The sequence below is a fragment of the Bufo bufo genome, chromosome 6 (genome assembly GCF_905171765.1).
Source record: "Bufo bufo chromosome 6, aBufBuf1.1, whole genome shotgun sequence".
Lineage (NCBI taxonomy): Eukaryota > Metazoa > Chordata > Amphibia > Anura > Bufonidae > Bufo > Bufo bufo.
The window spans coordinates 82,150,526-82,294,704 of NC_053394.1; the positions used below are offsets into that span (position 1 = coordinate 82,150,526).

Sequence of the window (144,179 nt, forward strand, 5' to 3'; positions counted from 1 at the left end):
TCAGTTCATGACCACATGTGAGGTGTTTCTGTAAACCGCAGATACATTGGGCCTCAGTTCATGACCCCATGTGGGGTGTTTCTGTAAACCACAAGATACATTTCCCAATCTTCTTCATTGTTGTATGAAATACTCCCTTTTCCTCATATTATGATGACATAGCACGTACTGACAAACAACTTTACTGGAAATATCCTCAGCTAGACCAGTCAGAAGACATAGGAATATGATAAGTTTAAGGCTGGGTTCACACGGGCGTTGCGGGAAAATAGGCGGGTGCGTTGCGGGAACACCCGCGATTTTTCTGCGCGAGTGCAAAACATTGTAATGCGTTTTGCACTCGCGTGAGAAAAATCGCGCATGTTTGGTACCCAAACCCGAACTTCTTCACAGAAGTTCGGGCTTGGGATCGGTGTTCTGTAGATTGTATTATTTCCCCCTATAACATAGTTATAAGGGAAAATAATAGCATTCTGAATACAGAATGCATAGTAAACTAGCGCTGGAGGGGTTAAAAAAAAAATAATAATAATTTAACTCACCTTAATCCACTTGATCGCGGCCCGGCATCTCCTTCTGTCTCCTTTGCTGAACAGGACCTGTGGTGAGCATTAATTACAGGTAAAGGACCTTTGGTGACGTCACTCCGGTCATCACATGATCCATCACCATGGTAAAAGATCATGTGATGACTGGAGTGACGTCACCAAAGGTCCTTTACCTGTAATTAATGCTCACCACAGGTCCTGTTCAGCAAAGGAGACAGAAGGAGATGCCGGGCCGCGATCAAGTGGACTAAGGTGAGTTAAATAAAAAAATAAAAAATTACCCCTCCAGCGCTGTTTTACTATGCATTCTGTATTCAGAATGCTATTATTTTCCCTTATAACCATGTTATAAGGGAAAATAATAATGATCGGGTCTCCATGCCGATCGTCTCCTAGCAACCGTGCATGAAAATCGCACCGCATCCGCACTTGCTTGCGGATGCTTGCGATTTTCACGCAGCCCCATTCACTTCTATGGGGCTTGCGTTGCGTGAAAAACGCTGAATATAGAGCATGCTGCGATTTTCACGCAACGCACAAGTGATGCGTGAAAATCACTACTCATGTGAACAGCCCCATAGAAATGAATGGGTCGGTATTCAGTGCGGGTGCAATGCGTTCACCTCAAGCATCGCATCCGCGCGGAATACTCGCCCGTGTGAAAGGGGCCTAAAAGTTCACACTGAATCAAGAATACAACTATATAAATATTCATTTATATGAAATATACGTATAATCAGTAAATGTATGGACCATAACTCTCACAAGGTTAATAAATATTGAGTTTTGTTTGGCTGTTAACCCTCGATGTGTTTAAGAAAAAAAATGGATTAAAATGGAAAATCTGTCAAAAAAGTGAAATTTAGAAATTTCATCTCCATTTTCCTTTAATTCTTGTGGAACACCTAAAGGGTTAACAAAGTTTGTAAAATCAGTTTTGAGTAACATGAGGGGTGTAGTTTCTACAATGGGGTCATTTATGGGGGGTTTCTATTATATGAGCCCCACAAAGTGACTTCAGACCTGAACTTGTCCTTAGAATTGCTTCTCCTTTTAACGTCCTAAAAAAATAAAATGACATTTACAAAATGATGCCAACATAAAGTAGACATATGGGGAATGTTAAGTAATAAACATTTTATGAGGTATCACTTTCTAATTTAAAAGCAGAGAAATAGAAATTTAGAAAATTGTGAATTTTTTGTAAATTTTGGGTAAATTCTGCATTTTTTCATAAATAAAGGTGAAATATATTGACTCAAATTTATGACTATCATGAAGTACAATGTGCCATGAGAAAGCAATCTCAGAATGGCTTGCATAAATAAAAGTGTTCCAAAGTTATTACCACATAAAGTGACATATGTCGGATTTGCAAAGCATGGCCTGGGCAGGAAGGTGAAAACTGGCCTGGGGTAAAAAGGGTTAAACGTTTCAGCAATAAACATAGGATAAGGCAAGGTTCAGCAACTTTCGGCACTCCATCTGTAGTAAAAAATAAAATTCCCAGCACACTCCATTCATTTCTATGGGCGTTCGGAGAAGAGCAGAGCAAGTATGCATGCTGGGAGTTGTAGTTTCACAACAGCTGGAGTGCCAGAGGTTGCCTACCCCTGGAATAAGGTAATAACATAGATAGTGAATATTTTTTGGTTAATGGTAGAAAGATTTTACGAAGTTAGCATTTATCAGGGCACGTACAGTAGATATGCCCTGTTATCTCACAGACATTGGACTTGTGTGCCGGTTTTTATTTTTGCAATTGTATTTTAGCATTTACAGTGTCGCTGCCTATTTCTCCTAGATAGTTTTGTTGCACCATCTAGTGCCTATAGTAGAGTACAGCAGAATCCACAAAGCCATTATTCACACATCTGTGTCCATTTTCTGTCTGTGGAAAAATGGTCGGTGTTTCATCCGTGACCATGAAGGATCCGGATTTTGCCGAGTGTGTTTTTTTGCCCTCTATGTGTCATTGTTTTCCACGTCAGTAGAGAAAATCCAGCAGCAGGCTCAGGGTAAAATCCAATGTCTTTATTATTTCATTACAAAATCCATAGGCTGACCAGATAGGCTAGGTCTACGTGTTTCGACTGTACGTCTTAACCACTTCAGCCCCCAGTGCTTAAACACCCTGAAAGACCAGGCCACTTTTTACACTTCTGACCTACACTACTTTCACCATTTATTGCTCGGTCATGCAACTTACCACCCAAATGAATTTTACCTCCTTTTCTTCTCACTAATAGAGCTTTCATTTGGTGGTATTTCTTTGCTGCTGACATTTTTACTTTTTTTGTTATTAATCGAAATTTAACGATTTTTTTGCAAAAAAATGACATTTTTCACTTTCAGTTGTCAAATTTTGCAAAAAAAACTACATCCATATATAAATTTTGCTCTAAATTTATTGTTCTACATGTCTTTGATTAAAAAAAAATGTTTGGGTAAAAAAAAAATGGTTTGGGTAAAAGTTATAGCGTTTACAAACTATGGTACAAAAATGTGAATTTCCGCTTTTTGAAGCAGCTCTGACTTTCTGAGCACCTGTCATGTTTCCTGAGGTTCTACAATGCCCAGACAGTACAAACACCCCACAAATGACCCTATTTCGGAAAGTACACACCCTAAGGTATTCGCTGATGGGCATAGTGAGTTCATAGAACTTTTTATTTTTTGTCACAAGTTAGCGGAAAATGATGATTTATTTATTTATTTATTTTTCTTACAAAGTCTCATATTCCACTAACTTGTGACAAAGAATAAAAAGTTCTATGAACTCACTATGCCCATCAGCGAATACCTTAGGGTCTCTTCTTTCCAAAATGGGGTCACTTGTGGGGTAGTTATACTGCCCTGGCATTCTAGGGGCCCAAATATGTGGTAAGGAGTTTGAAATCAAATTCTGTAAAAAATGACCTGTGAAATCCGAAAGGTGCTCTTTGGAATATGGGCCCCTTTGCCCACCTAGGCTGCAAAAAAGTGTCACACATCTGGTATCTCCGTACTCAGGAGAAGGTGGGGAATGTGTTTTGGGGTGTCTTTTTACATATACCCATGCTGGGTGAGATAATTATCTTGGTCAAATGCCAACTTTGTATAAAAAAATGGGAAAAGTTGTCTTTTGCCAAGATATTTCTCTCACCCAGCATGGGTATATGTAAAATGACACCCCAAAACACATTCCCCACCTTCTCCTGAGTACGGCAATACCAGATGTGTGACACTTTTTTGCAGCCTAGGTGGGCAAAGGGGCCCATATTCCAAAGAGCACCTTTCGGATTTCACAGGTCATTTTTTACAGAATTTGATTTCAAACTCCTTACCACACATTTGGGCCCCTAGAATGCCAGGGCAGTATAACTACCCCACAAGTGACCCCATTTTGGAAAGAAGACACCCCAAGGTATTCCGTGAGGGGCATGGCAAGTTCCTATAATTTTTTATTTTTTGTCACAAGTTAGTGGAAAATGATGATTTTTTAATTTATTTTTTTTTTCATACAAAGTCTCATATTCCACTAACTTGTGACAAAAAATAAAAACTTCCATGAACTCACTATGCCCATCAGCGAATACCTTGGGGTCTCTTCTTTCCAAAATGGGGTCACTTGTGGGGTAGTTATACTGCCCTGGCATTCTAGGGGCCCAAATGTGTGGTAAGGAGTTTGAAATCAAATTCTGTAAAAAATGACCTGTGAAATCCGAAAGGTGCTCTTTGGAATATGGGCCCCTTTGCCCACCTAGGCTGCAAAAAAGTGTCACACATCTGGTATCTCCGTACTCAGGAGAAGGTGGGGAATGTGTTTTGGGGTGTCATTTTACATATACCCCTGCTGGGTGAGAGAAATATCTTGGCAAAAGACAACTTTTCCCATTTTTTTTATACAAAGTTGGCATTTGACCAAGATATTTATCTCACCCAGCATGGGTATATGTAAAAAGACACCCCAAAACACATTCCCCACCTTCTCCTGAGTACGGAGATACCAGATGTGTGACACTTTTTTGCAGCCTAGGTGGGCAAAGGGGCCCATATTCCAAAGAGCACCTTTCGGATTTCACAGGTCATTTTTTACAGAATTTGATTTCAAACTCCTTACCACACATTTGGGCCCCTAGAATGCCAGGGCAGTATAACTACCCCACAAGTGACCCCATTTTGGAAAGAAGAGACCCCAAGGTATTCGCTGATGGGCATAGTGAGTTCATGGAAGTTTTTATTTTTTGTCACAAGTTAGTGGAATATGAGACTTTGTATGAAAAAAAAAATAAAAAAAAAAAATCAGCATTTTCCACTAACTTGTGACAAAAAATAAAAAATTCTAGGAACTCGCCATGCCCCTCACGGAATACCTTGGGGTGTCTTCTTTCCAAAATGGGGTCACTTGTGGGGTAGTTATACTGCCCTGGCATTTTCCAGGGGCCCTAATGTGTGGTAAGTAGGTAAATGACCTGTGAAATCCTAAAGGTGCTCTTTGGAATATGGGCCCCTTTGCCCACCTAGGCTGCAAAAAAGTGTCACACATGTGGTATCGCCGTATTCAGGAGAAGTTGGGGAATGTGTTTTGGGGTGTCATTTTACATATACCCTTGCTGGGTGAGAGAAATATCTTGGCAAAAGACAACTTTTCCCATTTTTTTATACAAAGTTGGCATTTGACCAAGATATTTATCTCACCCAGCATGGGTATATGTAAAATGACACCCCAAAACACATTCCCCAACTTCTCCTGAGTACGGCGATACCAGATGTGTGACACTTTTTTGCAGCCTAGATGCGCAAAGGTGCCCAAATTCCTTTTAGGAGGGCATTTTTAGATATTTGGATACCAGACTTCTCACGCTTTGGGGCCCCTAGAATGCCAGGGCAGTATAAATACCCCACATGTGACCCCATTTTGGAAAGAAGACACCCCAAGGTATTCAATGAGGGGCATGGCGAGTTCATAGAAATTTTTTTTTTTTGGCACAAGTTAGCGGAAATTGATATTTTTAATTTTTTTCTCACAAAGTCTCCCGTTCCGCTAACTTGGGACAAAAATTTCAATCTTTCATGGACTCAATATGCCCCTCACGGAATACCTGGGGGTGTCTTCTTTCCGAAATGGGTTCACATGTGGGGTATTTATACTGCCCTGGCATTCTAGGGGCCCTAAAGCGTGAGAAGAAGTCTGGAATATAAATGTCTAAAAAATTTTACGCATTTGGTTTCCGTGAGGGGTATGGCGAGTTCATGTGAGATTTTATTTTTTGACACAAGTTAGTGGAATATGAGACTTTGTAAGAAAAAAAAAAAATAATTCCGCTAACTTGGGCCAAAAAAATGTCTGAATGGAGCCTTACAGGGGGGTGATCAATGACAGGGGGGGTGATCAATGACAGGGGGGTGATCAATGACAGGGGGTTGATCAATGACAGGGGGGTGATCAGGGAGTCTATATGGGGTGATCACCACAGTCATTGATCACGCCCCTGTAAGGCTTCATTCAGACGTCCGGATGCGTTTTGCGGATCCGATCCATCTATCAGTGGATCCGTAAAAATCATGCGGACGTCTGAATGGAGCTTTACAGGGGGGTAATCAATGACAGGGGGGTAATCAATGACAGGGGGGTGATCAGGGAGTCTATATGGGGTGATCACCACAGTCATTGATCACGCCCCTGTAAGGCTTCATTCAGACGTCCGGATGCGTTTTGCGGATCCGATCCATCTATCAGTGCATCCGTAAAAATCATGCGGACATCTGAATGGAGCTTTACAGGGGGGTAATCAATGACAGGGGGTGATCACCACAGTCATTGATCACGCCCCTGTAAGGCTTCATTCAGACGTCCGGATGCGTTTTGCGGATCCAATCCATCTATCAGTGGATCCGTAAAAATCATGCGGACGTCTGAATGGAGCTTTACAGGGGGGTAATCAATGACAGGGGGGTAATCAATGACAGGGGGGTGATCAGGGAGTCTATATGGGGTGATCACCACAGTCATTGATCACGCCCCTGTAAGGCTTCATTCAGATGTCCGGATGCGTTTTGCGGATCCGATCCATCTATCAGTGCATCCGTAAAAATCATGCGGACATCTGAATGGAGCTTTACAGGGGGCTAATCAATGACAGGGGGGGTGATCACCACAGTCATTGATCATGCCCCTGTAAGGCTTCATTCAGACGTCCGGAGGTGGTTAATCATGACCACATACAGTCGAAACGCCCCCTCTGAGGTACTACAAGTCATGTGTCCAGACAGGATGGGGAGGCTCTTACCCCTTAGGTAGCTCTATGGAGAGAAATAAGAAGAGAGGACGAGTATGCTGCAACAAGTAACTATATATAACTAATAAGGCAAGTCCCAGAGACAAATGTTCTCTGAGCCTAGGCCTAGATGGCAGGAGCTTTTACACACACACACATCTTCTCCCTTGCTCTGTTCAGACTAGACTCTCCTCTAACTAACCAGGGGATGGACCAAGTCCATCACCCTAGCAACCTAAACATTCAGCCAATGTGTTTAGTTCCCTATACATTTGCTATTAAATCCATCTAGGGTACTCCGTGTCCTATAAGAGAATTGATTAAAAGGGTTGATTTAATTTTATGTTGCTAATGTCTAGTTTCACATTTGAGTTGGCTTACACCTTTCATGACTTAAAACTGGTCAATACCACAGGCCTTAGGTGTCTGTAAAATACACATTACTATTCAATTCTATTGATGAGTTCAGTATTACATGGGCATACGTCTTGCAGGGGCATCTGAATACGTTTCACCGTAGAGAAGCTCAACAGAAGTGTGATTTTCACATCATTGCTAACATTTAGTAGTATGATGTCAGGCAGTTGTGATTAAAGAAGAACTACTGCAAAAATGTTATTCTCTGGCCTGCTAGAAAGGTACATGATGTAATCTGTAGTGAATGTAATGTCTGTATCTGTTATCCCCTCCCTTCTGCTTCTCAGCTATGTCATGTGACCAGCAATCAGACTTCACAAACAACAAACCATCTTAGGTGTGGATAGGACTTCATTTTATCTATGTACAGATGAAGCAGGGTTAGCACTTAAGCTCTTAACTCAAATTTCTTAACTCATCGCGTTATCTTGAGACAAAAGCTATTGAAAAGCAATTGAAGGTGTTTGCTTAACTCATTTAGTTTAGATAAAAAGTCTCATAAATCATGAGTGTTAAAGGGGTATTCTCATCACGCAGTTTTATACTTACCTGCTCACGGCACGCTGTCCACTTCCTGGTTTCGGCAGGGGGCGGGCTCCATCTTGATTGAAGTCTTCTCCCGACTGGGCCGCACGCTGGACTGAACGCGCACGCCGCCGCGCATGCGCCCTGGTGACTTCTTCCTGGCAAGTATACTATACTGACCAGGAAGAAGTCACCATAGCACATGCGCGGCCTCGGCGTGCGCTTTTGGGACTGCGCGCTGCCGGCAGGGAGAAGAGAAGTCGTCTGCACGATTCCTGAGAAGAGCGGTGGCCGTAACCAGGGGAGACGGAAGACAACAGTCAGGTAAGTATACTGTACAGACCAAAAGTTTGGACACACCTTGTCATTCAAAGAGTTTTCTTTATTTTCATGACTATGAAGGCATCAAAACTATGAATTAACACATGTGGAATTACATACATAACAAACAAGTGTGAAACAACTGAAAATATGTCATATTCTAGGTTCTTCAAAGTAGCCACCTTTTGCTTTGATTACTGCTTTGCACACTCTTGGCATTCTCTTGATGAGCTTCAAGAGGTAGTCCCCTGAAATGGTCTTCCAACAGTCTTGAAGGAGTTCCCAGAGATGCTTAGCACTTGTTGGCCCTTTTGCCTTCACTCTGCGGTCCAGCTCACCCCACACCATCTCGATTGGGTTCAGGTCCGGTGACTGTGGAGGTCAGGTCATTGGCGCAGCACCCCATCACTCTCCTTCATGGTCAAATAGCCCTTACTTTCAAAATTTTCCCAATTTTTCGGCTGACTGACCTTCATTTCTTAAAGTATGATGGCCACTCGTTTTTCTTTACTTAGCTGCTTTTTTCTTGCCATAATACAAATTCTAACAGTCTATTCAGTAGGACTATCAGCTGTGTATCCACCTGCCTTCTCCTCAACGCAACTGAAGGTCCCAACCCCATTTATAAGGCAAGAAATACCACTTATTAAACCTGACAGGGCACACCTGTGAAGTGAAAACCATTTCAGGGGACTACCTCTTGAAGCTCATCAAGAGAATGCCAAGAGTGTGCAAAGCAGTAATCAAAGCAAAAGGTGGCTACTTTGAAGAACCTAGAATATAACATATTTTCAGTTGTTTCACACTTGTTTGTTATGTATATTATTCCACATGTGTTAATTCATAGTTTTGATACCTTCAGTGTGAATCTACAATTTTCATAGTCATGAAAATAAAGAAAACTCTTTGAATGAGAAGGTGTGTCCAAACTTTTGGTCTGTACTGTATGTTAATTTTCTTCTAAGGGGTGGGAATTAGTTAATTAAATATATTTAGAAAAATGATCACTGTTAAATCATTAACAGATTTAACAGTGATCATTAAGATGGGAATACCCCTTTAACTCTACTACATCTGTATTCCTATGGGAGCCTCAATGTCAGTCTCACAGGAATGAATAAAGAAGTAACAACTGACTTCCCGTCCTGTGTCAGTTGGAGATCAGAGAGTTGGTCACATGACACAGCTGAGGATCAGAACGGAGGTTATAAATCACAAATACAATCACTGATGAGAAGATTACATTCACTACAGAATACATCATGTACCTTTCTTACAGGTCAGAGAATACATATTTTTGCGGGTGTTTTTTAAAATTAGAATACAGACATAAATGTAGACACTGAAGTCACCTGCAAATCCACATATGTTATTTATGTAATTGAGTGTTTTTGCGGGATGCAATATGTTGGACGTACCACTCAGAAGCTCCATAATAGGGTCAACCAAAACTGCGACAATGGAAAAACAAACTATGACAAACAAAGGGTAGCCAGACATTGTGCCTTGACACATGGTAGTGACCTGAAATGTTTCAGAGTTATCCTTATTGCTCACGTGCCCCCTGAATCCTACCAAAAGTTTGAAGTTATCCAATAAAGAAAAGTGTAATGAATCTATAAGTTGGAGTCCAATCATCCCTGTGGTTTAAATGTGGTGGTTGTGACTGTCTTGTAAATAGTTAAAGAAAATATTAATATTACTATTGAAAATATTTTACTTTTATATATTGGATATTTCTTTTTGGACTTAATAACATATCTATAGTAATTCTGTTAATACTGAAGGGCCAGCACACAATTGTCTCCTTTAAGAACAATATTTTCATTTTTTCCCTACAGTATAAGCCTGACCCCTAGTGGCCAGTATTAGTAATGCAGGAATCTATTATAGCGAGTACAGTATATAATTTTAGATTTTTAACTGCATACTTTAGCATAATAATAGTTTTTTATTGCTAATTTATGTTTTTATTTTTATCTTCAATTTAAAGTTTTATCCTTTCATCTTTCATCCTGGTTTTTATTATTATTTTGGATTATTATTGCTATAGTTGCAAATGATACCTTGCACCAGTTCCTTTGCTAGTGTATATCTACATTTTGGTGCACAGAGATGCATCTGATGCAAACGGTGGGCGAGTGAAGACCAGGTTCTAAAACACAGGTCTTGATAAATCTCCCCCCAAGTGTTTCAACAAACCAGTTGCCTAGGCAGAAGGAAATTAAGCAGGCAATAACCTTTGCTATCACACTTTAAAACTTTATAAATAGTTAATAACCAAGAAAAGAACTCCCTAAGTTTAAAAATCTGATGTCTGTTTCAAGGATTTATTATTTTTCCTATGTGATTGACGCACTTTGGCAGAATAACTTAGAATTTACTTTACTTCGCGGTTGAGCAATGTATAGTTAGTAGAGTTGAGCGGACACCTGGATGTTTGGGTTCGACGGGATCGGCCGAAATTCACAAAAGATTTGAGTTCAGGACCCGAACTTGACCCTGAACCTAAACCCCATTGAAGTCAATGGGGACCCGAACTTTTGAGCACTAAAATGGCTCTAAAAATTTCATGGAAAGGGCTAAAGGGCTGCAAATGGCATCAGAATATGGTTAAGAGCATGGCAAGTGCTCTGCAAACAAATGTGGATAGGGAAATGGCTTTAAATAACATAAAATACGTACAAATAATTTTTTTTTATCTTGATCTAGGAGAACGAGGTCCATATGGAGTAGGAGGTTGAGGAGGCGGTGTAGGTGGAAGCGGTGGTGGAGGAGGTAGCCTACACTGCTTTTTGGTTTTAAATATATTTTTATTTTTTTAAATTAGGGTACACCCCAAAACATTGGGAAATATAACCTGTGATAAGCCCCTCCAGTCGTGCTAAACACACGTTCAGACAATACACTGGCTGCAGGGCAGGCCAGCACCTCCAAGGGCAAGCTCAGGCCATGTGCCCAATTTGGAGACCCAGAAGTTGCAGGGGCTGACCCTTGTCAGTCAGTTCGTGTAGGCGTGTGCACACTTACTGCCCCACCATGTCGCACGTCCCCGTGATGTTCACAATCTAATTGGATATCTGCTCTATCAACTTTCGATGTTCTTTTCTGCGCATACCATGTTGAACACGGTTAGCGGCGAATCAGGGTTCCACACCGGAGAGGGAGCGTGAGAAAGGGACACCACATCCAAGGGAGGTCAATGGCTGCAATGTGATCCAGCAGAAATATGGGAAAAGTTATTAAAGCGGAAGGATTGAATGAAAGGGCCAATTAAAGACAAATTCTTGAAATTTAAGTCCCTGTCACCTACACAGAGCAGGGGTTTTTCATCTGCAAAAATAGGTTAATGTCACCCACCAATGGAACAGACAATTTTTAAAAATTTCAGGCCCTGTCAACTATGTAGAGCAGGGGTTTATTCACGGCAAAACTGGGTTCATGTCACCCACCAATTGAACAGACGATTTTACAAAAATTAGGTCCCTGTCACCTATGCAGAGCAGGGGTTTGTTTACAGGAAAATTGGTAAAATGTCACCTGACAATGTAACCGACAAATTTTTGAAATGTATGTCCCTGTCAACTATGCATAGCAGAGGTTTAATCACGGCAAAAATGGTCAAATGTCACCCAAGAATGTAACAGACAAATTAGTGAAATGTTACCTGTCTACTAGGTAGAGCAGGGGTATATCACAGCCAAAAATTGGTGAATTTCACCCGAAAATGTAACAGACAAATTAGGCTACTTTCACTTTGGCATTTCTGGGTCTGCTTGTGAGATCCGTTTCAGGGCTCTCACAAGCGGCCCAAAATGGATCAGTTTAGCCCCAATGCATTCTGAATGGATAAGGATCCGTTCAGAATGCATCAGTTTGCCTCCGTTAAGCCTCCATTCCGCTCTGGAGGCGGACACCAAAACGCTGCTTGCAGCTTTTGATGTCCGCCTGACGATGCGGAGTCAAACGGATCCGTCCTGACTTACAATGTAAGTCAATGGGGACGGATCCGTTTTCACTGACACAATATGGTGCAATTGAAAAGGGATCCTCCTCCCATTGACTTTCAGTGTAAGTCAAAACGGATCCGTTTGCATTATCAGGAAATATATTTTTTTGTTCATGGTAATGCAAACGGATCCGTTCTGAACGGATACAAGCGTTTGCATTATAGGTGCGGATCCGTCTGTGCAGATACCAGACGGATCCGCACCTAACGCAGGTGTGAAAGTAGCCTAAGTGAAATTATATAAAATAAAATAAAATACGTACAAAAAAACTAACAAAAAAAACTTGATTTATGAGGTGGAGTTCCATATGGAGTAGGAGTTTGAGGAGGCGGTGGACGTAGCGGTGTAGGTGGAAGCCGCGGTGAAAGAGGACGAGGTAGCCAATACTGGTTTTTGGTTTTCATTATTTTTAATTAAATTTTTTTATTAGGGTACACTCCAAAAGAGTGTGAAATATCCAAAATACAACAATGAGCAATTGCGCTGTAGTATAACAATCGCTGGTTAAGGCCAGTATCCATGTCTATTCTGCACAAGGTACGGACAAGTCCTGTGGGATCCATGCCTGGTTCATTTTAATGAATGTGAGCTTGTCCACATTGGCTGTGGACAGGCGGCTGCGCTTGTCTGTGATGACGCCCCCTGCCGTGCTAAACACACGTTCAGACAATACACTGGCTGCAGGGCACCTCCAAGACGTAAGGGGCAAACTCAGGCCATGTGCCCAATTTGGAGTCCGAGAAGTTGAAGGGGGCAGACCCGTCATTCAGTACGTGTAGGCGTGTGCACACATACTGCTCCACCATGTTGCTGAAATGCTGCCTCCTGCTAAGACGTTCCATATCAGCTGGTGGTGCTGGTTGTTGTGGCGTGCTGACAAACGTTTCCACATTTCGGCCATGCTAACCCTGCCTTCTGAGGTGCTGGTGCAGTGCGCCAGTCCGTCAGGAGGAGCGAATGTGAAGTCACGGGTTAATAGGCAGACCGAGGGTTGCTCTTGGTACTCACAGTTTGTAGAAGACCCTGGGTAGGGGTACAGCAGTGATGGAGAGGCTGGCACATGGATCATCTGGGGCACTCTCTGTATATAGGGACCAGGCCGGGTGGTAGGTGAGGTGCCCTGGGTGTTGGAAGTTTAGTGTGCCGGTGGCAAGATCCCTTATAGTTCGTGACGCCAGTGCCGGTAACGGTGGCACACCGATTTGTTGTAGGAATAATTGAGGTACACAAAGTTGTAGTGAACCAAAACTCCTTTTTACTGAACAGTTCAACTATTTACAGGCTTCGGATAAAGTTCCATATGCAGGATAATGGTATCAGGCAGGCTTGAGATAAATGGCAGGTAAAATCCTAGCAAGATAACTCAGAGGGAATTACTTACAGATCAGGCTGTACTTTCTGCAGAATCCTGTCTGACTTTCTCCAAGGCCCGGATGCCTAATAGCTGGCTTTATCCTTGGGAGGGGAACTTTCCTCTGGCATGAATCCACTTGCTGCATATAACCTTCTTCTGCCTTTCAGCTTTCTACTTTGCTGGTTAAAATTAGCACTGCTCTGTCCTTGGTAAGCTGCAGGATAACTTCAGGAGGGAACTTCTCCTGAGGGCAAGCTAGGAGCCTGGGCTATCTAGCTGCATGTTAGAAGCTGCACTTCAGGTAATACCTGGCTAAAGTCAATACTGGCTTCTGACCACACACTCTTTCTCTGGACTGGACCTGACTGGTTCCCTAGCTCCCTCTACAGCTTGGGAGGAGAAACTACACCCCTAACAGGCCTGGTACACAGGAAATAACATGAAAATATACGTTACAATGCAATATAAAATACCATGACCATGTTCCACAGGAGGTGGAGAACAACGTGACCCAATAGACCCTTGTGTAGTGCCCACCCTTACGTAGTGGGACACTCTATACCCTGCTAATTTGAGGTTGCCCGACCTTGGCGCAACATAGGGCGCCCGCCCATCTGGACACTGTGACCTGAAAGACAAAAATGCAAAGCAGGCATATACACAATCACTACATTTGCAAGGAAAATATCAGGCAGCTCCACTGGCAAAGGAGCAAGTGCGGTGAAAAGGGGCATCATTCTCTTCACAGGATAGAAGAGGGAACAGGAGCGCTGACCTGGTACAGCGTATCCGGAATAACCAGGATAGTCCATAATGATGAAATACAATAGTCCCATAAAACAGCATCTCAGAGGCCCACATGCATTGTGGTCATCTCTGGGCACAGTTCTTGAATTAAGATTGCATATAAAAAGTCACAGCACAGAACTCTACATTTCAGGGATACTTTCCCCTGGCAAGTCCTGGTAGATAAAAGTAGTGCTGTAATATCCCTATTCAACCTGAAAAGGGGGTTAAAAATGGTAAGGTGCAAAACAACAGGCACAAACTTAGGAATGGCACTTGAAGCAGACAGGATATCCTGAAAAACAAACATGGCAGAAGAGCTATTGGTATTCTCAGTGGCCTTTCAACTACCACTGGGCCGTGGGTAACTGGCAGCAGCTCATTGGGCCAAAACATAGGACTCCAGTTAAACTCACTATATGGGTCCCTCAGCAATCATGGCCTAGCAGGCCTACTCACAGGTACGTGTCCAGTTCGTCTCGATCATCAGACGTAGTGCAACCTGGTTCTGCTCTGAGTCTTGGCCAGGAACGGGAATTCTCACTTGGCTGGGCCCACAAAATAGCATTAACAGGCAACTGTAGAACAAATGGGCCTGTCAATTGTACAGGCTCCGCAAGCCTGGGGGTTAACGATGCAGGAGGCTCCATGGGTCTGGGTGTCGCCGGCTTTATGCGACGGACCCGACTCCTGGTATAACAAAGTTTCTCGGGCACAGGGATGGTGGTCGCCGAGCTGGTGGCGACGGGATCTTTCACTGCAGGCCCGGGGACAACAGAGTTCTTGGAAAAATCGCTATTGTCCGGTGGTATTGGTGCCACTCTGGATGCAGCAATTTGGCGCAGGCCATCAAGATGGGCTTCTAGCCTGGCAATCTTGTCCTCCAGAGTCTCATGCAATGCTCCGCTGCAGGGATCCGGTACTGTCGCAGCAGGGGCAGGTGCTGAGTCATGACTTTTTCCTCGCCGCAGGACATCAAGGGTCTCATGGAATTTCTGCATGTTTTCCATCTCCACTTGTGCTTCTCCCTGCGGGGCAACTCAGGTGAGGGATAGGGACTCACCTGTTTCTCTAGCACCGTAGGCTGCCAGAAGATGTTGGGGCCGGTGAAGGAACCCCTCTCCTGGTAAGTATTGCGAGCAGGCTCTGCCGGACTCTCTGGCTTGCATACTGGACTGGTGGGCTCCTCAGGCTCTTCCCAATCCTCTGGTCCTGGCTTGGGACGGGTTATGGCCATGGCATAAGGACCCCTCAGGCCCTCGGCGGGGGTAAATTCCACTTCTCCTTCGCGGAGGTTATGCAAATGTTCGGGTAAGTACCTGCATTTTACAGACCTCCGATTCACAAAAAGGACTATTCGCGTGGTGCTCGTATACCGTCTTCGCAAGCTCCTCGAAGTAGATCTTTTTTTTGGTAGTCTTTCGTATTGCTGCGGCGGGTATCTCGACCATCAGCGAGGGCCATTGCGCAGAGGGCTTGACAAATCCTCTCCGCGAGCCAGGGCACGGCTTGGGCTGCGACCACAGTGGGAAGCAAGGTGGCCTCTCCGGACCCAGAGTATAGGCAGGTGGTGCTTCTCCCTCCTCGATCATTGCAGGCTCTGTAGTCTTGACGGTAGGTGAAGCAATTCGGTTAGAGAAATCCTCACTCTCCAACATGGCCGATCCCTCTACTGTGCATAACACGGCGGCTCGCAGTACTTCTCACAAGACCTCCCACTGCTCCGGGAGGCCGCCCCCTAGGTACTCCAACATGGGGGAGGCGGAGTCCATATTGATATACATGTAAATTAGATGAAGAGGCGGTGGCGCGAACATACAGTCCTTCCCGCTCTTTCAGCAGAAGGCGCCCAATTCTTCCCGCCAACAAAACACAGCGATGGCGCAGCAATAATTCCAGTCAGCTTAGGCGGCCATCTTTAAGCATAAGGCTGTCAATTCACTGACAGCAAGCGGTGGCTCAAAAAGCAGCAAACAGTCCACAATATACAGTTTTTCACACCGCAATTTTCCACAGTTCTTTGGCCCAAAATTTTTAAATAAATGGATAGGGCATTTATCACTGAATAGGCAATTATGGCACACAGTTCAGATTCCACTATGGCGTAGGAATATCCGCATCCTGTTCGTGACGCCAAAATATGCAGTACGCCAGTCTGTCAGGGGGAGCGTATGTGAAGTCACAAGTTAATAGGCAGACCGAGGGTTGCTCTTGGTACTCACAGTTTGTAGAAGACCCTGGGCAGGCGTACAGCAGTGATGGAGAGGCTGGCACATGGATCCTCTGGGGCACTCTCTGTATATAGTTCGTGACGCCAGTGCGGGTAAAGGTGACACACCGATTTTTTGTAGGAATAATTGAGGTACACAAAATTGTAGATAACCAAAACTCCTTTTTACTGAACAGTTCAACTATTTACAGGCTTCGGATAAAGTTCCATATGCAGGATAATGGTATCAGGCAGGCTTGAGATAAATGGCAGGTAAAATCCTAGCAAGATAACTCAGAGGGAATAAACTTACAGATCAGGCTGTACTTTCTGCAGAATCCTGTCTAACTTTCTCCAAGGCCCGGATGCCTAATAGCTGGCTTTATCTTTGGGAGAGGAACCTTCCTCTGGCATGAATCCACTTGCTGCAAATAACCTTCTGCCTTTCAGATTTCTACTTTGCTGGTTAAAATTAGCACTGCTCTGTCCTTGGTAAGCTTCAGGATAACTTCAGGTGGGAACTTCTTCTCCTGAGGGCAAGCTATGCCTGGGCTATCTAGCTGCATGTTAGAAGCTGCACTTCAGCTAACACCTGGCTAAAGTCAATACTGGCTTCTGACCACACACTCTTTCTCTGGACTGGACCTGACTATATATACTAGGGGGTTCCCTAGCTCCCTCTACAGCTTGGGAGGAAAAACTACACCCCTAACAGGCCTGGTACACAGGAAATAACATGAAAATATACATTACAATGCAATATAAAATACCATGACCATGTGTAACGGATCACCTGGCACCCCGACTGAGTACCTCCGTTGACGGATGCGCCTAGCGTTTTCCTGAGGTTTCCAAGCACTCTGGCAGACACCACAATCACCGAACCGAAGAAGCATATAAATCCTCTTCAATCATATGAATGCTGTAGACAGTTGAATAGGAAACCATACGAATAGGTTTACACTCCTAGCAGTCAAACTGGGACAGCATGCAATAAATCCTCCCCCAAGAATGAGACGACACTTCACCTTGAGGGTTAAAACAGGAACTCACTTTATTTTAACACAAGCATTGATTTATACATATCTTCCAACAAGGTTACCACCCACAGGGCTCTGCAAAAACAGCCAATCATATGTATCTACAGTATTTAAACCTTCCCAGCAATTGTACACAAAATCCCCTTCCCTCTGTCTGTAACGCAATAAACAAAACACAATGAGCATTGTCTGAGATGTAATTAACCAACACAATAAGCATTGTCTGAGACGCAATCCACATAATACAATTACCAAACGTAATGGACTAACTTGAACCCTGGCATACAAATATACAATTTAACTGAACATATAATAACCTACATAATATTTAAGACAGCCTGAATGCAATCTGCTACACAGTCTTAAAGGGGCATTGTTCCTAAAAGTCATAACATGTCCACGGATGGCCATTAAAGGGGCAGTAGCAGCAATATAAAATACCACATGCCAAATAATGCATTCAAACGTACCAATTTACCAGGGGCCATAGTCAGCAGGTAGGAGGCGGGCAGCCAGGCCTCTCCAATGCCCAGTGGTGAGGCGGGTTCCGCCACATTTGTTCCACAGGAGGTGAAGAACAACGTGACCCAATTGACCCTTGTGTAGTGCCCAACCTTACGTAGTGGGACACTACACTGGCGGTGCCCCAGCTGCATTGGCGACCTCTTCCTTCTCCTTCACCTTGTGCTTCCACTGTTCCCCCGCTGTCAGATGGGAATGTCACCAGCAGCAAGTCTACCAGCGTGCACTTGTACTTGCGCATCTTACGATCACGCTCCAGTGATGGAATTAAGGACGTTACGTTGTCCTTGTAACGGGGATCCAGCAGCGTGGCCACCTAGTAATCAGAAAAAGTTAGAATGTGGGCAACTCGGCAGTCATTGTGGAGACACTGCAGCATGTAATCGCTCATGTCTGCCAGGCTGCCCAGAGGCAACGAAAAGCTGTCCTCTGTGGGAGGTGTATCGTCTGTGTCATCTGTATCCCCCCAGCCATGCACCAGTGATGGCCATGAGCTGGTTTGGGTGCCACCCTGCTGTGAACATGATTCCTCCTCCTCCTCCTCCATCTCCTCCTCCTCCACCTCCTCCACCTCCTCCAGAACTGTGCCCTGGCTTGACATTTGTGTACCTGGCGTTTGTAGGTGCAGGAACCCACCCTCAGAGCCACTTGTGAATGACTGGCCGGAAATCCTATGAAATGATCCCTCTTCCTCCTCCTCCTCCTCCTGAGCCACATCATCTTCCATCATCGCCAGCAGCGTTTTTTCAAGAAGCCATAGAAGTGGGATAGTAACACTAAGAAAGGCGTCATTGGCACTGGCCATGTTGGTGGAGTACTCGAAACAGCGCAACAAGGAACACAGGTCTCGCATGGAGGCCCAGTCATTGGTGGTGAAGTTGTGCTGTTCCGCAGAGCGACTCACCTGTGCGTGCTGCAGCTGAAACTCCACTATTGCCTGCTGCTGCTCGTACAGTCTGGCCAGCATGTGCAAGGTGGAGTTCCACCTTGTGGGCACGTCACATATGAGGCGGTGAGCGGGAAGGCCGAAGTTACGCTGCAGCGCTGACAGGCGAGCAGCAGCAGGGTAAGAACGCCGAAAGCATGCACAGATGGCCCGCACTTTATGCAGCAGCTCTGACATATCGGGGTAATTTTTAAGGAATCTCTGCAACACCAAATTCAGCACATGCGCCAGGCAAGGGATGTGCGTCAAACCAGCTAGTCCCAGAGCTGTTTCGAGATTTCTTCCATTATTGCACACCACCAGGCCGGGCTTGAGGCTCACTGGCACCAACCACTCATCGTTCTGTTGTTCAAGGCCCACAGCTCCTGCGCGGTATGGGGTTTGTCCCCCAAACAGATAAGTTTAAAAAAAACTGCCTGCTGTCATTTACCACTGGCTGTGCTGAAGTCGGTGGTGAAGGTGTTACGCTGACTGGATGAGGAGCCAGTAGAGGATGAGGAAGGGGAGTAGGAGGAGGAAGCAACAGGAGGCAAAGAGAAGCACCCTGCAATCCTCGGTGGTGGAAGGACATGCGCCAAACTGCTATCCGCCTCAGGCCCAGCCGCCAATGCATTTACCCAGTGTGCTGTTATGGAGATATAACGTCCCTGACCGTGCTTACTGGTCCATGTATTCATAGTTAGGTGGACCTTGCCACAAAAGGCGTTGCGCAGTGCACACCTTATTTTGTCCCCCACTTGGTTGTGCAAAGAAGGGATGGCATGCCTGGAAAAGTAGTGGCGGCTGGGCACGACGTACTGTGGGACAGCTACCGCCATAAGGCTTTTAAAACTCTCCGTCTCCACCAGACAGAATGACAGCATTTCAAAGGGCAGTAATTTTAAAATGTTGGCATTCAGGGCCAGGGATCGCGGGTGGGTAGGGGGGTACTTCCTTTTCCGCTCCAGTGTTTGGGAGATGGAGAGCTGAACGCTTCCGTGGGACATTGTGGAGATGCTTGGTGACCCAGGTGGTGGTGTTGTTGGGATTGCCACTGTCACTCCAGAGGTGGATGAAGAGGCCGAGACTGCAGCAGAATAGGAAGGAGGAGGAGCCAGAGACCTTCCTTAGTTTTTGAGGTGTCTACTCCACTACAGCTCGTGCTTTGCACTTAGATGCCAGGTCATGCAGGTTGTGCTCAGGTTGAGAACGTTTATGCCCCGATTCCAGCTCTGATTGCACAGCGTGCAAACCACTCGTGTCTTGTCGTCAGCACATTGTCTGAAGAACTGTCACGCCAGGGAACTCCTTGGAGCTGGCTTTGGTGACCTCAGTCCCTTGCTGCGGTGGGCAGTAGCAGGCGTACTGTCTAGGGGACGGCTTCTCTGCTTTTGCACCCTGTTCCCTCTTCTGCTGTGCTGGTGGCTCTGTGCAACCACCGCCTCTTCCTCCGAACTGCACAGGTCACTCGCATGACCTTGATTCCATCTGGGGTCGAGGACCTCATCGTCCTTCACATCATCTTCCCCCCAGTCTTCACCCCTGCCCTCCTTGTCGGTCTGCACACCTTCGAAAGCCACAGCAGTTGGCACCTGTGTTTCGTCATCATCCGAGACGTGCTGCGTTGGTCCTCCCATGTACTCATCTTGAAACATGAGTGGTTGGGCATCGGTGCACTCAATCTCTTCCACTTCTGGGGCAGGGCTAAGTGGATGGCCCTGGGAAACCCTGCTAGCAGAGTCATCAAAAAGCAGAAGAGACTGCTGCATGACTTGGGGCTCAGACTGCTTGAAGGGGGTGAGGTGAAAGACTGATGGACATCGGCTGCAGGTGCCAACTCTGATCTTTCAGCAGAAGACTGGGTGGGAGACAATGTAAAGGAACTGGAGGCACTGTCAGCAACCCAATCTACTATCGCCTGTACTTGTTCTGCCCTCACCATTTGGAGAGCCGCATTAGGCCCAACCAAATAACGCTGAAGGTTCTTTCGCCTACTAGCACCTGATGAAGGTGTTTCACTTGTGCGTGTAGCTGGCACAGATCGACCACGTCCTCTCCCTGCAACAGGAGCTCCACCAGCAGCACCACGACCAGGGCCACGTGCCTTATTTGACGCTCTCCTCATATTTCTCAAATTTAGGATCTTGCCCAAAAGGGTGTTTTTTTAATAACAGAATAGCACAACGGTATCTAAAGTGTGTATCGCACACTAACAGATGCAGACAAGGCCGCAAATTAAGTATTTTGCACAAAAAGGGTGTTTTTTTTATAACAGAATATGACAGCGGTATCTAAAGCGTGTATCGCACACTAACAGATGCAGACAAGGCTGCAAATTAAGTATTTTGACCAAAAAGGGTGTTTTTTTAATAACAGAATAGCACAGCGGTATCTAAAGCGTGTATCTCACACTAACAGATGCAGACAAGGCCGCAAATTAAGTACTTTGCCCAAAAAGGGTGTTTTTTTTAATAACAGAATAGCACAGCGGTATCTAAAGCGTGTATCTCACACTAACAGATACAGACAAGGCCGCAAATTAAGTACTTTGCCCAAAAAGGGTGTTTTTTAGAGTTCAACGTTTTATATTGAAAATTTTCACATAATAAAAAGCAGAGCATGTCAATGCATAAACAGTTCGAGGTGAACGCAGCCACCAGAGACAGGTATATTTCCATAAGCAAATTTTCCATTATTATGGAGTACATGACTTAGCCGTGACAAAAGTACGTCTACAATTTTCAGTAGTCTTTAGATATGAAGAGTCCTCAATAGGACACACAAAACATAAGCAACAAATATTAAACACAGGTCTGTCTAGTCAGGAGGCTCATCTACAGGAGAGACCTATCCGAAAGGGTCTTGAAAGTATACATCCGACCACTCTCTCTCATAGGGGCCATAGGTTTAAGGGTCAACTACTGGGAGAACTTCGGGTGTACCATCCAGGGGTTCCAGTTATAACTGTATTTCCCAGGGGGGAGTATTGAGGCTGGAATCATCTTCTCATAGCGGCATGTGGCGTTTAGCTCAGCTATCACTTCTGAGATATCTGGAGGGAGCACTTTCTTCCAATGGCGGGTTATGACCAGTTTAGCGCCAAGTAAGATGTGTCCCGCTATGGGCCTATATGCCAGGCATATGCTCCGAATGCCCAGGAATAAGAGAGCAAGTTCCGGGGAGGGGAGGATGTTATGACCAGTTATTTCCCCCAGCAATGCAAACACCTGCTTCCAGAAACCAGTGATAACTGGGCATGCCCATAGAACATGGAGCAAAGAGCCTATGTTTCCACATCCCCTCCAACACAGGGGAGAAGACGTAGGGTAGATGATATGTAATCGTTTGGGTGTAAAGTACCAGTTTAAAAACGTCTTAACCCCAGCCTCATAATGGGTGACACATTTAAAGGTAGAGGCTAAGAAGCCTATTGCAGAGGACCAGTCTTCCTCAGAAAAAGTTCTGCCCAGCTCTCGCTCCCACTTCTGGAAAGGTTTGGATTTGGCAAATTCTGATTTATCTCCCATGTACTCATATATACGTCCTGTTGCTCCTTTTTTCAGCAAGCCCTGGGTGCAATAGAGTTGAAGTATCCCTGCATGTGTGGAGGGGGATTTAGTAATGATAGATGCCAGTAGGTGTTTAACCCTGAGATAGTTGAAGATCTCCCTAGTTGGAAGCTGGAACTTCTGTTGGACAGAGGTGAACGGGAGGACCCCCTCAGGACAAATGAGCTGGGAGACCCCCTCAATTCCTTGGTCCCGCCAACCGCGGAGACTGATATTCCCCAAAATCCATTCTAGAGAGCAAGTATCCAAATGAGAGATCAGGGCGTCCGTAGAGTCAGCTTATGCGTTGTGAAAGTGTAACCAGACCCTCCCTACGTGTCGCACTGTCCGCAGGGAAACATCAGGAACCTTCCCGCTCCATAGTATACCAATCAGCAAGTCTCATAAGGAGCCCTCCTTTATTGAGTGAGATTCCATTTGGTGCCAAGCTTTGCTACAATGTCTGTCCCACCATTCCCTAGCAAGTGACAAGCTAATGGCGCTATGGTATTCTCTAATGCAGGGCAGACCCAACCCCCCGGCTTTTTTCCGTAAGAAAAGCTGTTTTTGGGCAATCCTGGGTATAGACGATTTCCAAACGTACTTGGACAATATCGCCTGCGCTTTTCAAAAGAATGTATCAGGGATTGGAATAGGGAGAGCTCTAAATATATAGATCAATTTAGGCAATGTCATCATCTGAAATGCAGCCACCCTACCAACCCATGATATCTCCTTCATGGAAAAGTGGGAGAAATCAGATGACATAGTATCGAGGAGGGGTTCATAGTTCCGCTTATATAAATGAGAGCAGGGATATGTCAGCTTGATCCCCAAGTATGGAAGTTCCAATTCCTGCCAGTCTAGGGGAAATTGAGACTTTAACACCTCAGCATCATGATGAGGGATATTGAGTAACAGGGCTTGAGATTTGGAATTATTAATTTTATAATAGGAAAGCGTGCCGAAGTGCGCTATTATGTCAAAGGCTGAGCTTAATGACTGAAGGGGACTCGATAGGGTGAGGATAATGTCGTCAGCATATAACGATATTCTATGGTCCCTTCCTCCAACATCTACGCCGTGAATGAGGGGAGCTTTCCTAATGTTTTGAGCTAAAGGTTCCAAGGCCAAGATGAACAGGAGGGGCGATAAAGAACATCCTTGGCGCGACCCATTGGTAATCTGGAAAGGAGCAGACAATACCCCATTAACCCATACCCGAGCCATGGGGGATGTATATAAGCTGTAGAAAGCGTTCAATATACTTCCTTGAAAGCCCATCTTACCAAGAACCGAGAATGCGAACGACCAGTGTAGCCGGTCGAACACCTTCTCGGCATCTAGGGTCACCGCCAACATTGGAAGATTTATTTTGCTCAGCGTAATCAAACAAGCTAATCAACCTTCTAGTATTGTCTGAAGATACACGTCCCTTAACAAACGCTGTTTGGTCCTCCTTAATCAAGGAGGGGAGTATGGCTGACAATCTGTTGGCTATTAATTTGGCGAAAATTTTAATGTCCGAATTCAGTAGCGAGATTGGCCTAAAATTTTGAGGGGCATCTGGGGGTTTCCCAGGTTTTGGCAATGTAACTATAAGGGCTGTGAGCATCTCGGGCGGGAATGGGGTTCCTTCAAGGGCGCGGTTAAAAATGTCTAGGAAGTGGGGGGACAATACGGGGAGAAAATGTTTGTAATATTCATTAGACAAGCCGTCCGGGCCAGGGGATTTGCCCAATGGGAGAGTTGCTATTATTCTTTGGAGTTCTATTGATGTGAGAGGGGCGTTTAATGAATGAAGCTGGTCGGAAGATAGGGTGGGCAGTTCAGACTGAGTTAGGAAGCTCTCCACCAATTCAGGGTAGCTATCGGGCAGGAAGACCGTATCTTTAAGATTATAAAGGCTGTGATAATAAGAACGGAACTGTTCCGCAATATCTCTAGGGTCTAGTAGTTTTGCTTTGGAAAAAGGGGTGTTTTTTTAATAACAGAATATGACAGCGGTATCTAAAGTGTGTATCGCACACTGACAGATGCAGACAAGGCCGCAAATTAAGTACTTTGCCCAAAAAGGGTGTTTTTTTTTTATAACAGAATAGCACAGCGGTATCTAAAGCGTGTATCTCACACTAACAGATGCAGACAAGCCGCAAATTAAGTACTTTGCCCAAAAAGGGTGTTTTTTTAAATAACAGAATATGACAGCGCTATCTAAAGCGTATATCTCACACTGACAGATGCAGCAAGGGCTGTAAAATTGAGTATTTTGCCCAAAATGGGTATTTTTTTTAAAACCCAGAAAATTAGAGCTGTATTTCTATCTTAAATTGCACACTGACTAATGCGGCAGAGGCCCCAGATGGAGGGTATTGCCAAAAATCGGTGTTTTTTAAAAGCCAGAAAATTATTGAAGTATTTCAAGCTTGTTTTTAACAATCACAGATGCAGCAAAGGCTGCAATATTAAGTTCTGTGCCCAAAAGGGTGTTTTTTTAATAACAGAATAGCACAGAGGTATCTAAAGGGTGTATCTCACACTAACAAATGCAGACAAGGCCGCAAATGAAGTACTTTGCCCAAAAAAAAAAAAAAGGTGATTTTTTTTAAATAACAGAATATGACAGCGCTATCTAAAGTGTGTATCTCACACTGACAGATGCAGCAAGGGCTGTAAAATTGAGTATTTTGCCCAAAAATTGTGTTTTTTAAAACCCAGAAAATTATAGCTGTTTTTTTAGCTTAAATTGCACACTGACTAATGCTGCAAAGGGCCACAGATGTAGGGTTTTGCCAAAAATGGGTAATTTTTTTAAACCCTGAATATAATTGCAGTAATTCAAGCTTCTATTTGACTGCCACAAATGCACATATGCTGTGCTGTTGCACAGAACTTGCATAAAATGGCCGCCGCTGTCGCCCACCTAACTAACAGACGGATAAGAGTTATTTTTCTGTGTCACTGGGCTCAGGGCAGGGTAAAAAGATTGTGCACTGCACCACCAAAACTAAATCTATGTAGATTGCTGAGTTAACAAGCACTTCTGATTAAAGATTCTTTCCTATTCTCTCCCTCACAGCAGCAGCATCCTCTTCCTACACTAGTAACAGCAGAGTGACGTGCAGCGCTACGTGACTCCAGCTTATATAGAGGCTGGGTCACATGCTGCACTGGCAAATAACAGCCATGCCATTAGTAGGCATGGCTGTGATGGCTTCTAAGGGCACAGAGTTAAACGCTTGTTGATTGGCTGGTCTGCAGCCTTTCAAAAAGCGCCATTAACTCGCCGAACCCGAACTTTTACTGAAATGTTCAGGTTTGGGTCTGGGTTTTAAAACTTTACAATTCGGGTTCGCTCAACCCTAATAGTTAGTTGTACACCAGTGACACTTAGGGGGTCATTTATTAGGACATGCGTTTTAGACGCCCCTACTCTTGTGGTGGATCGCCGAAGTTATGAAGAAGCGCCGGCCTCTACATAATTTCGGTGCATCTAGCACTGCTTCTAAATGTAAGACCGCTTCCTGGTACATGAACCCTCTGATTGTAAGGGCGCAAAAAATACAGATGACATCCGTGTGCATTCCGTATTTTGTGGAACGAAACAGCTGGCCCTTCATAGAACAGTACTATCCTTGTCCGTAATGTGGACAATAATAGGACAAGTTCTATTTTTTTGCAGAATGGAAATATGGAGATAGAGAAACTGAATGTACAAGGAGTAACTTCCGTTTTTTTTCCAGACCCATTGAAGTGAATGGTTCCTCATACGGTCCGCAAAAAAAACTGAACGGACACGGAAAAAAAATACGTTCATGTGCATGAGCCCTAAACGGCTGCGAAAGATGCTGGTGCTATATAAATAAAGATTATTATGGCTGCCAGGTATATTTACGTGTAGGTATGCAGCATCCCTATGAATGTAGAACTGATACCTACCACTATATTGTAGATGTACAGCAGTAATATTTGTCTGTGTATACATTGCAGTCAGTGTTTCCACATTATTACTTCTATATTCAAAGGCAATTCAAATAAATATTATGAATCAAGATGTTTCGGTCCATATAATTCACACCTTCCTCAGATTCAGATTGCAGCTTCATCTGATTATGTACAGCAATAGCATGTAAGCTCATATGGATAGTGTCACAGTTCATTGCGCAGGGAGGGGGAGGAACCTACTGTGAACGATGAACCCCTGTGTTATCTATACAGGTTATAGGTGATATCTTTCATTGAAATCCTTGCCTGAGAGCTTCAGTCATGCAAAACTGCAACCAACATCTTACCTCCATGAGGTCATTGACCTCGTACTGATTATGATTACTGAAGCATGAGTCACTAGTATTTAATGCTGGGGATTTCTTTGTACACATAATTAGGGGTGAGCGAATCACTGTTCGGATCCAAGATCAAAAATCGATTTGTTTCCCAACTACGTTTTTTTTTTTTTTTTGTCAAATCTTTATTTAGTTTTTTAAAGCTCATACATATCAAATGTTATGACATTTGTAGATAAATACAAACAACAGTAAAATAAACATAAAATATCAATACTCCATATCTTAAGTTGTCACGCTTGGTCAAGTATTATTTCTGACATGTGCAGTTATGTTCTTTCCCTTATAAAAAGGATGACACATTCTGTGGTTTTTATAACGAGATCTTCTTTAGCATCCCTCAATGTCACTTCTTTAAGAGCTGTCGCTAACCTCTCATCCTTTTCTCAGCCTGTAATTTTATGCAACTAGATTTTGAGCTAAGAACCATCCCATCTAAGTGTGATATAAACATTAATGGTTTCCTATTAGCCATCCTTTTATGTTACTAGCTGAACATATTAAACACTTGTTCTTGTTGTGTACTCCTTATACCACTCAGACCATTTGTCCCAAGTTAATAAAAATTTATCATGAGATAATGTCTCCCAACTCGTGAGCTCTTCCATCTGATAGATCTCTTGTACTTTAAACACCCACTCTTTCAGACTTGGAACCTGCTTGGATAGCCAATATTTCGGTACAAGAAGCTTCGCTGCAGCTATTAATAGCGCTGGTAGTGAATTATTGGTCAGCTTGTAATGGCTATCTGGTAAGTTGAGTAGTACTACTTGTGGTGTAAGAGATGCTGTTATCCTACAGATCTTTTGGATTTCCTTTGAAATCATGTCCCAATATCTAGTGATTTGTGGGCATGTCCACCATATATGATGCATGTTGCCTACAGCCCCCCCACATCTCCAGCAATCCGCAGGTATTTCGGGTGAAATAGAGTGCAACTTATCTGGCGTTTTGTACCATCTCGTTACTATCTTAAAGGCGTTTTCTTGTATCTTAATACACCTGGAGTAACCATGTGAGTGTGCAAGTACTCTTCCAACCGTGCTATCATCTAGTGATTGCCCCATCTCTTCTTCCCATTTTGTAACAAATGGTGGTCTGAGATCTGCTTCTATCTCTAGTATTTTATTATATATACGTGAGACAGTACCCTTTGTTCCTGTCGGTTGATTACTTAACGTGTCATACCAGGAAGGGACATAATTGCTCGTAGTACCCATCAAATACTGAGAGCATATTTTGTTAAATTGTGAGTATTGGGTTGAAGTCCATGGAATGCGCTTGAACCTGTCTTTTAGACTGTGGATAGATGGGACCTTTCTGTTTTCTAGTATGTCTCCAACCGCTACTTCTCCCATAGCTGCCCATATACCCATATCGTCCTGAAAATCCGCTTGTAACAGATAGGGGAGATAGCTGATAGGCGTAAAAGGTGATAATTTCTTAATGGGATGTATATGTTTCGATAGCTTAAACCAATTATCATAAACTCCTCTCAGAGAACTGGGTACATTATCTCTACTGGAAGGCTTTCTACTCGTGTCCCATAGTAGAGCTACATTCCTCTGCCCTAATATCTTCCTAGCGATTTGGCATCCTAGTTTAGTAACTCGGGTATTTGCTAATTCTGAGTGTAATCTCATTTGAATTGCTCCATAATATCCCCTAATATCAGGTAACCCAAACCCTCCTTTGTATTTAGGTAGGGTTAGCCTCTTATATGCTAATCTGGGTTTAGTCTGATTCCATACAAAGTTGGAAAAGGTCTTTCTTACCTGATTCAGATAACACAGTGGCAAAGGCACAGGCACCGTCTGCATCAGGTATAAGAATTTGGGAAGTATGTACGTTTTCAACACGTTTTTCCTACCTAACCATGTCAAGAAGGGGATTTTCAGCTCATTTAGCTGATTTTTAATATCTGTTAATAGTTTGGGATAGTTTTGTAAAAATAGCTGGTCAGGATCTCTAGTTATGCTGACTCCTAAGTAATTTATATTGTCCTCTTGCCATTGAAAGGGGTAATTGTTCTTAAGGTGGGCTATAGTTGTTCGGGAAGTGTTTATCCCTAATGCTACACACTTTGATAAGTTGATTTTAAAATTGGATAGATCTCCAAATTCATCCAATTGCCTCAGTAATGCTGGGAACGCTTCTAAAGGTTTGGGGAGCAGAAGGAGAATATCATCCGCGAATGCTGCTACCTTGTGAATCTGTGGGCCTATCTTGAGTCCTTGAATTCTGTCATCCTGTCTGATGGCTTGCATGAGGGTCTCTAAACACAAAATGAATAGGGTTGGTGATAACGGGCAGCCTTGACGGGTTCCGTTTTTAATTTCAAAGTGGGAAGTAAGATTACCATTTACCCTTATCCTTGCCGTGGGTGAGGAGTACAGAGACAGCACAGCGGTCACAAACTGAGCAGGAAAGCCAAACCTCAGTAAGGTAGCCTCCATAAACTGCCAGTCTACCCTATCAAAAGCCTTTTCGGCATCAGTACTCAGGAATGTGAGCCCCTCTCCTCTTGACATAGCATACTGTTGAGCCTGTATTACCCGAAATGTGCTGTCCCTGCACTCCCTCCCTCCCACAAACCCTGACTGCTCGGGCGAGATTAGATTTTTGAGCCATGGTGCGACCCTGTGGGCTAGTATTTTGGCCCATATTTTGATATCTGCATTAAGCAGTGATATTGGCCTATAGCTAGCCGGTACTGCCGGGTCTTTACCCGGTTTGGGCAGCACTGTAATATGGGCTTCAAGTGACTGTTTGGGCAAAGGTACTCCTTGTAATAGGGCATTAAAAAGAGAAACCAAATGAGGGCCTAGTGTAGGGAAAAATTTCCTATAAAAGCAACCGTTAAGCCATCCGGTCCCGGACTTTTGCCTTTGGGAATACTTTTTAGAACTTTCTCTATCTCATCAATAGTTACAGGGGCTGTCAGTGATTCAGTATCCCCCCTTGACAGTTCCGGTAGGTTGAGATTTTTTAAGTAAACCTTTATCCTATCCCTTCTTGCCTGGTATTCCCCTATGGGTTCATTTTTCCTTATATTATATAGTTCATGATAATATGTTACAAACAGCTCCGAAATATCCTCATTTTTTTGTAGTCATTGAACCATCTGTTTTTCTCATTTGTTTAATAAATGCCTGTTCTGTTCTCTTTTTAATCATTGCAGATAGGATTTTACTCCCTCTGTTCCCGTGTATATAATGTTTTTGTTTAACCCTTAGGTACGCTTTTGCGGACTTAACGTTTAGGAGCGTTTTCAATTCTTGCCTAAGAGTGACTAGCGATTCAAAATCTTTTACCGCTAGAGATTTTTTGTGTATCCTCTCCTTTTGAGAAATTCTCTCCAGTAATTCTGTCAACCTTTTTGCGCGTTCCCTCTTGAGATGAGATCCTAAGGCTATAAATTCTCCTCTTATAACTGCCTTGTGCGCTTCCCATATTATGGTTGGCGATGTGTCTGAGGGCTTATTTATTTCAAAATAGTCTTTTAGTTTTTTAGAGATACCTTCAACATGTTTTTGTGTGTCCAGTAACGTGTGATTTAGTCTCCACGACCACTCCTTCCCTGCTATCTCTGGGAACGTAATGGTACTATACATCATTGCATGGTCTGAAGTTGTTATGCTATCTATTTCAGCTGACCTGACTAACGTTAAATATTGTTCTGGGATTAGGAGGTAATCTAGCCTCTGATATGACTTGTGTGGGTTTGAATAGAAGGTATAATCCCTTCTATCCCCATGCAATGATCTCCATACATCAATTACATGGAGGTCTCTCAGTCGTGTTTTCAGGGATTTAAGTGCTTTGAAGGAGATAGCTGATCTCTGGGAGGAGGAATCTAGCAAAGGATTTAACGTTAAATTAAAATCGCCTCCTATTAGTAACCATCCAGTAGAGAATGCGGATATCTTGTCTAAAATTTCCATCAACCAGTTTACTGGTTTAACATTTGGGGCATATAAGTTACACAGAGTAAGTTTTGTGTGACCAATTTCACAGTTTATCAGTAAAAACCTGCCTTCTGGGTCAATTAGCTGGGATTGTAGAGTGAAAGGTATCCCTCTTTTCAACCCGATACTAACCCCTTTAGAAGCTGATCTGTCTGAACAGGCATGAAACCAATTGTGAAATGAGGTACTTCCCAAGTTGGGTACATTTCGAGAAGTAAAGTGAGTTTCCTGCAGCATTATTATATCTATAGCTGTTTTCTTTATTATACTAAATATACGGCTTCTTTTAACAGGGCCTATACAACCATGGACATTAAAGGTTGCTATTTTGAGTGTCAGTGGCGCCATCTATGTGTCATGTTAAGAGTAGCACGTGTACCGTAAGACCAAGGTGACCAGACCAGGAGGTTTAACAACAATAACAAATGGAGTGTAATCCAACGATCAACCAAATAGGAACCATATGAACTAACATACGACTGCATTATCAGTTTGAAATTCCCTTTGGCCGTTAGGAGGGGGGGGGGGGTGATCAGTTTTCAACAGTACACCCTGATCGGCCTAGATCCTTCTCAGCCCACTAGGATGGTTACCAATTGCAACTAAGCACCCGTTTGTGATCTATTAATCCGATAATATATTGGTTAGAGTGTTTAACTACTTAGGAACCTCTTTTTAAGTCCTAGGAGGAACTTTAAACCTATTACTAGGTAAATTATGCCCCGAACAGATGTTATAAACAACATGAGATAACAATGAGATAACAATAACATATCAGCCTACGTTTAGGTACATGGCAAATTGGCAGTGAAATTTATCAGATAAAACTCTTTCACCAGTTTAACGGGTATTCAAGTGTCCATTGCTCTATTCGCTGCTTTCTTATTTCGTCCCGTCTTCTGTTGCTTTGGTTTAGCCCAAGGTGAGACTTTTGGCAGCGGTGGCAGTTCTTCCTCCATAGCTACCGGCATCCACGATGTAATTTCAACAGGGGTTATGTCCGTCATTTCCCAGAACGGTTTCAAATCGTCTGGGGTGCGTATTGTGAAGCGACGATTCCCTGCTGAGACCAGGAGGCCAAAGGGAAACAGCCATCTATAAGGAATCTTTGCAGAGCGCAATATGTCAGTCAGCGGTTTTAATAGCCTTCTCTTTTGAAGTGTGGAGGCTGCTAGATCTTGGTATATTTGCACACTCTTGCCTTGTACTGAAATCTCCTTTTTTTCTCTTGCCTTTTGCAGAATGTCTTCTGTGTCTCTGTAACTCAACAGTCCGCATATTATATCTCTAGGATTTTCAGATGACCCTGGTTTGGGTCTAAGTGCTCTGTGTGCCCTTTCAATTATGATGCCCTTAGCTCTGTCTGGGCCCAGCAGGAATATAAAAAGTGAGTCCATCACTATAAGTAGATCTTCACTGGTCTCAGCTTCAGGAAACCCTCTGACTCTTATATTGCGTCTTCTATTTCTATTTTCCTGATCCTCCATTTGAAGTAATAAGCTATTCATGGCTCTGGTATGTGAGCCTAACGAGCTTTTAACCGCAGTATTGAAGGTTATTATGGCGTCTTGTGTTTGCTCTAGCGCCTCCACTCTATCCCCAATATGGTGGACCTCTGCTTTTATGGTGGATAAGTCGGCTGCTAACGGAGCTAACGCCCTTTGCAGAGCACATTCTAAAAAGTCCCTGGTAAGAGCTGCCGGGTCTCCCCTTGTATGCGTTCTGCTCACCTCCGTTAGAGCTTCACACATCGCTGCATCTCCAGCGTCATCTGCTCCTTCTTCCTCCTCACCTCGTTTCGGCGCCATCTTGCTAGGCTGTGAGTTTGACTGAGGTGCCGGCTTTTGTAAGTATTTGTCCATGTCGGACTGCTGTGGGGGATCCCTCTTTTGTTCCGCTATGATTCTGATCGATTCCTTCGATTGAATCTTCATTCCTCAGGACGGGTGGTGCTTAGACTGGTGCTGAGATAGAATCTAGTGGCAGGAGCTCTGGTCTCAAGCTGCCGCCATCGAGCTCGGTCAGGCCACGCCCCCCTCCCAACTACGTTTTAATGTCTCCGTACAGCATTAAAATGTATGGGCTTCGCGGAGGCAAAATTCATTAAGTCCGAAGTCTCGGGAATCTGGTTTCAAGTCTACAATTTTAAAAACAATTTAAAATAGGAATTTGAAGTCGGCTTCAGTACCGAGGTACCAGCCGGTACCAGAGCAGACTTCGGATTCCTGTTTTAAAATGTTTTTAAAGTTGTAGAATCGAAGGCCGAAGTTCTTAACTAAAGTTTTGCACGACTTCGGACTTAATTAATTTTTGCCTAAGCGAAGCCCATTCATTTTAATGCTGTGTGGAGACAGGTCTCCGTAAAGCATTAAAATGAAGTTGGGGATCGAAACGAATTTGGATCTTGAAAAAGCCAAGAATTCAAGTTGTATGACACATTAGTCCCTACTTGCTGCACTTAAAGGATAACTTTTAGACCCTAATTTCAATTTTCATATATGTAGTTACTAATAACATGATATTCCAGAATCAGTTACTATTAGACTGACTTACCCCATATTTAATAAGATTCAGCCCTTAGCAACCAGTCTGCATAAAAATTCAATTTCACTATTCCGTTAAGATGGCCGCCACTGCCCTCACCCTGAGGCTAATCCCGCCTGCCCTCACTAGCCAGTAACAATAGCCCCCCAAAAGTGTCAGTAACCAAAACTCTCCCCCCTAAAGGGTTAATCTCCTGCTGCACAAAGGGGTCCTCTTACCACATGTTGCTTTCATTTATACACTGAGCAGATGGCAGATCTCCCTTCCCTGTTGTGCGCTGCTTCAACTCTGCATTCTCCAGCTCTGCTGAGTGAGGGAGCGTCTGCCAAGCACAGGGACAGGGAGAAGTGCACACAGCCCAGGCACTGTTATCAGCTGCTGGGGAGGACCTGGCTTTAATCATTTACTTACAGTCCCTGCTGTCAGTAATGTGAGCCTGCACGCAGCTTGCTTCTGCTGCTCCGTCCTTCAACAGATAGACGGACCATGGCTAGCAACCCTATTTTAAGCACAGGTAAAAGTAGGCAGTTATGAAAAGTTGAAATAGGGCCACCAAGGTGATATTAATCACCACAATCCAATACTCCCAAAAAAAAAAAATATGACAGTTATACTTTAACACGTATATTCCACATACTAAGTAGAGATATCCAGTACTTTGACCATTTGAAGATGTCCTGTATTTATTTGCAGTACAGACCAAAAGTTTGGACACACCTTCTCATTCAAAGAGTTTTCTTTATTTTCATGACTATGAAGGCATCAAAACTATGAATTAACACATGTGGAATTATATACATAACAAACAAGTGTGAAACAACTGAAAATATGTCATATTCTAGGTTCTTCAAAGTAGCCACCTTTTGCTTTGATTACTGCTTTGAAAACTCTTGGCATTCTCTTGATGAGCTTCAAGAGGTAGTCCCCTGAAATGGTCTTCCAACAGTCTTGAAGGAGTATCCAGAGATGCTTAGCACTTGTTGGCCCTTTTGCCTTCACTCTGCGGTCCAGCTCACCCCAAACCATCTCGATTGGGTTCAGGTCCGGTGACTGTGGAGGCCAGATCATCTGGCGCAGCACCCCATCACTCTCCTTCATGGTCAAATAGCCCTTACTTAAAGTTTTCCCAATTTTTCGGCTGACTGACTGACCTTCATTTCTTAAAGTAATGATGGCCACTCGTTTTTCTTTACTTAGCTGCTTTTTTCTTGCCATAATACAAATTCTAACAGTCTATTCAGTAGGACTATCAGCTGTGTATCCACCTGACTTCTCCTCAACGCAACTGATGGTCCCAACCCCATTTATAAGGCAACACTTGTTTGTTATGTACATAATTCCACATGTGTTAATTCATAGTTTTGATGCCTTCAGTGTGAATCTACAATTTTCATAGTCATGAAAATAAAGAAAACTCTTTAAATGAGAAGGTGTGTCCAAACTTTTGGTCTGTACTGTACATCATATAATGCTAGCATTGTAAACATGCACTTTCATATGACACACATGACACTTTATGTATATAGGATGCTGTGGGCCCAGTCACATGGTTTAGCTCAGACAATTGCACCAGTGGGACACTATATTTACATACTTACTTTACAAAGCGACCCCCCCCCCCCATGGGCCATCCCAGTCCTGTTAGGGCATATGGGCATCAGTGGGGTATATTTCTCCTGCAGCAGGGGCTTGATATGCACAGTAAGGAATCTATCCGACTCCTAAGGTCGGATAAATACTCCTAGGTGCTTCATTAACACAGAGGGCAAGGGCTATTTGCAGGTTTACTATGGAGGTGTGAAAGTGAGTTTGGAGATAATACAGCAATTACATTGTTGGTTTCTTCAGCTGCTCACACATAATAGTAGGTAAAGGCCGTTTTTTTTATGGCCACAGACTCCCTTAAATGACATATACCATGAGCTGTAATCCAACGTGTACAAATCAGTTTGTTATATTGTAAGATGTGGACTTTTATTTAAGTCTCTGAGTATGATTAATAATATCTGGTATATACTGTATTTTCTTAATTATTGGAGGCTTGCTGTGTTTCTCCCATTGGCTGCAGGAGACTGAGGTAGTCTGAAGTTAACTCCCTGTCTTATCAGCGGCTCGGGCTGTTGCTTTATGCCTCCCCCTACTGTAGCTCTGCTCATCCAGATTAGCTCCTGTGTATTAGCACAAACTCATCCTTTTCTAGAGTGCTGGATTGTCCAAAAGCAGGACACATTGGGGGAATTTATCACTCCCTGTACTCCGAAAATTCCTGCTTCAAAAAGTAGCAAATTATGCATTTACAACTGTTGTTGGGTGACTTGCTAAAAAAAATGTTGTGAAAGCAAGTGTTTTTAGTTATGGTAACGAGTTTCACTCCAGATTTATCACCGCGGAAGTCGGAAAAAAGTTGGAAACACACTCCAGTGGGGGTAACGTGGAAAAACTAGAGTACCATTTTTAGACGAAAGTGTTAGGTTTTGAAAAATTTGGCCCAAAGTAGGCCAACGCAGACTCAAACTAAACTGACTTCATTACCCTCAGGATAAATTCCCCCCATAGCGATCAGCAGATCGCACGGACCGTTATGTTTAGAGAACCATTTCAGTTTTACTATTTTCTAATATCTAAGTGTTTTCTTCTCCTGGCCATACCCTGTTCATAGGAGGCCACCTATGTCCAAGGCAAATACAGTAGGGATAACACAAGCAGAAATCACATCACCCGTGCACCTTTAATAGCTGACAGCTACATATCTCTCCCGACTGCCCCATATCTATACACCTATGGCAGTAACTTATCTCCCAAGTCAACGAAGGATTGGGTGTTCAATTTCAAGTTACACTAACCTTTTCTACCCCGACATCATCTTTTGGGAGAGAGTCAAGAGCCCCGCCATACAAATTAGAATTGTCAGCCAATCCCACTTGGCCAAAAATTCTCTAATGTGGATGGAGGGACCTTTAGACTAACAGAACCATGAGAAATGTAAAGCGGTTCGACACTAACCTTAGTGAGTTTCATTAACAAAATGCTCCCTGAGGACAATAAACAGAGATACACAATTAACCCTGAATTTACTGCTTGTGGCTTGTAGCGATTTGAATTAGCTTTTCGGCAATCAATCTTTTTTGATTATTCTCAAGTGTTCGGATAAGCATCTGAAATGCTCCATTGCTCCCATGTTGTTCATACCATGCCTTCAGCAGCTGATATTTTTGTTCATTAACTTGATTTTGGTATTGCAATTGAATGGCATCAATCTTTGGATCTGTCAATCGCATTTCGCGTACGAGCATAACATTAGTTGAATAATCCATGGTGTTCGAGAAGGCCAGGAGAAGCTCAGTCAAGTCAATATCTTCAACTGAAAACAGAAATTTTAAATGAGCAGGCAAGTTCTAAGAATGATGTACCATCTAAAATGTGCCCTTTTAAAGGGACTGTCTAACAAATATCTCTCTGTAAGATCATATAAATCATATTGGTTTGTCAATAGGAATCATTTCTAAAATGCTCTTCTATACATTGCTGTTAAATACTTGTTATGGTGCTCCCTGATGCATTTGGAAACCTGGTCTAACAACCTTTTGGTTGGCTCAGTTTAAGACAGAACTTTACACCAGAATTGTGGTGCAATTTTCATACAAAATGTTGCCTATTTGGCCGTGCCCCTTTTCCCACATAACCGTGCCCCTTTCTCATTGGATTGCACCCTCTCGTTGGGCTAGGCGCAGATAATTTCTTAAAGCTTGAATGTGCCAAACTGCACCAGAAAATCTAGGCGTACTCACATTAGTAAATTTGGGCCACTGTATGATAAATGCAGGGGCGTAACTACCATAGTGGCAGACCATGGGACTTTTATGGGGCCCAGGGCAAGAGGGGGCCCAGTTTTAGTTTGGATTATCTCCTCTTCTGCTGGGGGTAAAAACTTGGGTCAGGACTCTACCCTCTAAAGGAACAACTTTTAGCAAATGAGGCAGTGGAACAAATGGCCCAAGGGTCATTGAAAAGAGTTTAGGCAGAAACCCTTCTGTCCTGTGTGCGGGGCCTGGTTTGATCCTTCCTATGGGGCCCTTACTTCTCTATGTATGCCACTGGATAAATGGTGCATCTTGCTAGAGGTTATAAACCTATTGGATGCAGAAATTTGCACCACCTTTTGGCACAATTTAAGTCAGAATTCTGGCATATTTAGCTTAAAGAGGACCTTTCACCTTGAAAAACATTGTGAACTAAGTATGCTGACATATAGAGCGGCGCCCGGGATCTCACTGCACTTACTATTATCCCCGGGCGCCGCTCCGTTCTCCCGTTATGCCCTCCGGTATCTTCTCTCACTAAGTTATAGTAGGCGGTGTCTGCCCTTGTCCTGTGGGCGTCTCCTTCTCCTAGGCTGCAGCGCTGGCCAATCGCAGCGCACAGCTCACAGCCTGGGAGTTTTTTTTCTCCCAGGCTGTGAGCTGTGCGCTGCGATTGGCCAGCGTTGCAGCCTAGGAGAAGGAGACGCCCACAGGACAAGGGCAGACACCGCCTACTATAACTTAGTGAGTAAAGATACCGGAGGGCATAACGGGAGAACGGAGCGGCGCCCAGGGATAATAGTAAGTGCAGTGAGATCCCGGGCGCCGCTCTCCATGGCAGCATACTTATTTACGGCACAGCTCTCCAGCAGTCTGTTCCAGCATAGGATTCCTAGAACCGGGCTGACAGCCCCTTTTGCTGAATCCCGGTATACCTGCCTGGTAGCGGCTGGTTCTCCGTCAGACCCCATTATATTCAAAGGGGCCAGAGGGGGTTCCAGTGACATCCACCAATAGTAGATCTGGAGAACAGCAGCAGGCTGTACTCTGTAAGGAGAGTTGTGCTGCCAATGTGAAACTAGCCTAAGTAAGTCTCTCCCACAATGCCCAGCGCTGGCAGTCACCCAAACTCAGTAGCTCAAGTATGTAACTCCTTCAGTGCCATAGATCACAATGGACTTTACCAGCAGACACAATATACTAGTATTATCAGGCACTCTACAGTGGTACTGTATGGACACTAAATGGCTGCACCATTTGCGCATTATATAGAGGTATATGACATTGTATTGCATTATTTGGGTGTAAACATTCAATTAAAACATAACAACATCTATGAATTCTTCCTAATGGAGAATTACCTTCAAGGTACTCTGGAACTGGAAGTATAGGAGGAGTCTGCAGGGGAATAAAATCACATCAATAAAATGTACATTACTAGAGCATAAGACAGTTGTAGGTCATTTCAATACACCAAGCCATAGGTGTAGGTGTGTGTGGGGGGGGTAACTGTTACTGGTAACCCTCTGCTTAAAGGGATCCTCTCACAGTGAACATCATGTCTGATCTGCAGGCAGCATGTGGTGGATCAGAAGGAGCTGAGCAAACTGATAGCTAATTCCTCATTCACACGTCAGTGTTTGATCAGTGATTTCCATCAGTGATTTAGAGGTGCGGCTCTAAAACACAGAACATGCGCAGGTCTTTCCCTTATATCTTATGACTGTTGAGGCTCCAATCCTGGTTTTGGCTCACAGTCACTGATCGAAATCACTGACCAAACACTGACTGCTTAATTCTGTGGGAAAACATTCACTAAAAGAGCAGGAGGGGGCCCCTTCTTACCGGCAGCAGGGGGAGATGAGCGCTTCCATTGTGGAAGCGCTCATCTCTATTCATCTACATCGCTGTCCTTAGGGCGGCGATACGGATGGATGCTGCGGCGGGGCAGGGGAGAGGCGTCTCCCTTCCCCAGTCCTCTCATAGGCTACAGGCACTAGGACTGCAACCTATCAGAGGGCGGCGCAGGCGACGCAATGACGTCATCATGCCGCCTGAGCCGTACAGCGCGGGACACAGGCCGGAAGAGGTCTGCATCGCATCACTGAAAGCGGCAAGGAGGTAAGTATGTGAGTTTATTTTTATTTTTTATTTACACTTTACTAGGGGCCCTATCTGGCACTCATGGGGGCATCTACTGGGGGCATATCTTATGTACTGGCACACATGGGGGGCACTATGGAGGGGGAGGAGCACTATGGGGGGGCCCTATTTTAAATACTAACACACATGGGGGCACTATGAAGGGGGGAGTACTATTGGGGCCCTATTTTATATACTGGCACACATGGGGGCACTATGGAGGGGGAGGAGCACTATGGGGGCCCTATCTTATATGCTAGCACACATGGGCACTATGGAGAAGGGGGAGCACTATGGGGGCATCTACTGGTGACCCTATCTTATATACTGGCACAAATTATGGGGGCATTTTATACTGGCACATTGTCAGGCACCATAGGGACAAGGGGAGGTCCACAATAGTATTTTATACTGGCACAAATTATAGGGCACTATGGGGACCTTGGCTCAACTGGGGGCACTAAGAGGGTTTTTTGGGCAAACAGTAGGGGGCATTGGCACACATTATGAGGGTACTATGGGGACATTGACTCTACAGGGGGCACTAAGAGGAGGTATTTTTATACTGCCACACAACAGGGCACTTTTATCTACTGTTGCACATTATAAAGAGAATTATTACTACTGGGGGCATTATGGTGGGCTTTATTACAGTTGAGGGACTATGAGGAATTTGAATACTAGTATGAGCACTATGGGAGCATTATTACTTCTGGGACACAGTGGGATCATTATTACCTTAGGGGCACTATTACTACTACGTGTTGTCTGGTAGCTAATTATTTCTATTGGTGGGATTTTGGGGAGCACTGTTACTTTGGTGGGCACCCTGGCACGGTATCAGCATAGCACACCTATTTTTGGAGACCATTATGTTTACACTATTATTATCAGGGACACTGTTTCCTGGGCGCAGTTATTTTTTAGGACATTGTGTGCCAATAATTATTTAAGGGGAACTATCTGTGTGTAATTTGTATATGGAGCACAGCAGGCACAATATTAGAGGGGTGTTGATTAGGTGGGAGGATGATGGAAAACTAGGGAGAAGAGATGGCTGGAAGAAATCATCATGGCGGTGTGGTCTGAAACGAGAAGATGAGGACAGAGAACATCTACATCAACGAAGACGTCCCTGGATGTAAGAGGTATGTGGACCTGTATTAGGCTACCTTCACATCTGAGTTAGTGATTCTGGCAGGCTCTTCCAGCAGAGAACAGCCTGCCGGAATGCTCCAGCACTGTTGAATGCAGACAGAATGCCCGCCGCCCTATTAACTATAATGGGTCTGGCAGAGATCGACCACAATCTGGCAAAAATGCAGAGAATGAACCAGCGGGACACAAACCGCTGCATGCCTGAGTTTATGTCTGGCCAATTCCATGCATTCTCTGCCGGATCAGGTGGCCGGAGCGTAGAGTCGCAGGTGTGAAAGTAGCCTTAACCTGTATGTTCTGTATTGCTATAAGTAATGTTAGGACGGAATAGGTTATGTTGAGAATTTGGCTTATGGGGGGGAGGGGGGCAGGCACATTCTCTGCTGTCTGTGCCCGCCCCTGCATCAGTACTATATATGTGAGTACAATAACAAAATTAGAGTAAAAGCTGTAGACAACTACAGGTCATTTTATCCCTGGAAAAATACTTATACGTAATTTTACACATGGTCTTTTTCTAGTCAGGAGCACTGTATCAGAAGCTGCCAGGTCCGGCACATGGAGCCCCACCCCTCTCCCGAGAATCCCCGCCCCTCACGGACATCTCTCTTATAAGGAGCAGCTCCAGAGTCTGGAGTAAACACTACATTGTGGTTACAGGACCTGTGGTGATGTCACAGTCATGTGATCAGCCATGTGTGTGGGAGGAGTTAGAGGAACAGGCTCCGTGTAGGACTGTGCTGGTGGAGAATGCAGAGGTACTTTATGTATGGAAGTAGTGTATGAAGCAGGGCTATGTCAGTATAACCAGTCTATTGTACAGTTTTCTGTGTGTAATGTGCACACAGCAGTTCTATCTGTGTAATGGACATGTATGGCAGCGCCAGGTGGGCCCAGTGTATGGCAGAGTCAGGTGGGCCCTGTGTATGGCAGCATCAGGTGGGCCCTGTGTATGGCAGCATCAGATTGGCCCAGTGTATGGCAGCGTCAGGTGGGCCTAGTGTATGGCAGCACCAGGTGGGCCCAGTGTATGGCAGCGCCAGGTGGGCCCAGTGTATGGCAGCACCAGGTGGGCCCAGTGTATGGCAGCATCAGGTGGGCCCAGTGTATGGCAGCGTCAGGTGGGCCCAGTGTATGGCAGCGTCAGGTGGGCCCAGTGTATGGCAGCTTCAGGTGGGCCCAGTGTATGGCAGCGTCAGGTGGGCTCAGTGTATGGCAGTGTCCGGTGGGCCCAGTGCATGGCAGCGTCCGGTGGGCCCAGTGCATGGCAGCATCCGGTGGGCGCCGTCCATGGCAGCGTGAGGTGGGCGCCTTGTATGGCAGCGTCAGGTGGGCGCCATGTATGGCAGCGTCAGGTGGGTGCCGTGTATGGCAGCGTCAGGTGGGCGCCGTGTATGGCAGCATCAGGTGGGCGCCGTGTATGGCAACGTCAGGTGGGCGCTGTGTATGGCAGCATCAGGTGGGCTCTGCAGCTGCCTGCCAAATCGTTTAGTCTGATTTAGGGTCCATTCACACGTCCGCGGAATGGGTCCGCATCCGTGTGCAGACCCATTCATTCTCAATGGGGCAGGAATGGACACTATGTGCTCTCAGCATTTCCAGAGCGCGGGCCCGATCTTCCGGTCCGCAGCTCCGGATAAAAATAGAACATGTCCTATTCTTGTCCGCAATTGCGCACAAGAATAGGCAGTTCTATGGGAGTGGTGGCTGGGTGTATTGGGGATCCACAATACACTGCAGATGTGTGAATGGACCCTAACTCTGCTGCCTGGCCGGAAAGGTATCTCCAGCATCCCACATCGCACAGACACAGCAGACATTCCGCACGTGTGCTGCAGGGTGGAAGGGAGGGGGGCACAGTGAATTTATACTGGGTCATTAGTGTGTATGTATATATACACACATTAATATGTAAATATACACTCACCTAAATAATTATTAGGAACACCATACTAATACGGTGTTGGACCCCCTTTTGCCTTCAGAACTGCCTTAATTCTACGTGGCATTGATTCAACAAGGTACTGATAGCATTCTTTAAAAAGTTGGCCCATATTGATAGGATAGCATCTTGCAGTTGATGGAGATTTGGGGGATGCACATCCAGGGCACAAAGCTCCCGTTCCACCACATCCCAAAGATGCTCTATTGGGTTGAGATCTGGTGACTGTGGGGGCCATTTTAGTACATTGAACTCATTGTCATGTTCAAGAAACCAATTTGAAATAATTCGAGCTTTGTGACATGGTGCATTATCCTGCTGGAAGTAGCCATCAGAGGATGGATACATGTTCTCATTCTGTTTACGCCAAATTCGGACTCTACCATTTGAATGTCTCAACAGAAATCGAGACTCATCAGACCAGGCAACATTTTTCCAGTCTTCAACAGTCCAATTTTGGTGAACTCGTGCAAATTGTAGCCTCTTTTTCCTATTTGTAGTGGAGATTAGTGGTACCCGGTGGGGTCTTCTGCTGTTGTAGCCCATCCGCCTCAAGGTTGTGCGTGTTGTGGCTTCACAAATGCTTTGCTGCATACCTCGGTTGTAACGAGTGGTTATTTCAGTCAACGTTGCTCTTCTATCAGCTTGAATCAGTCGGCCCATTCTCCTCTGACCTCTAGCATCCACAAGGCATTTTTGCCCACAGGACTGCCGCATACTGGATGTTTTTCCCTTTTCACACCATTCTTTGTAAACCCTAGAAATGGTTGTGCGTGAAAATCCCAGTAACTGAGCAGATTGTGAAATACTCAGACCGGCCCGTCTGGCACCAACAACCATGCCACACTCAAAATTGCTTAAATCACCTTTCTTTCCCATTCTGACATTCAGTTTGGAGTTCAGGAGATTGTCTTGACCAGGACCACACCCCTAAATGCATTGAAGCAACTGCCATGTGATTGGTTAACTAGATAATTGCATTAATGAGAAATAGAACAGGTGTTCCTAATAATTCTTTAGGTAAGTGTGTATATATATATATATATATATATACACACACACATACACATGTATACATACACATACATATACATATACACAGAACACTATTGACTGCTTACCATACAGCGGCCCCCCATAGACATATGCTTCAAATTCTGAAGGGGAGGTTTAGTCCCTGCCCTTCATTGCCTAATTACTAATATGTAAAGATAGACCAGGCACTCTACACTGCGTGCAGAATTATTAGGCAAATGAGTATTTTGACCACATCATCCTCTTTATGCATGTTGTCTTACTCCAAGCTGTATAGGCTCGAAAGCCTACTACCAATTAAGCATATTAGGTGATGTGCATCTCTGTAATGAGAAGGGGTGTGGTCTAATGACATCAACACCCTATATTAGGTGTGCATAATTATTAGGCAACTTCCTTTCCTTTGGCAAAATGAGTCAAAAGAAGGACTTGACAGGCTCAGAAAAGTCAAAAATAGTGAGATATCTTGCAGAGGGATGCAGCACTCTTAAAATTGCAAAGCTTCTGAAGCGTTATCATCGAACAATCAAGAGTTTCATTCAAAATAGTCAACAGGGTCTCAAGAAGCGTGTGGAAAAACCAAGGCGCAAAATAACTGCCCATGAACTGAGAAAAGTCAAGCGTGCAGCTACCAAGATGCCACTTGCCACCAGTTTGGCCATATTTCAGAGCTGCAACATCACTGGAGTGCCCAAAAGCACAAGGTGTGCAATACTCAGAGACATGGCCAAGGTAAGAAAGGCTGAAAGACTACCACCACTGAACAAGACACACAAGCTGAAACGTCAAAACAGATTTTTCTAAGGTTTTATGGACTGATGAAATGAGAGTGAGTCTTGATGGGCCAGATGGATGGGCCCGTGGCTGGATTGGTAAAGGGCAGAGCGTTCCAGTCCGACTCAGACGCCAGCAAGGTGGAGGTGGAGTACTGGTTTGGGCTGGTATCATCAAAGATGAGCTTGTGGGGCCTTTTCGGGTTGAGGATGGAGTCAAGCTCAACTCCCAGTCCTACTGCCAGTTTCTGGAAGACACCTTCTTCAAGCAGTGGTACAGGAAGAAGTCTGCATCCTTCAAGAAAAACATGATTTTCATGCAGGACAATGCTCCATCACACGCGTCCAAGTACTCCACAGCGTGGCTGGCAAGAAAGGGTATAAAAGAAGAAAATCTAATGACATGGCCTCCTTGTTCACCTGATCTGAACCCCATTGAGAACCTGTGGTCCATCATCAAATGTGAGATTTACAAGGAGGGAAAACAGTACACCTCTCTGAACAGTGTCTGGGAGGCTGTGGTTGCTGCTGCACGCAATGTTGATGGTGAACAGATCAAAACACTGACAGAATCCATAGATGGCAGGCTTTTGAGTGTCCTTGCAAAGAAAGGTGGCTATGTTGGTCACTGATTTGTTTTTGTTTTGTTTTTGAATGTCAGAAATGTTTATTTGTGAATGTTGAGATGTTATATTGGTTTCACTGGTAAAAATAAATAATTGAAATGGGTATATATTTGTTTTTTGTTAAGTTGCCTAATAATTATGCACAGTAATAGTCACCTGCACACACAGATATCCCCCTAAAATAGCTAAAACTAAAAACAAATTAAAAACTACTTCCAAAAATATTCAGCTTTGATATTAATGAGTTTTTTGGGTTCATTGAGAACATGGTTGTTGTTCAATAATAAAATTAATCCTCAAAAATACAACTTGCCTAATAATTCTGCACTCCCTGTATATATGTGACCAACAGACGAGATATTTATTATAAAATCAGTTATCTAAAATCATATATATATTTAACTTTCTAGCTGAAATGGTTGTTTTAATGTATATTTTTAACATATATTTCAAAGAAGTTTAGATTATATGTATGGCCGCATTTATGAATAAGTGATTATGCTAGCACATATTAGAGTTAAAATAAATATATGTGTATATAACAATAAATGTGTCTGACATTCTATGTAAGCAGCTACGAAACTTATCAAAAAAACGCAACCCGATAATAAAAACCGCATAGGAAATAGATGGGAGTTATACCATGAAAATCCGGGTTTTATATCCATCTTAAAGTTACCATGATTCCGGCACAGCTTTTGATCCTTACCCTAATCTGGAGTATAAAAGGAAGAGGGGGAACAGAGCAAGGTTACCACTGAGGAAGGGGCCACGTCCCCGAAACGCGTATGGTTTACACCTTGCACCGGCATGCTGGCAGAGAGTCCCCTTTGGATTTGATTCAAGTTCCTGGAACGAAAAACCCTGGCGACATTTAACTTTACCGAGCGCAGAATTTGCTGACGATACTGGACACAGAGTCAGCTGATATCCACCTCAAGACAGATCGCCGAGTCGGCATTCAGAACCGTGAGATGAACAAGAGCAAGGTAACACTGAATGAGTAATTACAACTAGGTGGGATGCCACCTTGCTTACCGCATTGTACCTTTTTCTCTCTCCGTGATATTGCAAAGACTGGCGACTTATATATGCGCAAATAAAATTAGCCAGGAGTGGAGCTGTAAAAAACATAAGATACCTTGACCCGGAACGTGGGAAATTCATTTTGAGGAAAGACTTTGATAGTTTTTATATTTGGCCTCTAACTAGCGCCATATCCCCTGCTGCAGTTAAAGAGGAATACACAATCTGTATCTGCGGTTTATGTGGATGGACTTTAAATCACCATTGCTTTTTGATACATTTATTGCTGCTATTTGCTACTATATATGATATATATGTCTGATTGCTACCATTGATATTTTAGTGCTACACTTTTATGCTGATACTGTATGCTGTTATTTTATATGATTTTAGATAACTGATTTTATAATGAATATATCGTCTGTTGGTCACATATATAGAGTGCCTGGTCTATCTTTACATAGTTTTCCATTGCCTTCAGTGGCTGGGTGGGCCACTCAGACCAAAAGCACCTGTTCCACATTGTCTAGCTGGAGTGATCCACAGATACTCTTTCCCTAATTACTAATAGCCTATTTCTAAGAAGGCAATGGGAGGTAGGAGGTGCCGAACCCCCCTCAGAATTTGAAGCATATGTCTGTGTATGTATATATATATATATATATATATATATAAACGGAGAAAAATGGCGGCACTGGCTCCAAAGGAGATTGCGGGTGCACGTCCCAAAGGGAAAAGACTGGTTTCCCTGATGAATAATACCAGAAAAGAGAGAACGGCACTCCAAAAAGTAAAAGCGGTGAACCCTTTATTCACACCAGTGGTGCAACGTTTCGGCTCTAGTCACGAGCCTTCCTCAAGCAAAGATACAACTCAAATAACAGTGGTTATATAGGGAATACAAATCATGTGGACGCACCCCAATGGGTGTGTTTAACAAATTATGACAATAGTATACAGTGAATGCACAAATCATGACAATAATGTACAGTGAATGCACATAGTACAGAGACATATGCTGATGATCATTAAAAGTGATACGTGCTGAATGCAAAACATATATGCAGATCAAGTACTTAGATCTGATCAGATGGTGTATCAACAATAATTTAACATAAGTGTAAAGAGGGGGAGGAGCAACGAAGTGTTATCGCAACACATACCCATCCGACAAGGAGGCTCATTCCATGCCGTGGAGTCGGCGTTGTATACATCATTCTGCGCAGGCGTGGCAGCACACCAATAGTAGATATTCGACAGGCAGGAGACGCTGAGTATCTTCGCACTAGAGCGACACCCCTACGTCATTACAGACGTCATCACAGCAGGACACAAAATGTTGTCCCATGCGCATGCTCAGTGGAGAATCGAGCTGAAGGCGCCATCTTGGTAACTGGAAAGCTGCCCTTAAATAATCACTATGTATACCGCATCCAACCAAAAACGAAAAACGGGTATAGGGGGTTAGAAAAGGGCACAAGGAACCTCAATAGACAGGGTACCTGTATGTCCCACCCAGGCAGAAAACCCACTGCAGCCACGGAAAACGCAGTACCCGCAGGGATAATGCCAGGGATTCCAACCACCCGTCCAACCCAAGAGGGATCTCCTCAGATTGGTACACAGATGCTACAAAGTGCATGGAGTGCAGTTTCCAATAACAAAGAAGTAATTATGTCAATAAAAGGGGTTATAAAAAATGTCAGCGAAATTACAGTATCTCCATACGGTGTCTGCCAAACCTGTCAGCAATAAAGCTGAACCAAACATACAATATGAAATATAATAGAATGAACTCCTTCCGTGGTATGTTGCGTGCACTCAGATCGTATGTTCCATACCCCAAGGTGCAAAGTGTGGGTGATCTAAAAAAAAGAAAGAAAAAAGCATTAGAGTAGGAATAAAAATGAGTTGTATAACTCTCTAAGTGTATACACAATTTTAGCAAAACAATATCCGGAAAGACACAGAGGGCAAACCAACCCTCACAGAACATCACCAAAGTTGTAGTCAACGTTTAAACCTTTCGGCTTCAAGCTGTCCAACTTATGGATCCAGCTGAGCTCCCTGCGTTTGAGTATCCTGGATCTGTCCCCACCTCGCCGAGGCTGGGGTACATGATCCAGAATCCAGCACCTCAAATCACCTTCCTTGTGTGTGGCCTCAGTAAAATGTTTCGATACTGGTAAATCCAACCGTTTTTTACGTATACTGAGGCGGTGATTATTGAGGCGAGTCTTCAATTCAGTGGTTGTCTCACCCACATAAAGCAAATTACATGGGCAAGACAACACGTAGATGACATGGTTAGAATCACAAGTTAGATGGAATAAAATGCTATGAGATACACCAGTGTTAGGATGTACAAAATACCTGCCCTTGCGAATGTATCTGCAATTGACGCAGTTCAGGCACGGAAAACAACCTAAGCCAGACTGAGTCAATTTGGTTTGTTTCAACGATCCCTTGGACCCAATATCAGCTTTAACCAGCTGATCACGTAGGTTCCGGGATCGACGATACGATGACAGAGGTGGACATGAGAACTCAGGGATATCTTTGAAGCATGTACCCAATAGACCCCAATGCTTGTTCAGTATCTTATTTATTGAGGGACTGAGTTCAGTGTATACTGAAACGAACGGAATCCTGGCTTTGTTCTGAGCAGTTCGCCGTTTCGTTAGTAACTCAGTCCTATCAAGCGTGCGTACTCTATCCATGTGTTCGTTCAGTAAACGTTTGGGATAGCCCCTGTCCCGGAACTTGACAGCCATGGAATTCAGGGTCGCTTCAAGTTTGCTCTTATCTGACACAACACGTTTAACACGGAGAAATTGAGAGAATGGCAACGACCGAATCATTCTCCGGGGGTGCGAGCTGTTGTAACACAAAAACGTGTTGGTATCAGTAGGTTTTGTGTACAGCTCGGTATGCAACACACCCTCATTGAATATTACCCGTGTATCAAGGAACTGGATCTCAGTTCGAGAATAAACAAGAGTGAACTGTAGATCAGGATCATGGCTGTTCAAAAAACCATGAAAGTCGGCCAAATCGGTCTCGGAACCCATCCATATGAGGAAGATGTCGTCGATGTATCTCCACCACCTCAGCACATGGCTGAAGTGGTGGGACAGATAGACGACATCTTCCTCATAGCACCGCATAAAAATATTAGCGTACGTGGGGGCCACGTGAGACCCCATGGCCACACCACGTTCTTGCAAATAGAATACGTCCCTGAAGAGAAAGTAATTGTAATGTAGCACAATCCTCAGTAAATCAATGATAAAATCTGAAGCTTGAGGGGTATAGGCTGACGTCCTCAGCATTTTCTCCACAGCCCTGAGGCCCCTTTCATGTACAATCGATGTGTACAATGAAATCACATCAAAGGATGCGAGTATCACTGAAGACACCGGTGCTAAATCAACACTTTGTAACTTTGTCAAAAAATCAGACAAAGTTACACTGAAGATACATCTGATTTTTTGACAAAGTTACAAAGTGTTGATTTAGCACCGGTGTCTTCAGTGATACTCGCATCCTTTGATGTGATTTCATTGTACACATCGATTGTACATGAAAGGGGCCTCAGGGCTGTGGAGAAAATGCTGAGGACGTCAGCCTATACCCCTCAAGCTTCAGATTTTATCATTGATTTACTGAGGATTGTGCTACATTACAATTACTTTCTCTTCAGGGACGTATTCTATTTGCAAGAACGTGGTGTGGCCATGGGGTCTCACGTGGCCCCCACGTACGCTAATATTTTTATGCGGTGCTATGAGGAAGATGTCGTCTATCTGTCCCACCACTTCAGCCATGTGCTGAGGTGGTGGAGATACATCGACGACATCTTCCTCATATGGATGGGTTCCGAGACCGATTTGGCCGACTTTCATGGTTTTTTGAACAGCCATGATCCTGATCTACAGTTCACTCTTGTTTATTCTCGAACTGAGATCCAGTTCCTGGATACACGGGTAATATTCAATGAGGGTGTGTTGCATACCGAGCTGTACACAAAACCTACTGATACCAACACGTTTTTGTGTTACAACAGCTCGCACCCCCGGAGAATGATTCGGTCGTTGCCATTCTCTCAATTTCTCCGTGTTAAGCGTGTTGTGTCAGATAAGAGCAAACTTGAAGCGACCCTGAATTCCATGGCTGTCAAGTTCCGGGACAGGGGCTATCCCAAACGTTTACTGAACGAACACATGGATAGAGTACGCACGCTTGATAGGACTGAGTTACTAACGAAACGGCGAACTGCTCAGAACAAAGCCAGGATTCCGTTCGTTTCAGTATACACTGAACTCAGTCCCTCAATAAATAAGATACTGAACAAGCATTGGGGTCTATTGGGTACATGCTTCAAAGATATCCCTGAGTTCTCATGTCCACCTCTGTCATCGTATCGTCGATCCAGGAACCTACGTGATCAGCTGGTTAAAGCTGATATTGGGTCCAAGGGATCGTTGAAACAAACCAAATTGACTCAGTCTGGCTTAGGTTGTTTTCCGTGCCTGAACTGCGTCAATTGCAGATACATTCGCAAGGGCAGGTATTTTGTACATCCTAACACTGGTGTATCTCATAGCATTTTATTCCATCTAACTTGTGATTCTAACCATGTAATCTACGTGTTGTCTTGCCCATGTAATTTGCTTTATGTGGGTGAGACAACCACTGAATTGAAGACTCGCCTCAATAATCACCGCCTCAGTATACGTAAAAAACGGTTGGATTTACCAGTATCGAAACATTTTACTGAGGCCACACACAAGGAAGGTGATTTGAGGTGCTGGATTCTGGATCATGTACCCCAGCCTCGGCGAGGTGGGGACAGATCCAGGATACTCAAACGCAGGGAGCTCAGCTGGATCCATAAGTTGGACAGCTTGAAGCCGAAAGGTTTAAACGTTGACTACAACTTTGGTGATGTTCTGTGAGGGTTGGTTTGCCCTCTGTGTCTTTCCGGATATTGTTTTGCTAAAATTGTGTATACACTTAGAGAGTTATACAACTCATTTTTATTCCTACTCTAATGCTTTTTTCTTTCTTTTTTTAGATCACCCACACTTTGCACCTTGGGGTATGGAACATACGATCTGAGTGCACGCAACATACCACGGAAGGAGTTCATTCTATTATATTTCATATTGTATGTTTGGTTCAGCTTTATTGCTGACAGGTTTGGCAGACACCGTATGGAGATACTGTAATTTCGCTGACATTTTTTATAACCCCTTTTATTGACATAATTACTTCTTTGTAATTGGAAACTGCACTCCATGCACTTTGTAGCATCTGTGTACCAATCTGAGGAGATCCCTCTTGGGTTGGACGGGTGGTTGGAATCCCTGGCATTATCCCTGCGGGTACTGCGTTTTCCGTGGCTGCAGTGGGTTTTCTGCCTGGGTGGGACATACAGGTACCCTGTCTATTGAGGTTCCTTGTGCCCTTTTCTAACCCCCTATACCCGTTTTTCGTTTTTGGTTGGATGCGGTATACATAGTGATTATTTAAGGGCAGCTTTCCAGTTACCAAGATGGCGCCTTCAGCTCGATTCTCCACTGAGCATGCGCATGGGACAACATTTTGTGTCCTGCTGTGATGACGTCTGTAATGACGTAGGGGTGTCGCTCTAGTGCGAAGATACTCAGCGTCTCCTGCCTGTCGAATATCTACTATTGGTGTGCTGCCACGCCTGCGCAGAATGATGTATACCACGCCGACTCCACGGCATGGAATGAGCCTCCTTGTCGGATGGGTATGTGTTGCGATAACACTTCGTTGCTCCTCCCCCTCTTTACACTTATGTTAAATTATTGTTGATACACCATCTGATCAGATCTAAGTACTTGATCTGCATATATGTTTTGCATTCAGCACGTATCACTTTTAATGATCATCAGCATATGTCTCTGTACTATGTGCATTCACTGTACATTATTGTCATGATTTGTGCATTCACTGTATACTATTGTCATGATTTGTTAAACACACCCATTGGGGTGCGTCCACATGATTTGTATTCCCTATATAACCACTGTTATTTGAGTTGTATCTTTGCTTGAGGAAGGCTCGTGACTAGAGCCGAAACGTTGCACCACTGGTGTGAATAAAGGGTTCACCGCTTTTACTTTTTGGAGTGCCGTTCTCTCTTTTCTGGTATATACAGTGGGGGAAATAATTATTTGACCCCTCACTGATTTTGTAAGTTTGTCCAATGACAAAGAAATGAAAAGTCTCAGAACAGTATCATTTCAATGGTAGGTTTATTGTAACAGTGGCAGATTGCACATCAAAAGGAAAATCGAAAAAAAAACTTTAAATAAAAGATAGCAACTGATTTGCATTTCATTGAGTGAAATAAGTATTTGAACCCCTACCAACCATTAAGAGTTCTGGCTCCCACAGAGTGGTTAGACACTTCTACTCAATTAGTCACCCTCATTAAGGACACCTGTCTTAACTAGTCACCTGTATAAAAGACACCTGTCCACAGAATCAATCAATCAAGCAGACTCCAAACTCTCCAACATGGGAAAGACCAAAGAGCTGTCCAAGGATGTCAGAGACAAAATTGTAGACCTGCACAAGGCTGGAATGGGCTACAAAACCATTAGCAAGAAGCTGGGAGAGAAGGTGACAACTGTTGGTGCGATTGTTCGAAAATGGAAGGAGCACAAAATGACCATCAATCGACCTCGCTCTGGGGCTCCACGCAAGATCTCACCTCGTGGGGTGTCAATGGTTCTGAGAAAGGTGAAAAAGCATCCTAGAACTACACGGGAGGAGTTAGTTAATGACCTCAAATTAGCAGGGACCACAGTCACCAAGAAAACCATTGGAAACACATTACACCGCAATGGATTAAAATCCTGCAGGGCTCGCAAGGTCCCCCTGCTCAGGAAGGCACATGTGCAGGCCCGTCTGAAGTTTGCCAATGAACACCTGAATGATTCAGAGAGTGACTGGGAGAAGGTGCTGTGGTCTGATGAGACCAAAATAGAGCTCTTTGGCATTAACTCAACTCGCTGTGTTTGGAGGAAGAAAAATGCTGCCTATGACCCCCAAAACACCGTCCCCACCGTCAAGCATGGGGGTGGAAACATTTTGCTTTGGGGGTGTTTTTCTGCTAAGGGCACAGGACAACTTATTCGCATAAACGGGAAAATGGACGGAGCCATGTATCGTGAAATCCTGAGCGACAACCTCCTTCCCTCTGCCAGGAAACTGAAAATGGGTCGTGGATGGGTGTTCCAGCACGACAATGACCCAAAACATACAGCAAAGGCAACAAAGGAGTGGCTCAAGAAGAAGCACATTAAGGTCATGGAGTGGCCTAGTCAGTCTCCGGACCTTAATCCAATCGAAAACCTATGGAGGGAGCTCAAGCTCAGAGTTGCACAGAGACAGCCTCGAAACCTTAGGGATTTAGAGATGATCTGCAAAGAGGAGTGGACCAACATTCCTCCTAAAATGTGCGCAAACTTGGTCATCAATTACAAGAAACGTTTGACCTCTGTGCTTGCAAACAAGGGTTTTTCCACCAAGTATTAAGTCTTTTTTTGTTAGAGGGTTCAAATACTTATTTCACTCAATGAAATGCAAATCAGTTGCTATCTTTTATTTAAAGTTATTTTTTCGATTTTCCTTTTGATGTGCTATCTGCCACTGTTACAATAAACCTACCATTGAAATGATACTGTTCTGAGACTTTTCATTTCTTTGTCATTGGACAAACTTACAAAATCAGTGAGGGGTCAAATAATTATTTCCCCCACTGTATATATATATATATATATATATACACACATGTACATTATGTATTGTAAGACCTCTTCTTGCTCTGCTACGTAGATGTGTAGTGCAACTTTTGGGCCTGTGCCATCAGCTGTTGGGGTCAGCTATACATTGCTGAATCTAGCAGGACTGGAGTTAGCACCAGTTCTGCCATCTTAACCCGTTAGATGCTTCATGTGAACATAAACACAACGCACATAAAATGTACCCATATTGCTCTTATAAGGGTTCATGCACATGGCCATAGCCTTTTTTGCGGTCCGCAAAACACGGACACTGTCTGTCTGCATTCTGCATCCGACCCGCAAAGATGAAAAAAGATCTGTTTTTATGACTGAGATTTTAAGACCTTTTGTAAGTAGAATAAATTCTGCTGATTGCGATATTACCTGGTGGAACTTCACTATTTGTACTAATACTTCCCTCTAGGGGGCTGGTGTATGTGAGTGCACCTTGCCTCTGGTAACCGATTGTTTGGCTACAAGGTGGAATAACCTGAGCATTAGAAAGAAGGGTCTGGGATCGGAACGTTGCACTCAGAAGGCAGCGCGATCAACATTTGCTGGACATTTTAACTGTGAAGCGATTTATACTCACGTCGCTTGGTGGATCTGCAGCACCGATAAGTACATCAAAAATTGGAGACTGTCTTTTCTTCTTCATGTGAACATAAACACAACGCACATAAAATGTACCCATATTGTTTTTATAAGGGTTCATGCACATGGCCATAGCCTTTTTTAGGCCGCAAAACACGGACACTGTCTGTCTGCATTCTGCATCCGACCCGCAAAAAATGTGGATTAGATGTGGACAAAAAGACGTTTGTGTGCATTAGCCCATAGGTTAGTGCAATAATTGTACTTTTTTTTAGGGGGGGCCCAATTCTGAGTTTTGCTATGGGACCCCGTGATTTCTATATACGCCCCTGCTACAAACTACTGGGGAACATGTCTAGTAGAAAGGAGATACAAAATAAATTAGTTATTTTGGGGATAGTCATGGCAGAGAATATAACCAATTTGCCAAAATGTTTTATAACATTATAAAATTTAATAACGGGAGCCATGGTTTTGCTTTTGGGAATACTACTTTATATAAAGTGATTCTGCCATCAAAAGTACAGAGATAATTCCACTGGGGCCATCATGTCGTATGTGATGAATGGATAGATAGAGAGAGCTAGATGGATCGATAGATAGATAGATAGATAGATAGATAGATAGATAGATAGATAGATAGATAGATAGATAGATAGATAGATAGATAATAGATAGATAGATAGATATATAATAGATAGATAGATAGATAGATAGATAGATATATGATAAATAGGAGATAGATAGATAATAGATAGATAGATAATAGATAGATAGATAGATAGATAGATAGGAGATAGATAGATAGATAGATAGATAGGAGATAGATAGATAGATAGATAGATAGAAGATAGATAGATAGATAGATAGATAATAGATAGATATATGATAAATAGGAGATAGATAGATAGATAGATAATAGATAGATAGATAATAGATAGATAGATAGATAGATAGATAGATAGGAGATAGATAGATAGATAGATAGATAGAAGATAGATAGATAGATAGATAGATAGATAGATAGAAGATAGATAGATAGATAGATAGATAGATAGATAATAGATAGATAGATAGATAGATAGATAGATAGATAGATAGATAGATAGATAGGAGATAGATAGATAGATAGATAGATTGATAAATAGGAGATAGATAGATAATAGATAGATAGATAGATAGATAGATAGATAGATAGATAGATAGATAGATATATGATAAATAGGAGATAGATAGATAGATAGATAGATAGATAGATAGATAGATAGATAGATAGGAGATAGATAGATAGGAGATAGATAGATAGATAGATAGATAGATAGATAGATATGAGATAGATAGATAGATAGATAATAGATAGATAGATAGATAATAGATAGATAGATAGATAGATAGATAGATAGATAGATAGATAGGAGATAGATAGATAGATAGGAGATAGATAGATAGATAGATAGATAGATGATAGATAGATAGGAGATAGATAGATAGATAGGAGATAGATAGATAGATAGATAGATAGATAGATAGATAGATAGATAGATAGATAGATAATAGATAGATAATAGATAGATAGATAGATAGATAGATAGATATATGATAGATATGAGATAGATAGACAGATAGATAGATAGATAGATAGGAGATAGATAATAGATAGATAATAGATAGATAGATAATAGATAGATATATGATAGATAGGAGATAGATAGATAGATAGATAATAGATAGATAGATAATAGATAGATAGATAGATAGATAGATAATAGATAGATAGATAGATAGATAGATAGATAGATAGATAGATAGATAGGAGATAGATAGATAGATAATAGATAGATAGATAGATAGATAGATAGATAGATAATAGATAGATAGATAATAGATAGATAGATAATAGATAGATAGATAGATAGATAGATAGATAGAAGGACAGAGAGATAGATAGACAGATGGATAATAAATAGAAAGATAGATAGATAGATAGATAGATAATATAGATAGATAGATAATAGATAGATAGATAAATAATAATAAAGTGTATGGGCCACAATACGGCCGTGTGCATGAGGCCTAAGAAGTATTGAGAGCAGGGTGTGGGTGTAGTGTAAGGCCCCTTTCACACGGGTGAGTTTTCCACGCTGGTGCGATGCGTGAGGTGAGCGCATTGCACCCGCACTGAATCCGGACCCATTCACTTCAATGGGGCTGTGCAGATGAGCGGTGATTTTTATGCATCACTTGTGCGTTGCGTGAAAATCGCAGCACGTTCTATATTCTATTTTTCACGCAACACAGGCCCCATAGAAATGAATGGGGCTGCGTGAAAATCGCAGGCATCCGCAAGCAAGTGCAGATGCGGTGCAATTTTCACGCACGGTTTCTAGGAGATGATAGGGATGAGCAATCCTGGACCCCATTAAAGCAAATTCACTGTATTATTTTCCCTTATAACATGGTTAAAGGGGTTAAAAAATAAAAAATAAATATTAACTCACCTCATCCTCTTGTTTGCGCAGCCGGCATTGTCTTCTTTCTTCTTTTTTCAGGACCTGCAAAAGGACCTTTGATGACGTTATCGCGCTTATTTTTATCGACATTTTAGTAAGCATTCTGTATTAAGAATGCTATTATTTTCCCTTATAACCATGTTATAAGGGAAAATAATAAAATCTACAGAACACCAAACCCAAACCTGAACTTCAGGGAAGAAGTCCACATTCAGTTTTTTATCACACGCGGGCAAAACGCATTGCATCCGCGCGATAAAAACTGAACAACGCAACGCAATCGCAGTTAAAAATTGTGTGCGCACTCGCGCAGGTTTTCCGCAATGCACACGCGACGCATCCGGAGCAAATCCGGGAGACTCGTGTGAAAGAGGCCTGAGTGAGGACTTTCACTATCGTTTATGCCCATTTTCTGGCATAAATGACAACTGAAATCTACTCCAGCCAGAAGCTGAAATGTAGTTAGATATATCTCAATCCATGTTATATACAAGACAATTGTACTGTATGTAAATACATACTCACCCAGCACACATAGCACGCACAACCTAAAAACACAAATGACATATGCTTAGATCCCACAGAATGTAACAAGACCAAACGTTAAATGTTTCTCAGCTATATCCAGAGACACAAGGATAATTATGAACTTTTTACACCAAATGTTTTCCCGAATGCATTCCAGCCCAGGCCAAGCAATACCATCTGATAATACAGTCTAAATAATACCCCAGACAACTTCTAAACATTGTCTCCATACAGTATCTATATATTACCATATCGTGGCCACTTAACAACATTACTGCTTTATATTTCCCACACAATATCATATGTTGGCTATAGCAATTAGTGCTCATTGATTGTTTGTTCTCACTATTGGAACTGATAATGAACCGAGATGTTTTTCTACTACACTCTCATGTTGCTTTTTAGGATTTAGTCTAGAAATGGAGACCCTGGGCAACTAGCTAATTTGGCTAAAGTGGTCCTGCACCGGGGGAATGATGGATGTTTCGCCGGTGTACCAGCTAAACACGTAGGGAGGCAGCGGGTGTGTGTTTTTTAGCTCAGTATAGGGGCGCAGAACTGATATATAGATTAAATGGGTTGTCTCTTCACAGACAATGGGGGCACATCGCTAGGATATGCCCCCATTGTCTTATAGCGGTGGGACCTGCACCTATATCACGAACGGAGCACCGCAAAGTGGTGGCTGGAGGACTCTGGTCCGGCCACCACCAAGCGCTCTTCGCACAGAGGTGAATAGGAGCGCAGCGCGCATCACCGGCCACCGCTACCATTCACTTCTATGGGCCCGATGAAAATAGTCGAGCCAGTGCGCCCTCCACCACTTTCGGGGCTCCGTTCTTGATTCCCAGAGGTAGAACTCACACCTATAAGACAATGGGAGTATATCCTAGCGATATTCCCCCATTGTATGTGATGAGACAACCCCTTTAATGAAGAGGAGTGAGATTACCAAGTGACACTGTAGGCAAAACAAGGCCAGTGGTAGTGCGCACCCAGCTGGCATGGCACTCGGTGTTATCACTAATGTATACCACTTTAGTGGCATAGCAGTGCAAAGCATACTGTAAATGCATAAAAATTGGACTGTTCCAACTGACGTTTTTATAATGTCTCTTGGGAATATTTTTAATGATTTGAATAAAAGTTACGTTTCAAATGAACTATCAGCACATGCAAAAGTTAGGCGTTTAGTAGTCAGATGACTAGTTGTAAATACACATTTTGTGAATATTACGCCAATACATGTACCAAGGGGCTTTTTGTGTACAAAGATGATGAACACTTAGTTCCGGATTAGGTTCGGATGTGTTGCGGATGCGTTCATTCAATTTTGTTTGCGATCGCATTCAGTTTTTATCACGCGGGTGCAATGCGATTTAATGCGTTTTGCACGCGCGTGATAAAGTGAATGTTTACAAACAACATCTAGCAGCCATCCATGAAAAACGCATCGCATCCTTACTTGCTTGCGGATGCGATGCGATTTTCACGCAGCCTAAGCTGTTACACAGTTAATATTTACATTAATGTAGATGGTAATTTATATAGTTTATTCTTTGAATCATTTCCTATAGATATTTCTATGGTTAGTTATGTTCCCTTCCCTGAGATCTATGACAGATTTTACTTTGCATGTAATGCTCCACCCTTCTTCTTGAGTACAGCACTTCCTGTGTCATGGATGTAGCTAACAGGTCACATGTAACAGGGACACATGTATTCTCCATTATACGCTAGAGAAAGTATCATCTTTTGACCACATAATATTGAGATCCATTTATTCTGCTATATACTGTTATCTGATGTACAGAATAAAGCAACTTGTGGATGAACACGGTATTGGTGAGTTCAGCTATCTGATGAGGATTGTCCACAGTGATTATATCTGCTTACACAGGCTAGGCAAAGAGGTCTTACAAGGGATAGATCGCTATCACAACAATCAGAGTCAGAATACAGCCCCATTCACTTCTATGGGGCCAGCATTGCGTGAAAATTGCAGAATATAGAAATGAATGGGTCCGGATTCTGTGCGGACGCAATGCGTTCGCATCACGCATTGCACCTACGCGGAATACTTGCTCGTGTGAAAGTGGCCTTATTCATAGAGTGCTAGAAGTGTGATATTAGTCTGAGACCCATTAATATATATCTGTAAAGAATAAATCAAGGCAACTGGACTTACTGTAGATTTCTTGAAAACGTTTCACTCGTTCTTCCAACGAGCTTTCTCAATTCTGAGTGACTGTACAAGAATTCTCTGGGAATAAATATGTAACTGAATCAACATCTGGTAATTATACCCAGCATGGGGTCAGAGGTCTGGGTATAATGACCTCTGGGTATACCTGGGTATAATGCTGGGCATAATGACCTCTGACCCCATGCTGGGTATAATTACCAGATGTTGATTCAGTTACATATTTATTCCCAGAGAATTCTTGTACAGTCACTCAGAATTGAGAAAGCTCGTTGGAAGAACGAGTGAAACGTTTTCAAGAAATCTACAGTAAGTCCAGTTGCCTTGATTTATTCTTTACAGATATACCATGACCTGGATAAATGAGAACCTTCACAGACCCATTCATATATGTTAAATAATAATGTCAGGCCACATCATCACCCTTCTAAAAGGCAATTTGTTTTTATCTCTAATGACATTGTACTTACAAAAGAATAGTATGAAAACCACAACCGATGCAGCTTTTGACGCATGGTGGTTTCTTTCAGACTCTGAAAAAAAACAATGTAAATACCTTTTTTAACAGATGTGCATTATATAATTAAGCATTGATTGTAGCAATTATGTCCAGCAGGAGGAGGCTTGTCAAACTCAGTTTTTGTAGACAACTTTTTTTTTTTTTACAAGATGAACATACATATACTTCAAGATATATATTTATATTTCCATAAATCAATAGGGTATTATAATACATCTCATAAAGAAAAAAAAGCCTCTTTCTCCTATCAGATGCCTCTTTCTCTCTATAATTATCCACTGCTTTGTCTGCAACTGTACTGAATGTATGGAAATCATTGGAGCTTCTCATTTAGGGATCAGATTACACAAAGAAGGACTGTGGAGAGATCTTGTGAGGAGGAGAGGAACTGAGCCAGGCCGTCTGTACACCAGCATGCCACTTCTAGTTAATATTAGTTCCAGTCTTATATAGTTGAATAGTTCCACTTACTGTCATTTTATATTTCATGTTTAGGTCTTATATAGTTGAATAGTTCCACTTACTGTCATTTTATATTTCATGTTTAGGTCTACATATTTATGCTCTATAACAGAGGTTGCAATAACGCCTGTACAAGTGCCATAGATATGTGAGCGCTCTACGCGCTGTGTAGTTTTTTGGAGCAACGTTCCTGTATGTGGCCAGCAGAGGGAGCAGTGCAGCAGGAGATGGGATGTTTAGAGCGTTTTTCCAGACAGCACATGTGCGGTGACTTCCTGTAAGCTGTGCCACGGCCTATGTACAAGTAACCACGTCTTTTGAATGTTCTCTGCATGTAATCTCACCTGTGTGTTCTCAGCTGATCCATTATGGAAGTGAAAATATGGCTGCCAGATACAAGTGAGTGAGCGGTCACACATCCTTATTATGACCACATGCAATGTTACATGAGTTTGCTGGCCAATATGAGTGCACATAGGGCATAGTTGCCTGCTCTAGTGAGGCAACTTAAAGGAGGACTATAAACATTGAATGTGTATTACTAGAGCTTGGTTATAGTATTTTGTTAACAGTCTGGGTTTTACTGGTCGAACAGTTATAGAGTAGACAAGTAATGGTTTCCCTGCATTAATAGCATACTGTTAACGTTATGTATCTATACGTGTGTGTATATATATACAGTATATATACAGTATATATATATATAATTACTGCAACTAAAAGTACTCAAAAATGCTAAGAGGAGTATTTTTACTCTTCTGGAAAAAATGTAGTGCGACGTCTGCTCTATAATATATATTCTTTAGTTGGATTAACAACTAAAAGCTTAAACTCACTGCACATTGCATCTTTGGTGTCTGTACATATTTCAGCATAACCATAGTCACACCTAAAATAAAAGACATAAATTAGCATAAACGTAGCTTAAACATACATTTAATAATGTATAAATTACATTATTTGCCCGGCTTTGTTAAGAGGGCACTGTGCCTCACTCCTTTCTAGGGGTTCTATAGGTGTCTCTGTTCCTCATGACTCGCCTGTAGATCAGGTAATTGACTGTGATAATTCATAAATTATAGGGTACAATATAAAGGATGGACCTATTGGTTGTGTAAGAGTTCCGGAGATACCTGGAGGGTATGGATTCCATGAAACTTTCTTGCTCTTCCTAGTTACAGGAGAAAAATGTGCGTGCTTCTGGCTTTCTCTGATTGCAGGAGCAGTGGCTTTAAACCCATGGCATACATTTACATATTCCCTTTAAATCAGAAATAGACTATTGTGTTTGTTTGACATCTTTATTTGATTTGAGGGTGTGATATATGTATTACTTTAGGGTTCTGTATTCATTTTGAAGTTTCATACAGTGGGACATACAGTTGTGTTCAAAATAATAGCAGTCAGAGATCACTAACCTGATCAATCACTGTTTCTGGTTAGAAATGATATTTCTACATGGCAAATTATTTACTAGCAGGTGTAGTAGAGTAATAGAAACCCAACAGACCCAACAGTCATGACATGCTGCTGATTCTCTGTAATTCAATCGCTTATTGAAAGGGGCATGTTCAAAATAATAGCAGTGTGGAGTTCAATGAGTGAGGTCATTCATTCTTTGAAAAACAGGTGGCAATTATTGCCCTTATTTAAGACCTTGTTCACACCATAGGTAGCGTAGTGGTAGGACCCCTTGCCATGCTGAGTGACTGTGACGTGGTGCATGATGGGCTCCGATATTTTCCTGACAGGAATATATTGGCAAAAGTCTCAGCTTTTAATATCTGCATTTATGACTAGCCAGTATAGTCAGTGGCATATCCGTTTGGTGCATTTTTTCTGTGACTTATTTAAGGAAGGAAGGCAGCAAATATTGTACATGCTGGTTACAGAGCATTTTTCTCTGAAATTCTGAGGAAAATGGGTAATTCCAGACATTATTCGGAAGAACAGCGTACCTTGATTAAAAAGTTGATTGGAGAGGGGGAAACATATAAGGAAGTGCAGAAAATGATAGGCTGCTCAGCTAAAATGATCGCAAATGCTTTAAAATGGCAACCAAAACCTGAAGGACGTGGAAGAAAGCGAAAAACTACCATTCGAATGGATAGAAGAATAGCCAAAATGGCAAGAACTCAGCCGACAATCAGCTCCAGGAAGATCAAAGAAGGTGTAAAGTTCCCTGTTAGTCCTGTTACAATTAGAATAGGCCTAAGTGAAGCCAAGCTATCTGCAAGAAGCCCCCGCAAAGTCCCACTGTTGAAAAAAGACATGCGCTGAAGAGGTTACAATTCGCCAAAGAGCACATTGATGGGCCTAAAGAGATATTTTGTGGACTGATGAAAGTAAGATTGTTCTTTTCGGGTCTAGTGGCCGGAGACAGTTTGTCAGACGACCCCAAACACTGAATTCAAGCCACAGTGCACTGTGAAGACAGTGAAGCATGGTGGACAAGCATCATGATATGGGGATGTTTCTCATACTACGGTGTTGGGCCTATTTATCGCAGACCAAGGATCATGGATCAGTTTGAATACATCAGAATACTTGAAGAGGTCATGCTGCCTTATGCTGAAGAGGAAATGCCCTTGAAATGGGTGTTCCAACAAGACAACGACCCCAAACACACCAGTAAACGTGCAACATCTTGGTTCCAGACCAACAAGATTGACGTTATGGAGTGGCCAGCCCAATCCCCGGATCTTAATCGAATAGAAAACTTGTGGGGTGACATAAAAAATGCAGTTTCTGAGGCAAAACCAAGAAATAGAGAAGAACTGTGGAATGTAGTCCAATCATCCTGGGCTGGAATACCTGTTCACAGGGGCCAGAAGTTGGTTGACTCCGTGCAACACAGATGTCCAGCAGTTCTCAGAAACAGCGGTTATACAACTAAATATTAGTTAGGTGATTCAAAGGAAAGCAAAATCTTCACACATTTTTCAGTTTATATAGTGAATGTTTGAGTTTGTAAAGAAGAATACAAACACTGCTATTTTTTTTTAACAGTCTAATTTTCACTTTTCTTCAATTTTTTAGAGGAGCAACACATTTGATATATTTTTCTTCATGTTTTGATTTGGAATAGAATGTGTAGTGTTCCCAATGCATTTGTGTGTATGGAAATAAAAGCTATTAGAAGGATTTTGAGCTTTATTCACTTTTTCAAACACACTGCTATTATTTTGAACACAACTTTATAAGGGGTCATTTATCAAACTGGTCTAAAGTAGAACTGGCTTAGTTGCCCATAGCAACCAATCAGATTCCTCCTTTCATTTTTGACAGCTCCGTTGGAAAAATTAAAGGTTTAATCTGATTGGTTGCTATGGGTAACTAAGCCAGTTCTACTTTACACCAGTTTGATAAATGACCCCTTATATGTCCCACTGTATGAAACTTCAAAATTAATAGAGAACCCTAAAGTAATACATATATCACACCCTCAAATCAAATAAAGATGTCAGAACAAACACAAATACACATACCAGAATTAATACAGGCCCCAGACTCTCTAAACAAATACAGACTCCAATCTAATCACACCACTACCATCCTAAGGTTACTGCAGTAGGTTTGGAACCACTGTGTCAACCAACAGATTTGGATTTTGGCTACTCCTAAGGGCGGTATTCTGGCAGTCCCCTTGTAATCACCCTTTAACCCATGTAGAAGAATCTGGACTTCGCTGCTGGGGAACCACCAGGCTGCTACCTCCTGGCGTAGTCTCTGTATGATCGACAGCAGACACACGGGGGTCAGAGACAACTGTGCAGAGCACCAAGGGGTCAGGCAAGATGTTAGGGACAGGCCATGGTCACAGCAGGCAGAGTACATGCAGCACAATAAACAGTCAGCGCTGGCAAAGAAGGATCAATATGGAGGCGCAGGTCAGGTCAGGCATTGGCGGGTCACAATCCAGGAATATGGACATAGAGTCGGTACATGGGCAGAAAACAGAACAGACACCTAGCAATTTACTATAGGAAAAGGTTTCTAAAGTATCCCAGTCTGGTCAGCCATTAGCTGGTGTGAATAAAAGAGTGAACACACGTTGGGCCTTTAAGAGCCAGAAGGAGCATGCTTGTTTCCTACAGGCAGAGGAGGAGAGACCTTGGTAGCAAGCAAGCAGCAGCCTGAATGGAGGGGCAGAGCAGACACGAAGAGGGGAGCAGGACACGGGTCTGTGCCATCAGGAGATGCCGCTGTAACACCTGGCCCTGGCATAAGGCAATAAGGAAACAGGAATGAGGAAAGGTGAGCATATTTGAAAGAGGGCACAGGGCATCAAAGAGATATGACTGTTCTTCATAAAGTCTGGAGGTCTCCCCTTTTTTAGAAGACTCAACAAGTTTGGCATGCATCTACGATGGTGCAGAAATGCATGGCATGCATTTATAAGAGTCCCATTTTCTGCAACATTGGCCCATCTCATACTATATGAATAAGGGTCCATTCACACGTCCGTTGTTTCTTTCCTGATCTGTTCTGTTTTTTGCGGAACAAATCTGGACCAGATCTGGACCCATTCATTTTCAATGGGTCCTGAAAAAAAATCAGACATTGAGCTGTCCGATTTTTTTCAGGACCCATTGAAAATGAATGGGTCCAGATCTGGTCCAGATCTGTTCCGCAAAAAACGGAACAGATCAGGAAAGAAACTACGGACGTGTGAATGGACCCTTAAAACTGTTTAAAACATTTTTAAGACATTTAAGAATGAAGTACTGTAGTCAATAGTATTCTGACACTCACAGGGTGCAGTGCTGGCACTTTGTGCAGCTGGCAGATTTAGCCGTTTCATTTTCAGCACAGAAGAAGTGTTCACCGCATTTACACACAGTATTGTGGAGCACAGTACAAGGTTGTTCCTCTCTCTGACCTAAAAATTAGAAAGTGGGAATATTTAGATCCAACATGCGATTCACATATTAGGAACATAGAGCACGAAGAAGGCACTGACAACATCAGTCTGACATTACTCTGCTGACAACTGAAAAAAAGACTCCTGGCACTTCCTAAAATGTGGCCTTAACTTTAGATAAAGGGGTTGTCTCTTAAGGCCCCTTTCACACGGGCGAGAATTCCGTGCGGGTGCAATGTGTGAGGTGAATGCATTGCTCCCGCACTGAATCCGGACCCATTCACTTCAATGGGGCTGTGCAGATGAGCGGTGATTTTCACGCATCACTTGTGCGTTGCGTGAAAACCGCAGCACGTTCTATATTCTGTGTTTTTCACACAACGCAGGCCCCATAGAAATGAATGGGTCTGCATGAAAATCGCAAGCATCCGCAAACAAGTGCGGATGTGTTGCGATTTTCATGCATGGTTGCTAGGAGATGATAGGGATGAAAGCAACCCCGGACCCCATTAAAATGTATTCCCTGTATTATTTTCCCTTATAACATGGTTATAAGGTAAAATAGTAGCGTTCTTAATACAGAATATTTAGTAAAATAGGGCTGGAGGGGTTAAAAAAATAATAATAATAACTCACCTCATCCAATTGATCGCGCAGCTGACATCATCTTCTTGCTTCTTCTTTCAGGACCTGCAAAAGGACCTTTGATGACGTTATCGGGCTCAGGTGACGTCAGCGCAGGTCCTGCTGAATGAAGATAGAAGATTTCTAACTTCATTCAGCAGGACCTGCGCTGACGTCACCACACTCACCACGTGGGGAGCGCGATTACATCATCAATCCACATTTTAGTAAGCATTCTGTATTAAGAATGCTTTTATTTTCCCTTTATAACCATGTTATAAGGGAAAATAATAAAATGAATAGAACACCTAACCCAAACCCGAACTTCAGTGAAGAAGTCCGGGTTCGGGTCTGGGTACCACATCCAGTTTTTTCTCACACTCGTGCAAAATGCATTGCACTCGCGTGGAAAAAACTGAACATCGGAACGCAATCGCAGTCAAAACTGACTGCAATAGCGTGCCTGCTCGCGCGGTTTTCCCGCAATGCACACGCGACGCATCCGGCCAAATCCGGGACGCCCGTGTAAAAAAGGCCTAAGACCTCCCTTGGTTTAGCTGATCATTGAATTCCAGCTTCTGATCATGGATGACCATGTAAAACCTAGTCTACCCGAGTCTCCAGGGCAAGAGCTGCTCTTTGTCAACTGCCCTCTATTCAGGCTAATGGAAGGGATTCCAGAGAGGGGACCCCCACTATGACTTCCAACTGCCTTAAGCCTCGTTCACACGTCCGTGTCCATGCTCAAATCCGTGAGAAGGTGGTCAGTGTTGCATCAGTGAACCTGTCTGTAAAGGATCCATGTGTGGCCCGTGTGGACGTTTTTTGCTGTCCGTCAGGCCCAGCGCTATAATAAGGCAGACCAAGCGGCTGCCTTAAGGCGCAGAGACAGGGGGGCGGAAAAATGAAACTTTTTTTAAAAAATAAATTACTTGCGCCGCTGGCTGCATGGCCTCTGTGAGCAGTTACGCTGCCCCACCACCCCTGGTCCCGCCCCATCCGAGCCCGGCGCTGCTTTCTTGCTGTGATCTCGTGCCGGGTCTCGCGGGATCCAGCGACGCACGCTGGAAGACGGGATTGTGGGAAGCTGCGAGCGAGAGCAAGATGGCGGGAGCGGAGCAGTCTCACTCTCAGAACGAGATAAGTATTAATTTTTTTTTTTTTAAATGTGCACACCGCTTCATAACTCACACAGGGGGGCTCCGCACCTGGCATGGCACTGTATGGCAGGCACAAGCAAATCCTTCACAGGGGCCCGGCCCCGGGGATTAAAAATATATGACACTGGCAATAAGTAAACTAAGCAAAAAATACAATATATAAAAGGGGGGCAAAAAATTGAATATATACACAGGGGACAAATGATTATGGAATATATACAGAGGGGACAAATGTATATGTTCCATTTTGCCCCCTCTGTATATGTTCCATTTTGCCCCCTCTGTATATATCCATTTTGCCCCCTGTATATATATCCATTTTGCCCCCTGTATATGTGCTGTTCCTTTCATATTGAATTTCTGCACTGTATTATTTCTTGTTTTACCTATGTTGTTTAAGTCTATTGTTCTCTGCTGCCATCTGCTGGCCGGAATTTGTATGCTGCACGCCTCGTTCGTTGTCTATAAAGTTTTATCTCTGGGCGTGGTTTTAGCAGCCTTGGGCCTGGTCACTTCCTGTAGCCTTTTTTCAGTGCTGCATCCTTTGTGACTGGAGACACACACCTTGGCTTGTGAAGGCATCAGTTTTTGACCAGCAGTTGCCTCAGCAGTTAGCCTCAGGAAAGACATCCACATCACAGCATCTACTGTATTGCATCACCGTATGTCACTGCTCTGGATCAAATAAACCCACATTTGATTGCATCCTCATGTCTACGTCTGGATCCATCTAACCTGAGCATCTGCCGGTCCGGTCTGCTCCACTGCTTGGATACGAAGGTAGGACAGTCACAAAGTCATTATCAGTTACACCTTCATTCGCCTTCATGTGGGGACAGAACAGTCAAAAACTGCCTTAAAGCCTTATACCCCAATCAATATCCGTCTGAATGTCCAATGCCGGCTACAGGTTCCCTCAGAGCCCAGTGCCACACTCAGGAACCTCCCCTGCAACAGGCCCACTCCCAGCAAATCTGCCCAGCAACAGTGCACGTCCCACAAGCCTAAGGGGAAGCACGGCGTGTCTGCAGTAGATATACTCTCGTCTGGAAGTCCTCCACTACTCGCCAAGCCACTTTCTACATCCTATATTAACCCTTGCTCGCATGATATAAGAACTGTTCACGCACGCGGGGCCTCCCTCAAACCAAAACCCCGCAATTCACTTAAAACACCTTGGGAAACTCATCGAGGTGCCTCATCTGAGCCGCACTGCAATTTTCAGCCCCCAATTCAAAAGTTTGATTTCTTAAAGAGACAGCGCACCTTAAATCAAAATGTCCGAAAAGGACCTTGTACAGTTCCCCAGTGATGAAACAAAGCAAATGCAACCTGATACTGATCATTATGAAGAGCTGGAGGTAGAACCCACACTTCCAGTCACGCGACCAAGGCGCTCTCTCAAACCAACTATAAAGATCACGGAAAATTATCACACCAGGAAAGATGAGCTATGTGACAACCTGGAAGAGCTATGGGAACGAGTTTCCTCTCTCATATCAGGACTTAAGTCCTCCTCAGGCGATGCCTCCAGCTTACAAGTTGCCGTCGGGCGGCTGAACGCAGCCCATGAAAGATACAAGAGACTGTCCACAAGGTATATAACCTTTCTAAAAGACTCTAATATTGAAGAAGCCCCGTCAGAATTGTGCAAGGCAGAATCAATAGACAGACAAAGAGACGCCATGGTGCTGGATGCTAAAGATAAAGTGGAACTCCGCATCTCTCATTTGCAAGAAACTAGATCACACAGATCGCATTCATCCAAACATTCCTCGCGGTCCTACAGATCATCATGCTCTAGAAGCTCCACCCTGAGCGAAAGATTACTAGAGGCCCGCATAAATGCAGAGCTATCCAAAGTGAGGCGTTCCTTCACCGAAAAAGAAGTCCTTGCGAGAACAGAAGCACAGACGGCGGCGGCCAAGAGGGCAGAAGCCAAGAGGGCAGAAGCGGAGGCAGAAGCCAAGAGGGCAGAAGCGGAGGCAGAAGCCAAGAGGGCAGAAGCGGAGGCAGAAGCCAAGAGGGCAGAAGCGGAGGCAGAAGCCAAGAGGGCAGAAGCGGAGGCAGAAGCCAAGAGGGCAGAAGCGGAGGCAGAAGCAGAGGCTCGAATAAAGATCCTCAAATCAGAGAGGGAAGAGGAAATTGCATTAGCAAAAGTAAGACTACTTGAGCAAGCATTGAGCCAAGGCCTTGATTCAGTCTGCTTACCACCAGAGGAGATAGACGATCCAGCTGATCGCACCAGCGACTATGTACTGAAACAGTTATCTGCACCACCCCCAGTGTGCAGTACGGTCCAAGCCAACAACACTGAAACCTCCAAGTCAGCTCTACCTGCAGTGCCAGCGATACCCACAGCACCCGAGCAATCCAATAACAGTCGCCCAGATGCGCTCTCTCAAGGGCAGTTATTACCGAAAGATGGCTACCAGGTCTTTCCTGGCCTACCTCCACAGCTCAAGCAGCAGTCATCAGAATCTACAGAGGCTAGACCACAGCTCAACCCTGCAGCAACATCATTCTACCCGGAAGCATCTCACCCTTTCACGCCACGCAGCCTATACGCCCCAGGGGCATCACAAGTTGTCATGGCAACAAGCAGTGAGAAATCAGATATGTCTGAGTTTGCCAGGTTTATGGTGAGCAGAGAGCTAATTAACACCAGTCTCTCAAAATTTGATGACCGTGCGGAGAGCTACAGAGCCTGGAAGGCAACCTTCAAAGCCGCCATCGCCAACCTCAACCTAACCGCAGAGCAGGAGCTCGACCTCTTGATCAAATGGCTGGGCCCAGGCTCCACAAATCGCATCAAGAGCCTTAGAACTGTCTATGTGGGACAAGCAGAAGCAGGTCTCGCTGCAGCCTGGCAGAGACTCGAACGCACCTTTGGCAGTGCAGAAGCAATAGAGAAGGCACTATTCAGGAGATTGCAGAACGTCCCCAAGATCAGTCTCAAGGATGTCCATAAGCTTCAGGATTTAAGTGATTTGCTCATGGAACTGGAGCTTGCCAAAAGAGACCCTCGTCTGTCCGGGCTGTGCTACCTGGATACAGCCCATGGGGTGAACCCAATTGTCGTGAAGCTACCATACAGCCTGCAAGAGAAGTGGGCGGCATCAGTCTCAAGGTACAAAAGAGTGCATGACGTCACTTTTCCCCCATTTATTCATTTCTGTAGATTCATCGATGAACAGTCCCAGATGAGGAATGACCCCAGCCTCGACTTCCTGGAGTTTAATACTACAGCTTCAGCGACACCATCATCAAGGTATGAAAGTATTGTGCATAAACACAGAGACTTTAAGAGCAGCGTGAACGTTAGAAAGACTAACCTACCATCATCTGCAGTACCCACTGGTAGACAGTACACTACCTCATCAGGAGACAAGGCCTTCAATCGTGAATGTCCCATTCATAAAAAACCACACTCACTGAACAAATGCAGAGGATTTAGATCCAAAACCATACAGGAGCGCAAGAAAGTTCTCACCGAGCTTGGGGTATGTTTCAGGTGCTGCGCTTCATTGGAGCACATGGCTAAGGACTGTAAATCCATTATCAAATGTGAGGAGTGTCATAGTGATAGACATGCCTCAGCTATGCACCCAACTCCACTCACAAGGGATTCACCGGCTGCTGTCACCACCAGTCCTGCTCAAAGTCATGGCGGGGAGCCCCAGAACCACGCTAACACAGCCACTGCCGTTTCCTGCTCATGCTCGGACGTATGTGGGGAGGGCCAGAGTGAGAAATGTTGTGCCCGCATATGCCTAATCAAGGTCTACCCGGAGGGGCTACCAGAAAAGGCAGTAAAAATGTATGCCATCATTGACGACCAAAGCAACCGTTCCCTAGCAGGACCTAAATTCTTTGAAGCCTTTGGAATAAAGGGACCGTCAGAACCCTACATCTTGAACACCTGCTCGGGTCGCATAGAGACTAGTGGCAGGAGGGCACAAGGATTCATCGCTTGTTCCGTCAGTGGGAATACCGAAATACCTCTACCGACGCTGATCGAATGCGATCAAATACCCAACCATAGGGATGAAATTCCTACCCCGGAAGCTGCATTTCACCATCCACACCTAAGGCACCTAGCCAACGTTATCCCACCTATGGACAACAACGCAGAGATTCTACTCCTGCTTGGCAGAGACAATCTAAGGGTACACAAGGTGCGTCAACAGTGTAATGGACCCGACTATGCACCATACGCCCAGAGACTGGACTTGGGATGGGTAGTCATAGGAAATGTATGCTTGGATCAACCAAAAATCCGCTCATTCAAAACGTACGTGCGTGGAGATGGACGCACAACTTGCATTAAGCCTTGCCCTCATCACTATGAGGTGAAAGAGAAGCCTCCAGACCTCATACAACCACCTGACGACATTCCTCCCTTTGCCGACAACTTGGGAAGATTAGTCTTTCATACCAGCAAGGACGATGATAAAGTAGCTTTGTCAGTAGAGGACAGAGAATTTATCAAGATAATGGACAATGAGTTCCTTAAAGACGAAACCAATCACTGGGTTTCTCCATTACCCTTCCGAGCTACCAGGGTGAGACTCCCGAACAATAGGGAACAAGCTCTGTCTAGATTAAACTCTCTTCAGCGTACCATGAACAGTAAGCCTGAGATGAGAGAACACATCGTTGCCTTTATCGACAAAATATTCCGCAACAACCATGCAGAACCAGCTCCATCCTTAGGGAAGAACGACGAGTGCTGGTACTTGCCTTCATTTGGAGTGTATCACCCAAGGAAACCTAATCAAATTAGGGTCGTTTTCGACTCAAGTGCCAAACATCAAGGTGTATCTCTTAATGATGCCCTAAAATGTAGCTTCACTTGTGTTGGCAAAAATCCTTGCACCAGGCCTGCTGTCCGTGTGCCATCGCTGACCCTGCACAGCTGAAAAAAAAAATTCAAAGCATCTCTTCCTAATGATCCGTGAAACTGAACTGAACCTGAAACTGAAGACAACCCCTTTAAGGTTAATTTACATTAGTCAGCTATTGTGATCATTTTGCTTCCTTTTGATTGTAACGATAATTGTGCAGTGTAAAACCACAAGTCAATCAGTAAATGATGCCATAAACATAAATTGTCCAAGACCAGGCTGAAAGCTGTGAAGATAGGCCAACCTGACAGGTGTGGTCAGGTATTGAGGAAGAGGAGGAGAGGAGAGGTTTCACTCGTTCCAGTGAGTGTGAAGATATTAGCACAAGGACACAAAGTGACTTTTGTAAGGTGGGGATCCTTGGAGTTGATGGGACATTCATCATGGATACAAATTATGAAAACATCTAATTTTGGGGCTCTTTCAGGGTCATCTCCATTAGAGTAAATAGAGGGAAAATGGCAATTTGCACATTTACATGAAATTGGGGGCATACAGAGGTACAGTAGAGACTTCCTGAACCTCTACGGCAGTTTTATTACAAAAATTGGCCTGTGTGCAAAAGACCTTTCAGTTTAAAGTGACCATGGATAGGAAGCAGAGGGTAGAACACAAGTGAAATATCATTTGCTGAGGTGGCAATTATATGACTATTATATGCTTTTCTGCCGAAGATAGTGAGTGAATGTTTGGAGGGCAGAGTGTCTGAGATAGAGAATACCAAAGGATGGCAGAGGGGCAAGAAGAGAGAGAGTATGGAAGACTGATAGAAGAGAAGAAACAAAACAGATGCATCAGTTGGGGGGGGGGGGGGGGGTTAGACTACGGCAGCTAATAGAAGGGCTATAAAGTGCCTGGTTATGAAAATATAAAATAGTTAGATATTGTCTTTCTACAATAAAACATAATAATATAACCTACCTAGTTGAGGATCACATTGCAAGCACTTATGGCACATAGTTAAGCTATTCTTTTCATCCATGTAATCCTTCCCTTCGGTGCAATCCTGGCATGTTGGATAACCATGTTCCTCAGTGCAGTCCGACTCTGCATATTTTCCTTTAAAAAGCAGACATTGTCAGGAAGCCAACTTTACGTAACCCAATAAATGTTGCCATAAATATTTTACAGGAAGTGTTTCTAAGTTTCAATATTTCAGATTGAATTTCGTTTGTCTTTTTAAAGGGAATCTGTCACCAGAATCACCTCCTTTCCAGATGTGCTTTTCTTTCCTTGCTGCTTGGTTTCTATCTCGAAAAATGCACTTTATTCCTTATGCAAATGAGGCAGTAAGGTGCCAAGAGGGGCGTTATTGTTGTTTAAAGGCGCCCAGGAACACCCCCATTGAGTGCCCCCGCCCGCCCTCCAGCAGAGCCCAGGCACGCCTCTCCTCGGCTCATACTCTACGCCCCCAGCAGCGCCGTTGTCCCCCTTCCCATATCACTAACAGCAGATAACGCTGCCCACCCTTGCTTTCAGCGCCGCTGACAAATCTCGCTGCACTTCTTCTCTTTCAGCAGAGGATGAAACCGTCACTGGGCTCGGCGCATGCCCAGTGAAACATTTGAGGCTGATTCCCTCAGTTGAACCAGAAGAGAGGAGGCGCAGGCAGTGTTCGGAACTGAGGGCATCAGCCTCAAATGTTTCAGTGACGGTTTCATCCTCTGCTGGAAGAGAAGAAGCGCAGCGAGACTTGACAGCGGCACTGAAAGCAAGGGTGGGCAGCGTTATCTGCTGTTAGTGATATAGGGGGGGGGCAACGGCGCTGCTGGGGTCGTAGAGTATGAACCGAGGAGAGGCGTGCTTGGGTTCTGCTGGAGGGCGGGCGTGGGCACTCAATGGGGGTGTTCCTGGGCGCCTTTGAACAAAAATAACGCCCCTCTGGGCACCTTACTGCCTCATTTGCATAAGGAATAAAGTGGATTTTTTTCGAGAACGGGGCCGGGCTGGACTTCCGGCAGCACACGTGTGCAAGCATTAGTACGGAGTCGGCAGGCATTGTAGAGCAGATGTTCAGTCCTGGACTGATTAATATATATTTACATGTTGATCCCTGCCCACTAATACTAATTAACATATATTTGAATATTGGCCACCTTGAAAATGAAAAGTAAATCAGCAGTAGTTGACCTTGTTATTTTTCATTTTAATTTTGGCACGAAAATAGCCTTCATGTCTCTCATTTATCCATTATGTATTCCACATTTTCACATTTTTTTATTTGACCGTTAAATACCAGTATGGATAGTAAAAATTAAATGACAAAAATGAAAATTAAATGGCAAAAGGCCTTTTTAATTTTAATATTATTTTTGTCAAATATTACCCAAGCTTGAGTAAAAAATGTAATTGCAAATTAAATAATTCAATTCTATTTTTAATCTTGACGTTTTCACACATGAGTAGCAAAAGAAATGGCAATAAAATTATTGCCTTTTCACTTTATTTTTCCATTTTCATTTTATTTTTGGCCATAAATAACTCCCATAATCAGGAGAGTTGACAGGTCCATTTTCCTGAATGGCAACTTACCTGCATTGCAGTATTTACAGCAGTGAGTTTCTGTGAGGTATTCATCTCCCAGACAAGGCTTTTCTCTCTTCCAGACCTTGTGTAAAGTGGAATTGGAAGCTTTTTGATTTTCATGTCTGTCTGTAGTATTGTGGTAATAATTATCAGCTAACACAACAACACTTAATAGAATAGCCTATAAAGACAAGAACACAGAAGAGCAGTGAATATTATTCTGTCAGCACAAAGGCTCACAACTATTTACGGTAGTCGGTATGTAACAACCTTAGCAAAAGAAAAAGCCATACTGATATCGCCTAGATCCGAATTTTCAATACATCAACCGGTTGGGTCGCAGCAGGGGCCTGGATAGGGACACAGATTTCATAGGGCCTTCCACGCCACTAATTTCCCAGCACGTGTGTGTCAAATACAGTACTCCCAGGCAATGAGGAATGCAAAGCACAATGCCCCAGATTTCTGACCAATTAATTTCTACTTTTTTATTAAGCAGAAGAGATTTAAATTTTATTTAAAAAGAAAAATTGTAATAAAAAAGTCGCCGCACCAGAAATACGGCGTTCCTCCTGAACAGCAAATTTATTTACAGTACATCAGACAACCAGCATAAATACAGTGATAAAGTCTCCAGCTTCGCTTCACATATTACAAAGCTCTCTTCCTGCGGCTGCCACTACTAGGGGAAGCTCAGTGTATGGCTGCAGTAAACGATTATTTTAGAAATCGAGTATTCTATTGATTATTTTTTTTTTTTTATTAATTAAGTAATCTAATAAGAAAAAATGAATTAATAGACTGTTTTCCTTTATAAAAACGAATCAGACCTCCTGCCATCAGTCCCCAACACTCTTTGTTCCCCCTGTGCGATCAGCCCAAGTGCATCAGTTACCCCCGGTGCCATCAGTTCCACTATCCCCCAATGCCATCAGCCCCCCCGGTGCCATCAGCTCCGTTTCCCCAGTGCCATCAGCTCTCCCCCACCCCAGTGCCATCAGCTCTCCCCCCTTGTGCCAGCAGCTCTCCCCCCTTGTGCCAGCAGCTCTCCCTCCTTGTGCCAGCAGCGGGAGACCATGGAGCAGGAGTTATAGCAAGCGCTTCACTCCCGCTCCGTGGTCACGTAACCCAACGAATCCCGTTTTCCTTTATAAAAGCTCATCAGACCGCCTGCCATCAGTCCCCAACACTCTTCATTCCCCCTGTGCGATCAGCCCAAGTGCATCATTTCCCCCCGGTGCCATCAGCTCCACTATCCCCCAGTGCCATCAGCCCCCCCCCCCCCCCCCGCCATCAGCTCCTTTCCCCCAGTGCCATCAGCTCTCCCTCCTTGTGCCAGCAGCGGAAGACCACGGAGCAGGAGTAATAGCAAGCGCTTCACTCCCGCTCCGTTGTCACGTGACACAAACGAATCCTGGAAAAAATTTGCATCGAGGATTTCTTTGTGTCTAATTACTCGATTTAGTCTAGTATTCGTTGCAGCCCTAGCTTAGTGCGTGGGAAGATGTAATAATGTCTTTGCATTGAGCTCTCCCTAGTGGTGGCTGAATGAAAAAGCAGTATTTTCACCTAAGAAAGGAAGAAGAGAAGAACAAAACCTGTAGCATGGCCCCCATCTACCATGTGTCTGCATGGTGTTTTCGTATGTGGTGGAGGGGACCAAATGTGACAGCTACCTGTACACCGGATAGTGCTACACCTCTGAAATCAATGTTTTTATTGAAAGGTAGCAGATAGTCCTTCAAAGAACACTACCACTGGAAATTTAAAAATATATATTTTTGTAAATGTAAAATTACTTTTTCCATTACCAAATACAATGAGATTTCCTTGTTCACAAGTTCCTTTTTCTGACTGGATTCATTTTTCCACTACATTATACACTGCTTGTTTCCATAGTTACGACCACCCTGCAATCCATCAGCGGTGGCCGTGCCTGCACACTATAGGAAAAAGTGCTGACCTTTCTGGTGGCCGAGACAGTGGGAGCTGTACAAGTGCTATGGGAACGATAATAAATGGCAATTAGTGTTAAGCAATTTGACATCAATCCAGATTTCAGAAAAAAATCGATTTGCCACGGAGCTGAAGTTCCTCGCGCTTTGTGGTAACGAATCAATTTTTCCTAAAATGGCCATTAAAATTTTTTTTTAAAATATTCACCTCATCCATTTGCTCACGAAGAAGCCGTGGTGGCAATCTCACGCACGGTGAAGAAACCACATGAAATCTCACGCACGGTGACGTCAGCATGCTGGCCAGGCACGGTGATGTCATCATTGACGTCATCACGTCACTATGTGAGATTTTGTGCTGTTTCTTCAATCAAGATTCGTAATTCGAAATTCAGCCAAGTTGTTGCATTGAATTTTTTATTTTTTCACCCATCTCTGATGGTAACACATAGATACAGTGAAGACAGGGATGGGAGAACAGAACTGAGATTGGCTGTAGGAAGTCAGCTGTCAGGATGGAGTTAAAGGGGACCTGTGACCCTGATTTTGGGTCATTTTCTACAGTGATACATGAGTAGTACTGCAGATATAGAGTCCAGATCACTATTTTTTTTTTTTTTTCTTCTGTCCCTGGTCCCCCCTGTCAGCTCTCAGAGCTGCATTAAAATGCACTGTCAGGACTACCATGCATGTACTCCATCATGTTAGAACAGCACAGCAGTCCGGGCTGTGTATTCCAGAGCAGCTTTGAGCACTGACAGCGGGCGAACGGGGGACAGTAGGAAATAAAAAGTAGTGATCTGGACTCCGTATCTGCAGTACTACACATGTATTATCGTAGGTAATAGTCTAAAATCGGGGTGACAGATTCCTTTAAATGGGCAACAAGATGATCGGTTGGTAAGGGGTGACGGCGGTGTGCAGCAGAGAGGAGAGCATTGAAGAAAAAGACGCTGTGGAGTGAGTGTACCACAGGTCCGTGAATACGTCCGTGGCTGAGGAGAGACCGTCAGGCCGGTTGGAGGAAGCGAAGCCGACCTATGAAGTAAGCTGTTTACCCTCAACCCGGAAAGAAGTTAATATCACACAAGTAAAAGTTATTAAAAAAGGAAGAGACTACGGGGCCCATTTATGTACTGATATCAGTCGCAGGTTTTGTCGCAAGCCATTTTGCGACAAAATCTGTAATTTTTTCCCCCCGCTCACACCACTTTCCCGATAGGTCTAAAAAGGGGGCATGGTGTGGACGGGCTGCCAGTTTTTAGCATACAAAATGACTTAATTCTATGCCAGCAAGGCAGCTGGCGCAGATTTTAGATTGTCACGCGTCCTGCTGGAGGAAGCAATAAAGTTATGTAGAGGCCTGCACCTCCACATACGGTAACTTTGGCGGTTCCTCCAGCAGGGCAGGTACAATTAGGACCGGCGTCTAAATAGCCAGTCTTAATAAATGGTCCCCTATGTTCTTCTTTATTAAACAGAAATATATACAGTGAACACCACACTAACAATAAAAGTTGATTTATTGCTCGCCACCCCCCCCCCCAACAAAAAAAAAAAAAAAAGTGGCCCGCTTCCATACTATCCAGCACTTCAGTTATGTTTGTTGGTATGCTCTTCTAATGGAGCAGAACAATTGAAACAACAACGCTGGTGTGAACTCAGCCTGACTGGTTTTACTGGTAGCAGTTCTTTGAGTGTGCAGTATCGGGGACATCAGTGATGTGCATCCCCAAAACTCCTCCCCATGGAAACAACTGACAAAAATCAAACCAGGAAATGTTGTCATGATGGTCAGATAGGCTTATAATATAGGCTTTGGGCCTGTAACTTCAAGCCTATGTGCTATCTATTGTAATATCTATCCAGTAGGACCGCTTCTGCGAGGAGGCGAGACGAGACCGTCTTTCCTGGGATGCGACAACTCAGGCACACTGGATTACTGGGGACATCAAGGGCGGAAGGGGGGTATTATATGTACAAGGACATTATCTAGAGGGGGGGAGAGCATTAAATATTGTATATGGGGGCACTATCATACCTTCCTCTCCGGACTTTGTAGGAGAGTCTCAGATTTCGATGGCTGTCCTGTGGTCCCGGGAGGGCTGAGGTATGTCCCACCCTTAACTGTCTCCGCGTCCTTAGTACACAAAAACAGCTGATTGCAATGGTGAAGCGGGGAGCCGTCTGCTCCCTGCTTCACCATTGATCTCAGCTGCCGTCACTTCCCAGCAGCCATGTTGCGGTCACACATACATCTCGCTGCTGAGTTGAAAGGGCTGCATAAAGTCGGCATAACTACTGAAAAAGGAGCATAATGTGGCAATAACTACTTAAGGTGGGCACAATGTTTGTATAACTACTGAAAGAGGGGCACAATGTGGGCATAACTACTGAAAGGGGGCCAAAATGTGGACATGACTACTGTGAGGGGGCACAGATATAACCTCTGTGGGGACACTAAGAGGACTTGGTGGGATTGGGTATGTATAGATATGCATTGGGTGGAGTTAGAAGCGTACCCCTGCCATGTCATTTCCAAAAGTTGGAAAGTATGGGCACTACAGGGCGCACAGCATTTTATATGTGGAGACATTATACTACAAGGGGAGAGAGTATTATATATACTGGGGCATTATACCACCACTGAAAGAGGGCAATATTCTATGTGCAGAGCACTACTGGGGGCATTATACATATGGGCACTACAAGGGGGTCGAATTATATGTACTGGCTCTACAAAGGTCATTATAACCACAGGGGCACAGCATGCGTGCTTTATAAATACTGGGGCTACAACCAGGGGCATTATAAATACTAGGGCAACTAGAGGGGGCATTATTACTACTGGGAATACGGTGAGGGCTTTATTACTACTGGGGGCTCTAAACGGGTGCCTTACAGAGGGGCCTTGTTACTGCTGGGGGAACTATAGGGGAGCCTTAAAGGGGTTGTCCAGGCTTTTACTATTGATGACCTATCCTCAGGATAGGCCATTAATATCAGATCGTCAGGGGTCCGACACCCAGCACCCATGCTTTTCAGCTGTATGAGGAGATGGTGCGCACAGTGCACCTGTGCCATCTCTCTTCTCTTCCTGTTCACCGCCGATGTCTATGGAAAAGACCATAGACTGCACCAGAGGACAGGAAGAGAGAAGGGAGACGGCACGTGTGCACTGCATGTGCCATCTTGTCATACAGCTGATCGGAGGGACAACCTGCACTATGCAATTATCATGCAAGTTATCTCCTATGGTTAACGCCGTAAAAAAAAAAAAAAGCCAGAATTGCAGAATTCGCCACAAAAATAAACAGCGATCCAAAAAGTGTTATGTTCCTCAAAGTGATACCAATGAAAACTACAAGCTGCCCCACAAAAATCAAGCCCTCACACAGCTCAGTAGAAATAAAAATGTATGGGTCTTGGGATGTGGTGACACAAAAAGATTTTCTACTTTTTTGAAAAAAGGGTTTTCAGTGCGCAAAAGTAGTAAAACACAAAAAAAAAATACTTTATGTATTTGTTATCACTCTAATCATACTGACCCAGAGAATAAAGATATCATGGTATTTATGCTGAAGAAGTAACTCGGCAAAATTTCTAACGTAAAAATTCAGTGTCAGTATTGCTGTGTTTTCCTATCAGTAAGTTACCGGTATGTGTACCCCGATATGACGCCATTAAAAACTAAAACTCATACAAACCATTATACTGCTACATAGACGGAAAAAGAAAAAATTTATAACTAGGCTACAATGAAAAAAATTTAAAAAAATTCTGGTCATTAAGGGGTTAAGGTGCAAATATGGTTGGAAGACAATACCAGTAACTACAAAAAGGAGGCGACAAGCTGCTGATCTACGCTGGACTGCAGCAATGCAGGAACCAGCTGAAGCTTGGATACATGAACAATACCTAAAGACAAGTCAATACATGAATCAATGGGGGGAGGGGAGGTCTGATCATGAAGGGAATTTTTACAATCAGCTTGGCTTAGGCTACTTTCACAGTCGGGGCTCCGCTTGTGAGCTCCGTTTGAAGGCTCTCACAAACGTCCCCGAACGCATCCGTCCAGCTACCAATGCATTCTGAGTGGATGCGGATCCGCTCAGAATGCATCAGTCTGGCAGCGTTCAGCCTCCGCTCCGCTCAGCAGGCGGATACCCGAACGCTGCTTGCAGCCGCGCGGAGGCAAACGGATCCGTCCAGACTTACAATGTAAGTCAATGGGGACGGATCCGTTTGAAGTTGACACAATATGGTGCAATTTTCAAACGGATCCGTCCCCCATTGACTTTCAATGTAAAGTCTGGACGGATCCGTCTGAACTACTTTCAGACTTAGAAATTTTTCTAAGTTATAATGCAGACGGATCCGTTCTGAACGGATCCAAACGTCTGCATTATCGGAGAGGATCCGTCTGTGCAGACATCAGACGGACCCACTCTGAACGGTAGTGTGAAAGTAGCCTTAAAGGGCTTCTGTCACCCCACAAAAGTCATATTTTTTTTTTTTGGATAGTTACATTCCTTATAGCGCGATATAGGAGAATATAATCTTGTCACTTACTTTCATGCGGCCCTTTCTTTAGAAAACGAAGTTTTATAATATGTAAATCAGGGCTCTACCAGCAAGTAGGGCGTCTACTTGCTGGTAGCCGCAGCAGAAAACCGCCCCCTCGCCGTGTTGATTGACAGGGCCAGCCGTGATCTCCTCCTCCGGCCGGCCCTGTCAGTATTTCAAAAATCGCGCGCCTCTGTTCATTCGGCGCAGGCGCTCTGAGATGAGGAGGCTCGTCTCCTCAGCACTCCCTCAGTGCGCCTGTGCCGATGACATCACCGAAAGGGAAGACGTCATCGGCGCAGGCGCACTGAGGGAGTTCTGAGGAGACGAGCCTCCTCATCTCAGAGCGCCTGCGCCGAATGAACAGAGGCGCGCGATTTTTGAAATACTGACAGGGCCGGCCGGAGGAGGAGATCACGGCTGGCCCTGTCAATCAACACGGCGAGGGGGCGGTTTTCTGCTGCGGCTACCAGCAAGTAGACGCCCTACTTGCTGGTAGAGACCGGATTTACATATTATAAAACTTCGTTTTCTAAAGAATCGGCCGCATGAAAGTAAGTGACAAGATTATATTCTCCTATATCGCGCTATAAGGAATGTAACTATCCAAAAAAAAAAAAATGACTTTTGTGGGGTGACAGAAGCCCTTTAACCCCTTAAGGACCGGGCTCATTTTCACCTTAAGGACCAGGCCATTTTTTGGAAATCTGACCAGTGTCACTTTAAGTGCTAATAACTTTAAAACGCTTTGACTTATCCAGGCCATTCTGAGATTGTTTTTTCGTCACATATTGTACTTCATGACACTGGTAAAATGAAGTCAAAAAAATTATTTTTTTTGCACAAAAAAATACCTAATTTACCAAAAATTTGGAAAAATTTGCAAATTTCAAAGTTTCAGTTTCTCTACTTCTGTAATACATAGTAATACCCCAAAAAATTGTGATGACTTTACATTCCCCATATGTCTACTTCATGCTTGAATTGTTTTGGGAATGATATTTTATTTTTTGGGGATGTTATAAGGCTTAGAAGTTTAGAAGCAAATCTTGAAATTTTTCCGAAATTTACAAAAACTCAATTTTTAGGGACCAGTTCAGGTTTGAAGTCACTTTGCGAGGCTTACATAATAGAAACCACCCAAAAATGACCCCATCTAAGAAACTACACCCCTCAAGGTATTCAAAACTGATTTTGCATACATTGTTAACCCTTTAGGTGTTGCACAAGAGTTATTGGCAAATGGGGAGGAAATTTGAGAATTTGATTTTTTTGTCTAATTTTTCATTTTAACCCATTTTTTCCACTAACAAAGCAAGGGTTAACAGCCAAACAAGACAGTATCTTTATTGCCCTGACTCTGCTGTTTACAGAAACACCCAATATGTGGCCGTAAACTACTGTACGGCCTCACAGCGGGGCGTAGAGTGAAAGGTGCGCTGTTTGGTTTTTGGTAGGCTGATTTTTATGGACTGGTTTATTTACACCATGTCCCATTTGAAGCCCCCTGATGCACCCCTAGAGGAGAAACTCCCTAAAAGTGACCCCATCTAAGAAACTACACCCCTCAAGGTATTCAAAACTGATTTTACATACGTCGTTAACACTTTAGGTGTTGCACAAGAGTTATTGGCAAATGGAGATGAAATTTGAGAATTTCATTTTTTTGCCTAATTTTCAATTTTAACCCATTTTTTTCACTAACAAAGCAAGGGTTAACAGCCAAACATGACTGTATCTTTATTGCCCTGACTCTGCCATTTACAGAAACACCCAATATGTGGCCGTAAACTACTGTACGGTCACACAGCGGGGCGTAGAGTGAAAGGTGCGCCGACTGTTTTTTTGACACCATGTCCCATTTGAAGCCCCCCTGATGCACCCCTAGAGTAGAAACTCCATAAAAGTGACCCCATCTAAGAAACTACACCCCTCAAGGTATTCAAAACTGATTTTACAAACTTTGTTAACCCTTTAGGTGTTGCACAAGATTTAATGGAAAATAGAGACACAATTTCAAAATTTCACATTTTTGGCAGATTTTCCATTTTAATATTTTTTTTCCAGTTACAAAGCAAGGGTTAACAGCCAAACAAAACTCATTATTTATGGCCCTGATTCTGTAGTTTACAGAAACACCCCATATGTGGTCGTAAACCGCTGTACGGGCACACGGCAGGGCGCAGAAGGAAAGGAATGCCATACGGTTTTTGGAAGGCAGGTTTTGCTGGACTGTTTTTTTGACACCATGTCCCATTTGAAGCCCCCCCTGATGCACCCCTAGAGTAGAAACTCCAGAAAAGTGACCCCATTTTAGAAACTACGGGATAGGGTGGCAGTATTGTTGGTACTAGTTTAGGGTACATATGATTTTTGGTTGCTCTATATTACACTTTTTGTGCGGCAAGGTAACAAGAATTAGCTTTTTTGGCACCGTTTTTTTTTTTTGTTATTTACAACATTCATCTGACAGGTTAGATCATGTGGTAATTTCATAGAGCAGGTTGTCACGGACGCGGCGATACCTAATATGTATTACATTTTTTTAATTTATGTAAGTTTTACCCAATGATTTCATTTTTAAAACAAAAAAAAGTTTTAGTGTCTCCATAGTCTAAGAGTCATAGTTTTTCAGTTTTTGGGCGATTATCTTAAGTAGGGTCTCATTTTTTGCGGGAGGAGATGACGGTTTGATTGGCACTATTTTGGGGTGCATATGACTTTTTGATCGCTTGCTATTACACTTTTTGTGATGTAAGATGACAAAAAATTGCTTTTTTTACACAGTTTTTTTTTTTTTTTTTTTTACGGTGGTCACCTGAGAGGTTAGGTCATGTGATATTTTTATAGAGTCGGTCGATACGGACGCGGCAATACCTAATATGTATACTTTTTTTTTATTTATGTAAGTTTTACACAATGATTTCATTTTTGAAACAAAAAAAATTATGTTTTAGTGTCTCCATAGTCTAAGAGCCATAGTTTTTTCAGTTTTTGGGTGATTATCTTAAGTAGGGTCTCATTTTTTGCGGGATGAGATGACGGTTTGATTGCTACAATTTTGGCGTACATGCGACTTTTTTGATCACTTTTATTACCTTTTTTTGGGAAGTAAGGTGAGCAAAATTTCAATTTCATCATAGTTTTTTATTTTTTATTTTTATGGCGTTCACCGTTCGGGTAAAGTAACATGACCGTTTTATAGATCAGGTCGTTACGGACGCGGCGATACCAAACATGTGTAGGGAATGTTATTTTTTTAATTTTTAATCAGTGATAAATGTGTTTTTGGATTTTTACTTTTTTTTCACTTTTTTTCACTTTTTTTTGTTACCCAGATCCACTTGGTTCTTGAAGATCCAGTGGGTCTGATGTCTGTATAATACAGTACAGTAAAATATATATTGTTCTGTACTGTATTTTACTTACACTGAACAGATCTATGCTTTCAGCACAGATCTGTTCAGCACCATGGACAGCAGGACGCCTGAGAGGCGTCCTGTTGCCATGGGAACCTTCCCCGTCTGCTCAGAACTTCGCAGACGGGGAAGGGTAAGGATGGGATCTGGCGGGGGGCTGTCTGGGAGCTCTCTCCCTCTCCATCGGGGGGCTGCAAAGGCACAGCAGCCCCCCGATCGGAGAGGGAGGGAGCTCCCTCTTACTGTTAACTTTTTCCATACAGCGGTCCGTACGGACCGCTGTATGGAAAGGGTTAAACGGCTGACATCGCATCACCGATGTCAGCCGTTTATACCAGGGTGCCAGCAATGTGCTGGCACCCTGGTATACCCACTCTACACCAACGATTATTCAATGGGAGGCGGGCGGGGGATCGCGATCCCGCCTGCCGCACCGCCCGCCTCCCGCACCGCCCCCACCGCCCGCAACACCCCCCCTGCACCTCCCACCGGGCTAAAATCATTCAGAGGTGCAGGGGGGGGTGATAAAAATATATTTTCGGCACACTAAAGTTTCTGATCGCCGCGGTCAGGGACCGCAGCGATCAGAAACAGCAGAAAGCGCAACAAACCGCAGGTCTGAATTGACCTGCGGTTTGTTGCGATCGCGGACATGGGGGGGTCACGGGACCCCCCCGCGCATTTAGCCGAGGTGCCTGCTCAATGATTTGAGCAGGCACCTTGTTCCGATCACAGCCGGCCGGGCGGCAGTGATCGGAACAACACATGACGTACCGGTACGTCATGTGTCCTTAAGGACTCGGGAAACATGCCGTACCCATACGTCATGTGTCCTTAAGGGGTTAAAGGGGTTCTGCACTTTGTTTAAACTGATGATCTATCCTCTGGATAGATCATCAGCTTCTGATCGGCAGGGGTCTGACACCCGGGACCCCCGCCGATCAGCTGTTTGAGAAGGCAGCGGCGCTCCAGTAGCACCGCGGCCTTCTCGCTGTTTACTGCCGGCCGAGTGACGTCACGACTAGTATCAACTGGCCTGGGCGGGGCTAAGCTTCATTCAAGTGAACAGAGCTTAGCCCCGCCCAGGCCGGTTGATACTAGTCGTGACGTCACTGGGCCTGCGGTAAACAGCGAGAAGGCCGCGGCGCAGCTGGAGCGCTGCTGCCTTCTCAAACAGCTGATCGGCGGGGGTCAGATGCTGATGATCTATCCAGAGGATAGATCATCAGTTTAAACAAAGTGCAGAACCCCTTTAAGTTTGCGTTTTACCAAACGTTGCATGTCGTTTGCCGAGTCTGACACATCTTTAAGGCTATTAGGGCTCATGCACACGACCGTATGTATTTTGGATGACGTCCGTGTGCAGCCCGTATTTTGCGGAACGGAACAGCTGGCCCCTGATAGAACAGTCTTATCTTTGTCCATTGCGCCGACAATAATAGGACATGTTCTATTTTTTTGCGGAACGGACATGCAGACATAAGGAAATGGAATGCACACGGAGTAACTTCCGTTGAAATTAATAGTTGCCCATAAGGTCTGCAAAAAATAAATTATGAACGGACACAGAAAGAAAATACGTTTGTTTGCATGAGCCCTATTGGAGGGAGATTGCGCCATTTTTGTGACTTTTTTGAAAAAGCTGCACTGAATAAATATAGCTTAGGTCTCATGCACACAACCGTGGTGTGTTTTGCGGTCCGCAAATGGCGGATCCGCAAAACACGGATGGCGTCTGTGCGCGTTCCGCAATTTGCGTAACAGCTCGGACAGCCTTCAATATAAATGCCTATTCTTGTCCGCAAAGCGCAGACAAGAATAGGACATGTTCTATTTTTTTGGCGGGGCCACGAAATGGAGCAACGTATGCGGACAGCACACGGAGTGCTGTCCGCATCTTTTGCAGCTCCATTGAAGTGAACGGGTCCGCATCCGAGCCGCCAAAACGGCTCGGATGCGGACCAAAGCAACGGCCGTGTGCATGAGGCCTTACATCTACTTGCCTAGCTAATCACGTCTACCATAAAAATCGAAAGTCGCAAAAACAATGTAAAAGTAACAAATTTTACATAAAAATGACATAGACCACAATTAGCTCCAGAAAACCAGCGTGCGGGGCTTTATAATAAATTCCCTGTGTGCATTGTCACCCAAGAAGATCCTCTGGGCCCAAGCTCTGACAATAATGGAAAATAGAAAATAGCGTATGTCATTTACAGGCGAGGCGGAGGAGGAAGGAGGCATGACGGTGCAGTTCTAAAGCTTCTACACACCGACTAGAACTTCTAAGATCAGCTGCCCAGCACAGAAAAGCCTCCTCAGATAAGGGACAGCTCCTGTGCACACAGATCTGCCCTCTTACTTTTTGTTTGCTGTTTCTCGAAGTTCAGATACCGGTTCTGTCAGTAGATCAGTAGAAACTCTCCGCAATATTTCATAGAAAACTTACCAGCAGCAGAACTTCACTTCCAAACTTCATGATGGTAAGATGAAACTGAAAGTAAAAGCAGTAACAAGGCGGCCCGAAGGGGGAGTCAGAAGTGGGACTTCTGGTAAGGACTTGAGTTTACTGTAAATGTGTCACTGCTTTATGACTGATAGCAGAGAGTAAACACGTTCCTCTTCCTCGTCACATAAGGACAATTTTGGCAATGATCTTTTTTTCCATTTTTCCTCCTCTTGCACACGAACATTTATTTTTTTCCGTTTAAGTTCCGTTTTTTGCGTTCCATATACGGACCGTATACTGAACCATTCATTTCAATGGATCCGAAAAAAACAAAAAAAAATGGAAGGTACTCTGTATGCCTTCCGTTTCCGTATTTCCATTTTTCCGTTCAAAGATAGAACATGTCCTATTATTGTCCGCATAACAGAAAAGGATTGTACTGTTCTATCAGGGGCCAGCTGCTCTGCAAAAAACGGAATGCACGCGGACGTCATCCGTTTTTTTTGCGGACCGCAAAATACTGAAAAAGCCATATGGTCGTGTGCAAGAGGCCTGAGGCCTCGTTCACATTTCCGAGTCAGTGTCATGTCCATAAAAAAGAGCGCACGTGTTTCATCCGTGAAGATGTCCTTGGAGGATCCATGGTTGGTCCGAGTGTCCGTTTTTACCATCCGTGTGTCATGGAAGTTGCCCAGCTGAAAATTAATTTCTAAAGAATCTCCTATAAGTCTTCAGTGAAAAACGGACGCAACACGGACACAACAGGGATGTCATCCGTGTTGTGTCAGTGATTTTCACGGGCCCATAGACTTCAGTGGGCGTGCTTGGTCCGCATCACGGACAAGTAGTGCATGTCCCCGTGAATTTATTTTTACTGACCCGCAGTCAATAAAAAATACTGATATGTGAAAAGACATATTTAAATCAATGGTTATGTGTGCTGTCCGCAGAAAATGCGGACAGGACACATCAGTGAAGAATGGAAAGGTGAACGAGGCCTAAGGCCTCACGCACACCACAATAGCAAGTCTGTAATATATACGGGCACCGGCCATGTGGGCACCGTATCACGGATGCGGACTCATTCACAATCCAGAAGATACGGTGCGGAACGGAGGCAGGGATCGGAAGCCCACAGAAGCACTGCGAAGTGCTTCTGTGGGTTTTCTGGCTACTTTCACACTTGCGTTAGGTGCGGATCCGTCTGGTATCTGCCCAGACGGATCCGCACCTATAATGCAAACGCTTGCATCCGTTCAGAACGGATCCGTCTGCATAACGCAAAAAAGCAGTGCATGTACTTTTGCAGTGCTGACCGTTGGATGTGGATCGTGGACCCCATTGAAGTGAATAAGTTCGCATCCGCAGACGGCGGGCACATGGTGCATGGATATCCACAGCATGGACGCTGCACGTTTGTGTGCATTAGACCTTAACCCTTTCGCTACCAGCGGCATACATGTACGGCGCTGGAGCAATGTGCAAACATGGCGCCCGTTTGCACGGGCAGCGGGCGTCATGGCCGGCAGATCTCTGCTGTTTCACACAGCACAGACCTGCGGCTAATTACCGTGACCGGCAATAATGCCGATCGCAGTAATTAAATGCTTTAGATGCCGTGATCAAGAGAGATTGCGGCACCTAAATGCACAAAAACCCGCAAGCTCGCACTTCCGGGCTTCCTACCGATGCCCCATGTGGCCAATTTGGGCATCGGTGGTTAGGCTGAACACTCTCAGCGTTGCTGATAAGGCTGCAAGTGTTGCTCCAATTCTTATTTTGGCCACCAGATGGCAGGCCAGGATAAGTAATAAGAAAAGTTGACTGTAAATGGCAAATATAAAATCCCTGATAAACCAAAATTAAAAATTAAGAAATATAATAAATAAACTCATATATGAGGCACAAAATGATAAAAAAAAAATGCTAAAGTTAAAAAATATATAAAAAAATTATAAAAGTTTAAATCACCCCCCTTTCCGTATAATAAAAAAATAAATACCTAAATAACAATATATATAAACATCATGGGTATCACCGCGACCGAAAACGCCCATACTATTAAAATAGAAAAAAAAATTCAATACGGCGAATGGCGTAACGTAAAAAAGGGTAAAAATGGGCGATTTGCAATTTTTTTCATTGCTTTTCTTGCTCCGAAAAATTTAATAATATGTGATAAAAAAGTCACACACACTCCAAAATGGTATAAATAAAAAGGACAGATTATTCCGCAAAAAATTTGCCGCAAACAGCTCAGTAGATATAAGTATATAAAAGTTATGGGGGTCAGAATATGGTGATGTAAAAAAAAACTTTTTTCTCAAAGTTTAAATTTATTTTTTACACTATTTAGACATAAAAAATCTATACATATGGGGTATCGTTGTAATCGTACTGACCCATAGAATTAAGGGCATGGGTCAGTACGAAATGCCGTGGGAACAAAACCCGTAAAACGGTGGAGGTATTGCGTTTTTTTTTTCAATTCCACCCCCATTTGGAATTTGTTTCCCGCTTCCCACTACATTTTATGCCATAATTAATGGTGGCATTGGAAAGTACAACTTGTCCCGCAAAACATAAGCCCTCATACAGCTATATGACTGGAAATATAAAAAAGTTATGGCTCATGGAAAATAGGGAAGAAAAATGAAAACGCTAAAATTGTGATATCTTTATTTTATGATATTTTTGTGACACTTTTAAAAAGATAGATCGGTCTAATTTGGAAGTGCATCACCCAGTTGTATAGATTTGATCCAGTCCAGATATTAGTAAATACCTGAATTTAGGCAAACACCGCCTCTCCTAATCAACAATACTATAAAAACGAAATTAAACAGACAGCTATTCATGACCACTGAAGAAGGAGCACGTCAGCTCCGAAACGCGTTTGGTATTGATAAATATCAGTACAGTTATTTGCAGCTTCCTATAATTACCACTCCTATCTTTGGACATCTACATCTACATTTTATGCTTGGATAATATGCTAAAATCTCTCCTGTGAAAGAACAGACCGCTCGTGTAATAGAGCATAGGGGCCGACAAAAGACACCGCCCTCAACCACGTGGGACGCCACATGGGACGCCAGCAGAGTGGAGTTTGAGAAGCATAGCGGCCATAACACTGCAATAACAGAGCGGGATATAAGAACCTGAGGAGACAATATATTTGAATATATAATCCTGGAGTGGTAACGTCCTATCACAACAATTATTTATGTCAACCGCATATCAATTATAATATAGCTGCAATATTTCAAATAGTGTCGACTACAAACGATATAGACACATATGCTATATCGACGCACTATGGATTTTTATAACCTCCAATAGAGGTGTAAACTACTAAGAGGACGCATGTCCATTCAATAGCAGACCTATATAACTTTGTACAAGTGTATATAAGCCACTATGATTGAACTTGCTACGCTGCTATATCCATTTATATGAAATTTAGTATGCTACCATAATCTTTCGAGATGAGCGAATCGAAGTTAAAGAATTGGAATTCGATCCAAATTTCAGGAAAAATTCAATTTGTGCCGAATCCGAATTTCCTCACGCTTTTCTAAAATGGCTGCTGCACGTGTGAGGACATGGAGCAAAGAACTCTGGAAAGGCGGGATCACCCACAATGCCATGCATGCAGCCAATCAGCAGCCAGCCTCTGTGATGTCACAGCCCTATAAATAGCCTCAGCCATCTTGGATTCAGACATTTTCCAGTGTACTTAGTGCAGGGAGAGACGTCTGCAGGCGCTAGGGACAGTGGTAGAAAAAAACGTCATTGTGCTGAAAAAACTATTTACAAGTTCAGGGAAAGATTATTCAAGGTGTAGGGAAAGGATAGGGAGGAATCATCCCACAGCATTTATGTTGAACAAGGTTTAGTAGGGGAGGTTAGAGCCTGGGTAATAGGAACAATCCTATTACACCTTGCTGCGCTGACTGCGGATCCAAATTGCCATTATACAGCTCTGTAATTCCAGCAAACCGTTCTTGTTATTAGGGTGCAAGTGCTGTTTGATACAAGTATTAACAGGGTTTATTACAAGGAAATATTTCTATGTCTTATTTGCCCTTGTGCGGAGCAGTTATATGTTCTAAAGCATTTTTGGCTTGTATTAGTGGGAAAAAAGGGCTTATTAGCCGTTGTGTGGTGAAGTGTGAAAATTACAGCCCTTTTTGTTGTGTATTAGTGGCAAATAATATATATATATTTGCCGTTCAGTGGTGCAGTTATCTGTTCTAAAGCCCTTTTTTGTTTGTATTAATTGGGAAAAAAGGGCGTGTTAGCCGATGTGTGGTGAAGTGAGAAAATTACTGACTTTTTTTGGGTTTTAATTTCCTTTTTATTTATTGTTTGTGACGCCAATTGCAGCGTGCGCAGGGTACTGTCACAGGGCCCTTTAAGGTGTTATAACTCACGTACCAGATTAGGAATGCCAGAGTGGTGTAATGTCTCTGTGTGGTAATGGCAATAGTGTCAACGGTGTCTCCTACCTGGGTATGGCTGGACTCCTGGATCCTGGCTCACTTGCAATAAAATGAGTGTGCTGCTAGTAAGAGTAATTGAGGAACTTGCAGCAGTAATTGAGATCCAGACTTTGGTAAAGTTCAAACTTGTCTTTACTAGTTGCAGCTTTCATCCAAGCGAGATACAGCATTAGTCTTTGGTCCCAGCAGGTATTGGCAATGTGTGGCAGGAATCTATCTTCTGCTCTATCATGTGCCTGGAGCTTTTGCAGGAAAAGCACGTCTGCTTAGTAGCTCTGTAATGTGGCAGGAATTTATCTTCTGCACTATCTATCTTCTGCTGTCTTGGGACTGACTAGCTAAGGAGGAATTTGGCTTCTCCTGGGGTCTCTGGACAGTACTCACAGTTATTGTCTCAGGGTATGCTTCTTCCTGTAACTGCAGGTGGCTGCTTGCTTTTTACCAGCTGAGGCTGCAAGGCTCAGGCTGGGGATGATGATCAATTGTCTCAGCCGAGACAAGATCCTGGCTTGGATCCCTATATCTGGGAGCTCCTACACGCACAGCCTTCCCCTAGCCGGGGTGGCTGGCACACTAACTTAACTTCCTTCTCCATCCATGAGGCGGGATGTGGGAGAGCCCACTCTGCTCACAGAGTGGGGAGCTAAACTGGAATGTACTATTCCAGTCTAGAAACACTAAACTGAACTAAGTCCTTGCTAACATTGCTGCCACCTGCTGGTGAACATAAAAATTACAGCAATATATATTTACAAGGCTTTACAATGCACATTTGTGAGAACACAAGGCAAAATTACACAAGATGACAAGGTAAATACACTTAACAGTTTGTAGAGGGGGTAAAAGAGTTTCGTAACACAACTCTGGGGTGTCACAACACTATGTCACCTTGCCACTCTGTGGTCTCCTCATGCTGCTGTCCTCCACACTATGTCACCTTGCCACTCTGTGGTCTCCTCATGTTGCTGCCCTCCACACTATGTCACCTTGCCACTCTATGGTCTCCTCATGCTGCTGCCACCTCCACAGTATGTCACCTTGCCACTCTGTGGCCTCCTGATGCTGCCGCCACCTCCACACTGTCATTGTGCCACTCTGTGGCCTCCTCCTGATGCTGCTGCCACCTCCACACTGTCATTGTGCCACTCTGTGGCCTCCTCATGCTGCTTCCACCTCACCACTATGTCATAGGGCCACTCTGTGGACTTCTCATGCTGTTCCCACCCTCCCCACTTCATGACTGGACCACTATTTTGCCTTTCGGCCTGGCTGACATCATCATTTATTTGACCTTCCTTCTGATCTGTCAATTGGAAGGAAAAATGAGACGCACAACGGATCCTGTCTGTGTAGCAGCTGTATGGCCTGCATGGTCCCATCAGAATAGGCTTATGATTTGGTAGCCAAAAGCAGGAGTGGGTACAAAACACACAAGACATGCAAATATTCCATTCATGTGTCATCTCTGTTTTGGATCCATGCCTGTTTTTTTTTGCATTAGCAATACTGATGGCTTTTTGAGAAAATGATGACCAAGTGATGGCGGATGCTCAACAGACAGGATCTGTTTTTTGTGGGTTATTGTTCTGACGGATCAGAGGAAGTAATAATCAGTGACGTCAACACAAACTTACTGCTGACACCCTCTCCACTCTGTCCGGGGAGCTCTACTTGTATACGCGTTTAATAGAACAGGTTGTGTTGACATCGATGTGGAATCAGCTGATGATGATGTAAAAGGAGTGCGCTTCTTCTTGGCGCTAACATCGACCTGTAAGGCTGAGTTCATACTTGAGTTATTTGGTCAGTTTTGGCCCCATGACTTCCCAAATAAGCGAAGTGTGCTGTGATTCTAATAGCGACGCCTGTCATCTGCATGTCATGGACTCACAGTATTATTTCACTACCACAGCAGACTCCTTATGCGTGTTACTGCAAGGCACAGTGTTCTACACCACTGTAAAGGCTCTGTGCAGCCAGGAAATAGCCATTTTTAAATAAAATTTGCCGCAAATAAATTTGGATCGAACCGAATTTTTTTTTTAATTCGGCAAACCGGCCGAATCGAATTTTTGAAAAATTCGCTCATCTCTAATAATTATCTATAAGGAGGACTTTTTTTTTTTCTTAAACAACCCATTACACTATAAAGTCATCTATATGTAATTGAGTACGCTGCTATAATTATATGAAATTTGGTATGCTGCTATAATTACCTATAAGGAGGACGTTTTCTCCCTTAGCAACCTACCATCTTGCAACATCATTTACTGAATTGGATATACTACTATAATCATTCATAAGGGGACGTTATTTTTTTATATTATTTTTTTACATATTTTTAACCTTTTCATTTTTATATTATATGCCTCTACAGCACAATTGTTAAGGCTATTTTTAACATTTATATGGAGTTTGGCTTTATGCTAACAAACAATTTGATTGGTAAAGACACACCATTGATGTATTGAGTAGGATCTGATCATGTTTATGTATTTATGAAGCTATTCATCTACCGTATGTAGAAATAATGTTTGGACAATGCAGAACGATTGGGAGATATAGGTAAAAAGATTTATTATTTTAGTGTAATATTAGTTATTTATTTTTATTGATAATAAATTTAACATTGATTATACCATATTGTCCTTTCCATGCCACACCAGAGGATAGAGTGCCTTCCTTACTTTTAATTTATACTAGTTGAATCAATATTGGGGCGGTGGTTGCGCCCAGGATAGAGCACCTCAATCCAGGAGCCTGGGAAAGGTGAGCCACTGTGACATTATCTTTATACATAGGCTATGATCATTGCCAAAGGTGCTGCAACCAAAGGGTCTGAATACTTATGTCAATGCAAGATTTTAGTTCTTCCTTTTTCAATAAAATAGCAAAGATTTTGAACATTCTGTTTTCACTTTATCATTATGGGAACTGAGTGCAGAATGATGGGGGAAAACATTTTTTTTTAAAATTATTATTATTTTAGCGCAAGGCCACAACATCACAAAATGTAAAAAAAAAGTAAAAAGGCATTAAGACTTTCCGAATGCATTGTATTTTGTTTTATTCCACATGGAGATCCCCTGTCACTAGTCCTATTCTCTGGTATGACCACTAGGTGTCATGCTCACAGCTTTCATTTGGTCAGTTGTACAAATAGCCAGGCTGTGGGACACTGCTTCTTCTGTATATTTACTCTTTAAATAGTGTGCATGGGCTATAATGCCTGCATAGGTAGCTTCACAATTTCAGGTCCTGAGAGGAAAGGAGTACCAGATTTTACATAGCACATTATAAGTGTGGGCACTGTTGCAGATTGGGGCCCAGGCTGTACTTCTGCTATAACACCTACTGCTCAAACTACACTTTTCTCAGAGCAGGGTCAAACCTACCCATGAAAAGACCCTAGATGGGCCACAACTTTTAAGCAGGGTTGGATTTGTTGCGACTCACTCTGCAATCACATTCATTTCTATGGGATCACTGCTACTCTGCAATCCTAGCCGCAACAGATGTTGGGCGACCAGTGTGACAGTGTAGCCCTAGCCTTAGCACTTGGCCTCCAGGAGATGAGCGCCTCTCGCACCAAGAGAAGTGTTCAACACCTAGGCACACCCCATTTCCTAGGCCTACCTGGTTCCAGGAGGACCCACTGTGTTTTTTTATGCATCTTTTTATGACCTGAGGATCTAGGGAAGGAGGAGAGCAAAAACAATCTATAGGACTTTAAAATTAAGGGTGCATCCCAAAAGACAAGGGGCTACTCACCAGATGCAGTTGTGCTTAGCACACAACAAGTCAGTAGGCATGGGATACGGGATACCTGCTGCTGGGCGCTGCATCTCCGGTTATGATACCAGCCAGAGCTTGTCAATGGATACCTCGATGCAAGGGAGAGAAAAGAAGGATCTATGGGGCACTGCAAGGATGAAGATTCCTTAGATGGTTTGAAGATTACTTTATTAGGGTGCAATAACAATGCCTTTTCGGGGTAGTACTAACCCCTTTATCAGGTAAGTAACACCATGTGTTACTTGATGAAGAGGTTAGTACAACCCTGAAATTCATTGTTCTTGCACCCTAATAAAGTAATCTTTTTATGAAATGTCATGCCCCTTCAGAACGCATATGGTCACAGGGACTGCGGCTAATGATGCAGCATCTCAGAGCAATCTAGTAAGAGCTTATGGAGGGCACAAACGACATGACGAGGGTATTGGTTATCCATGTTCGCCTCGACCCTTACTTTCATACCCACCTACTCACCTCTAACCACCATTACACTTTCCCCCCCAGAGCCCTAATCCCAATAAAACTCGGACCACCAATTGGAAATGTAATGGCCACAGCAGCCGTTTATTAAATAACATTTACAACCATAACATAACATAATACAGTATAAAACCCCAATGGGGGGAGGTCCTTGAAGCCCCAAAACATCGAGCTGTCAAACCAGGGTGAGCCATTCTTGCCTCCAGCCGTACCGCCCAGTTCAAAGGCACCATCGAATGACCCCCCCCTCGATTCACCACAACCGCTCGGTCCACCTGGGAGTCCAGCCCCCACCGTGGGGCCCCCCCAATTGTCCTCAGATTCCACCGTGCCCAACTCCTGGGACCCCCCCACCGCCACAAGCCGCCGTGACAAAAAACCCACTCCCCACAATAAATCCCAGCACCACAACCCCGCTCCCCTCCATTCCAAAACTGCCCAACAAAAAGGGGGAGGGTGGGTGGGAGCTTTTCTCTCTACCTAAAATGGCCCCTAGCCTTCTTCTTCCCTGCCTATTTAACCCCTCGACTCCACCCCCTCACACCCCTAACCTATCCTAATCTATTCTCCCTGCCAAAGCCCCCTCCCTCTCCCCTAGCCCGACCACTCCCCCCCCCAGCTCACTGAAACCAAACCCCCGTCAAGGGGGCCTCCCCTAAAGGGGGCTCCGCCCCCCTCAGTCCGGCCACTGCTTGACGAGGGTATTGGTTATCCATGTTCGCCTCGACCCTTACTTTCATACCCACCTTACTCACCTCTAACCACCATTACACTTTCCCCCCCAGAGCCCTAATCCCAATAAAACTCGGACCACCAATTGGAAATGTAATGGCCACAGCAGCCGTTTATTAAATAACATTTACAACCATAACATAACATAATACAGTATAAAACCCCAATGGGGGGAGGTCCTTGAAGCCCCAAAACATCGAGCTGTCAAACCAGGGTGAGCCATTCTTGCCTCCAGCCGTACCGCCCAGCTCAAAGGCACCATCAAATGACCCCCCCTCGATTCACCACAACCGCTCGGTCCACCTGGGAGTCCAGACCCCACCGTGGGGCCCCCCCAATTGTCCTCAGATTCCACCGTGCCCAACTCCAAGGACCCCCCCCCACCGCCACCAACGACCGGACTTGACCACCTCAACTCCAGGCGTTCCTCCACAACCTCAGGGCCACCTCAATGCCTTCCTGCAACGCCAAACTCCACATATCCAACCCCACCGCATTCAAATGCACTCCGTCCGATCTCCAAAAAGCCCCTGTTCCCGCCTCCAAATCCCTATGCCTGACTACCACCGCCCCGTTCCTAGCCATAAAACGCCCAACTGCCCTGTTCAACTTTATCCTCGCCTTATTCACCGCATCCACAGACCTAGCCTCCCTCCACACCTGCCGGGGGACAATATCCGACCATATGGTCACCATATCCGGAAATAACGACCACAACCGTAAGAAATCCCACTTGCCCCCCACATGTACCACCAACACCTCCGGTGCCCTATCCATCCTCACGAACCTATGAATTTCAGGCAGCACCCCTTTCCAAACCATACCCCGCCTCCCAATCCACCTTACCACCGCAGACTCCCTGTCAAATCCTAGCTGTTGACCGTCCGGCCGAACCGCTGCCCGGACGGCCCCCCAGAAGATATAGGAATGCCCCACAATCCACACCAGAGCGGGCGCTGTATCTGTAACGAGAGAACAAAAAGAACAATACCGCAGCTTTGCACAAACACAATAAACCTAACACCAACCAACCCTCCACACTTTACAAGCGATCCAAACGCACATAAGATTTAAACCTCGCCGATTCCCAACGGCCAATCCTTTTAATAACGTCTTCACCCACACCCCATCTAGCCGCTTCTGTCGCTGCCCCGATTCTAAAGGAGTGGCTAGAATACCCCACCTTATCCACCCCCACCCGGCTCAAACACCTCGAAAAAATAGCAGAAAACTGAAAGCGAGACAAAAAGGTGCCATCCATATGAACCAACAATGGGGACCCGTCCCCCCCGTCCCCCTTAACCCATAATCCCGCAAACATTGAACCGGGCACATGTCACAATCCTCCACCCGGAAAAGCACCACCTTCTTCCCTTTACCCAACGTATCCGTCTTTGACCGCCGAATAATAAACTCTACCCTATCATCAAACAGCTCAACATCCCTCCTCAAAAGTCCCCCAACCCGACTCACCAACGGACAAACCAACTCCCCCACCCGCATAGCCCCAAAAAAGGCCAGCGAGAAAGCCAACCAAAACAACCTCGTTTCCCCCTCTGACCGACAAACCGTCCGCAACTGCCCCCCCAACTTAAGCAACAACCCAAACGAGACTGGCCTCCTCCCGTCCACCCCAGCACCCATCCTCCTCCAACCTTTTAATGCCTGCACCACCAAAAATGACTTTGTCACATCCACCATCCGCCGAGCCTTAAAACCAAAAGCCAACCCGGCCATGTAACTGTTTATCTTGCTAACCGACCAAACCTGCTCCCTACCGTGACCCAAAAACATTAGCAAAACCAACTCTGGCTCCTCAATCCCTCCTCCCAAAGCGGCACACCAGTCCTCCCACACCCTCCAAGCCCTCATATACGCATCCCACGTACCCGGAGCTAATGACGCCCGAATAAGCCCCATCAATGCTCCTCCAGCAGCTCCCACAGGCAACCCGGACACTCCAATCCAATCACCTCCGCCTCCGGAGCCAACTGCCGAAAACGATTCCACTGCGAACAAGAAAGGGCGTCAGCAATACAATTGTCAACCCCCGGCACATGCACCGCTACAACCCAAGCATTAAGTGACAAGCACTCTAACACTAACCGCTGCAGCAGCCGCACCACCAATGGCGACGATGCCGACAGCCCATTTATCGCTTGAACCACCCCCATGTTGTCGCAGTGAAAATGAACCTTTTTATCCCGGAACCGCTCTCCCCACAACACAACCGCCAGCACAATAGGGAACAACTCTAACAAAGCCAGATTCTTCACCCAGCCCCGTCCACCCAAACAGCTGGCCACACTCCAGCGCACCATTGACCTCCACAAAAAGCCCCAAAACCTGAACCCCCCGCCGCATCCGTGAATAATTCAAAATCAAACGCCTCAACAACTTCCCCCATGAACAGCTAGCGACCGTTGTACTGGTCCAGAAAAGAACTCCAAACCTGTAAGTCCGCCCGCAGCTCCCTACCCAGCCGAATATAATGATGCGGAGCCACCACCCCCCCAGTTGCCTGCGCCAACCGCCTACAGAACACTCGCCCCATGGGCATTATCCGGCAAGCGAAATTAAGCTTCCCCAACAGCGACTGAAGCTCCCTCAACTGCAACTTTTTTGCCCGAATCGCCCTAGCCACCAAGCCTTTCAGATATACCAGCTTATCGCCCGGCAACCGACACTCCATCCTCACCGAGTCAATCACTATGCCAAGGAAACTCAATTCTGACACCGGCCCCACTGTCTTACCCTCCGCCAGCGGGACCCCAAACCTCTCAAAAACCGAACTCAACGTTGCCAACAATAATGCGCAAACCGGCGACCCCGGGGGGCCTATACACAAAAAATCATCCAGGTAATGAATCAGCGATTCACAACCCGACGAGTCCACCACTGCCCACTCCAAAAACGAGCTGAAAGTTTCAAAGTAAGCGCACGACAATGAACACCCCATGGGTAAACACCGATCCACAAAGAACCCCCCATTACAAAAACATCCCAACAAATGCTGACAATCCGGATGAACCCACAACAACCGAAACGCCGCCTCAATATCCGTCTTTGTCATCAACGCTCCCGCCCCAAAACGCCTCACCCAACCGACTGCCGCGTCAAACGATGTATATACTACAGAACAAACCGCCGGGTCAATACCATCATTGACCGAGGAGCCCCTCGGGAACGACAGGTGATGAATCAAGCGAAACTTATTCGCCTCTTTCTTAGGTACAACCCCCAGCGGTGACACCCGCAAATTGTAAACCGGTGGCTCTAAAAACGGACCCGCCATCCGCCCCAGCATCACCTCCTTCCCCAACTTCTCCCCCACCACCTCTGGATGCTCCCTAGCAGACCGCAAATTCTTCCTGAGCAACACCGCCTCACCCGGAACAAACGGAATTCGAAAACCTTCCGCAAAACCCAAATCCAACAAACCCGCCGCCTCCCTATTGGGGTACCTATCTAAGTACGGTTGCATCCTTTCCAGCCGAACCGGCGTCACCCCCTTTTCCAAAACCATCCCCCCCTCTCTGCTTGCCTCCCTTAAAACACCGCGCTGCCCTGTGATTCCCTCCACAGCCTGAGCATTCGTGCTTAAATTTACATTTAGGCCCGAACCTACAGGTGCCTTCATTGAAGGCAAAACACAGTCCCCTCGCTGAGGCAACCGCTGTATTGCCCGACCCCCCACTACTACCTTCCCCACAAAAGGGCTGCCCCGAACGCACTGGGGCCGTAACCTTCAGCCATAAAGCAATATCCTTATGGTCCCACCGCATCTCAGGGCGAACCGCCTTCCTCTGCCGGAACTGTTCGTCATACCGCAACCACGCCACTCCCCCATACACCCGATACGCCTCCCCGATTGCGTCCAAATAACAAAACAACCCCGAACAAGCCTCCGGAGTCTTCTCCCCAATCACACTCACCAATATCGCGAACGCCTGCAACCAGTTTGCAAACGTCCTCGGTATTAACCTATACCGGCGCTTCTCCTCCTCCTCCCGCTTACCATCTTCCCTTCGCACCCTATCCAGATTGAAGCGTTCCAAAGGAAGCAGGGAAAATATCTCCACATATACCCCCTTCCAAATCCTCTCCCTCACCTCCGACTTCAAATGCGCCCCCAACGGACCCTCAAAGCAAACATAAACCTCCCCTTTTGCTTTATCATCAACCCGCACAGAACCCTCGTCCCCCTCCGTTCCCGCCTGCGTCTGTACCGACACCCCCACACCCGGCAACCCCCGCTGCGGCTCCACCGACGACCCTGCGCTCGCAGCCAAACCTTGCACGCCCCAGGCCTGCAACGATGTCCCCCCACTCAACACCCAACTAGCAACCAACCCCGCCAGACCCCCCAACAATTGCCCCAGGCCCTTACTCAACTCTAACTGGGAAACACCCCCCACTCCCTGCACTACCTGCGCAAGTGGACCCCATGCAATCTCACCTGGCTGCCTGGGCGCTGTGTTCCCATCAGCCGCAAGTCCTGACTCCTGAAGATCCCTCCTCTGCGTCACGCTGTCGCCGTCTCTCTGTCCCCTGGACCCGCTGGGACCAGGGACGTCATCTCCCGGATAGACCATGCCGCTGGAACCTTCATCCTCACCCTGCTTCCTGGCAGGGCAGGAACGCGCGTTGCAACAGGATCCCTCCACGGTCCAGACCTCCTCACATCTCCTGGGCTCGGTCGGCTCCTGTCCCCTGGCTCTATGCAAACCAGGGACGCCGGGGTTAACGATGTCATCATAACTGCTCCTGGGGGCGGAGCCTCTCGAGCTGTCTGCAACCTGGGGCCTGCTGCTACCACCGGATCCACATGCAGCAGCCCCGCGCTGAATGCCTGACCTCCCACGCCGAGGGGCCGCCCCTGTGCCAGGAGTTACAGGGGCGCCCGCAGTACCCGGTCCAGCTCCCACGCCGTCGCCGCTTGCAGGAGTGGACGGCCGGGCCCGGCCGCCCACAAGGCTCTGCCTACAGTGAGAATTCCTCCCACGCCGGGGCCTAGTAGAAGCTGGTGTCGGCGGCACCCGACGTGGAGGGTCCCGAGAGGGGCTCCTAATACGGCGCCGAGCCCTAGGGGGGGAAGTAGATGGGGAAAGGCGCGCCGGCGGCCTGGCCCGCCGCGGCCGTAATACCGGTGAGTGAGGCAAGACAGGCACCTCACTCGGCCCCCCCAGCAGCAGCTGGATCTGCTCCTGGACCCACGCTGGGCCTCTCACCTCAGCCGCTGCCCGCAACTCGCCGATCATGGCCTCCAGACGCTCCATCTCTCAGGTGATGTACCAGCTTTTCTCTCTACCTAAAATGGCCCCTAGCCTTCTTCTTCCCTGCCTATTTAACCCCTCGACTCCACCCCCTCACACCCCTAACCTATCCTAACCTATTCTCCCTGCCAAAGCCCCCTCCCTCTCCCCTAGCCCGACCACTCCCCCCCCAGCTCACTGAAACCAAACCCCCGTCATGGGGGCCTCCCCTAAAGGGGGCTCCGCCCCCCCTCAGTCCGGCCACTGCATCACTGACCTCTAATGCCATCACTGTGCCCAGTGCCCATGTGAAGACAATGCCATACAGCATACACAGGCAGAAAGCAGCTCAATAGGATACTGACAGTCATCGCCAGCAATTGGTCTTAAAGTGACAGTAATCTTTTTAAAATGAAAACAATGAAACAATTAATAGAGTTTCCAGATAATATAGGTGTTTCATACACATCATAATGCACAATGTGTTCACCCAGATAAAGGGTCGCATGGTTTAAAATAAGTGTGCAGTGTGGTATACACTGTCCCACCTATGAGAAAGTTCTGGTGTCCACTGTAAGGGGTTTAACCCAGCAAATACACCTATGTATACTGTATATATCCAGTGCTCACTGCTACGGCAGTGGTCCCCTGTGAAAGGGTTTTCTGTGCATGAAAGAGGGAAAAAGAGAACTTGGAAAGCATGCCAGTGTTGAGAGGAGGTGTGAATGAGCTACACACTGTGGAGGTAAATTGTATAACAAGGACTTTATAGACCCATAGCCAAGTTGTCTAGGAGAATAGAAGCTTCAGGAGCCTGGACACGTATTAGTGGCAGACTGAGGGTGTTTACTGAGAGCCTTCATCTAGTAGAAAGTACTGCAGATTCAATCATTAGTATTGCAACCTACCAAAGGTGCAGGACAGCCTGACATGCAGAGGAAGCCACCCCATCTTTGTATAGTGGAGAGATTATTGCACACCCCTATTTATATTACAGCTAGAAAAGTGCAGTGCAAGGAAAATTGCTTTAAAGAACACTTTGGCCTGTTAACTCTGATCTGCGGACGTGTAACCTGCAAGCATTGTGGAAATTGCAAAGGTGTGCAAGAACTGTACAGTATATACATTTGTCCTGGGCACACTGTACACAGCCATTATATGACACTGTAAAATTTATTATAGGGCTTCTCCTGCAATTGATATATATCACCTATTTACGGGATAGGTGATAAATGTCTAATTGCTGGTGTCCATACTGTTTGGGGCTTCACCGATCACTAGAACGTTGGTCCGGAATGCTCCACAATGAAGAGGAGTTTGAATGGAGCTGCAGCTGAGCACTGAGTACAGTTTTCTTCAGCCCCATAGGCATTGAATGGACTTAATGTTTGTCTTCTTTCATCTCCTCACTGGGATTATGTAGTGATGAGGAATGGGGAGTTCAGGACCCCCATTCTAGTGATTGATAGGGGTTCCAGTGGTGAGGTCCTCCAGTAATCAGACATTCATCATCTATCACAATGCTCAGCAACCTTTGGCACTCCAGATGTGGTGAAACTGCAACTCCAAGCATGCTCCATTCACTTCTATAGGAGTTCTGAAAACAGCTAAGCAAGTGTGCATGCTGGGAGCCGTAGTTTCACCACAGCTGGAGTGCCGGAGGTTGCTGATCCCTGATCTATCACGTGAATAGGTGATAAATGTCAATTGTTGAAAAGGGGTGTGTCACTAAATATATTCTACATTTTACAAACCAGCACCTGGATCTGAATATTTTAGTATTTGCATGTAATTAAAAATTTTGTATAGCCAGTGAGTTATTTAATAAAATGTATTTGTATAGCGCCACCTGCTGTTTGTTCTTTTCTTTATTTCTTGTCCTTCTTACTGAGCTGGTGGAATGAGCTCAGTTTAACTCTTCAACTGCCAGCAGCCATTTGTTCTGTCAGAGGCAGTGTCAGTTAGGCCCCTTTCACACGAGCGAGATTTCGCATTGCACCCGCACTGAATCTGGACCCTTTCATTTCTATGGGGCTATGCACATGAGCAGTGATTGTCACGCATCACTTGTGCGTTGCGTGAAAATCGCAGCATGCTCCTCTTTGTGCGTTTTTCACGTAGAGCAGGCCCCATAAAAATGAAGCAAGTGCGGATGCGGTGCGATTTTCACGCACGGTTGCTAGGAGACGATCGGGATGGAGACCTGATCATTATTATTTTCCCTTATAACATGGTTATAAGGGAAAATAATAGCATTCTGAATACAGAATGCATAGTACAATAGGGCTGGAGGGGTTAAAAAAATTATAATAATAATTTAACTCACCTTAATCCACTTGTTCGCGCAGTCGGCATCGCTTCTGTCTTCATCTGTGAGGAAAAGGACCCGCGCGATAAAAACTGAACAACGGAATGCAATCGCAGTCAAAACTGACTGCAATTGCGTACCTACTCGCGCGGGTTTGCCGCAATGCACCAGGACGCATCCGGACCTAATCCAGACACGCTCGTGTGAAAGAGGCCTTATAGGCCCCTGTCACACGGGCGAGTTTTCCGCGCGGGTGCAATGCGTGAGGTGAACGCATTGCACCCGCACTGAATCCGGACCCATTCATTTCTATGGGGCTGTGCACATGAGCGGTGATTTTCACGCATCACTTGTGCGTTTGCGTGAAAATCACAGCATGTTGTGTGTTTTTCACGCAACGCAGGCCCCATAGAAGTAAATGGGGCTGCATGAAAATCGCAAGCATCCGCAAGCAAGTGCGGATGCGGTGCGATTTTCACGCACGGTTGCTAGGAGACGATCAGGATGGGGACCGGATCATTATTATTTTCCCTTATAACATGGTTATAAGGGAAAATAATAGCATTCTGAATACAGAATGCTAAGTAAAATAGCGCTGGAGGGGTTAAAAAAATAATAATAATATTTTAACTCACCTTAATCCACTTGTTCGCGCAGCCGGCATCTCTTCTGTCTTCACCTGTGAGGAAAAGAACCTTTGATGACCTCACTATGCTCTACACATGGTCCATCACCTGATCCATTACCATGGTGATGGATCATGTGATGGACCATGTGATGAGCACAGTAACGTCATCAAAGGTCCTTTTCCTCACAGATGAAGACAGAAGAGATGCTGGCTGCGCGAACAAGTGGATTAAGGTGAGTTAAAATTTTTAGTATTTTTTTTTAACCCCTCCAGCCCTATTTTACTTTAACCATGTTATAAGGGAAAATAATACAATCTACACAACCTTGAACCCAAACCTGAACTTCTGTGAAGAAGTTCGGGTCTGGGTACCACAGTCAGTTTTTTTATCACGCGCGTGCAAAACACATTGCACCCGCACAATAAAAACTGAACAACGGAACGCAATCGCAGTTAAAACTGACTGCAATTGGGTACCTACTCGCGCGGGTTTGCCGCGACGCATCCGTACCTTATCCGGACACGCTCGTGTGAAAGAGGCCTAACTATATGATGTCTTTCATTTTTAACATCAATCATGGCATAACCACTTTAAGTACTATACATGAGGAAATATCTTGCCCATCCACATTCCTTTTAAATTATCTGTCAATTCATAAAATAAACTGTATAAAAGACTGTATGTGATGGAGAGCTCTTTTTTTTATTAAGTAAAAGGCGGTCTATGAAGTAGGTCTGTGCTTATCATCTACATTATAAAATGCTGGTCCTGTAATCTATAATAATATGAATGATATAATAATGATATAAATCCACTGTCTTTAAAAACATGGTTTTAATGAAGCTTTATATTTTTCTTCTATAATATATTAGCTTTTTTTGTCACGACAAAATTAAATAAAGAAATAAATAAATCTTCTGGGTGAGTGAACTTTGTTACTTTATGTTACTTATAAAGTGATATAAGGAAACACCTAATTATCTGAGGTCGATGTGACTTTAGTACATTCCATAGATGCTGAAGAAACATGATGTTGTAGATTCTCTGCAGGGTTCGGTTACAAATACTTGAAATTAGAACTTTTGTTTTGTAGGAGAGCATTTCTCTGAATTGGAGAAGAAATCTGGCCACAAGCCATGCCTCCTCCCAGCCAATCACCGCAATGTTACCATAAATGTAGATCTCGGACTGTATGTGCTACAGGGCTCGTTATATTATTGAGTGAACCGAAGAGCTGAAGACAGAGCCCGTCTCCACGGCTTGTAGGGAGTGGTATCTATAAGTCATCTGTCCTAACAAGCTATAGAAGCAGGGGATATGGTATAGCTGCTTACACAACCCGTATACATAGCCTGCATCCTCTATTAGGATTTACTAAACCTGCAGATGACATGAAACCCCAGAGCTATCCTCAAAGGGAAAACTGACAGACAGTGATGTATTATCCCAGGTTATATTCTAAAAACACAAATAAAAAGGTGGTTGCTGCTGCCCCATCTCCTTCTCTTATTGTCTTCATGATATTAAAGGGGTTATGCCATGATTGATAAAAAAATGAAAATCAGACAGCATATAGGACATGACAATCTCTTTCTAGCAAATCTAGAACCAGCCCTGTACCTCATGTGGATCCAATTGCCTAGCAAGATTATCTTCAGCCTGGCAGGTCAGGGGACGTGTCCTTTCTGCAGGGACGTGTCCTTTCTGCTCCAGCACTCTTCTACAGCTGTCCCAGCTTCTAACAGAACATGTGGCTGGTGGCAGTTGAAGATTTAAACTGAGCATGTGTGGCCAGCTCTGTGAGACGGACAAAAAATAAGGAAAAGAACAAACAGCAGATGGCGCTATACAGATATATTTTATTGAATAGCTCACTGGCTATGCAAAATTTTTAATGACATGCAATTAGAAAAGTATTCAGATCCAGGTGTAGTTAAAAGCAGATTTAGCACAGCAACTATTGAAACAGGTCCATAGGGTCCCTACAGAATTAGATTGCTGAACTTCTACAAAAAAGGCACTCCACGCAAACAGTTCAAATCAGTAACAACTTTATTAAATGATAATACAATTAAAAACAAGCAAAATATGATAGGGGAAACTACTATGCACCAAGGGGTGATATATCACTAGGATCATTATATAACGAAGTGTAAATGCGAATACAGTACTTGAATATTAACCACCTCAGCCCCCATAGCTTAAACACCCTTAATGACCAAGCCACTTTTTACACTTCTGACCTACAGTACTTTCACCGTTTATTGCTCGGTCATGCAACTTACCACCCAAATGAATTTTACCTTCTTTTCTTCTCACTAATAGAGCTTTCATTTGGTGGTATTTCATTGCTGCTGACATTTTAACTTTTTTTGTTATTAATCGAAATTTAACGTTTTTTTTGAAAAAAAATGACATTTTTCACTTTCAGTTGTAAAATCTTGCAAAAAAAACGACATCCATGTATAAATTTTTCTCAAAATTTATTGTTCTACATGTCTTTGATAAAATCTGGTATCTCCGTACTCAGGAGAAGTTGGGCAATGTGTTTTGGGGTGTCATTTTACATATACCCATGCTGGGTGAGATAAATATCTTGGTCAAATGCCAACTTTGTATAAAAAAAATGGGAAAAGTTGTCTTTTGCCAAGATATTTCTCTCACCCAGCATGGGTATATGTAAAATGACACCCCAAAACACATTGCCCAACTTCTCCTGAGTACGGAGATACCACATGTGTGACACTTTTTTGCAGCCTAGGTGGGCAAAGGGGCCCACATTCCAAAGAGCACCTTTCGGATTTCACCGGCCATTTTTTACACATTTTGATTTCAAACTACTTACCACACATTTGGGCCCCTAGAATGCCAGGGCAGTATAACTACCCCACAAGTGACCCCATTTTGGAAAGAAGACACCCCAAGGTATTCCGTGAGGGGCATGGCGAGTTCCTAGAATTTTTTATTTTTTGTCACAAGTTAGCGGAAAATGATGATTTTTTTAAATTTTTTTTTTAGTACAAAGTCTCATATTCCACTAACTTGTAACAAAAAATAAAAACTTCCATGAACTCACTATGCCCAACAGCGAATACCTTGGGGTGTCTTCTTTCCAAAATGGGGTCACTTGTAGGGTAGTTATACTGCCCTGGCATTCTAGGGGCCCAAATGTGTGGTAAGTAGTTTGAAATCAAAATCTGTAAAAAATGGCCGGTGAAATCCGAAAGGTGCTCTTTGGAATGTGGCCCCCTTTGCCCACCTAGGCTGCAAAAAATTGTCACACATGTGGTATCTCCGTACTCAGGAGAAGTTGGGAAATGTGTTTTGGGGTGTCATTTTACATATACCCATGCTGGGTAAGAGAAATATCTCGGCAAAAGACAACTTTTCCCATTTTTTTATACAAAGTTGGCATTTGACCAAGATATTTATCTCACCCAGCATGGGTATATGTAAAATGACACCCCAAAACACATTCCCCAACTTCTCCTGAGTACGACGATATCACATGTGTGACACTTTTTTGCAGCCTAGATGCGCAAAGGTGCCCAAATTCCTTTTAGGAGGGCATTTTTAGACATTTGCATCCCAGACTTCTTCTCACACATTAGGGCCGCTAAAAAGCCAGGGCAGTATAAATACCCCACATGTGACCCCATTTTGGAAAGAAGACACACCAAGGTATTCAATGAGGGGCATGGCGAGTTCATATAAAAAAAAAAATTTTGGGCACAAGTTAGCGGAAATTGATTTTTTTGTGTTCTCACAAAGTCTCCCTTTCCGCTAACTTGAGACAAAAATTTCAATCTTTCATGGACTCAGTATGGCCCTCAGCGAATACCTTGGGGTGTCTTCTTTGCAAAATGGTGTTATTTGTGGGGTGTTTGTACTGCCCTGGCATTTGAGGGTCTCCGCAATCATTACATGTATGGCCAGCATTAGGAGTTTCTGCTATTCTCCTTATATTGAGCATACGGGTAATGAGATTTTTTTTTCCATTCAGCCTCTGGGCTGAAAGAAAAAAAATGAACGGCACAGATGTCTTCATTCGCATCGGTCAATGTGGATAAAAAAATCTCTGCCCAAAAAAAAAAGGGAGGGGAAAGGCGTCTGCCAGGACATAGGAGCTCCGCCCAACATCCATACCCACTTAGCCTGTATGCCCTGGCAAACCAGATTTATCCATTCACATCAATCGATGTGGATGAATAAATCATTGCCGGGATTATTTTTTTTTTATATATATATACAAAGTGTTTGCCAAAGCATATGAACACCGCCACCTCCTCAGCTCATATGCCTCGGCAAACCTATCTTTTACTGCAGAGGAGAAATCTCGTCTTGCAGCGCCGCATACACCGACTTGTGTGTAATCTGACAGCAGCGCAATGCTTCTGTCAGAATGCACATCAGTGCTGCAGCTAGTCGATCGGTTTTTCCACCTGGAAGGTAAAAAAAAAAAGAAAAAACCAGGCCGCAACGCAATAAATTTTATTAACTTTATATTAACTTTTGAACAGAACATATAAACTTTTTTTTAACTTTTTTTAACTGAAGTTAACTTTTTTGCTTACTGGTGTTTTTTTTTTTTTGTTTTTTTTTACCTTTATAGGACAAACCTCTCCTTCCCCATGGGACAATGTGCAAAGCGCAAATCGCCCAAAGATGTGGCGAAGTACATTATGCACTTTATCCCAGGTGAAAGGAGAGGTTTGCAGCAGCTGTGAGTAAAAGAGCCCTAATAGCCCTGTGTGCCTGTCCTGTGAGATGCAATCCCTATGCTAAGTGTACCTGTGTGTGGTACTTCCGGAAACACTCTCCAAAGCATAGGGCAGGGTGGTCAGGACAGTCAGGACAGAAATAGCGGGTGTCACGCCTTATTCCACTCCTGCTACAGACACGACATCTTTTCGGGGTGACGGTTGGGTTGAGGTACCAGGAACGACACTGAGGAAATGTCGCTCGTGTAGACGGCTAACTACACTGGTGGATGGGGCCACGGAAACTTCTGGATACAGGAGGTTCTCGATGATCTCTTCCTGAAATTTGAGGAAGGATCCCGTTCTCCCAGCCTTACTGTAGAGAACAAAACTATTATATGCAGCCAATTGAATTAAATATACAGACACCTTCTTATACCAGCGTCTGGTGCGTCGGGAAACTAAATACGGAGACAACATCTGGTCATTGAAGTCCACCCCTCCCATGAGCAAATTATAGTCGTGGACACAGAGGGGCTTTTCAATGACACAGGTTGCTCGCTCAATTTGTATTGTCGTGTCTGCGTAAATGGAGGAGAGCATGTAAACGTCACGCTTGTCTCTCCATTTCACCGCGAGCAGTTCTTTGTTACACAAGGCAGCCCTCTCCCCCCTTGCAAGACAGGTGGTAACGAGCCGTTGGGGGAAGCCCACGTGACTAGTTCGCGCGGTGCCACAGCAGCCAATCTGTTCTAGGAACAAATACCTGAAGAGGGCCGCACTTGTGTAGAAATTGTCCACATAAAGATGGTACCCCTTGCCAAATAAGGGTGACACCAAGTCCCAGAGTGTCTTCCCACTGCTCCCCAGGTAGTCAGGGCAACCGACCGGCTCCAGGGTCTGATCTTTTCCCTCATAGATCCGAAATTTGTGGGTATAGCCTGTGGCCCTTTCACAGAGCTTATACAATTTGACCCCATACCGGGATGTATTGTTTGAAGCCAAGGCGCCCGGTAAAATGTATTAGGGACTCGTCTACGCAGATGTTTTGCTCTGGGGTATACAAATCTGCAAATTTCTGGTTGAAGTGGTCTATGAGGGGCCGAATTTTGTGGAGCCGGTCAAAAGCTGGGTGGCCTCTGGGACGGGAGGTGGTGTTGTCGCTAAAGTGCAGGAAACGCAGGATGGCCTCAAATCGTGCCCTGGACATAGCAGCAGAGAACATGGGCATGTGATGAATCGGGTTCGTGGACCAATATGACCGCAATTCATGCTTTTTGGTTAGACCCATGTTGAGGAGAAGGCCCAGAAAAATTTTAATTTCGGAAACTTGGACTGGTTTCCACCGGAAAGGCTGGGTAAAATAGCTTCCCGGGTTGGCGGATATAAATTGTGTGGCATACCGGTTTGTCTCTGCCACGACTAAGTCCAAGAGCTCCGCAGTCAAGAACAGCTCAAAAAATCCCAGTGCCGAACCGATTCGAGCCGTCTCAACCCGAACTCCAGACTGGGCGGTGAAAGGGGGAACTAATGGTGCGGCTGAAGTTGGTGACTGCCAATCAGGATTTGCCAGCACCTCAGGGACTCTAGGGGCTCTACGGGCCTGTCTGTGCGGTGGCTGCGACGGGGTAACTACTGCACGTGCCACCGTACCAGCTTCAACTGCCCTTCTGGTGCTCGCCACTTCACCATGTTGTACGGCAGTGCTGGTACTAGGTCCAGGGAGGGCTGCGCTGCTGGTGTATGCCTCACCACGTGATCCGACAGCGCCAGCCCCACTCTGCTGCTCTTGAAGCGGATCCTGCGCAACCTGTGGTCTAGCGACACTGGGCCGGGTACGCCTGGTTCTATCAGGGACCTCAACCTCCTCGTCCGAACTTTGGGTCAGAGTGCCACTGCTTTCTACAGGTTCATATTCTGACCCGCTAGATTCGTCAGATGAGGGTTCCCATTCCTCATCCGACTGGGTCAGAATCCTGTAGGCCTCTTCAGAAGAATACCCCCTGTTTGACATTTGGACTACTAAATTTAGGGGTATTCCCTGAGACTACCCAAGAAAAAAAGCAAGCCTGTCTTACAAAGGGGAGGCTAGCGAAGTACCGGAGGCCGCTGCGGTTGATAAAAAATATCAAAACTGATTTTTTTATCGCCGCAGCGCTTGGAAAGTGATTGTGCAGTGATCAAAAAAATATATATATTTTTTGTCACTGCGGCGGGGCGGGGCGGGTGTGGGTGAACGCACGTGTGGGCGACCGATCAGGCCTGATCGGGCAAACACTGCGTTTTGGGTGGAGGGCGAGCTAAGGTGACACTAATACAATTATAGATCTGACTGTGATCAGTTTTGATCACTTACAGATACTATAAAAGTACAAATGCTGATTAGCGATACGCTAATCAGCGAATAAGTGACTGCGGTGCGGTGGGCTGGGCGCTAACTGACGCTAAACTACCTAACCAAAACCTATCAGTCAATACCAGTGAAAAAAAAAAGTGACAGTTTACACTGATCACTTTTTTCCTTTCACTAGGTGATTGACAGGGGCGATCAAGGGGTGATCAAGGGGTTAATTCGGGTGATGGGGGGTGATCTGGGGCTAAGTGTGGTGTTTGGTGCTACTCACTGTGATGTCTGCTCCTCTGCTGGAACCAACCGACGAAAAGGACCAGCAGAGGAGCAGACAAGCCATTTAACACATCATATTTAGTAATATGATGTGTTATCTGGCTTTTCATTCGTTTTTTTCAAAATCGCCAGCCTGCCAGCCAATGATCGTGGCTGGCAGGCTGATGACGAACTTGTCCTCTAACTTTTGCCGGGCCGGGTTTGAGCAAAATCTTGCGTCTCGCGAGATGACGCGTATATGCGTGACTCTGCGCAGGGCTGCCGCCTCCGGAACGCGATCCTGCGTTAGGCAGTCCGGAGGCGGTTAAAGGGGTTCTGTCATCATATACGTGGCAATAAAACTGACTCACCAGATAGTCCCATCTTCCTAGGTGACCATGTTCTTTTATAATATGCAAATGAGCCCTTAGGAGCAACAAGGGTGGTGTCGTTGCACCTAGTTGTTCCCAGAGGCTCCACTCACTGCCCTTCATGCTTCGCCCCCACCACTGACTAACAGGGCCAGGCAGTGAAGACACCTGGCCCTGAAGTCTCGCAGGGGCTCGTTCGGCACCTAAACTGTACAGGGACAGTGGGGGTGAAGCATAAAGGGCAGTGAACGGAGCCTCTGGGAGAAAAGAGATGCAATGGCTCCGCCCTTGTTGCTCCTAGGGGCTCGTTTGCATATTTTTAAATGCCCATTTTCTTAAAGCGAGTCTGTCATCTACTTTGGACATATTAAGCTGTTATCACTGTCCTGTAGGTGACATAAACAGTTAACAGATCGTACCTTTCTTTCTCATTTCTGTATATATTGAATATAGAAGATATATACAAATGAGCTGCAAGTGCCCAGGGGCGTTCCTCTCCGAATGCAAGTGCCCATGTTCTCCTGAGAATGTCGATATCGCTCCTCCCATGTTATAATGTAAGCCAGCCCAGTGCCCTGACATCATGGACTCTGCTCTGTGACATTCCGTGGCAGCTCGCGTTAGTGCCTGGACCGGACATGCGCTGTACACTGCTCACTGTGGGCAGCTTCATCAGTAAACTGACTGCGCATGCCCGGGCCCGGCATGAACTATCCTCATAGTATGTGATCGGTGGGGGTCCGACACGCGGGACCCCTTCCGATCAGCTGTGTGAGAAGGCAGTTGCTCTCCTGTGAGTGCCGCAGCCTTCTCGCAGCGCATCAAGCACAGCTCCGTACATTGTATAGCGGCCGTGCTTGGTAACGCTCTCAGCTCCATTCACTTCAATGGGGCCGTGCTTCTCCTAGGCCATGTGACCGATGAAATTGACACCACTTGCCCTACGAAAAGCTGAGAGAAGGCCGCTGAGCTACTTCAAGCGCTGCTGCATTCTCAAACAGGTGATAGGGGCGGTCCTGGGTGTCCTATCCCCACCGATCAGATACTGATGACTTATCAGTATTAAAGTCTTGGAAAACTCCTTTTAACTATGCTTAGATATTAAAAGCAGGTATTACTTAAAGATATAAGAAATAATCAAAAAGATCACTTAAAAAGCTTGGACTCCTCTAATTCCTATTATTATTATTTTGCAAGATAATACACATACAGTATGTGCTGTCATATTGCGCAGTTTTTCTTTATTTAAACATGTTACTTTCAAACAGGAAATAAAATTAGGTTTTGGGGTCTTTTGATGATGTTCAGCATTTCCGTTCTTTTATTAAATAACCCCTATGAAATAATAGAAATAGTAAAATGTCCCTTCTTCACAAGGAGAAGTCACTCCGGGGTCTGGCATGAGCTGACTACATATATACAGTTTAGTAACCCCTGGGCTTCTCTCAGTACACACAGTGGTTGAACTGTTGAGTCATGATTTTTACACAATCCCAAAATGGAAATGGAATTATAGCTACTATTACCATTAACACTGGAGCAGCGGAGGTTTATGAGATTACTCAGAGTGAGGTGGCTCTGCTATTAGCGTGATAATAATACCGCTGTTAATATGGGAAGTATCTTCTCATATCAAACCAAGCCTGCTGTCTGTTGCATTTCAGTATCATGTGCAGAAATAGGATGTTGTCTGGCCTATTGGCTGTCAACTTTGCAGGTCATTTTTGATCCACACTGTGTTGGGATAGATACACTACTCACAAAAAGTTAGGGACATTTGACTTGTGGGTGAAATTTCAGGAAGAACCTATAATGCACTTAGGTCTTCTCCACAGTGCATGCTGAGAAGTTGACCTGAAAGAAGGACATATTGGCCTTGAAGGAGAAGCCTGGACAGGAGACACCTTGTATGAGAGGTGCAGGGGAGGAGTAAAGCATGCTTGTTATTGTGAGGTGTGGAGTGTATGGAGAACCTGTCTGAAAGCTCATAGTTGTCTCCAGAGCCAAGGTTGATATCTCTTCATCTGAGCTGACATTGTTACGTTCAAGTATTGTGCTTTTTGCAAAGTGACTGGTAACCGCAAAGCACTGAGCCTCTCTACACTACCAGTTATAACCATTCTGCTTAGGGTGCCTTCACATGCTGCAGATTTTGTTGCAGAATTTTCCGTAACTGAAAATCAGTTCCATTGTTTGAATGGGGACGGCAAGCACATGGATTTCTGCAATCCCCTTTCAGGTCTATGTAACTCTTTTTCAGAAAATTCTGCAACAAAATCTGCAGCATGTGAAGGCACCCTAAGCAGAATGGTTATAACTGGTAGTGTAGAGAGGCTCAGTGCTTTGCGGTTAACCGTCTCTTTGCAAAAAGCACAATACTTGAACGTAACAATGTCAACTCAGATGAAGAGTTATCAACCTTGGCTCTGGAGACAACTATGAGCTTTCAGACAGGTTCTCCATACCCTCCACAAAAGGGTATATAGCGGATGAGGGCACATTTCCTTGGAGTAAAGCTGACCTGCACTTGTTCAGATAGTGCCTTCAATACCAGATGTAGCCTGCTCGTGGCCCCCTATAGGCCTGTATATGCTCCCTGTAAATAATTTGCCAGGCCAAAGCACATCAGGTTAAGAACTGCAGGTCTGTAACCTGTATAAGGCATGTTCTTCTCTACACAGATCTTGTGAACTGGTAACAGTTCTGAGGTAAGACTTGTGGGCGGCTGAAGCTTCCTTTCAGTTGTTAACGATTAGTTCATTGAAAATTGACATTATAAATAGCATCGGGCTGGACATCCCCTACAACAGCTTTGCCTTTATTACTTGTGTTTCATTCTTCTGTAAATTAGTTTTGAAATGAGAAAAAGCACAAAGATGGTTCTCAGCTTTTCCTTTCTTTGTTGGATACGACAGTCATATCTAGAATGACGATAAGTGTGCTGACCGGATGCTTCAAAGAAAGTAGGCAGATATACTGTTGTTAGGGTTAAACTTTGCAAAATTTGCCATATCTATGCACGAGACACCAAATAATCCACACTTGTGATGGCGAGAGGTCTTCTGTTCTTAGAATTCCCCCTGCACCCAGACCTGGTATCCAGCCAACAGCTGTTTTTGCCAGAGGAGAAAAGAGCTAGCTACACATTTTAGGTGAAAACATGAGCAAATTTCCCAAAATTTGTATTGGATCCGATTCAGTCATATCGGCTGTCAGATTTGATTCGGTTTGAATAATTAAGTGCCCCAATTATCCGAAGACGTTGTGTATGACACTCTAATGTCTTGTAGGACTGTATCCAACCCCCTTTCAGGGTATGTATAATCTGCTATTGATTCAGACGCGGAAAATGGGCGTTTTCCAGGGCTAAATCTACATTCAAAACTTACCAACAGTGTCCCCATTGACTTTACTATTAAAAACTCCACCTTGTGCACAGTGGAAAAACAGTAGAGTTTTTTCAGTAGCTGAATTGAAAGACGCTTGAGGAGTGACATGTTACTTCTTGAAAGCAGATTTGATCGTGGATTTCAAAGAAGTCGATGGCGAAGCTGGAAAACCTCAACCAAAAACTCTTCGAAAATTCTTGTAACCAAATGACACCAAATTACAAATCTGCCACTGAAAAAAAAACTGTTTTCAGCTACTGATCTGCTATTGATATTTCTGCTGTGGATTTTGCCGTGTGAACATACCCTCAGGGGATTGTGCAGCGCTAGTATATTGATGACCTAGTAAGTAAACGGGACAAGCAGGTGTAAATACAATGCACTGCTTCTATAACTAGACGTTGTGCAGTTAAACAATGAAGTGGCTGCAGCAGTGGCATACATTGAGAAGTAAGGGCCCCATAGCAGGGATCAAACCAGGCCCCCCACACAGGACAGAAGGGTTTCTGCCTAAACCCTTTTTAATGACCCTTGGGCCATTTTTCTACTGTCTCATTTGATAAAAGTTGTTCCTATAGACATAGAGGGTAGAGTCCTGACCAAGTTTTCACCTCCAGTAGAAGAGGAGAGATTGGGCCCCCTCTTGCCCTGGGCCCCATAGCAGTCGCATGGTCTGCCGCTATGGTAGTTACGCCCCTGGGCTGTAGCGCTTGCATGAGTGCTGTGGCCTCTTCAAACAGCTGATCGGTGAGGGTGACAGGAGTTGGATCCCCATTGATCTGATATTGATAACCTATCCTGAAGATAGGTTATCAATATACTAGCACTTCACAACCCCTTTAAGGGGGTTATCCGACCCCTGAAATGCGCCCCCCATATGCTCACACACAATGTACTTAGCTCCCTGGCACCCGCATCGCTCGGATCCGTAGCTTCTCCCCATGCTCGGATGAAAACATCTGATGACGTGGGGATGGAGGGGCCGCCAATGGCAGGTGGCGACCGGCACAAGCCTCCCTAGCATCACCCATACGTTTGCCTCAACAGTACTGAATATTGTAGTCAGGGATGGACTGGGAACTTAAAGTGGCCCTGTAAAAAAAACTAAAAGTGGTCCCATGTTGTAGGTGCCCCAAATTGACAGTAGGCGGGGCAACACAAGTAGGCAGGGGCAGAAATACCATAGTGCAAAATACTGTCCAAGTAGAACCATATACCATAGAGCAACACATTGCCCCAAAGGTTGTACCTCTGTGGTGGCCATTAATAGCTTCCATTTTCTGTCCTCGTCCTGCAGTTGCCTCTGATTATGATATGAAGCAGGAGGTGAAATCTGGTCCCCAGCCGTTTACGGTAATTGAGCAGGGCATGTGCGATCACTGACCAGATCCATTAGTACCTGGCCAGCGGCAAGGAGGAGGGCTTGGGCGGCCCCCTGGGCATCGGACCACCGGGAAATTTCCCTGTAGGGTCTATGGCCAATACGGACCTTTTTGTAGTCAAATATACTTTTCCAACTAAACAACTCTATACAAAGAAAACACATACCGTATTGGGTATCTTGGGCATACGCTAAGGCAACCTGCATACGTTGCAGATTACATGTGGTTTTTCTGCGTGGATTCTCTTAGCGGGATACAGCACCAGTAAAGGGTTTGAAATAAGACAAATCTTATGTACTTTGCTTCTTCATTCTTTGTAGAAATTAACCTGCCGTAGGGATTTTGAAACCCGCAGCATGGTTTTTGACACGGATTTGATGTGGAAGCGCACAGAAATTTTTGTGTGGAATGTCTGCAGGACAGCCCACACCTGTGTGCAGGTAGCCTAAATGATTTTACTGAGCATATGCCCTGAATGTAGTGTGAACCTAGGGTGCACCACCAATGAGGCAAGGTGAGGCGAGGGGGGCAGCAGAAGGGGGATTATCTGTTTCTGCAGTATAGTATTGGGAAGCACAGTATGTGGTGCTGTATTAGGGTCCATTCACACGTCCGCAATTTCCAGAACGGAATTGAGGACCCATTCATTTCTATGGGGCAGCACGATGTGCTGCCCGGACACGGAATTGCGAACCCGCACTTCCGGGTCCGCAATTCCGTTCCTGAACAAAATAGAACATGTCCTATTCTTGTCTGCAATTGCGGACAAGAATAGGCATATTCTATTAGTTCAGGCAATGTGCGGTCTGCAAAATGCGGAATGCACATTGCCGCTGTCCGTGTTTTGCGGATCCGCGGATCCGCAAAACACGTTGCTGACGTGTGAATGGACCCTTATCCTGTATGTTAATTAGCTCTGTATGTAATGGTTTCCAGGTATGTTTTTAACAGTAGGGCTGGAGGGAAGGGGTTAGGTTAATAAATTGGCATTGGGGGTTGGGGCGCCATTTCAGTTTTTGCCTCAGGCAGCAGAAAGTCCAGGTGCACACCTGTGTGAACCTATCCTTAGATACACTTCTAGTGTATCGAGATATTTATCTAGGAGCTAGAAAACGCGTTCCGATAAAAAGTCATGAATCTATCCATAGCGTTCAGGCACACTATAGCAGTACTATAGGCACCTTGATCTGTTTTTTTTTTTTTTTTTAAAGGAAGAACTGGTTTATTTCATTCTTGTTTCCATGTAGAAAATGTGAAGCAATGAAAGCACTAGTGTCATCAAACCTATTCTTACTACATGAGCATGCTTGCTCCAAGTCTTATGAGAAGCAAGCAGCAGCCCTCATTCAGTCCACTTATGGTGCTCGCTGCATTTACTTGCTGGGATTGGATGAGACTGTTTATAACAGTCGAGGGTCTCTCTCGGGGGAAATGAATAAAGTGACAGCTTTGGGTGCTGCTCCAGAAGAGACACACAGAATCCTGGTAAAACCTGTGCTGCAAAACTCTATAAACATTCAAGACTTGTAGAAAATGTGCAATAAAAATCAGAGACCTTGCAATTGTCTGCCTCTCCAATCTAGTGCAGGCAATTTACAATGAATGCCCACCACAAACTATAAGGGTACGACCACATGGTCAAGTTTCTGCATTATAAGTGAATTTAAAAAGTATCTCTCCTTTATGCTTTCTTTCATTTTATGATTCACTCCTAATTTTGGCTTCCAAAACTGCATCAGGAAACCTAACTGTGTGGTCATACCCCAGGGTTTGCAATATGATCTAGATATAGCAGAGCTGAGCTTCCTATTTCCCATAATTCATTGTAAAACCTTCTATACATGGCAGTATGGTGGCTTAGTGGTTAGCACGGGTGCCTTGCAGCGCTGGGGTCCTGGGTTTGAATCTGACCAAGGACAACATCTGCATGGAGTTTGAATGTTCACACACCATGTTTGTGTGGGATTACTCTAGTTTCTTTCTACACACCAAAAATATACTAAGAGTTAAATGATTCTAGTCTGTGTCTAAAATCAAGAAATTAGATTGTGAGCCTCATTGGGACTGCTGAGAATAGTGGCAATCTCTGTACAGCACCGTGGTGTACAGTACAGACCAAAGGTTTGGAGACACCTTCTCATTCAAAGAGTTTTCTTTATTTTCATGACTATGAAGGCATCAAAACTATGAATTAACACATGCGGAATTATATACATAACAAACAAGTGTGAAACAACTGAAAATATGTCATATTCTAGGTTCTTCAAAGTAGCCATCTTTTGCTTTGATTACTGCTTTGCACACTCTTGGCATTCTCTTGATGAGCTTCAAGAGGTAGTCCCCTGAAATTGTTTTCCAACAGTCTTGAAGGAGTTCCCAGAGATGCTTAGAACTTGTTGGCCCTTTTGCCTTCACTCTGCGGTCCAGCTCACCCCAAACCATCTCGATTGGGTTCAGGTCCGGTGACTGTGGAGGCCAAGTCATCTGGCGCAGCACCCCATCACTCTCCTTCATGGTCAAATAGCCCTTACTTTCAAAGTTTTCCCAATTTTTCGGCTGACTGACTGACCTTCATTTCTTAAAGTAATGATGGCCACTCGTTTTTCTTTACTTAGCTGCTTTTTTCTTGCCATAATACAAATTCTAACAGTCTATTCAGTAGGACTATCAGCTGTGTATCCACCTGACTTCTCCTCAACGCAACTGATGGTCCCAACCCCATTTATAAGGCAAGAAATCCCACTTATTAAACCTGACAGGGCACACCTGTGAAGTGAAAACCATTTCAGGGGACTACCTCTTGAAGCTCATCAAGAGAATGCCAAGAGTGTGCAAAGCAGTAATCAAAGCAAAAGATGGCTACTTTGAAGAACCTAGAATATGACATATTTTCAGTTGTTTCACACTTGTTTGTTATGTATATAATTCCACATGTGTTAATTCATAGTTTTGATGCCTTCAGTGTGAATCTACAATTTTCATAGTCAGCAAAATAAAGAAAACTCTTTGAATGAGAAGGTTTGTCCAAACTTTTGGTCTGTACTGTATGTTAGGGCTATAACATAGCAGAAATAATAATAAATTAGCTTAAATGTTACTGAATATAAACTTGCTGCATATCAGAAATGGATGTTCCAATAAATCAAAAGTAGGGACTTAAAAAACATGGAAAAAAAGAACACCTGCCGCCGCCACCCCTCGTGGCTTCTCTTCCCATCTGGACACACACTAAATGCTTTGAAATGCCCTCTCTCAGCTAAAGTTGGATCTGTCGTGACCGCGCTATTTCATTATGCAGTGGCCCTTAAATCTGAAGGTACTAATCAGAAAGGTTGTCAGCCCTTGTAATCATTTCTTGCCCCTGGGCACACCACATACCGTACTCAGTGGCCCACGTTTACCAATGTCATAAACTGCACCAACAATAAAGCAGTTTGGCGCATCTAGCTCTTCAAAAATCATTTAAACCTAGCTCCACGAGGGGTGCAACCTACCAGAAAGGGGCATGACTTTCCTGAAAAGGGTCATGGCCTAATATACAACATTTAGCGACACAATTTTCTACAATTCTGGAGTAAAATTTTCTAAAATCTCTAAGTAATAGTGGGTATCGAGTCAGAGAAAAGTGTCTATCCCTGCTCCAAGATTTATCATTGAGCCTGAGCCCCTGTGATAAATCCGGGGCAGGTCTAAGGTTTCGCCATCTACAGGATCAGTAAATCTGCCCCATGGCTTATTTCTTAACCATGACAATGTATGAATTAAAAATACTCGCTGCCCCTTGTCATTACAGACTGTTAGTATATGGGTGGTATGCCTGTAGATGTTTCTGCATCTGAAATAAAGCATGCTCTCTATTAACAGTACAGTATGTACAGCATATACGGTATACTGTGTGTGAAAAAAACACAGTGTCCCAGGGTCATTGATGTCGCTAAAAATTACCACAGGAAGCAATGTGGGGATTTAAGCTATGTGCCAACTAATACAGGAAGGAAATGTGTTTGCATACCCTTTGTCCTAAAATAGGACATTGCACAGTGTTTGTCTGCACAGCCCTGGTAAGTAAGAATCTGACAACCGACAGAAATATCTAACAGCGGACAATACTGCAATCTGCGTCTTCTGTACACATCACTATGTAGCTATGTGAATTATGGGGGTCATTTACTAATCTGAAATATGCCTAAACAACGCGTATTTCAGGCGCAGATGGCGACGCAACAGTTAGTTGCGCCGATATCTACAACTTTTCCCTGCTCACGCCAGATCTAAAATTGTGGGCCTGGCGTGGGTCCATCTCATTTACCATTTTCTACATCTGTTTTAGGCCTCTTGCACACGGCCGTCGTGCGGCCATTCCATGCATTGGGGCCCGCAATTTTCGGCTTTGGCATGAAGCGCACGGCGTCATAGCAACCAAGGACGCCGTGAGCTTGTGCACTCAGCAGCACGGCAGGCCAGGTTTTCACAGACCCTGGTCCATGAAAATCCACCTATGTGTGAATGAGGCCTTAATATTTCCTGGAGACTTCCATTCAACATCTGGAGTTTTTTCTTAAAAAATCCAGCAAAAAAAAAAACAGCCACCAAAAACAGGAAAACCTCTCAAAAACATCAGAAAAAGCTATGAGTGACACCAACCATAAAGTTTATACTACTAGATAATTACCATGAAATTCCACATGCATTGTTCTGCCCTTTCCAGTATATGGTAACTGCTGCCCCAGTTCAAAGAGCACAGTTTAAAGTTATAATAATGACCATGAAGTCAAAGGGAAGGAGCATTCAACAATCATAGATATTCTGGAGAGATTTACTATGTAGAATGGACTAATTTGGACCAAAAATATGGGATAACCCTTGGCGCTATATATAAATAAAGATTATTATTATAACCGGTGACTGGCTCATGCAGCCTTATATCTACTCCCCTATTGGGTTAAGATGGCTGGACCATTATACAAAACCTGCACTTGTTACCTTCTGTGTTACCTCTCTTAGACTGTAAGCTCTTGCGAGCAGGGCCCTCTGCGCTTTATCACGCTCCGATGCTCCCCCTTGTCCTGGGCTGCATCGTACAGGGCAAGGGCTGTTTGTTAACGTTTGGACGCTGCTAGGTGGAGGCTTCCGCCTAGCAGTGATCCTGGTGATGTCTCCGGCTCTGATCGGCGGTCTTGAGCGCTGCCCTAGCCTATAGACTAGGGCAGCGCTAAAGACCGCCCATTAGTGCAGGTGATGTCACCGGGCTCACTGCTATGCCTCTGCCTAGCTTACCCATCGAGAGCCCATGAATCTTAAGAAAATTCAGGAAAAGCTCCAATGCTCCACTCATTCATGGTTAATGAGTGTAGATCGAGGATCGGGTTGTGTCCACGATCAGGTCTGAACCCGGACAACCCCTTTAAGAAAACAAGCTCTGCTCTATCTGTAACATATCTAAATTCTATATTAGCCTTGTTTTCGCTGAGAACAAGCCATGTAGACAGAACTATTCTAAATCTTAAAAAAAAACATTGAAATAAATAAAAATAAAACTCTAAACTTCCACATTTTTTTAAACCCTGTAACAGACAATAGTACTAGGGCGTCATAAAAAGTGCTTGATGTAGCCTTGTCAGACTGGCCGCAGAACCCTCCACAGCTTTATGAAAGAAATTCCTAATCCAAAATGAAGCAGACACATACTTTGCCACAGCCCTGTCTTGTGCAGACCAATCCTAGCAAAGGAGGAAGAACTACAACGAAGAAGCTGCTTTCCCTTATAAAGTCAAGACACATAACTGGTATTCTGTCTGTTATGAGTTTAGGGGATTACACACATTATTTCATGTTTTCCACAATACTCCCTGAAATGTCTTTTTAACCAAATTATTTCCTAATAGCCGAGAGTGCCCTTTTTGTAACTACAGTCTGTCAAGCTACTGGGAGCCTCTAAGACGTGTGTTCAGTAACTGGACGAAAAATGTGTTTTATTCTTAGCCTAGAATAGTCAGCAAGGTGCAAGATTCTGACGAGAGCGCTTTATCCATATATAGGATTTACCATGGAGCCAATCCATCATCAATGAGATATCCAGAGGTGTGTTAACACTATAATTGTGTCACACGGAGATCTGCACTGTGTAAGAAGAAAGCCTCCATCACCAGCTCTTCTAGCACATACTGGCATCTCACTATCAACACACCTCCTTCATTATTGGAACTAGGGATGAGCGAACCTGAACTGCAAAGTTCGGGTTCCTACCGAACTTTGCGAGTTTGGGTACCCAGACCGCAACCTGGACTTTTTCACTGAAGTCCAGGTTCGGTGTTTTTTGAATAACTTTATTTTTTTCCGTTATAACATGGTTATATCAGAAAATAATGCCATTCTTAAGACGAAATGCAAAATGGACACCTTTAGAGGCATTCCCTTTTGCATTCCGTCATAATAGAAGTCTATGGGCAGCATAATGGATCCGTTACTTTTGCATTTCGTCTAAAGACTGCCATTACTTTCCGATATAACCATGTTATAACAGAAAATAAAGTAAAGTTAGGGTCCCCATTGACTTCAGTTGGGTTCAGGTTTGGGGTCAAGTTCGGGTCCCAAACCCGAACTTTGACCTGAAGCTCGTCCGAACCCGGCAAACTTCCACGGGTTCGCTCATCCCTAATTAAGATGCATTCACACAACTGTAAGTATCCACAAACCTCAGATCCACAAAACACGGGTACCGGCCGCAGCGCGCCACATCACAGTGTAGATCTATTGACTCCAGTGGGTCTGTGGTCCGCATGTTCCTATCTTTTGCAGAACAGCCACATGGATGGCACAGGGTAGGCTTTCATGCGGAAGCAAATATTTGTGTCTTTTTTACGCCACAATAGTGGTGTAAAAGCTTTAACAGATGTCCCCCCACACTGTTTAACACAACTATTAAGGGGCATCACTTGGTGGGGCATAAACTTAGGCTTTCTAGACCTGTACAGTGGGTCATGCTGGATATGGTGCAGGAATACTCTATACCAACTATTGGCTGGCTTACCTTAAGACAGAATTTTGTACCAGAATTGTAAGATAATTTTGGCGACAAATGTGGCACAATAGGCCACACCAAATTCATACCCTCTTCCCATTAATCCACACCCATTTTGGTACTAGACACAGAAATTTTCTCAAAATCTAAATGCACCAAATGGTAACACTTTTGGTATGATTTATGCCATATCTAGGTGGACTCACTTTAGTAAATGTGAGCCTGTGTGCAGGTATTAGTAAATATCCCCAGTGTTCGATTCTAGTGTCTTAAGCTCCATTGTGTCTAAATTTTCTCAATGACCTGTTATTATTACTTTATAGTGCCTTTAAAGGAGTTTTCTCACTACAGCAAATGTGAAGAGCACACTAAGGGGTCATAACTACTGTATAGGGAAGTTAGGGGACATAACTACTGTGTGGGGCACCAAGAGGACTTTCTACTGTGTGGCGGCACTAAGGAGATATAACTACTAGTGTTGAGCGAGCACCAAAGTGCTCGGGTGCTCGGGCCGAACACCTCGGGATGCTCGGGTGCTCTACCTAGCACCCGAGCGCAATGGAAGTCAATAGGAGAACCCAAGAATTAAACCAGGCACCCCTTGCTCTGAAGAGGGGAGGGTGTCTGGTTCATACGAAAAGATCCAAAATTGATGAAAACACCACTGAAATTGTTTGGAAACAGCATGGGGAGGATGTCTGGATTCCCAGGTCGCTGCTGGGAACGATGTTGTCCAAGTAGTACGCCACTTTTACAGACTGACAATAATATGCACTAAACCAAAGATAAAATCGATTTCGAAGTGAAAGGGCTGCCAAAAATCACAAGGAACAGGCACTCCAATACACCCTTTATTACATATAAAGGAGGGCATCATACACCCTTGAAAAATTATGATTTATGGCCTGCTGGTGAGCTGACCCTCTAAAAAAGTATATGCGAGGGTCTGCAGGTGAGCTGACCATGTAAAAGATTGTAGGTGAGGGCCTGCTGGTGAGCTGACCCTTTAAAACATTATATGCGAGGGCTGCAGGTGAGCTGACCCTTTAAAACATTATATGCGAGGGCCTGCAGGTGAGCTGACCCTGTAAAACATTATATGCAAGGGCCTGCAGATGAGCTGACCCTGAAAAACATTATATGTGAGGGCCTGCAGGTGAGCTGACCCTGTAAAAGATTGTAGGCGAGGGCCTGCAGGTGAGCTGACCCTCCAAAAAATTATATGCGAGGACCTTCAGGTGAGCTGACCCTGTAAAAGATTGTAGGTGAGGGCCTACAGGTGAGCTGACCCTCTAAAAAATTATATGCAAGGGCCTGCAGCTGAGCTGACCCTCTAAAAAATTATATGCGAGGGCCTGCAGATGAGCTGACCCTATAAAATATTGTAGGTGAGGGCCTGCAGCTGAGCTGACCCTCTAAAAAATTATATGCGAGGGCCTGCAGATGAGCTGACCCTATAAAATATTGTAGGTGAGGGCCTGCTGGTGAGCTAACCCTCTAAAAAATTATATGTGAGGGACTTCAGGTGAGCTTATATGCGATGAATAAGCATGTTGATATGTTGGAAGATGAGGAGGAGGAGGATGAGAAAAGGAAGATTTAACCATATACACTTGTTTGTGGTGGAACGGGTGCATGGGAATACAGTGTATTCAGTACATTATAAACAACACATTTAAAGTGCCTTTATGTTCATCAGTTTCCTCTGGTGCAGTCGAGAAGTCATGGTCAATCCAGGCCTTGTTCATTTTTATAAGACTCAACTAGTCAGCATTTTCAGTTGATAGACGGATACGCTTATCTGTTATAATGCCACCAGCAGCACTAAATACCCACTCAGACAAAACGCTGGCGGCAGGGCAGGTCAGCACCTTCAAGGCGTAGAGCGCCAGTTCGTGCTACGTGTCCAGCTTGGACACCCAGTAGTTTAAGGCACTGAGGGATCATTGAGGACGCTGACATGGTCTGCTATGTACTCCTTCACCATCTTCCAAAATTTTTCCCTCCTTGTGACAATGGGCCGCACATCAGGGTGAGGGTGCTGGCGGGGTGTCATGAAACTGTCCCAGGCTTTGGAGAGTGTTGCCCTGCCTCTGTTGGAACTGCTGTGTGTTCCCCTCCTCGGTTGCCCAAGGAACTACGCACTCTGCCGCTAGCGTTGTCAGATGGAAATTTTTGGAGCAATTTTTCAACAAGGACCTTCTGGTATTGCACCGTTTTTGCTCGTCCTCTCCACCAGAGGAATGAGAGATGAGAAGTTCTCTTTGTAGCGGGGGTCGAGAAGGGTGGACAACCAGTAATCCGTGTTGTCTAAAATGCATATAACGCGCGGGTCGCTGGAAAGGAAGCCTAACATGAAGTCAGCCATCTGTACCAACAGGCAAGACTTCGCTGTCGTCATCAGGAGGATGACTCTCAATCTCCTCATCCTCTTCCTCCTCTTCTGCCCACCCACCTAGAACAGATGGAATTAAACTTTCATGGGTACTAACCTCTGTAGTGGAGGCAACCGTCTCCTGCTCCTCCTCCTCTTCATCTCCAATTTGCGCTGAGAAGACGAACTGAGGGTGGTCTGGCTATCACCCTGTGTAATGTCTTCCCCCATTTCCACCTATTCCACATGCAAAGTATCATCCTTAATTGTGAGCAGCGAGCGTTTGAGTAGACACAGAAGTGGGATGGTTACGCTGATAATAGCATAATCGCTGCTCACCATCTGTGTTGATTCCTCAAAGTTTCTTAAAACCTCAAAGAGGTCAGACATCCATGCTCACTCCTCGCTTGTGAATAGCGGAAGCTAACTGGAAAGGAGACGACCATGTTGCAGCTGGTATTACACTACTGCCCTCTGCTGCTCACGCCTGGCCTACATGTGGAACGTCGAGTTCCAGCACGTGCTCACATCGCACAACAGCCGGTGAGCTGTCAATTTCCAATGCTGCTGCAGCGTTGACAGACCGGCTGAAGCTGTCAATGACTTGCGGAAATGTGCACACAGCCGGCGCACCTTCACCAGTAGCTCAGGCAAATTGGGGTAGGTTTTGAGAAATCACTGAACCATTAAGTTTAAGACTTGGGCTAGGCATGGGATGTGTGGGAGCTTGCCGAGCTCCAAAGCCACCACCAATTTACGGCCATTATCAGACACAACCATGCCTGGTTCTAGGTTGAGTGACGAGAGCCACAGCTCAGTCTGGTCTCTTATCCCCTGCCATAGCTCTGCGGCGGTGTGCTGTTTTTCCCCTAAGCATATCAGCTTCAGCACGGCCTGTTGTCGCTTCCCCACTGCAGTGCTAAACTGCTTCCAGCTACCGACTGATGGCTGAATGGTGCTGCACGCGGATAATTCGGAGGTGGCAGTGGTGAAGGAGGAGAAGTGGGGGTTCGAGCCACTAACGTAGGTGCTGGCGGAAACCCTTATCGACATAGGGCCCGCAATCCTTGGCGTCGGTAGCAAATGTTCCATCTCAGGGTACGACTCGCTCCCGGCCTCCACAACGTTCACCCAGTGTGCCATCAGGGGAATGTAGCGTCCCTGGCCAAATGCACTTGTCCATGTGTCCGTTGCGCTTCCGTACAAATGCCTGGGGCAAGGACATTTGTATGCTGCGCTGGGACACGGAAGTGGATGTTGTCGCTGATGGTGCTTGCGAAGGTCCAGGTGCAGGGCGGGAGGCATCCGGGCCTGTGCCTTCGACAGGGGATTGGCCACCACGTAACACAAGGGAAGAGGAGGCAGTGGTGTGACCCACAGATACAGATTGTGGACCAAGGCATTCGTCCCACTTATTACAGGGCTTGGATGCCATGGGGCGGATCATGCTGGTGGTGGTGAGGTTGATAGTGTTCACACCCCGGCTCATTTTGGTACGACATGGGTTGCAAACTACTATTCTTTTGTCATCCGCACTTTCCTCCAAAAAGCGCCATACTGCGGAACACCTACCCTTTGGCAAGGTAAATTTCCACAAGGGGGTGCTCCTGTTTGGTGTGGCCTGCCTTCTCCCTTTTGCCACCTCACTGCCTCTTCCAGCCTGTTGCGGTGCAGCAGATCCCTTCCCCTCTGTACTGCTGTCCTCGCTCGTCTTTTCACCTTCCCCGGTTGGGTCAGTGACTTGATCGTCCACCACCTCCTCTTCCACTTCCTCACTCTGCTCATCCTCCTGACTTGTTGACCTAACCACAATCTCAGTGATTGACAACTGTGTCTCATCCTATTCACCAACCTCTTGAGACAGTAATTGCCGTTGACTTATTGGCAACTGTGTCTCATTATCATCCGCCTCATTAAACAGTAATTGCCGCTCCCCACCGTCATCTTCTTGTGACTGTGGATGCTTAAGAGTTTGGGAATCAGGGCACAAGATCTGTCCCTCTTCAAGCGTGCTTGGCGAGAGGGCCAAATCAAGGAATGGCACTGAAAAGAGCTCCTCGGAATATTAGAGTGTGGGATCACTTGTACAGACTCTCCATGGTGGGAGATAGGAGGATCAGGGTGAGGATTGTGTTGAGCAGACTCTTGGCTACTGAGACTGGACTTGGTGGAAGACAGGGTGGTGCTTAAGCGACTGGAAGCATTATCTGCTGCAATCCAACCTACCACCTGGTCGCACTGGTCTGGCTTCAAGAGTGGTGTCCTGTGCCGCTCTGCAAACTGGGACATGAAGCTAGGTATCGTGGATGATTGTTTTTCTTGTGCTCTGGCACCAGGGCCACGGGCTCAGCGTGCACCATCAGCATCACACCCACTGCCCCATCCCTTACTGCTCGCCTTCTTTATATTAAATGTTATATATGCTTGAAAGTATGTCACACGTACAGTAGTGTAGAATTTGGAAGTGTATGCGCATGTGGTATGTGGAAACGTCACACAGTGATATCCCGCAGATAATGTCAATGTTGTCACCAGCAGCTAATAAAAGATTACAGGGAATGTCATAGGTATTTGGGATGTGGAAACGTTATACAGGAGAGGTACCACCGATAATGTCACTGTCCGCAGCGTCTACGAAAAAAGTACACTGTATGCCACAAGATAAGTTTTTTCTGCGCACACCTTACACTGCAGATGTGCCACTGGTAATGTCACTGTCAGAAGCAGACACCGTCTATAGAAAAAGTACACTGGATGTCACAGATAACTTTTTCAGCGCACACGTTACACTGCAGTTGTGGCGCTGGTAATGTCACTGTCCGCAGCAGACACCATCTACGGAAAAAGTACACTGTATGTCACAGATAAATTTTTTAAGCGCACACGTTACACTGCAGATGTGGCACTAGTAATGTCACTGTCAGAAGCGGACACCGTCTACAGAAAAAGTACACTGGATGTCACAGATATTTTTTCGGATGCGCACACTTTACACAGGAGATGTGGTGCAGCTAATGTCGCTGTCTGCAGCGGCCTAACTATTGCACGCTATTTAGCACAGGATGCGCTAAAAATAGATATTGCTGCCACACATGACAGTCCTTAAAAGGACTTTTGGGTCTGTAAAGTTTCAGCTATTTAGCGCAGTTTGCGCTAAAAATAGATATTGCTGCTGCCACACACTACAATAGTCTTTAAAAAGACTTTTGGGTCTGTTACGTTTTAGGAATTTAGCGCAGGTTGCGCTAAAAATATAAATTGCTGCTGCCACACACAACAATAGTCCTTAAAAGGACTTTTTGGTCTCTGAAATGTTTTTCTAATAAAAATATTCCTATATCACTCCCTACACTGTCTGTCCCTTCCTCAGCACAGCTCTCCCTGAGTAAGACTGAGCTGAACACTTGTCATCGGATGCTATATAGCACCAGATGACGCGTTCTGGCCAGCCAGTCACTGTAATGCCAGTAACCAACATGGCTACGGCATTACAGTGAGGGCAGTACTTACCTACATGTTTATTGGCTGCATAGCAGCCAAGAAATGTGCAGGGATGAGACTCGAGCATTGCGCTTGAGCACATGCGATATTCGGCCGAATACCACCATGTGACGAGCATCGAGATTCTCGAGCCGAACTAATGTTTGGCCGAGCATGCTCGATCAACACTAATAACTACTATATGGGGCACAAAGGGGGGTATAACTACTGTGTGGGTGGAGGTAAAGGGACATAACTACTGTGTGGGGCATAAGGGAATTGGTCAGAGTTAGAGACATGGCTTAACATTAAAAAAATCTGCATTCAATATGGGAGAGAGAATCTAAATCGCACATCCACATGACTATGCTTTTGATATAACAACTGTTAAAAAATATACAGCAAGATAAAACATGGCTCTACAGCACTATTGTCTATCAATTGCTATGCACTATTAGGAGGCAATTAGTATACAGTTTGATCAAAGAGCATAGGCCCACTTACCGCAACAAGGTTGCCTCTATCAAGTGGGGACCTACTCTAGCATAATGTGAACAGGTGCCAAGAGCTCACCTGTTCACAGCCTCTCAGGAACTCCAACATAAAAAAAATCTGCTGTTGTTGACCCTCAATGGGCTTTTCAAAGGTTTGGAGATATGCTTATATGACTTGGATGTGTGGTTTGACACAAAGGCTGAGTTCAATATAGAGGGTTGGGATTTTATAAAAAAAATCTAAATTTGAGACTTAAAAAAATTACAACACGGACAAAAAAAATGACATCATGGACATTAGATGTGAGAAGCATTAAAGGAGTTGGCCTGGCATTGGTGGCCTACTCTCAGGCTAGACCACCAGTATAAGTTTGGCTGGGGTCCGACGGCCCTAACTCTCACCAATTAGTTGTTTTGTAGTAGCTCTGGTAATGGAAGTAGGTGCCATAACAATACAGCTCTGTCCGTTGTCTAATGGATGGAGCCAGTAACTGTAGTGCTACTCCCAATGTAGTAAATGGGAGCAGCCCTGTAGTTACCAGCTATGTCCACTACCAACAGGTGGAGCTATTTAGTTCTGGCGCCAACATCCGGCACAGAAGTGAAAACAAAAAAGGTGATCAGAGAGAGTGTGGGGTTTAGGATACTATCCAATCTGATACCGATGGCCTATCCTAAGAATAGGCCATTAATATTTAAATCCTGGATAATCCCTTATTACAGCCAGTTGATGTACAATACACTTCTAATCTGCAGTCATAAATACATCTGACTTGTACATAAACTGTAGAGAAATATTTACTTAACAGACTACTACGGTCAGAGACGAAATATCCGCCATCACATGGTATTTATATTTCTTCCCTACTTTTACATTGTTCAGGCTTTCTGCGCCCTTAGGAGCGTAGCTATAGGCTCATGGGCCCTGGTGCAAGAGTTAAAGGGGTTCTCTGGGAATTAAGAAAAGGAAAATACGTAAATATTACTTTATTATAAATATATTCCCAAATACTTTTTATTAGTTATAATGGCTTGTTTTGTCTGGGGAGCAATTATTAGGAGAAATATAATGGCCGCTGTCCTATTAGTCCACACAAAACGTGTCCTAATCACACAGCAGGACAAGTTACTTCAGAGCACTGAGGTAAAGAGCTGCCTCATCCTCCTCTCTGCTCTACTTGTCAGAGATTATGAAGCCGAATACAGTTTAATATGATATGTAGCTAAATCTTTGTGGGAATGGAGTTTATGAGGAGACATGAAGTACAGAGAGGAGGACAGGACAGAGTATGGTAATGTGGGGCTGTGGTAATGGAGACTGCATACACAGAGGATGGACAGGACAGACTGTGGTAATGTGGGGCTGTGGTAATGGAGACTGCACACAAGTGCTGCTGCTCATTAGCCACATCTGCTCATGAACTCAGAGAGATTCAGCTAAATATCTTATCATCTGTGTTCAGGATCATAATCCCTGACAATCAGAGAGGAGGATAAGGCAGCTCTTTACCTCATTGTTGTGAAGGAACTTGTCCTGCTGTGTGATTAGGACAGGTTATGTGTGTACTAATAGGATGGCAGCCATTTTGTTTCCCCTAATGATTGCTCCCCAGACAAAATGGGCAAAAATTGAAACGGCATCTACCCCATGCCAAATTCTTGACCTAAAACCTTCCCCCCCAGCCAGAGGTGTAACTTGACAGGCATGCACTTTCTATAATACTGATGTCTTCTTATGCGGCACAAGGGTCTTTGGGTCCCCCTGATAGCTACACCCCTGGCGCCCTTTTATTTCCTCTGACTATGTATTTTCCACATTGCAACATCAAGTGGCTGCCATCTTATGACTCCATGACTTCAAGGATTCACAGTAATACCACTTCTTCTAAAACATAACCTTTAATGATATATTAATAAAAAGCCAATGCGCCCTTGGGACTAATTAGGATTTTTTTTTACGGACACTTCTTTCCATTCTGTTGCACTATCACTATTTTTATATTCTTTACTGGGTGGTTCTTGTCACCCCACCTGGGGCATGGTACTTGTTTGTTATTTTGATATTTAGACTAGCTTAGGTCCTTACCCAGGGCCCTATTCCACATAGTTGGAATTTTCTTCTTCCCCGTGTCAGGGTCATCCAAGGGCTATCAGTAGGAACGAGACACGGGATCGCCCCTATCGGGGCGGCTATTCCGTTTGCAGGCAGGGCGACAGATATAGGGCCAGAACTAGGGACATTGCCCCCAATTAAGGCCTACTACGTGTCTGCCAATCTTTCTGCATTCATCTGATAATGGGATAGTTATCTCGCATGAGGTTTTTATTTAATTTTTATTTTTTTTATTTATTTTCATTTGAAACAAGGGCGCATTGGCTTTTTATTAATATATCATTAAAGGTTATGTTTTATAAGAAGTGGTATTCCTGTGAATCCTGCCTTTATGGCCACAGTCTATTATAGTCCCTTTTGGACAGGGTTATGTTCAATCTGTGAGTCCATGACTTCAAGACCAGTAACTAAGTCAGCTGTATACTTACCTCTCAGTACATATATATAAGTGGGCAGTGCACACAAGTAAGCTCTTCCCACAGTGGTACAAATGTAAACGGACAGAAACGCATCATGGAGCCTGAGAGACATAAGCCTTAGGTAATCTTAACTTTACATCTCAACTTTATCCAAGCTTCATCACTAGTGTCCTGATAGGATCCAGCAGTAAAGTCTGTTTATATTTCTTCGGGTATGACCACACAACGCCATTGTGTCACGATTGAGAACTGTGCGGCCAAAGAGGCTATAATTAAACTAATGAATACAGCTCTGTCCAGTGGGCCTGTATTGTTAATGGCCGCAGGGTGCCTTCAATACTGCATAGCCATTAACAACAGAGAACAACTGAACAGAGCGGTCTTCATTAGTTTAAGGGTCCATTCGCACGTCCGTGTGTGTTTTGCGGATCCGCAAAACACGGACATCGGCGATGTGCGTTCCGCATTTTGCGGACCGCACACCGCCGGCACTTAATAGAAAATGCCTAATCTTGTCCGCAATTGTGGACAAGAATAGGACATGTTCTATTTTTTCGGGAACGGAATTCCGGACCCGGAAGTGCGGATCCGCAATTCCGTATCCGGGCAGCACATCGTGCGGCCCCATAGAAATGAATGGGTCCGCAATTCCATTCCGCAAAATGCGGAACAGAATTGCGGACGTGTGAATGGACCCTAAGCAGAGCCCGCTGCAGCCCTTTCGGCCATGACACAATTCGCCGCATGGTCGCACACGAATACTGACTTTGAAACGACTTAGGACAGCATTTATCTGTTGTTATGGCAGCACAGGCTTCAGCTGCAGCCTAGTAGGGAAGAGAAGGGGATCTGTGTAATGACAGCGTTCAAGTAGATGAAACTTTGGCCAAAGGACAAATTTGTAGTTTTGGCCTGGAGTGACCCTTTACACATAAACATCCTAATTAAAGAATACAGAAGACTTGGATAATAACATGGTACAAAATAATTCCAGCTTCTTTGATCTGTACACTGGCGGTTCCCAGACATTGTTGTAAAAGCGTTCATTGCCAATATATGGGAGCCTATGTTTATTCCCCATACCCACAAATGTTACCAATAACCTGTTCCCTTTGATCTGCACTCTATATCGTCTTCTCACCTAAGGGCTCTTTCACAAGAGCGCATCCCGTGCGGGTAATCCGCTGCGTGAAAGAGTGCCAAGCCCCATTCCGGACAGCAGAGACACGGAGCATTAGCATGATTGATAATGCTCTTTGCCTCTCTGTGACCTTTTTGCTACAAAATCACAGTGCAAACTGCTGTCCGGAACGGGGCTTGGCTGTCTTTCACGCAGCGGATTACCCGCCACGGGATCCGTTCGTGTGAAAGAGCCCTAAGTCTTTCTTATTAAGAAGGACTGGCTGAAGATTAGTTTGCTGTGACCATTAGCTTGGATTTTATGAGATAGCCAGAGAAAACGTGGGTGTCTAGAATGCCGATGTGAAGAGCCAAGAAAGTTTTGATGACCAGAGAAGGAGACTTACCTTACCTTTTTACCCACTGTATCCAGGTAGTGTGGGGGGGGTCACATTGAGAAAAGTTTTCACAAAATCCAAAAGTGGTAGCCTGAAGATATATATTATATATATATATATATATATACAGTGGCGGAAATAATTATTTGACCCCTCACTGATTTTGTAAGTTTGTCCAATGACAAAGAAATGAAAAGTCTCAGAACAGTATCATTTCAATGGTAGGTTTATTGTAACAGTGGCAGATAGCACATCAAAAGGAAAATCGAAAAAATAACTTTAAATAAAAGATAGCAACTGATTTGCATTGCATTGAGTGAAATAAGTATTTGAACCCTCTAACAAAAAAAGACTTAATACTTGGTGGAAAAACCCTTGTTTGCAAGCACAGAGGTCAAACGTTTCTTGTAATTGATGACCAAGTTTGCGCACATTTTAGGAGGAATGTTGGTCCACTCCTCTTTGCAGATCATCTCTAAATCCCTAAGGTTTCGAGGCTGTCTCTGTGCAACTCTGAGCTTGAGCTCCCTCCATAGGTTTTCGATTGGATTAAGGTCCGGAGACTGACTAGGCCACTCCATGACCTTAATGTGCTTCTTCTTGAGCCACTCCTTTGTTGCCTTTGCTGTATGTTTTGGGTCATTGTCGTGCTGGAACACCCATCCACGACCCATTTTCAGTTTCCTGGCAGAGGGAAGGATGTTGTCGCTCAGGATTTCACGATACATGGCTCCGTCCATTTTCCCGTTTATGCGAATAAGTTGTCCTGTGCCCTTAGCAGAAAAACACCCCCAAAGCAAAATGTTTCCACCCCCATGCTTGACGGTGGGGACGGTGTTTTGGGGGTCATAGGAAGCATTTTTCTTCCTCCAAACACAGCGAGTTGAGTTAATGCCAAAGAGCTCTATTTTGGTCTCATCAGACCACAGCACCTTCTCCCAGTCACTCTCTGAATCATTCAGGTGTTCATTGGCAAACTTCAGACGGGCCTGCACATGTGCCTTCCTGAGCAGGGGGACCTTGCGAGCCCTGCAGGATTTTAATCCATTGCGGTGTAATGTGTTTCCAATGGTTTTCTTGGTGACTGTGGTCCCTGCTAATTTGAGGTCATTAACTAACTCCTCCCGTGTAGTTCTAGGATGCTTTTTCACCTTTCTCAGAACCATTGACACCCCACGAGGTGAGATCTTGCGTGGAGCCCCAGAGCGAGGTCGATTGATGGTCATTTTGTGCTCCTTCCATTTTCGAACAATCGCACCAACAGTTGTCACCTTCTCTCCCAGCTTCTTGCTAATGGTTTTGTAGCCCATTCCAGCCTTGTGCAGGTCTACAATTTTGTCTCTGACATCCTTGGACAGCTCTTTGGTCTTTCCCATGTTGGAGAGTTTGGAGTCTGCTTGATTGATTGATTCTGTGGACAGGTGTCTTTTATACAGGTGACTAGTTAAGACAGGTGTCCTTAATGAGGGTGACTAATTGAGTAGAAGTGTCTAACCACTCTGTGGGAGCCAGAACTCTTAATGGTTGGTAGGGGTTCAAATACTTATTTCACTCAATGAAATGCAAATCAGTTGCTATCTTTTATTTAAAGTTATTTTTTCGATTTTCCTTTTGATGTGCTATCTGCCACTGTTACAATAAACCTACCATTGAAATGATACTGTTCTGAGACTTTTCATTTCTTTGTCATTGGACAAACTTACAAAATCAGTGAGGGGTCAAATAATTATTTCCGCCACTGTGTGTATATATATATATATATATATATATATATATATATTTGTAGCTCTAATTTCAGGTGTAATATTTTCAGATAGAGATATTAATCCTGTATGTAAAACATCTATGAACTCATTGATAAAAAAAAGAACTGTCTTATAGCTTATATGTATATACAGCTAAGGCTACTTTCACACTAGCGTTCGGAGCGGATCCGTCTGATGTTTCATCAGACGGATCCGCTCCGATAATGCAGACGTTCGCATCCGTTCAGAACGGATGCGTCTGCATTAAAACTTAGAAAATTTTCTAAGTATGAAAGTTGTCTGAGCGGATCCGTTCAGACTTTACATTGTTAGTCAATGGGGAACGGATCCGCTTGAAGATTGAGCCATATGGTGTCATCTTCAAGCGGATCCGCCCCCATTGACTTACATTGTAAGTGTGGACGGATCCGCTCGCCTCCGCACGGCCAGGCGGACACCCGAACGCTGCAAGCAGCGTTCAGGTGTCCGCTCACTGAGCGGAGCGGAGGCTGAGCGCTGGCAGGCGGATGCATTCTCAGTGGATCCGCCTCCACTGAGAATGCATTGGGGCCAGACGGATGCTTTCGGGAAGGCTCGTGAGCCCCTTCAAACGGTGCGCACGAGCGGACACCCGAACGCTAGTGTGAAAGTAGCTTAAACCTGCTAATAACTTTAATACAGTTCCTATGTTTATGTGTTAAAGACAAAAGCAGAGTTATTTACTGTGACATTATGTTTTGGATGTCATATAAATGTTATATTTTGTGTTCACAGAAGCAGAAAAGATAATATGCCTTTAACAGAAAAAAAAAAAAAGCATAGTGTTAATCTGTTGTTGCTGGGCAGAAGTCTAGACCAATCACAGCCAGCTTCTCACACAGCAAGAGTTTTCACCAATCACATCCAGCCTCACACACAGTCTGTCTGGGAATTCCCCTAGCAGGAGCTGCTAGAATCATTATTCACCAGAGACAGGAGCTGAAGAGAGATTCACTCCACTGAGAGCTGTGTTTTTATGGAAGCAGAAGAGACCAAAATAGGCATTTAAAACAGTTATATAATGTTCCTGTTGTTAGTATTGTGATTGGAACTGTATATTGAACCAGTTAAATGTGTGTTTACTTACAGTTCCACCAATTGCAAAGTACAAACATATTGCAATCCAAATTGCAAGCATACAAACCAGATTCCATACAAATTGTATACATACTGAGAACTGCTCATACCAGATCATAAGCAATTGCATACTGAAAACTGAAAACCAAGTTGAGCAAGCAGAACTATTAGTTATACCTCAGATATACTGATCATAAAGTGCTTAAATAACTTCAAGTGAGAGTACAGATACTGAAGAGAGAAATATATCCACCATTTTATGTTGAATGACAAGATTGAACAGTTGAACCACCATCTTATGCATACCGCCATTTTGTGATATCTTTTCAACACGTGTTTTGTACATGGACTATCTGCTGCGGAGGCGGCAGTGTTATATATGAAGAAAAGTTGAAGTTAATAAAGAAGTTATTTGAAGCATTTGGTGTGCTCTTTAAACCTACTGTTTCCATAGAACGGCGCTAGAGGAATTGCAAAGTAATAGACAGTCTGGTTAGACTAAAAGTCAGAGATATCAAAATTCTTCTAATGCCACAGCGCAAAAGGCACTTTATAGTGCTGCGCCTGCCACACTCAGATGTCGAATTGCTGCAAAACGCACTATGTCTCAGGCAACTATGTAAATGATTATACATTACATAATTGTGGTCTCACCACAAGGGAGCATAAAAGTGTTTCCCCTGCTGCCCTATAAAAAAAAAGCCTCCCAGATGCTACTTTTGAGTAGTGTACTTCTTGGTGAGAGATCACGGACTGCTAGACATGCCTCTACGACACACTCAAAGGCATTTTGCCCAGGAGACGGACTTTGAGAGGGGGTGCATCATTGGACTGAGACTAGTGGTTTCGACAGCTTGCCTGTCATCTAGGCTGTTCTGACCTAGCTGTTAGGAGGTGTTGGGAGCAACGAGTATGTAAGGGCATGCAGACAGACCACCAGTAGAGAGGATTGTTTGATGCCAACAAACACAAGCAGCTGCCACAGTTTCATTGTCCACCGACCAGACACTGGTGACCCCTTCATTACACACATTACTCTGCCCATTACTCTTACTATGCCCAGACCATTTGCAGGTATTTCCAGCAAAGTGAAATGTCACAACACCCATTAGCCACCTTCATTTGCAGTGGTGTTCTGAGCGAGAAACCTGGACTCCTATGCACTGGAAGCATATCATCTTTAGTGATGAATTCAGATTATGTTTGGGATCCAATGATGGTCTGTTTTCAGTACGGGAGCCTCATGCCAGGCTCTTCATTCCTGCCTTGCTGTGGAGTGACACAACGCACAAACTGCAGGTGTGATGGTCTAGGGAGCCATCTCATATGACAGTCGGTCCCCCCTAGTAGTGATACGGGGGACAGTAACGACTCAGTGATATGTGCAGGACATCCTGCTGTCACATGTGTTGGAAGGGACTCCGACTGACATTTTTTTAGCAGGATAACACAGCAAGGGTTTTGCAGAAATGTCTCTGCTTGATTGCAACACTTCTTTTGTCTGCCCAGTCGCCAGATTTATTGCCAATAGAGCATTTCTAAGACCAGCAAGGATGCCAGTTTTAGGCTGCTTTCACACTAGCGTTCGGGTGTCCGCTCGTGCGCTCCGTTTGAAGGGGCTCACGAGCGGCCCCGAACGCATCCGTCTGGCCCTAATGCATTCTCAGTGGAGGCGGATCCACTGAGAATGCATCCGCCTGCCAGCGCTCAGCCTCCGCTCCGCTCAGTGAGCGGACACCTGAACGCTGCTTGCAGCGTTCGGGTGTCCGCCTGGCCGTGCGGAGGCGAGCGGATCCGTCCAGACTTACAATGTAAGTCAATGGGGGCGGATCCGCTTGAAGATGACACCATATGGCTCAATCTTCAAGCGGATCCGTTCCCCATTGACTTACAATGTAAAGTCTGGACGGATCCGCTCAGACAACTTTCACACTTAGAAAATTTTCTAAGTTTTAATGCAGACGCATCCGTTCTGAACGGATGCGAACGTCTGCATTATCGGAGCGGATCCGTCTGATGAAACATCAGACGGATCCGCTCCGAACGCTAGTGTGAAAGTAGCCTTAGTGACCTAAGAGTGTGCAGGACACCATACAGAACCTGTATACCTCCGTGTCCAACCATATCTCATCTTTAAGGCCTCACACACACAACTGTATTCTATTTTCAGCCCAGAAAAAACAGATACCTTCTGTGGTCACATGACACAAGGGGAGCGCAGTCACTATTGCAGCTAGCGATTGGCTGCAGCAGCGTCATACATGAAGTTTACATCCAGAGAGCCCAGCGGAGCAGCCGAGGCCGTGGACCAAAGGAGCCGGAAGCCAGCCCTGGGAAGCGGTAAGTATGATTATTTTTGCCGGTCTGCTTAGAAAGGGGGCTTGCCAACCCCTCCCCCCAAAGGTGCACAACCCCTTTAAGACTGGGAATATACTGTTATTATGTGTCAGTAATAAGAAGAGAACATTTATGTGCATTTGTATGTTTGTCTCATGTAAACTTGTGGCAGTCCACACGCTCAGAGATTGTCACTTTTATGATTGTCCTAAATCAGGGATGGCCAACCTGAAGCTCTCCAGCTGTTGCAAAACTACAACTCCCAGCATGCCCACACTGCCTACAGCTATTAGCCTACAGCATGGCATGGTGGGAGTTGTAGTTTTGCAACAGCTGGAGAGCCTCAGGTTGGCCATCCCTGTCCTAAATCATCCCTTTAATGTCTCATCAATTGCTACATTGTATTTCTGACACTCTGTCTCCTGTTGTGACTGCATAATGATAGGAGAAAAAAAAATATCTCTCCAGAACTGCAGTTTCCATGAAGAATCGTCCTGCCAGGACGACATTCTATCGGCCCAGCAGACATGTAAATGTTTGTACAGCGTGCCTACAGTGCCATACATCTTGGACGTACAGCGCACATGCTCCGTTCTGCACTGTGTATCGCCATCCGATCTCCTTTTACAGCAGCTAACACCCAGAACGTCTCAGCTCCCTGTACTGAGCACTTTAAGGCCAGCAAGAAAAAAAAAAAATCTCCCAACCATATCAGATAATTTCCTTTTATGTACATTGATGGGAGATGCAAACGTGCACACCCTTCAGAAGTAAGGACTGTAACATAGACAGTGTTCTCCTGGGCTCGTCACGGATTTCTATAGTCCTCTATAATATTAGGCAGCATGGAAGTCACGGATTCCTTTTTTGATATTTCCAGTGATAAATACAATTTATAAAAATATACATATGGTATATTATATGTATTATAACCTTTCAGGAGACTCTTTTATAAGCCATAGATAGCTAAAAAGGAAAAATAACGGTCACATTCTGTACCTTTCAAATCTACAGTGGGCAAGTAACCAATGAAAAGAGTGAGACCACTGAACAGGCGACTGGGGGGATTTGAAAAACTTGGAGGTATTTATTATTCAGAAATATGTGCAGATTGCGGCACAATGGTTATTTGCACTGCAAACTGCGACTTCGCCTCGCTCACGCCAGGTCTAACAAAGTGGGCTTGGTGTGGGCGGGGGAGGGGACAGGCGGACAGGCATGCGTAGAAAATGGTCTAAATGTAAAGTCTCATTCACACGTCCGTGTCCGAGCTCAAATCCGTGAGCAGGTGGTCAGTGATGCATCCGTGAAGCATCCGAGTTGGGTCCGTGTGTCCGTTTTTTTCTGCTGTCCGCGTTGCATCCGTGTTTCACTGACACTGAACAGCTGAAAAATTATTTTCAAAGCATCTCTTCTCAATGATCCGTGAAACACGGATGCAACACGGATGTCATCCGTGTTGCATCCGTGGTTTTCACAGACCCATAGACTATAATGGGCGTGAGGGATCCGGGAACACGGACCAAGATAGGACATGCATCCATGCTGAAAACATGGACCCACGGACCGTGAATACACACATTCAAATGAATGGAGACGTGTGTTGTCCGCAGAGAACGCGTACAGCACACGTCCGTGAAACACTGACGTGTGAATGAGGCTTAAGACAGCAAGGAAGCTGTCTTACATTTAGACTGGCGCTGGATGCTCCAAAGTTATGTAGAGGCCGGCGCCTCTTCATATCTGCAGTGGATCCACTGACATCTATAGGGGTTGTTAAGACCCCTGTAGATGTGCCCCTTTTTTGTGGCTTTGTAGCTTTTACAGGGATTTCTTAAAAGATTGGAAAACCCCATTAAAAGTATAATATAGGCTTGTTGTGAATGTGCGGTGAAGCTCTGCTATATTGCCATCACATGTCCCAGTCGCTATCGTTCTGCTGCTGAATTATCATTATACAGATGGAGCAGGGTGTGACATCACGTCACATTGTCACACTACAAAAGCCATTGAAAAAGTCAATTACAAGTCTCTTGCCTCATTAAGAATCAAGATGACGATTGCTATATCTGTACTGTAAGTAAACAGGAATTTATGAATTCCCAGTCCCTCAGTGGCGTACCTTCTAGGCAGACCACGCGACTGCTATGGGAGGGAAGGCCCGCGCTGAACTCCTTCTCCAGGCAAGATAACAATGGGGCACATTTTTTCAAGACCGCCGTTTTAGACGCCGGTCTTAATAACCGCTATACCGGGCGGTGGATATGCCAGAGTTATGAAGAGGTGCCAGCCTCTACATAACTTTGGCGGATCCTTCGCCGCTTCTAAATGTAAGCCAGTTTCCGAGCTGTCTTACATTTAGACCATTTTCTATACCTAAAACAGGTGTAGAAAATGGTAAATGAGACGGGTATGTCGGCCCCTCCCCTTCCCGCCCGCTTTTTTAGACCTAATTTATGGTACTTTCACACCAGCGTTATTCTTTTCCGGTATTGAAATCCGGTAAAGGGTCTCAATACCGGAAAAAAAACGATTTCCGTTTTGTCCCAATGCATTCTGAATGGAAAGCAATCTGTTCAGTGTGCATCAGGATGTCTTCTGTTCCATCCCTTGTACGGTATTTGACGGGCCAAAATTCCGGAACACTACCGCACTTGCCAGATCTGGAATTAATTTCCATTGAAATGTATTAATGCAGGATCCGGTACCAAGTGTTCTGGAAATTGCCGCATCGCCGGGTTTTCCGGTCTGCGCATGCGCAGTTCTTTCTAGCTTTGAAGAAAATTTAATACCGGATCCGTTATTCCGGATGATACTGGCATGACGGATCCGGTATTTCAATGAATAAGTCTAACGGATCCGTATCTGGATGCGGGAAAAAAAAGATATCCGTTGGCATATGGATTTCCGGATCCATCAGGCAGTTCGGCAAAATGACCCCCAATGTTTTTCATGTAGTGGCCACTAAGAAGAGCTCAGTGCAAAGAGATCAACGGTAAGTATAGAAATTCGTATGTACTGAGCTCCCCCTGCAGATTCCTATGATGCAGCGAGTTTGGGTTATTAAAGCCACGGTCGACTTGGGACACAGCATCCAGAATACGAACGTGTGAATCTGGCCATAGAGAGGACACGTCCGATGTCCTGACATGTCTGTGTAGTGTGTACAACAATGCATGACATAACAACTATGGAGCATCTTAGGGCAGATCTCTGTATTGTGCTTCTGCTGCAGAACGTTATTCCTCTTGGAAATCTATGAATTCATTTAAAACTGGCTGTCACCGCCGTCCTTGTCAGTCGGATTTTTCCCTACAAAGTCAGCCACTGTCCGAACTGAGCGGACAATATAATATTAGGTAGGAGCACACCCCACTGACAGGGGGAATGTTCAGGCCCCCCAGAGCGTTTCGCTTGGGGGACACATGGGGGCAATGACACCATTATTATGTGTTGTTCGTATGTTTTTTGCTGGTTTTTCTATCTCCCCCCCCCCCTCCTTTTTCTTGTTTTCCCGCTCTTTTTTATTTCAGGTTTTTATGAAAGGGTTAAGTCCTGTCAGAATCAGCCGGTTTTATCCGGTCTCACCTGAGCTTTGGATGTCAAGCAGTGATCCTCTCTGATTGGTGCAGCTGGTTGCTGGGGGAGATTTCTGGACAGCTGATTGGTTTTGGATGTCAGCGGCGGGAAAGTTTAGTCCTTAAAAAGAGGGTTTCGGCGGCGCTTCTGGGCCAGTGTTATCAAGACCGGATCGTCGCCCCGCCCTCCCTCCCTATTCTTATGCTTATGTCGCTTTGCTTTATTAGAGGGGCTGTATCACTCAGCTATTGCTGAGTGGATTTCGGTAATTATTGGAATTTTAATGGTTATTTATTTATGAATTTGAAATTTTAATTATTTATTAATTTATTTACCCTTAATAAAGCATTGCGGACATTTTTATTCCACCACAAAGTTGTCATGTCTTTATTTTTAGTATTTATTTAGGATAAGTTAAGTCAGAAATGGGTCATTTGCCTCCATGGAAGCATCCAGCTGTCAGTGTATTCATAGATTTCCAAGAAGGATAACAGAGGACTTCAGAAAAGCAGGTTTCTAGGAAAGATCCTCCAGGGTAGTTCTTTATGGAAGGAATGCAGATGTGTACTAAAGCAGACATCTCCAGAGTGCGAGGGTCTGAAGTGGTTTTCCCACATTAGACATGGAAAAACCACCGCCTATTACAGTACCAGCAAAGTGTATGAGATTACACTAATCTCGTACACTTGGCAGATTTTTTTCAGTGTGGAAATTGACCTGCATTGCGGTTTTCTAATGTTTGCGGTTTTAGCTGCGGATTTCACTCGTTTCAATGGAAGGGGAGATCTGAGGCAAAACCACATCAAATCGGCACCAAAATACGCTGTTAGACATTGCGGATTTCGGTGCGGGTATGCTGGAGAAACGCACATAAATCTGCACAGAAATTTGTGTTGATTTT

The 144,179-nt window shown here is 44.4% G+C and overlaps 1 protein-coding gene across 1 annotated transcript; it reads right to left on the reverse strand.

The window, feature by feature from the left end:
* Nucleotides 1-34,966: 34,966 nt before the first annotated feature.
* Nucleotides 34,967-87,001, reverse strand: FAS (Fas cell surface death receptor). Its single transcript, XM_040438307.1, has 12 exons — nucleotides 86,933-87,001; nucleotides 74,550-74,724; nucleotides 72,939-73,076; nucleotides 65,218-65,344; nucleotides 61,299-61,351; nucleotides 59,951-60,013; nucleotides 57,241-57,297; nucleotides 56,935-56,939; nucleotides 56,738-56,770; nucleotides 54,238-54,297; nucleotides 38,482-38,518; nucleotides 34,967-36,681 (listed from the first exon to the last, which is right to left on the reverse strand). Exons 1-12 carry the CDS (start codon nucleotides 86,960-86,962, stop codon nucleotides 36,392-36,394), a joined length of 1,068 nt encoding a protein of 355 aa, XP_040294241.1. The 5' UTR covers nucleotides 86,963-87,001; the 3' UTR covers nucleotides 34,967-36,391.
* Nucleotides 87,002-144,179: the final 57,178 nt, after the last annotated feature.

Bases quoted from the DNA above. Each gene is read 5' to 3' on its own strand.
- FAS (XM_040438307.1), bottom strand. From the start codon at position 86,962: ATGAAGTTTGGAAGTGAAGTTCTGCTGCTG. The intron at 65,345-72,938 runs GTAGGTTATATT...TCTAATTTTTAG, and splicing joins GCAATGTGATCCTCAACTAG to GTCAGAGAGAGGAACAACCT. The intron at 57,298-59,950 runs GTAAGTACAATG...TTGTGTTTTTAG, and splicing joins GGTTTTCATACTATTCTTTT to GTTGTGCGTGCTATGTGTGC.